General features: G+C 41.8%; 1 protein-coding gene and 1 long non-coding RNA gene across 2 annotated transcripts; one reads left to right on the forward strand and one right to left on the reverse strand.

The window, feature by feature from the left end:
• Nucleotides 1-3,035: 3,035 nt before the first annotated feature.
• WNT7B (Wnt family member 7B) lies at nt 3,036-91,590 on the reverse strand. The gene is made up of 4 exons (XM_090147421.1): nt 91,479-91,590; nt 43,655-43,881; nt 15,074-15,345; nt 3,036-3,713 (listed from the first exon to the last, which is right to left on the reverse strand). Exons 2-4 carry the CDS (start codon nt 43,749-43,751, stop codon nt 3,234-3,236), a joined length of 849 nt encoding a protein of 282 aa, XP_090003547.1. The 5' UTR covers nt 43,752-43,881; nt 91,479-91,590; the 3' UTR covers nt 3,036-3,233.
• LOC149919715 (uncharacterized) lies at nt 82,829-83,858 on the forward strand. Its single transcript, XR_016463684.1, has 3 exons — nt 82,829-83,001; nt 83,084-83,226; nt 83,413-83,858. It is a non-coding gene; the product is annotated as an uncharacterized LOC149919715 (long non-coding RNA).
• Nucleotides 91,591-144,179: the final 52,589 nt, after the last annotated feature.

The raw sequence follows: 144,179 nt of genomic DNA on the forward strand, positions 1-144,179 counted from the left end.
CCTCCCTGTTCACTAATCTGTAATGTGAGATTCATGGAAGATAAGTGTTTTGGAATCTGAAGCCCCACTGCTACCAATGAACATTTCTCTCCATTTCATTTGAGACTGTGGAAGTCTCTGGTAGCACCAAGGCTGGTGGTAGTTCCCAATCCACTGTACCATGGGTGTAAGTAGATGGCTCTGAACTTAGATGTTGAACACAGGAGCATCCACTGTTCTTTCTCACAAACACAAAACCTGTTTAGAATTTTGAATCTGGATGCCATTTCTCATCAGGGAAGCCTTTGCCTAAGGCATTTCTGCCTTTTCTTTTTTCCTAAGTAAATAATGAACAAAAAGAAAGAGGTCTTGAAGGGGAAAAAAATTAAGTTTTAATGGAAACACATTTCATCTTTTTTTTTTCTGCTTGCCATAAAACGTTGACATAGTAAACAAATTGATCTTTGTTCTTATACTCTTTAATAACATACAGTATTCTGAGTTTTCTCATGGCTAATGTATGGTTAAACCATACTATGTTGCTGGTCACATTCAAACCTCAATTATCACAATTCTTTGACATCAAACTACATTTTTCAAAAGAAAAGTTGTGTGTAACCTACTTCTGTTCATAAACACATTCGTAAAAACTTGTCTTTTTTTTTCTTTTTTTCTTATTCAGTACAGTAGTGGTAATGGTGTTTTCTGATCAAAACTGCTTTTTCTTCAGACATAGTTCAAAATCCATGCACTTCTGTGGTCAGCCTCTGCTTTGTGCCATACAGCAATACCTTTCCGAATGCTGCACCCCTACATGAGCAAAGCTTTTATAGATGCTCTGAAACATGATATTGTTACAGATAATCCAATTGTAGGATTGTTACAATGGTGAATAGCTGACATAGCTATTTGAAATAGGGGTGTTTAAAAAAAAAAGATAGCATCACTTTGGTCCACTTTTCAGAGTGGCTGATGTTATAATATATAACCTTTTTTTTCTTAATGCAGTGTAGTTCACAATAATTTAAAATACTCTATAGACATTTAAACGATATACAATAATATAACTTAATTGGATTCTTCAACTGTACTTAACAAATACTATTCTAATATATTTACAGTATCTAGTATCATAAGACTGTGCATTACTGTGCTTGGGAGCTTTATTTGCTTCCTGTCAAGAATGTAGTGAAAGTACAGTATTTCGCTATCATTCAACAACAATACCCATGAATCGAAGAAACTTTAAATTATATGGAGTGACCCTAACATTTGGGGAGGGGCCCAGCTTCCTTTCGTGGAGTTGCACTCATTTATGCCAAGGCTGAATTTGAACCTGTGGTTGTTATTTAGAAATCAACAGCAATAACAAAAAAAGCATGAGTGCTTAGAGTTTGGGTTGCCCCATGGGTAACAGACTCATCAAAGGAGTCTGATTTTCAGAGGGTGTCTCTGTCAGAAAGGCAGGTCTTCATGAGCAGCCAAACTAAGGTCCCCATGTGGTTGGTTTCTTTTGATAGCACAAGCCCATAAATTTGGAAGGAGCAGATCATCCACATACTCAGCATGGGAGCTAGCAGTGCAGCAGCTCCGCCAGCCCCTTGTCCCAAGAGCACAATGTGAGGTGACGTGTGCTCCTGCACTGGGGGGGAGTCCCCATGGCTGTGCAGCCCCTCATGATAAGTAAAAGGATGAAAGAAAAGCTAGAAATTTAGATATGCAGATGTTAGTACATTTTAAATCCAATTTTTCTGAAAATCAGGTAGGAAGCCCTGCTGCAAGCATCTGATTATATAATTAAATGGGCTGTATTGTAATGGATGTGTCTGTGTTAGAATCACTGGGTTTTGCAGTAGTAAAACATCAGAGGATTTTTTTTTTTTTTAAATCTCTCAGAGGAAAAAGAAGTGCGAATTAAAATTGAACAATGTTGTAAAAAGTCCTCTACTTTCTTAATATTCATACATTTATACCAGGGGTATGTCATTGCCAACCTTAGAATAATGATGACATGAACTAACCCACGTTTTAGCTTTCTTATGCTCACAAAGCCATCACAGTTCACAGGCTGCAGCAACACAGTGTTCAGCTATCATATATTTATTAACTTCTCAGCTGATTCTGAGCTGATAATTTTGTAAAAACTATTGCCGATCTTATGTTTTAACCATTAAAGGCAAAGTGTAATTCTTGGAAGATCCTGCCAGTGCATTTGACTGCAAAGCAAAACCTTTAATGTTTGTTGAAGCATTTGTATCCCACAACTACATACAGGGAGCTGGGGGTAGGTGCTCCATGCCTGAAGCCTGAATCTAAAAGAGTCACTCGTAGTCAGGAGGCAAACGAGAAAGTCTTCATCAAGCATTTGTAACCACAGCCTCACGTGATCTTTTGCTCAGTTCTGGTCATTGCCTAAGGCCTACAGAATTTGAACTCTCTACTAGTGGAGTGACAACAGTTCAGTAGCATTGAAGAACTTAGGGAGAACCAAATACAAAAATCATAAAGTCAGAGTTCCAATAAGTTTACATTTAGTACAGAATTAAGACATAACTACCCGTTAGTGCTTAGAATTTTTTGATGCTATTAAAAACATAAATAATTATTTTTAATGTTCATTCAAAGAGTTCCAGTGTCACTGGCAGCTGATGTAATTTTGTTAACTTTATTTTTTCAAGCTGATAGTGGAGTATTTCTGCCACAGGTTTTATCTCCCCACCAGTTGCGGTTTTCTCTCTACCTGCTTTCTTATAAATTTAGGGTTTTGCAGCAAGACTGCTTTGTTCTAGTCAGTGAAGATTCTGTTTCTTAACAAAAAAGAAGTCTTTATTTGCACAGGGCTTGGTGTTTCTGTCGTAAAATCTGAGGAAGCGTCTTTTTAAATTTCATGGGAGCTGCAATGCCATCAGCTTCTCTGATAGGTATAACGCTTACTTGGAGAACTCTACAACACCCAGATTGTAGCTTAAAAAAAAAAAAAAGAGAGAGAGAGAGAGAAAAAAAAAAAAGTTTCATGTACTTGTCAATATCACCTTAGTCCCGTTGTCCTGTTTTCCAAAGCAGTCACAACAGTCAGCCAGCCAAAATGCACCATCTGTAGAGGTGTGTAAGTGGTGGGGAGGGATTGGTTTACGTATTGGTTTATTTTTTTTTCCCGAAGAAGATTAGATGTGCAAAATGATGCTGTTGTCGTTTGTTGTCCTCCACTGTCTTCACTGGTGGCAATTTGCTCTGTTCATTTGTGCACGGCGCCATTATTTGCAGGTGAACACCTCTGTCCGCTCGCTACAAGTGTTGCACTTCACAAAGCAGCACCAGTGGAATTTGCAGTTGCACTGCCACACCTTGGTGTACTGGTGCGTGTTGTAACCTCTTCCGCAGCACATCATGTCACACCCATCCGCATTGGGAGAGGTGCGGTTACAGAGCCGTCCCTGGGTGCCAACGCTTCCTGTGGAAGCATCTTCCTCACAGTAGTTTGGTGACTTTTCGATGTACACTAAATCTGTTTCCATTGGTTTCTGGTAACTCTTGATCTGCTTGATCTTCAGGAAAGTTGGCTGTCTTAGTCTACTGGCTCGTACCACCTCCACTTGCACTGCAGCATTGTATTTCTCTTTCAAAATATATCCGATCTCTCTGAATTTAGGAAGGGTGGTCCAGCAGGTCTTGGTTGTACAGGAACCTGAAACTCCGTGACACTTGCACTCCAGTTTCATCCTCTCTTCAAGCACCTACATGCGCAGATATTGAATATTGTTACCGTGGGAACATTACATTGCAAGCTCACCTAAGGCTTAATCTGTTCAGTTCATGTTAAAGGTCATTAAGGTGAGCAGAAATTTTCAATGCATATTTATGAATCCCCTTGCCTTGCAGCAGAATGCTTATAGCACATTTTATTTTACATGCCACTTTATCAGATATAGTTTTTTGTCATTTTATTACAGAATACTTCTGTTCTGTTTCCAAATATTGGAAATTATTTACTTAAATTTCAGAAAATGTTTTCAGAGACAAAGTAAGATTCCAGAGACTTAAGAAATTTTTTCAAATCATCTTCATTTTGGAAGCAGAAGAAAAATGTTTTTTTTAAAGTGGTGTAAGATTCTGAATATTTAACCATATTTATGGCTTTAATTAATGTTCAAACAATATTTAAAATTTTTGAACAGTTTTAATATTTGCAGAACAATATATACTATGTGGGTGAATAGGCATTCACGTTCACTGCATAATTAAAAATTTTGCCTACACCAGCAATGGCAATAGCAGCATACATATTAACTACTCAACCTGCAGAATGTACTATCAGCTTTAAAAGCAGCTCTTCTTGCAGTACCCATCCCCATTTCACAGAATCACAGAATCACCAAGGTTGGAAAAGACCTTTAAGATCATCCAGTCCAACCATCCGCCTATCACCAATATCACTAAACCATGTCCCTCAACACAAAATCCAAACGTTCCTTGAACACCTCCAGGGTCGGTGACTCTACCACCTCCCTGGGCAGCTCATTATTTCACAAAAATGTTCATCCATAAGAATATTTTTTGCCCCAGGGCAATGGTTGTGCAACGTTAGAGGAAATAACATCCAACGTAGGGCCTCGCTGAGCCATGAGCCAAAGAGAAGAAGGAGCACTTATTATTGCTATTGCTGTGTAATGCCTAAAAATTCCTCCTTTTCATTATGGATGTGCTTTCTGGGCTTAGTGAAGGTGTTGCCACCAGCCCCTGGAGGAGGCTGACCCAGCATCAGGTGTGCTCTAGAAGATATACAAATGCTCTCCCGCCTCTTGTGTGCCTGGAGGAGAGACAGGCCTCAGGAAAGCACCTCTCTGTTTTCCTGCCCTTAAATGACCACGACTGCACTCGCAGCCACCATTAGCTTATGAAAATCAAGGCCTAAAAAGAAAGCAAACTGATCTTTCCCCTTTGCACTGGGATCCTAACTAAGAAATATGAGCTATCGATCTTGTCTTGAAGCATTACTGATGCTACAGACCATCTCCTATAGTGGTTTCATTATAGATCCCAGAACATGACTGAAATGGGCAAAGGATAAAAGGGCCGAAATCTGAGTACAATGGCATAATGAAGTAGAAGGGAAGTAAAAAATGCTTACTGCTTAAGAAACTGGCCTTAAAATAAAAGCTGAGCAGATCTGGTTATCCCTGCAAATAGAGGACACTCTCCTGAGTTGTTTGAGCTTCAGTTAAATTGTATGTTTTGTATTTTTCCCAAATTTCTGAGGTTTCAATATTAAAGAGAATATTTAGTTTTAATTCTGCCTTGCCAACATACAGTAGCAAGAACAAGATAGCTGAGCATCCTAGTCAAAAATACCTTAGACTTTCTGGAAACAATGGCTTTCCTAGGCTGAAGTCCAGTCAGTTCTTCAGTGCTCAGAGGCAAAAATCTTACTTCCAACAAGGATTACTGGCTTAGGAAAAAACATCCTACAGCTGCAATGCTCTACAAGGAACTGCTTTCTATGGACATAAGTTGCTCTCTGCTGACCTGTATCACCTTCCTGTCTTCCCAGACAGAAAGATTGCCACCTTCTGCCATGGTATCAGCAAATAGAAGGGTGTCTTATCAAATAGTCCAGAGTCCATCAGGACTCCTCTGACTCTACTTTGTGCATGTGTAGGAGGATGTGATGGTTTGAGGTCTTCCCCCACTGCAGAGAAGATTACAGTCCCACTCCACAAATCTGATATTTGGATGCTGATTATGTTTCTATGTACTTTTTTGTATTATTATTATTGCTTATGTGTTTCATTGATAGTGCTGAAATACATTATTTTAAACCAGCCTGATTCTATAACTCTCTCTTCCAACTACTGCGAACATTACAAAACATTACAAAAATTTGTAACAGAGGGTGGACAGAAGCAACTTTCTTTACGCCATCACCATAGAGCACTACAGGTTGTAAAAACTTCCAAGAAAGCAGCAGAAATGGGTCAGATCCACCACACTTGATTTGTGTTCCTCTTCTCCCTAAGTAACAGTTCTTGGTGAGGTGCAACCTTGTGTTTTTGTATGCATTTTATCAGGCTTTGCATGTGTGTTTGTGACATCCAGTTTTCAGTTTGAAAAGCAAAACAAGTAACTTGCCCAGAAGGCAGAAGGAGGCAAAGCTTGTGAGGCTCCTGATTCCATGGGCTTGGCACTCCAGAAAATGCTTTGAAGAGCCTTGGCCTCTCAGAAAGTGTCACTGTTTCTTAAAAGCAAAGATTACCCATTCATGTGTCCTAGGTGCTATCTATGTATATACATATTTATACATATGTGCATGTCTATTTACTGTGTGTACCTTTGTGTATTTTGTTGAGACACTGCCTTTATATGCAACGCTGCCCAACACACTCTGTAGCACAATCTGCAGTTAACTTCATCCCAACTTTTGATTTTTTCTTTTTTGTCTTTCTGGAGGTCCAGTTCCATGAGTCATTTTGTTGTACAGAAATCAGATTCTACTGTAGTATTTTTTCAAATATTCCTGATTTTTATGATTGTGAAAGAACCAGAAAATGCAAGCCATGCAAGCTCAAAAAAACCCAGAGGATTCAAAATGTATTAATTTGTGATCCTGAAGCCAATGTTTCAGGTTTCTTTTTATTTTTTGGAGGACTTTTCTCATGAATGTGGAATGCTTGGGGTTACAACACTGAGTGCAGGCCCAATCATCAGGTAGTTAAATTCCTGAATGCTATAATTTGTGTGCCCACAGTCAGCTGTGGGTATAAAATTGTGCCCAAAAACTTGGAGGTCAGGGAATGTATGGCTCAAACTTAGCAGATTGGAAGTAAGACTTTTTTTTCTTTTTCCACACAGATGCTGCTGAGAGTTCCTCTTTGCTAGCAAGCCAGCACACTTGGGCTTTTCTTGAGGTGTGGCCATAAGGCCCCATGGGATACTATAAGGAAATCCTTGAGAAGGCTGTGCTGCTTCTACTTTGCACCTTGCCTTTCAGACAGAAAGCTGCACCTTTGTTGCTGGGATCTCAACAGCTTCTCACTCTCAAGGTGCGTTGGACCTGACAAAGGTGTTACCATTTTGTCCTCACAATGCTGTGATAGAAGAGTGGCCAGTGTTTTCTTCCTGTATGTCCCTCCAACCTAGTTTTTCTCAGCAGAATTCCCATCAGAGTTCTGACCCTGAGCCCTGAAGGTACTTATTTACTCAGATCTGATACATGATGCCAAGGTAGGTGCTTGATTAAAGATTGAAAATCATTAGCTCGTATGACCCACTCATTCAGCAGTTTCATTTGTCATATGTCACTGCCTCATATCTAATCTCAAATAGTTTACAGCAAGATCTACTTCCCAAAGCAAATTCCCATCGTTGGACCGTGCTGCCTCAGTCTAATAGTAGGAACATTCTTTATGTCCATTTTCCACATGCAGGCCCACTCCCACCCCAGTAGGATCTTGCCAAGTAAAATTTTCTAACTGCTGCTACTTTGCTAAATGAATTGTGAAATATAATGTTAAAACTTTCTTATTCCACAAATTTTTATATCTATATAAATCATACATTGAAAGTGCAATTTGAGGGTTTTCCACTGCCAGTTAAGTAGAAAAACCTAGCAAAGACTGAAATAAAACAAAATGATACGCATGGAAAGAAACTCGTTTTTTCAAGTTCCATATCTAGACCCAACTGCATAACATCAGATACAGTTTCTGTACATATTAAAAATCCTATCTGGATAAAATATGTAAAAACAATAGTAACATTTTGTGTGTGTTTGTTTTGGCTTGCCTTTTCTGGTTTGTGTTTTTCTTAGTGGAAATGCACATTTTTGGACCAGATGTTGAATGTAACAAAATCCATATTACTTTTTGACTGCATTATCAAAAAGAAATAGAAGACTAAGAGTTTTCCCCATCAAATATGCAAGTAATCAACTTTTGCTTTGGGTAATATCAGTGCCCAAAGAGATAGATTTTGGTCATAAGATGTCACTATCTCTTTGCATACTCAAGCAGCTGCAGCCACAAGAACTTACGGCTTGCCAGTGACGAGTGGGCATCAGCAAACTTTAGCCTTAGTGCAGCCCGGGGTCCAGTACTGCTGGCAAAATACTGATCTCATGGACCCATCTGGGAAACAAATCTGGGTTTGGGGTTGGTCTGTATGTGTTTTTTATTCATTTGTTCTCTGTTGGTTATTTTTGTTAGCTTTTTTTTTTTTTTTTTCCTTTTCTAATTTGGAAACTAAGCATCCTAATATTAGTAATGCTAGATGTAATGTCATTAGATGTAATGCTACTTCTCTAATACAAATGTTCTGAAAATATTCTTCTTTAATAGCAGTTGAGTGAGCCTAAAATTGAGCAGCTTATGTCATATTTCATCAGGATGTATCCAGCTCTAGTGAAGAGGGGGCATGGTGAAACCAGCAAGAGTGGAGTTAGCAAGAGGGCTAATGGCACTTCAGCTGCATATTTTAATTTATGTTCCTATGTAAGACTGCTCAAGGTGATGAACTGACTTATCATGTTTACTCTCTCTTTTTGCATCCCTATTCTTATTGTTTAGTTTGACGGGAGCAAGGAGCTTTGCAGTGGATCAGTACCCAGCCACAACACAAAACAGCTTTTCTCTGGCACTGGCCAGAAGTTATCAGGACTGGGGACCCTCTGACTTTCTGAGAGGCATGAATTGACCTCCTGCCTTTCATCAGCCTCCGTAGGTAAGGCATTCAATCCCATCATATTCCCACTGAATACATTGCAAAATGAAAAAGGCTGTTGCTTTCCTTACACAAGTTCTCTCCCTGGCCAGCAGGAATATAAACCTGGAATTTTGAGAACTGTTGGCCATCAGATGAAAGCTCCTAATACTATGATGGACCATAGAAACTTGCCCATCTGGACCTCTTCCTTACCTTCTAGAAGAGGAGAGAATAGCTAAGTTTGAGCAGAAAACTGCTGCAATTGATTGGATTGTTTGAAATGTATTTTCAAAGGGCAATGTTGAAAAAAGCAGAAATCTCAAGAAGCACCCCTTAAATCATCCTCAAACCAAGTATGATTGCATTATTTCACTATCTTTTTCTGTGGAAATTTCTATAAAGATTACAAGGAAATTTTTAATCATCATCTTCAAGAGAGTAAAATACTTCACTGCTGGTTTTGATGTGTCAGGCAAAGAGATGTCAGGTTTGGAGGGTGTGCAGTAATGTTTTACTATATGTGCATCTTGTATACATTGCGTGGTATGCACGGGCATGCCCATTTTTAGAATAAAACTATTTAACAACTTCTAAAATATTTGGCTATTTCCCTCCTCTAATTTTAAAGCAATACGTTCAAAATGTAGGATAGTACCAGATGTAGCTTCTGGCAGTCGACATGAAGGGTGTGTTTCTGGAAGAAAAAAATAGGCTAGTAAATCCAGCCCAACTGGAAGCAGGAGAACTATCCTCATGAGATTTTGAGCCAAAGCTTGCATACTCAGGACATATGGATAAGCATTCGTTATCCATCTAACCCACCCAAGCTGTAACACCAAACTTTTTGAAGTTGGATTTATATCTGTCTGCAAATCAATTTAAGTGGGAAAATGGAAAGTATGCCATCGAGCACAACTATCTAAAGCTTTTCTTTTGTGAATATTCTCACAGTGGAAGTGCAATGAAATAATGTTTCTCTTTTAGAGAAAAAAAGTTTCAGTAAATAATGGGCTTGGGGCTGTAAAATCTGGAAAATCACATTCTGAAATCACTGAAATCACTTAGGAAATAAAGTCATATTTTTAAGAATAATTTAGGCTCATAGGAGAAGAAAAATTGTTGGTTTTTGCTTTTGAAAGTGGGATTCAGTCTCCACTGCAAATTTATAACATGTATTTCATCCACAATTTGGGGATTGTTTCTAATACTCATGTCCTGCTAGGTGACTGTGAGGGCAGTTTTGCAATGTGTTAAGGCACACTAAGCACCTCACAGAAGCTAACTTATTAATTTAAATATTACAGGTGGAGTGAACTGAGCTAACACTTTCTTAACGTATTTTACGAGCAAACGGTGCATATAAATTTATATATAGGTGTATACAATTATGTGCACACGCACAGGCTGTAGGTATCTATACGTGTGCATGTGTATTATATTTAATGGTGAGCAACAAATCACTTCATTAGCTGTTCCACTGCCAAAGCTTATCAGCAGAAAACTCTTCCCAAGAGTTGTCCCAAGTAATTGAATAATCTCTTGTAAAGAGAGTCTGATCTTGTTTTTATTTTTGTCTCCACTCGTACAGCTTCGAGTGTAAAATAAGATGTTGTCATCTTCCAGGAATCCCAGAAAAACAACATCCATTGAAAAATCCCAGAAAAATCCATCGACATTACAAAGGAATAAATATTGGGATGGTACCAAGCTAAGTTTCTAGCATTCGGTGTTATGGGTGTGTCTCTGGAAGATAAGGAAATAGGCCAGGGTTTTTTTTCCACATAGCCACAGTCATTATGTATTGTAAAAGCCTAACCAATTGATGAACTGTTAGAAATATTTCTTGTCTTCTTTTTGGTAAAAGCTGTGATCTGCTATCAATTTGTCAGCTTTTAGCTTCCCCTCCCCCTTAAAAACAAACAAAAAAACATTTTTATAATTGATATTCCTCATGAGTGCCAGTCATTGTTTTGAAGCTTTCAACAAAAAGACTAACAGCATGTGTTCCCAGATTTTGCTCTCTCTATGTTCATTTGTCCCAGAATAAGATACTTTTTCTAAAAATACATGGTAGAAGGCTGTCTCATAAAGCAGCATCAGAGCTTACTTGGTTTTGTTGCTATTTAATTTTTCATTACTCTATCAAAGTTTTGCCCACAAATCTCTCTTTAATAGTTCAGATTTACAACAAACCATTCTTTCTCCTTTTTGCAGTAATGTTTGCATTTGGCATATGCTAGTCTTCCTTTGGAGGGTTGTTTTCATTTAACACACTTGTACTTTCCATTCTGAATCACAGCAGTCATTTAAAACACGATGGTGAAGTTAGATGCTTTGTTCTTTTACGCTGCATGCCACTATTTTGCCACAAAGCATAAATCTTCCATTGGTAGCATCTCATGTCACCAGGAATCACTAAGCTTTTATTTCTTCCAAATGGAACCAATGATAAGTTTATGGCTTTGTCACTGGTGCTTTTCATTACATATGAAACTTCACAGGCTTGACATTATCTGAAACAATTCTTAGAAATGCAGTGCAGAGAAATTAAGGGATGCCATTTTTTGAGCAAATTAGGGGATCCATTCTTTCCAGTCACCTGAAATTCTCTGAAAAATCTAAATGTCTGCCTGTTCAAACCAGTATATTTTTGGTGTTGTGCTGAGCATCTCAGTCCTAGAATCATATTAAAGACCCCCCAGAACTATTTTCCCCTCATTTGCTTGTAGCGTTTGTGTAGTTATTTATGCAGTATGCTGTTTTTCCTTGAAGAGAAATTCCTCAGTACTCTATTTTTAATAGCAAAATGCCAACAGGCTAGCTGTTGAGAACATCCTTTGAGAGAGCACAACATTATCTACACCGCTAGAGCTACAAATGCCTCTGGCCCCTAGGCATGTTCAGCAGCTCTGCAACATGCACTGGGAGAGACTAGAAAGGGGCAAAGGTCCACCCATGAACAATTCCACATAGAAACATAATGGAGCATCCAAATAATTGTTCCAGTGGTAAACCTGTTGACCAATCTCCTGCATGATGATTCTAGAAGTGATTTTCTAGGCATCTAGTAGAGGTCTAATGGGGTGATCAAGGCCCTCTCATGCTTTCAGAGCAAGATGGGAGTAACTGTACGTGGGGCTGAGATTTCTTTGCATTCTTTGTTCCTGATATTTCTTTATTAGGAAATTTGGGGATTAAAAAAAAAAAAGACTAAAATGAAGAGAGTAGATTTATTGCCTAAATATTGTCGGTCTTACACAGTTCAAAAGAACGGTTCAGTATGAACTGTGTAAGAACTGTGAGCCTTAGCATTACAGATGGAAACGTTTTTTAAAATAGCAAAAGTCCGATGAAATACAAAACCTTAGCAAATGGATTAATGCTCATATAATCAAGTTGTTGGATTTTTTTTCCTTATACCAGTTTTGATAAGATTGCACTAACTAAGAAACACTTAAATGGCTAATGGAATGATTGTGGGGGGCTACAAAAGCATACATTTCCTCTACAGTCTTGACACTCCCATCCTACAGTTGAAAAGATTATTTGAAAATGGCTGAAGGAAAAAAGAAGTAAAAAAATCTGAGTTTACTGTCATTTCCTTTTGAACTTTTATTCATATTCAGTACAAGGGAAAAGTATCCTTACTTCAGTCCTCTCATAATCAGAAGTTTGACTCCAAACTGTTTTCAAATTTTAAGACAAGATGCAGAAGCATACTGACACAGCAAGCAGAGAGGTACAAGTTTTCCTAGTTTTGTTGGGAGAATTTGGAAGGGGAAAGGAGGAGGAAGATGGAAATCCAGAGTTGTGCTTTAGTGAATGTCCAACCCTTAATGCAATATTTCTGACTTAAGGTTGAATAAGGACCAAATCAAGCATGTCAGAACGACATCCACATGTAAGCAGAAGTTCTGGTTTGAGATTTTTTTCCAGTTCACAATCAGATCCAAGTTTACCCAGGATCGCCAGAACTGCCAAATGTCAAGTCAACAGAGAACAAATTCAGAATTTGTCTGGATTCTCAGAAGGAAGTTCTGATTTTTAGCTGAAATTGCACAGATCTCTATGACCATTTTCTTAAAGGCCTTGCTCAGAAAATGAAATATATCCTTGTTACCAGAGTTCTGTTCTAACCATAAATTTCAGTCAGTCCTCAAATTCAGACTGTCTAATCTATAGAAATAGAAAATGATTAGAGATAAAACCAAAATCATAAGTATTATATTCTGTAAAATTTACATGTTCATGTCATGTGAGTATATGCCATAACACCAACATTACTTCTAAACATGGACCCCAAACCATCTTTCGTATGAGCACATTCCTCAGGATTTGGTGGATTGGAATTAAAAACAAAAACAAAAAGGTGCATCAAATCCCTTCAGTCATCTTTAGCTTTTCAAAATAAAATAATGCATTAATGAATACAATAACAATGTATGGCCACAAATAATGATTGAAAAATACCTCTAACAACAGAGTGAGTAAACTGTAAAACACTGTTTACAAAGTATATTTGGGGGAAAAAAAAAATATATTGTCTGGATTTGCAAATCTTTTTTTTCCTATCTCAAAAACATGAAGTGAGTGCTATCATTTGGTTTTACAAGAATATTTACAGAAAATGAAGTCTTAGGAGAGTTAAAATAAATGCATTTGCAAGCATGCTGCTGCCAGAAATATTTGTAAAAGCACACATATCTTTGGTTTGCTTATGTCCCCTGCTTATGAAATTCTGATGAACAGTAAAAATGTAATTTGCTTAATAAGAATCAGCATTGTGGTCTAGTGGTTACTGGACTGTATATAGAAGTGGGGGACCTGGGACCAGTGCCTAGCTCAGATGTTGAGCTGCCTTCTGTCCCTGGGCAAGCAGCATTGCTGTTCTCCATCTATGCATCCACTGTTGCTCTTTTGTCCCCTTTTCACATATAGGCTGTAACGTGTTCAAAACAGGACATGAATTGGCATTTCTCTGGGAGTGGAACCGAATCTACACAGTGGGTTGGCAATTTAAGCAGGGTTCATAATGTATACAACAGTGACAAATACTCCATTGCAAGTTTAACATCTTGGCTTTTATCTTTTTTGGCATTCAAATGCAATGTGTGACACCAAGGTGAAACACTTAGGCTAAGAGAAATGCTCAAGCCTGGAACCGGTGCTTCATGCCACAGTACAGCAGTATGAGGTGCTCTTACGCCTCTTGACAGGGCAAGTTTTGGAGAAAATATTGTGCTACTCCTAAGGATGCTTTCAGAACCAGCTATCTCCTTCACAACTGGAGCCGTCAGTATCAAACATCAATTGACTATGAATCCTATCTCTATACTTTCAATTATGCCACATGACTGGTTTCTTTCATCGCTAGGAATGTATGCAACAATTTCATCTCAGTAACTGTCTACCTATCACCTTCTGTTTCCGTGCACAGCTGGCTGCCATCCCCTAGAAGTTGTCTTGCAAGGAGCAAGAGTTAGGAAACATTTTCCAAAATACATGCAGCAAGGTAACTGTGCTGCTCATGGCATCACTGATTCAGCCACCTTTGCTACTACCTGGTGTAGAATAAAAGCTCACATTGTTCTGGAGAAGAAAATCTCTGTATAATTTTGGGGGCAAAATGGGGAGAAGCAGTATATTGGTTTCACCTACAGCACAACATATGCACACTGGAGGACAGAAACAGCATTTTTTTTACATGGATGAAAACACTTTGAAAGGTGTAGTTAAATCTCCCCTGAGGTCAGTGTGTATAATATAAAGATACATTTTATTTTTTACAGGGAAAGCTTTTGGTGTTTTGAGGATTTCCATTCAATGGACATGAATCAACTCCATGATGTTTATTTTTTTTCAATTGCAAGCAACTCAATCATGCTTGTAGACATGAAGCTGTTTCTTCTTCCAAAATCATGCTTGTTCAGCCGTCTGTAGCCTGCCAGTGAGGAACAGACAATTGTACATTTGCTACAAAACATGTATTTCATTAGAGCTGTGGTCAAAGAAGTGTTTTGTTTTTGGATGGAATAAATAGCTGCAAGTGCTGTGGGAGTTCAGCAATGCAGAAACTCAGTCCTGTCTCATCATCTCTTGCTAGACTTTTGCAAAGGAGATGAAAAGCAAAGACGGAACTTTAGCCCAAACAGCTCCAGCAATGTTTTCTCTTATTGAGAGGACTGGAAAGATGGCTTGGGAAGCTGAAATATTGAGAGGAGGAGCTATGTAATAGTTTGGCCAGCTCTGAATAAAAAGAAACAGCAACAAACCCTAAGCATTAAGCACCATCAGGTAATGTGGGGCAAGTGTGAGGGAATGAGTCCTGAGACCAAGTCAGCCTCCCCCCTTCCTCCAGCACACACACTTCCCCATCCATCCCTCCTGCTTTCTCGAATACCTTTCTTCCAGCCTCATTGTTGTGCAAGTTCATCAGCCTTCGTGCATTCTTTTTGATTTCTCGGGCATCAACAAACCTCCGGGAGAACTCAATGCCGTATCTGATATCCGCAGAGCAGCCTCCCCACTTCCAGCCCTCCTCCTGGTTGTAGTAGCCCTGTTTCTCTCGGTCACAGCCACAATTGCTGAGGTTGCCCTGGCTGCAGGCGGCCGTGACAGCGTGTGCAACCCCGGCAGCAGTAATGGCATAGGTGAAGGCAGCTTCCCTGCTTCCTGTGGAGAGAAGCCAAAAGCTGATGGTTTGCAGAAAGGCACCACTTACTAAAGAAAGTATGCACATTATGTACAGCAATGGTGTCAGGTAAGAATGTGAGGTGGACATTACCAGCATATGCATCTCATTGTAGCAGAATTACGTATGTATTTTAAATGCTTGTCTCAGGTAGGTCTCATTGCCAGCTACATGACAGTCCCATCTGACCCCCTGCACCATAGGGGAATTTTGCAATGAATCTGTTTGGTGACGAGGTGAGGCAACACAGTTTGTTTTCACGCAGTTTCATCAGGTTTGCAAACTGAACTGCATGTATTTCAGACAAATAATAGGTGAGTTGCAGTGCTCACAGAAAAACAGTTCTAATGGTTGGTAATGCCTGAAAAAAAGTGTACAGACAGCTTAAGAAATACCAGATCTTTCTGGGTGTGTGAGATGGTTAGGATATAAGTGAGGAAGGTTTTTAATGCATATTTATAAACTCTCCAGTAATGTCTATTACTGATGCTGATGGTGAAATATGGCAAGAGTTGCTTACAGGGTGAAGAGCTCCGTGGATTTTGTTTCCTTTCAAGGTAAAGTAAAGATGACCTCTTTCCTTTACTGACTTCTCTTGCATATGAGAAGTCTTGCATTGTGACTCTGGGCAGCCTGGTCTGGTAGTTGGTGACCCTGCCCACAGCAGGGGGGTTGAAATTAGATGACCTTTGAGGTCCTTTTCAACCCAGGCCATTCTATGATTTTATGATTCTGTGACTTTTACTGTGAGTTTTTCCAATCCCACCCTGACTCAGAACTCTGCTTTACCTTTGTGAGTGATCATATGGGGTAGTGGAAGTATCAGAGCAGCAATCTTTTCTCTCTGGAACAAATGAGTTGCTGCCATGGAGGCAACAGCTTTGTTTTTATGTTCTTTTTTTTTTTTTTTTTTAAATACCGTCAATTATTTCCAAGATTCCTCATTCCCTGCTCCATTTTATAGCTTTAATATTGAGAATATTAAAAATGAATATGATGAGGGGCAAATAAATGTCATTTCTTGACTAAACACCAGTTGGGTGAGTTGCCTTTGGGATGCATATGAACAAGGAGACACAGAGCCAGAGCAATCTAAAGTGATGCAACAGCCCTTTCCTGCTCTCACACAAGCCCACACTCAATCACTGACTTTATGTAGGGCTGGATCATGGCTCAGTGTGTTTTGCCGTTCTTATTTATAACATTTCTCTTCAAATTCCCCTCTCTGTGCTATCATCATTTTCCTCTGTGTTTATCTGGTGATAAACAGACAATCTTGTAATACCATTGCCAAAAGAATAACTGTAAAGAATTTGCAGAAAGTTGCTGAAAACTTCTAATGACCACACACAGAGCTTTAACATGGTTAAAGGATTGGGGAGAAAAAAAAAAAAAAAAAGGAATAAATTTTCAAGAGGATTAAAAAAACAACCTTAGAAACTATTTTTACTTTTTTGTTTTGGGATTCACATATATCATATGTGTTCGGGAATTATCTGTGCACAACACTGTGGGGGGGGGGGGGTTTGTTTGCTTTTGTTTTTTTGTTTTTTTTTTTAATGTTTATGTGTCCTTTTTTTCAGATAGCTTCCTGAAAATTTACACTGTTTTAGGATACAAGAGAGATCCTACATGAAGCAATTGTAAATTGGATATTGGCACCATTAACTTGTTTCTCCAAAGCAATAAAAAAGAAACTCAAGGTAAGAGAAAAACAAAAGGGTCTTGTGTTCTTCAGGTACCAGGAAGGTTAACCTGAGCTGTACAGTATATGAGTGCATCACCCAACAGAAGGCCCGACTCTGCTCTCAGACACACAAGTGTTTTGTTGGGGTGTTGTTCTATGTGTGTAGTCTGGTTCAGTGGTTCCCAAACCATGGTCTGCAGAACACTGGTGGTCCAGGAGGCCACGGTAAAGGGTTTGCAGTTAATCCACAGAGCCATATTAAACACTGTTTTTAATAGTGTTTTCAATTAAAAGTTTGATGATAACGATGCCTGGTGGTCCACAAGAAATTCTGAGGGTTGATAGCAATCCAAAAAAGTTTAGGAACCTCTGTTCTAGTTCCTAGTTTGTTCTCTAAAAGCTCGTATCAGTATTCACTCGTCTCTCACTCATCAGCTGAAGTCAAACCTGGGACACATATTTTAAAGTGCATCCTGTTGACTTGCAGGGTTTCTTTCTTTATTATCTCCTTTAAATATATAGATTCTTAATTTAGATTTTTTATTGTTAAATTGAAAGTTTGGAAATATGAGAAATAACAGGAATGACATTTATAGATAGGTTTTCTTTTCTCTTCAGGATGAAAGTTGGATCTCAAAGTCATGAAAATTTTTGAGTTCAGACACCTCTGAAACACATGTAGGAAAGCTTGTAAACAAGCAGAAACATATTCCTGTCAGGGAACACCAGAGTGATGAGCTGCTTGTAAGCTGATTTACCAGGAGATTAGCTAGAAAGAGTTTTCTGATGTTTTATTTTTAAATTCAATGCATTCCACATGTAACCACAGTAGAAGATGCTATTTTGTAAAGGCGCTGTGTCTGTGACCTGGTTCATGAGTTTTCACACAGCACTTCTTGTAATCAGTTTTGTAAAACTAAGGAATATTCTGCTTTTATCTTCCTTTCTTCCCCCCTGTTTTGTTATACCCCTATTACACTCAGGGACAGAGAAAAATATATTTCTTTCACCCACTTGAGAGCTACAGCAGTAATGGAATTATCTCAAATCAGGGGGTAAAAATGAATGAAAACCATATTGACTCTCTGAAGAGTGTATTCTTTGGTTTCAATGCAGCTCTAAAATAAGAAGGGCTCAGAAATAAGAGGTAGCTTGAAAATCAGGCTCCTTTTGCAAGTCAAGGTGCCCTGCCAAGAATTAATACTTTGTGCTCTGTCGTTTTTTAACTAAAAAAGGTTCCAAAGCTTCCCTTGAACTTCAGGATAAGCATTACCTCAGCAGCTCTTTAAAGCCCTAAGATCACGACTGTCAGAAAATGCCAGTGGAGGAGAGAGGGGAATTGCTGTCTGCTGTACACAAAGCTTTCCATTAGCATGTCATCATTTGAAGTCAGTTTTAAGCAAGTCCTTTCTAGGCAGCTAAAACAATTTAAGTAATGACTGCTGTGTTATTTTAATGGAGGAGGATAATTTCACTTTATGAAATTCTCTGACATTTCAAAAATATTCTGATTCAATAATAAAGCAATTAATAATTTCCAAAAATTCTTATGAAAAGGTGAAATGAACAGCAGAAGATCTGGGGTTTTAATCAGTTTTGAAGCTAGATTTTTGGTTTTTTTTTCTGAAAAACATTCTGATCACCTTGTTATTTGGCAACATACACAGAATCACAGAATTACCAGGGTTGGAAAGGACCTCAAGGATCATGAATCTCCAACCCCCCTGCCACATGCAGGGCCACCAACCTCCCCATTTAATACCAGACCAGGCTGCCCAGGGCCCCAGCCAATCTGGCCTTGAACACCTCCAGGGATGGGGCATCCACAACCTCTCTGGGCAGCCTGTTCCAGCACGTCACCAGACTCTCTGTAAAGAATTTCCCCCTGACATCCAACCTAAATCTCCCCTCCCTTAACTTAAACACATTTCCCCTTGTCCTGCAACATACGTCCTTACTAACTGTGTTGCAGAAGAAAACTTACTTGTTTAACTTTTCAATGTTTTCTTTTACATAGATGAGAATAATTCTGTTAAGATCTTATATTAGTATAAAAAACACTGTGTTGTTTTTTATTGTGACCCTTGGATTCCTACATTTCCCTATTAGAAATGTCTGCTTTGTTGTCAAGATAATTCTGATTTAATTCCTAAAACGTAGGAGAATAAACAGAAACCTAGTAATTCCTGTAGAAGATAGCCAATCAGTACTGACTGAAATGATGACTATTATCTTTGGTAATGGTGCTGAAAGACACTTCTTGCAATCTGCTCTGTCATGAAAGAAGTCTTGTCTGTGATCTGTTGATTTAAGCATTCTTACTGTGGGTTGTAATTAAAAAGTGTTCTATTACCCATTAATGTAGACAGTTTCTGCTCAGACAGTCAGATATTGGATCGTTGCTTCCTACAATGAGCAATTTCTGGCAGATAGGATGAGAGGAGCCTATTTATCCATTGTTGGAGTTCTGGAGCAGCCTATACTTTAGTCCTAATTTAGATGTCATCTCTGACTAACTTTTAGGCTGCAAACTGAGCGCTACACTTCGTATGGTCTGATGTGGAAATTACTACAAGTTCTATAATTGCTGTAGTTTACTCTGTTCTAATGTGCGTGTATTCAGCATGTAACCACAACCAGCTGAGAATCTTGTATGCTAAATTTTGACCATTTGACTGTATTTGAATGTACAGCATTACAGATTTAACCGTTTCATAGTTATTATCAAGGCATTTATTTCTCAGAGTAACTAGTTGAGACTATTACTATTCCTCACATCATTCAGAAATGTCTTCTCTCAGCAGCTAGATGAATAAAAGTGCTAATAAATGTCAGCTAGTAGAACTCAAATTTAAATCAAAAGATTAGACTATGGAATATAAACTGTTTATACATTGATTTCCTAAATCTTCTATTAACAATGATAGAAAAAAATTACACAATGTTATTAAAAAAACCAAGTTCCTAATATGTTTATGCAACCTCTAAACACCAGAGGATCTTGGATTAAATGGCAACCATGTAATGAATATTAATGGTAAGAAGAAATGAACCATGGCAGGTTAGACTTTTTGCCAAATCAGTTATTTTTGACAAGTCTTATTCTGCGAGTGAAAGCTGAGGACACATTCAGTCACTTTTTTTTTTTTTTTTAAGACAATAGATACTTCTGGTTGAGTAAATTAAAACTCGGACCAGAGCCCTCACCAAGTAGGGCTGGATGAAGACATTTGTAGATGAGCTTAGTTCCTTCATAATTTTGGTTTTTCTTACTCAACACGTACTTTAGCAATTCTCAAAAAAAAAACAGTTCAGGCTCTTTTCTTTGGGTTTGACATGCAGTTATGCAGTAGTACAAGGTCAGCGGGAGTTTTCTTGCTGTCTGAAGCAGATCCTTTCTCTATTTGCATTTTCAATTAAGTAATTTGGGACTTCAAGGTCCCAATCTAAAAGCAAGGATTTATATGATTTCTTTAAGCTTCTAATTTAGTATACCCAGTGCCGTATGTAAGAAGTAGGAAATACTGAAATCAGGCTGTGCAAGTAGAAGAAATGCAATTAAAAAGTAGGGCTTGCGGGAGCCTCAGGGGAATCCCTAGTACATCCCTCAACTCTCTTGTAGGCTAATAATTCAGGTGCCCTTCACAACTGCTTTCTATTTACCCTTCATTGTGGAGATTTGACAATCTATTCCAGAGCTTTGAGACCCACATTTTTACACATTGCTAAACATTTTACTAATATCAATCTGAAACTGTATTTCTGAGTACAAACCATTTCTTACTGTACAGATGAAAAAAAACCTGATTGTTTTCTTCTTATAACAGCATTTAAGCATTTAAAGACTTCCACACCCTTTCTAGACTTGTTCCATTAGTCCCTGAAGAACAGTTTCAAGAGAGGTAATCACTTCTGCAGCTCTCTATGGACTCTCCCAGCCAGCTGATGCCTTGTGCTACCATGTTAGAGACAGGACAGGGTGCCCAGCCCAGGCCTTGCCCACTTAGGGTTGGAGCAGGAGTAGCATCTTACATGCTGCCTCCCAGTTTACTTGTGTTTTCACAGTAGCAGGACATTTTTGACTTGAAGTCTTCTTTATTGCAGATGCTATCACAGCAGATATTTCTTGGATTTGTGCGGCTGTTTATTCCCACGTACAAATCTTTGCCTTTCTGCTTTGCCTCCTCTATATCTTTTGTTTTGTTTTCTTCTTTTTCAGATATTTTTAAAAATCATTTTCCATTTTGACTCAAAAATTAAAATATTCCTCCAATATCCTTGCAATCAGGATTTAATTTGTAAGTCCAATGAGCACAGCTTATTCCCTTTGTATTGCCAAGAGTAAAATCAACTGTTGCCAGAACCAGCATAAATCACAAAGGAAACTCAAAAAGTACACCCAAGTAGCCTCCAAGTAAATTTCCAGATAACATGTACCTGTTCAGTCAGTTTCCTTAATTTTCTTATGAGAATATAATATAAAGCATTGTCAAAATCCTCATTTAAGACCTAGATATATGGTGTATACTGGCTCCTCTCAGCCTCTGAGGCCCTAGATGGCAAAAGAAGGATATTAGATTGGTTTAACGTGATCCGTTTTTGACAGATCCTTGTAGACTGTTATTCATCTCCTTGTTTTCAATTATAAGCTTACAAATGAGTTTTTGTTCCCATATCTTTTTCATTCACTCAAGTCAAGCTGATTGGTCCTGTGATTCCTTTTTTTCGTCTTTTAGACAAAGATGACATATTTGCCTTTTCAACTTTTCTTAATGAGAATTCTCAGCAAATTTTCAGCTCAAATGGCTGCCTGGACTAATGGTTCTACAATGGACATATATTCTGAGATGAGGAACAGCTAACAAGAATGCACTCAACCTGGGTAGATAATTCCTTCTATCTAGTGCTAATCTTAAATTCTTCTGTAGATTACAATAGTTCTATAACCTTCTGCTCAACACTGACATTCTTAGAAAAGGTTGATGCAAGACCTTCCTGGCCTTCTTGACATTATCCTTGATGGACCATCTTTTTCTTCATCTTCCGCTCAATGACAAAATACTGACTGAATGGTGGTTCTGTAGTCTGTTGTAAAAAAAAAATAACAGTCATCCGTGATCATGAGGATTATCTTACATTGTCTGCACTGAGAAGTGCTCCTGAATTAGGAACCTGATGCAGACTGAATAACTGCTGGTCTGGCAGGTCTTTCTGATCTAATCTGATGAAGTTCTTTGAAAGTCATATTAGTTAATGATTTGTTTCCTATATTTGTTCCCCGTTTCCTACCTAACACTTTTATTTTCTATTACAATCTAATTAAAATTGTATTATTTAGTATTGTTTCATCCAGGTAGGTCTGTTTAACTTGACCAGAAGCAGAGCAATTGCAGATAATTTCAGTACCTTCTTTATAGACTGCTCATGATGTCTATTTCAGATTATACTTGAGTGGAACAGAAGACAAATGGTGCAAATTTTGAAGCAGAGGAGGTGCAATGCTATGGCATAATGTTCTGTTTACAGATTCTCCTGTTATTCAGCATTTTAAACTCTAGGTTCCTACTAAGTCGTTATGGTGCTGCCATAATTTTGGTCATTTGTTTACAATCACACTGTCAACTGGATTGTTTTCTATTGTTCATGGGAGTTTGTCAAATTTTCTTTCTTACATGAGCCAGATTTATTTCACACTTGCCTTTTTGCAGCTCACTGCTGTCACTATATAGTTTTGGAAGAATGTTGAAAGAAGTTATTTGCTATGCCTCTGCTTTTCAGATTTTTTTCAAACATTTTCCACTCTCATGGCTGTTTTCTAAAGGCTCAGTGGTACTTCCCACAGTGGATTCTTTAATGAGGTTTCCAACAATTTATCGGATTTTTTTTTCCCTTAATTTGCCCCCTAATCATATTCAGTTAGCTCCTGAAAACCGTAAACAATAGTCAGCATTTCTGATCTAACGTGAGCGTAGTTCTGTTGTGTATTTGACCATCTTTTGCAGTATGCTCCTTGGAATTTTCTGGGGCAGCACCTGAGAATTCAGTAAGCTTTGTGTTGATGCCGTTTGAAAGTGCCCAGAGAAAAAGGAAATTCTAGGCTCTCCCCTGTTTGTTTGTTGAAGCAAACATTTCTTAGAAACTCAGCTCTAACAAACAATTTTTATCTCATTCTTAAAGAAAATAGGAACATCAGGTTTTGATCCAAAAGTACCACTACTTGTTCTCATCAAGGTTTTATCAAAACATGGTACTAAACACTCATTTGAAAGAATGCACAAGAGCATAGCTTGAGAAATACACAGTGCATGAACCATGAGGGGGTAGCTTCCAGATACACTGTACCATTGAGAAAAGCTGTGCAGTTTCACAGCCGACTGTGTTTTCACAATGCTACTGCTAATACAGTCAAAGTACTATGTGGGATGCAATAGCTGGAGCAAAGGGATCATCTCCTGCTTGTGTTCTGTTCTGGAACTACTGAAGTTTCATTGTGGAACTTAATGATTCCCTGCTGAATGTTTGGTGTTTTTACTTTTCAGTGATGACTAGCGGTTTGATATATCCTAGTATGTGAACGCTCAGCTGGAGGCAGCTTGTAGTACACTGGTTTATTTAAAGTTCTTTGCACTCATTGTCAGAAAGCATGGAATCCTGAAAGCATGGGAGAGAAACTAGGTCTGAAAGTATGCTAATATCCTCAAATGAGATGGGGCCACACACACCCAGATGCTTTTATAATAATTGAATTGTGTTGGTCTGTTCATGATAAGGTTCTTATGCATACAATTTACCTACGTACTATCCCTTTTTTGAAAGATATTTCACAGGGAGAAATAAAAACACCACTTAAGAAAGAGGAAAGGAAGGCTATAACTTTTTTTTAGGGCATACATTTTTTTTAGTTTTGCTCTTGAGAATGCACTACAGTATCACCTGATATAGGTGAGATCTGTGTGGTGCTCATGAAGGAAAACGTTGAGTACTAGAATTTTAAGAAATAGAAAATGTTTTTGCTCCTATAATCATCATAAATAATAAATAAATAACAGAGGAAAAAGAAGAGAAAAAAAAAAAAACCCTCCACTATGAACCAGTCAGGCAAATGGAAGACAGTCCAAAATCACAGATTTTCACATGTGAATTTTATGGATTCAAGCCTTTAGAAATGAAGCTGTTCAGAAGGGAAGTCCTCCTTGGCTGTCTAGACTAAGTGATACTCGGCTACAATTTGTGTTAGACACAAATCTTTTTATGCAAGAGGTAGTCTCTTAAAAAGTGTGCCTTTCCACTATATAGACCTCTTTTACAGGGGAACAAGGAGATTAAGGCATTTTTTCACACGGCAGAAGGACTTGCAAGAGAATAAGCTGTCCTCTGGCTGGGTTTTCTTTGTACTGAGGCTATGAAAGAAGTCAGCAGTAGACTTCTCATCTAACATCTGAAACATAAGTCAGACTTTGAATGCAGAGGTGTTCCCTGGGAATGGGATTTCTCTGCAGAGCCATGAGGGGATTTGGACACAGCAACACTTGGCATCACCGTGCCTACCTGCAATGCAGAAGCACTTACAACATGTTTCTAACATCCTATATTCATGCTGCCTCGCACACCATACTTGCAGAGAGCTAGATACATAGCCTTTCCTTAATTTTCACTTGACAAAACAACTAATTTCAGTGTCTTGCCAGAGTTTTTGCTGAACTATATTTGCTTCTGTTTCAGAGAGATGCTAAATGTTTTCATGTCTCTGCTTGGTGTTAATGACATTTCTTGACTACCACTACGATACCTGCAATTTTAAGCACAATCTCAATCACTGGCCACTTATATGTGTCAGCATAAACAGCTGTGTTTTTGTAGAGATGAGATCCCAGCGTTTTCAGTATACAAAGTTAATTACATCTATAGCGCAAGAGCTAGATTTTTAGAGCTAAATCTGAAACAGAAAGTTGACTTTAAAGCCTATCTTTTAAATGCTCTGACACCTATTACTTTCCACATGGTCAGGATGGAAATCAAGCATTATCAAGTATTGAAAGAGTTAGGTATGAAAAAACAAGACTTCTAGAAGTAATCAAGCTAGATGGGGAAGCCCCAAAACTGTGAGTAAAATATTCATAGAAAGGGACAAAGTCTGAACTTATCCTATCAGAGAGGTAAACCACATTTCCCTGTACTGTGAGCCTTTCAAACTATGCTGGCAGCAGACATCTAGCTGTAATTGCTGAAGGCATCTGGTGGTTTAAGTAAAGGGAGTCCCACTCTTAAAATCAGACTATTATCCTGTTCTATATTCTGACTGAGGAAAGAAAGTTTTCATTACATTAAAAAACTAGAAGATGACCTTATTTATCCAGCTAATAAGGATGAAAGTATTCTACTGAACAAAATATAACTTCTTCTAGTATGTTTTTCTAGTTTTTCAGATTATATCAAGCACAAAATTAGAATGATCCTATGTGAAATAAGGTACTAATTCTATGTACTTATGACATTTGTAAAGTAAGGTTTATGAAGTGTCTCTTATTAAACTGAATAATATACGCAAGACATCTACTTGATCTAGCCAGAATACAAATAAGTATTCATATAAAACATTACTCTTATTTCCATTGTGAATCTATAGAAATATTATAAAGGGGCAATATCTTCTAGATATTCTTCATAGAATATCAAGAACTTCATAGGCAATGACCATTCCTATTCTTGGCAAAAAAGAAAAAAAAAATAAAAGGGAGAAGAAGAAGGAAAGAAGAAGAAAGAAAAGGAGAAGGAGAAGGAGAAGCAGAAGGAGAAGGAGGAGGAAGAGGAAGAGGAAGAGGAAGAGGAAGAGGAAGAGGAAGAGGAAGAGGAAAAGGAAGAGGAAAAGGAAGAGGAAAAGGAAGAGGAAAAGGAAGAGGAAGAGGAAAAGGAAGAGGAAGAGGAAGAGGAAGAGGAAGAGGAAAAGAGTGTACAAAAGAATGAGCTAAAATGTTGCTTTTTTTTTTTGCTTTTTTTTTTTCTTTTTTCTATAAAAGTCCACGCAGGAACATAACAGAGAGGCTCTTGTGTTTGCTGGGCAGTGCTGTCAATTTTCTGGAGGGTAATTCTGCATGTTATTCCTTAAGATTGTTCTGCAAATCATATGTTTTTACTGGTCTGGTTTTTGATGTCTTACAGGACACCCTAGAGGACCGACTATGACATGCTATGTCAGATTTCACAAGCATATCTCTAGTGTGAGCTCTATTGCTGGTTACTCACCACTCCTCCCTTAGTTGAGCAGGCTTTAGTGGTTTTTTCCAGGGCAAAACAAGGTTTGGCATGGGAGATATAGTGTCTCTTTGTGACTGTTCAGGATGACACCACTGCCCTGGTATCATCTATGGTAGAAGAAGAAGCAGGCCTCACTGGCTTTACCTTACAGTCCAGCTCAAGCCAGCCCTTCCTTTGTGGCAGCAGAAGAGAAACTGGATTTGTAGATTAGTATGAGTCTGCCTTTTGCTCTTCTAATTCTGCTGTAAACACCACATCTTCCAGGTATAGGGGAAATAGCTGGGCAGCAACCCCAGAAATCACTGCTGCTCCCTGCCAGAGCACAGATTTTGTGGAAAGCAAGTAAGAAAGTTCTGGTGAATGGGGCTGAATTCAAAGTTGCATTCAAATTTTCTTAAAGGTCTTCTAAACACTCTTACACTGCCTGTGAGGCTGCGTTCAAGTTTGGCTTGCCTGATAATCTTTCTGAGAGGAAAAAGAGATTCAACTGATGATGTCTACCCTTCTTGGTGTTTACAGGGTGTTTGCCTGGTACTCGTTTGTACCCTCAGTGAACAAGATGCAGCACAAATCACACATATGAAAGAGATTTAAAAGAATAAAGAGCTCAGAGGGTTTTGGATTAAACACACAGAGTTCAGATACTTGTCCAAACCTCTCTGGTTTGCAAAATAAGCCTGGAAGCATTGCAGAGCAAAGACTTTTTTTTCAGCTCTGGAGCTGCTGGTCCTGACAGTGGGTCAGCAAGTGACAAGATTCATAAAAACAATGAGTGATTACACTGATCTTCTTAGGCCTTGTGAAAGATACTGAATTGCTGTTTAATCTAAACCTGTCAGGCTACTAGTCAGGCTATCTTATCTATTGATCAGTGATTGATATTTATTATTTGTGTTGTGCTAAGATCAGAAAGCTAAGCCTGTGTTTTGCCAAGTACTGTGCGAGTTCACCCTAAGATGCTAGTTCAGACCTGCAAGAGTTTGCACAGAGGGTTTGACAAATGCATGGATGGAAGCCCTGTGAGTTAACTGCCCCTTCAGCTGAAAAATCAAAACTCTATGAGAATAAAGAGATCAAAATTCTTGCCCACAAGGAGTTTCTATTGTTTTTAGGCTCAATACCCTAGAACTAAAGGATGAGCTCTGTTACATAGAGATCCGAAGCAAAATCTGTAGGTTCTTGAGGTGCTCCAGCTTCAGAGCAGGATCTGGGCTTTGCGATCAGGAAAGAAGACACAACACTCTTCCAGAAGAATGAATACAAGGGTATTCAAATAGATTGATATGAAGATAGTCTTCCAGGCGTGCTTACATTAAAACATAAAAATAAAAAAAATCTTCAGAAAAACACTAACAAGTGTCTCTACTGCAAATTTACCATTACAAGATTTGGGTCTCATTAAATAATCTTCACAGTCCCATGCTTTGAAGAATCTTGTTTGCAGATCTGAACTTTGAAACTGACCCCTATCTCTGTGATGGGCCAAACCAAAAGCCAGATCTGAACACCACTGAACTCTGGGAAAGTTCAAATCTATCTTTTGTGGTTCAGGTTGAGCTCTAATTAAAATAGACCAGTTTGAAAGGCAAATGTCTGAAAACCAAACCAAAACAAATGTTTCACGTGAAAAATCTTGGATTAGGCTACATTGTACCAAGTCATATTTTTGCCTATCACATAATATAATGTTTCTTTTTTCTATATAAGACATTCAGAGCAGACATTTGGAATTTAACTTTTGAGCAGTAATCATGGAAATACTGTGTGAAAACCCTCCAGAAGTCTTAGACTGCTGCCTTTCAAGCTTTCCGTGGCCATCTTCAGTTGCACTGTAGCTTGGAATTCTTTAGAAATCAGTGTCTTGCATTCTCTGAATGAAGCTTATGCCTCATTGTGTCAGTAGTATGTGGAATATTGTGGTAATCCCTGAAAGAAAACAATAAAGCAGTCCTGCAGAAACTTTGGTTGTGTAAGAGGACAGGGAAATCCTAGCTAACACTCCAGCTGAGAGCTTCTGTTTATACTGTAGTGTCTGTAAAAAAAGAAACGTGGTTGATCAGTGGACAAGGGAAAAGCAAACAAAAGAAAGGAACTTACTTTCAGCATTGCTGAACTACTGAAATAAAAAAAAAAAAGGGGAGAAAACAAGAAGGAAAAGTAAGGAAAGGGGGTAAAATGTGTTCAAGCCACATTGCTAGTGTCAGGATGTCACTGTGCACCAGTAACTAGAAAAAGAGAGTCTTGGGCATACATACAGTGAGCATATAGTAAGTAACAATCAGTTACTGGTCCAGTGGGATTAATTTCCTCTCTGTATAATGTTTCATGTAAGTACTAAGCAATATTTTCTCTTTGGAAAATTGGATTTCAGACTTTTTGTAGACATCTACCTAAAGCTTCCATTCTTCCTTCTTGTTCCAATTAAGAAATCATGGCAGGCCTACTGCGATTCTTCAGTGAGGACTCTGTTTCAGACCTGGACTCGCTTTCTATAAAAATGAATCCCTTCATCGACGTATCTGTCCTTTGCTTCCTGTTTGGATAAGAAGATGTGAAGAGCAATTGTTTCTGGTTGAAGATCCCAGGATACTTCAGAAATGTTTATGTCCCAGTGAGGTTAGTCCACATTAATTAAGCTCTTCAGTTCCGCACTGAAATTAGTCATCTGTAGTCTCTAGACAGCGAGGTATGAAGTGACTCGCCCAAGGTCACAAGAAAAGTATATGGCACAACTGGAAGGATCATCCAAATCCATTATCTCCTGGTCCTTGCTTTAACCATAAAATGATAGTTCTCACATTGCACTAGGAGCCACAGGGTATGTGAAAAATGATAGAAGAAGAATTTGATTGAGATTCTTTGGATGAAGTCTTTCTCTCAGTTCGGGCAAAGAGAATGAAAAAAGATTTTATCATTTCAGAATGAGTACTTCTCTGATTAAAGAGTATTTAAATGTTTTCATTCTTCGCTCAGAGGGGATTTTCTATTCAGACATTTCTGTTCTGGTCAAATTGTAATCAAAAGAACAACCATTCCAATTAATCGTTTTCTAGGAATATATTAAATTATAATTATGGAATCCTTTAAAGCATAATAAAACAAGACTGGTACTACTTTCTTTCAGGTTAATTTTGTAATATTCATGGAAGAGGATTGCCAGTAACCTCCAAACTTCAAAATTTTCATTAATGCAAGAAGAAAAGTAGGATGGGAAAAGAAATCTACTCATGTCCTACACATGATAGTGTACTGATGTGATTCAGCCCGTGACTCTATCTGTTGCCAATGCTTTTAGCAAGCTGTGACCCTCTGAACTACAGGCTTTCCTCCCTGGGAGGATGAGAATGGGAAATAGTCTTCCCATTCCCACCTTAGAAGTTGGTCTCAGTGATTCTTATGAGTCCCTTCCAACTCAGTATATTCTATGATTCTATGATTTAGAGCAAATCATGAATCACATGTTCTTGTGATGTTCTGAAAAATATGGGAGAAAACACATGCTTATCAATTTCTGCTAATTTTTGAGTATGGAATACCACAAATGCTTCACAATGAGAAGTAGCCAAAGAATAAAAATGCAACACAGTTTAGGAAAGTTCACTACTTTTGCTATTCAGCTAATAAATATTCCGTGTGTTTTCACATGGGATTTTGGCATTGGCAGTTTTCCAAAATACTGACTTCTGCATCAAGACCATCCTTCAGAAATGTCCTGACTTCAACGTTCTACCAGCTACTTACCATTAATAATCAGAACTAGTCACACTTAACAAAATAGAAGTGCACAGATGGTTTGTGCTGATCATTTCTGATTTTGGAGTCTGCTCATTGCTGTTTACCATTACCATTTTTTCCTGCTTCCCCCTCATCCCTTTTCCTTTTCTTCACCCTTCATGCACCTTCACAGATCTGCTACATTTTTTCCCACTTCCTCATGCCCCTAGTGAAGCAGTTGAAAGGCTCCCACTGCAGAGATTGAAAACATACCCCATATTAAATGTGACAGAAGGTCCATGTTTCAAACACGTTCAGTTCATATCACAACTGAGAATAAACAGCAGGGGAAGAAACTTGATGGGTTGCTGGAGGCTACCCTTTCTTGTGGAACATGTCTCTGTCACTTGCTAAATAGGTGCACCATCTGGTGGTAATTTTGGACTCACACTTGTTCTTAAATTTCCAAATAGCAGTGGTGGAGTATAAGCCTGTGGTTATAGCATTTTTCTGCCAGTATCTGCCTGAAAGCCATCCACTTAGACAAATTCTGCAGGTACTAATGGTAAATGAGTACTGATAATAACCAGGAGTTTAAATGAGAGTCATGTTTCCATGTCTGTTATATCAGGCAAGCAGGTATGGCTTCATTGAGGACCACATGCTCCCTGAGAAATGTACATGGAGAGAAGGCAAAATTACACAGACAGACCAAAATTAGACATAAAGAGGCTTGATACCTAATTAGGGAGTCTAAACTCCCAAGACACTCAACTGGGACATCCTCACAGTCGTGCAGTCAAATTGAGATCCAAATCACCCTCTGGAAGTGCTTCTCTCTCATCTTTGCCCATACAAGGAATACACGCTGACTAGGTTCTCATCTTAGACATCTCATCCAAGTGCCTGAGCTATGAGGTGTAAGCCTGGGCCAAAAGAAAAAAGTGAGGAAGGAACTCCCCATTTTTCTGCCTCTGTTGTCTGAAGCCTGAAAGTTCAGCAACAGAGACAGATGCCAACGCTACCTCTTGTGTCATTCCCCTCAGAAACTACAAAGCTGCTTCAACCCCGTCAATGGAGACCTTTTTTGAACAGAATGGATGGATCACAAAATCAGATAGTCACAGGGATTAGAAAGGACCTCAGGAGATCATCTAGTCCAACCACTCTGCTAAAGCAGGTTCCCTGCAATAGGTTACACAAGAAGGAGTCCAGGAGGGTTTTGAATATCTCCAGAGAAGGAGAATCTACAACCTCTCTGGGCAGCCTCAAAGTCATCCTCAAAGTAAAGAAGATATTCCTCGTGTTCAGATGTAACTTCCTTATTCCAGTTTGTGCCTATTGTTCTGGGCACCACTGAAAAGATCCTGGCCCCATCCACTTGACTCCCACCCCTTAGATATTTCTAAGTGTTAATAAGGTCTCCTTTTGGTCTTCTCTTTTCCAGACTGAACCCCCGGTCCTTTAGCCTTTCCTCATAAGGGAAATGCTCCAGGCCCCTGATCATCTCGGTGGCCCTCTGCTGGATTCTCTCTGGAAGATCCTTGTCTTTCTTGACTGGACAGCCCCAAACTGGACACAATGCCCACGATGAAGAGAGAAAGCAAGTTTCCATGTTTTCATGAAGAAATGAGCAAACTGGTAAAAATAAATAATGATCCTGAATAGAGCTTTCTAGCAATTTGTCAACAGCAATTGCCTTTAACTGTTGTCATCAAAGTCATCCCATGTCTGTTGAGCTTACATCGGAAGATACGAGCCAGCACGTTAGTTTTCTTTCTGGGGTGAGAGTGGCCTCCTTATAAACTCCTCATCCATTCAAGCTTCCTTTTTTTTACACCAATGCTGATTAATTCCTAGGAATCATCTTTCTTTACCAGCCCCAGAAATCTGAGGCTGAATCTCTGTAGTAGAGAGACTGACAGACTACAGTTGTGATTGTAAGTCTTCACCTAGAATTACTTAAATCCTAAGAACAAACTGAATTAAAACTGAAAAAGTGTGACACTTTTTGCTAACTGAAAGACCCATCCTCAGCTTGATCCTACATGCTGGCTTTCAGTATGATTTCCATACTTTGCACAGAACTTAGGCATGCATTTAAAGTGAAGCACTTTCAAACCCCGTTATACTCAAATAGGACTTAAAACACTGAGTTTAAAGTTAAGCACATGTTGAACAAGTAGACAATGACACGAGTTCTTGGCTAACTTGAAGACTAAGAGAACAGCTACTTTAGTACTGTTCTGCTGGATTCTGTTTTTTCAAGTCTCCCAATAATAATACATAAAACTGTCCTCATGTATGTTTGCTGGCTTGTTTGCTTGCTTTCATCTTAATCTCATATCATTAACAATAATATTCTGTTTCACAATTACTGACATACAATACGTTAGTAAGAAATAAACTAGTCACGGGTAATTTAATCCAGTGCTAAAGAATCATGCATGATACTCAGGAAGGAAATTTTCACAATAAGAAAATAAGATATTGTCAGTCATAATATTTTTGAATATGCCAGTCACTTTATTAGACAAAGAAATTGTTCATGACTGGAGGCGGGACAGTAAACTGCATGGAATGGCGATCTGAGCATGAATGCTGAAAATGAGATCAACAAACGTTGTGTTTTTTGTAATTTTTGTACATGCCTCTCTGTTTGTTCCAAGATTTTCAATTTAGAAACAGATGGTTTACCAGACAGAACGCATCCCAAGCAAAGGGGCAGGAAAGGGATAGATGCTGCTACATGCAACTCTGAGATCTAATGTTACGTTTAATCTGTCCTGCTTGATGTAGAGGCGGAGCTGGATGCACCAAACCTATCATATGTAATTTTAGGGAGGAGATTTTGACAACATAGTTACCTACCCTAGGGAATCTTCAAAGTCATTAGAAGCCCAAGTTATCACAGCATCAGATACTGACAGGCTTGGTCACTATTCTTCTGTGCTGACATTTTACATGAAAGATTTTCTTACCGTGTGGTAAGAAAGTGGCAAGATTTGGCAGCACATGCTAGTTTGTAAAGTTGTTCTGTACCTAAATATGCACAGTTGATTTCTCTTTATCGAATTAGGTTTTAGTAAAGTCCCTGATATAAAACTCAGCTCCAATTTGAACTTCTGCTTGTATTTAAAAGGCAGGAGTCTTTTGAGTGAATGTAAAATCCTGGCTCTTGTGAAAGCAGAAGCAAAAATGCTACTGACCAGAATTTGCTCTCCATGATATTGGGCTAGGCCCAGCAGCAGACACGGGGTAATTTTAAATGTTATTGGCCTTCCTGTTTAAGGTGAGCATTACACTGAAAGGCACTGATCAGTAGGACTGGAAGACTAGAAGTTTCTTATTCAGTCAGCATGCTATATATCATTTGTAGACAGTAAAATTTATTACAAAGCAATATGAAAAAAATGACAGTAAAGGAATATGGATGTTTCAAGCAAGGCACTTGGAAGTAAGGAAATGCCACTCTTAATGCTGTTCAAATTTATCCCTGTCGTGTCCAAATTACGGTACAGCTTATAATTAAATAACAGCCTAGAATTTCCTTACTATCTTTTCCATGGAACCTCTGACTCACTCATCCCAAGGCAGACCAGTAACATGGAAAATTTTATCCTGAGTAGCTGAAAGCAAAGTTAAAAGCAACTGGAAATGAGGATTTTGTTCAGGCCAATGCTGAGCACAACATGGTCAGAGTTATAGGTTGTTATACACTCTATTCATAAAGCCACACTACATATAACATCAGGTTTTGCCTCTGCAGATAGTCAGATTTACTACAACAATCACAAAATGCCAAAAACCCTGACTAGCCATCCATCTCAAAAATAAATGTTGTTTTCCACACTGGCATTTAAAAGAAGTTATTCTATTCAATTTTTTTAAATCTATTTGATTTTGGACCACTGAAACAAAGTATGAAATTGTTTCCCCATATCAACCTGTTGTTTTTTGAGAACACAATGGCCCTTTTGTAACCCGAGGTCTAAGGTCACAGGAAAGCAGTGTGTTGTTCTATGCAGTGTCTTTAACCAAGCTGCATGGTGTCTCATAGAGCCATGTAACTTAGGATGCATATGGTACTAGACAAGAACAAAGCACATGAGATGCAGAGATTTGGGTTTCCACATTTGCAGGTCCCTGCATCAGTTTACATCAAAGGACATTCATCCTTAACTAATTTAAAAGGCAATAGACTAATAGACCAAAATGAAGTTGGTCAGAGTCAGGTATATCAGCATATTTTAGTTCAAAGCTCTCTATAGAACAACATCTGTTCCAAGAAAAACTTCGTTTTTATAGGTAAAATGCAATAAAACAAAAGTTTAAGGAGTTAGCACTCCCCTCAGGATGGAAATTCCAGATCTCGCTCAGGTCAGCATCTACCATTTTTCATCCAGCTGCAAGCCATGTAAAAGTTCACGAAATAAATGTATTAATATATTAGTGCTGTGTCTGCCTCTTAAAGCAAGTGTTCTTTCAGAGACAGAAATATTTGAATGACAATGATAACTTTTTAATCTGCTACTCTTCAACTGGACAGTTGTACCTTACAAAAAGGCATGGAAGTAGAGAATATAAGTCAAAATTTTTTACTATCAACACATAATTTACAAATGTTACTATCCATTCACATTTATCTTTTCAGCTGTGATTTAATAAGAAAAATATTAAGTCTTTCTGAATCATTGTGATGCTCTGGCGTATAAAGAAATATTTAAAGCTCAGAGAAATTACCACCCGCTAATTTTTTAATAGATTCACTAAGATGGGAATCCTCCATCTCTTAAAATGGGATGTTTCTTTAACACAGTACTTCCTTATAAGAGAAATGACTTTTTGTTTTTTCTAAAAGCCTCCAGACAGAAACCTACTGAAATTAAGAAAAATCTGAACCTACTACTCTCAAGAGAGCTTGTCTCCTCAGCTAGAATATTATCAATTCTTAGCACAGTAGTTGTTTCATAACTTTCTTACTAAACCTTCCCAGAATCAGCAGCTGCCAGCTGGAAGGTTTATTTTCTTATTCTGGTTTGGGTTACTGTATTGCTTTTCTGCTTGTGATAGTAAAAATCTTATCCACCCTTCTAGAGTCAGAAAATATGAACTGTCTGAATCTACTCTTTAATTTTTTTCAATGATGATAATGCAAACTGAAATAGTCTTCTCACTTTACCTTGCAGCAACTAGGTTTTCATGGCTTTTTTCTACTTTGTAGTTTACCTTCAAATGGAATTGTCCTTTAAAAACCGTCCTAAGGCTGCCTATAAGGGAACTAATGTAAGCATGAGGATCTTTAGGTGAAATAGCCTGATTTTGTGCCAGCATGGCCTTTCTGTCTTTGTAAGGAAACTTGTGGGATAGTCAGTAACAAAACTGAAATCCTTCTGTGATAATATATATATAATAAGTTCATACAAATACATTGAATACTCTTAAGGCTATTAAGGTTGTTTTTCCTTCCAGCAACATATCAGTTGTGAAAAGAAATGCATTGTTTATTTGAACCATTTAACAGAAGGCTTTGCAATGAGTGTCTGCACTCTGATAAATCTTTCCAGCAAAATGAGCATACTGAGGAGGTCCTCAGACTTTGTATTTTATTCCCTTTACCAGATGTTTCTCTCTGCCTGACTGACTTACCCAACTGGTATGAGTGGTGACTTGCTAAGTATGTCTTTTTATATATTTTTTTTAATTCAGTCTAATAATGAGAAATCTCTCTCTTCACATTACTGAGGATTATACATCTTGTAATATGCCACCGTGCTTCTATTAAAAACTATCCTTGCATAAGCCACAGCTCATTAAATTTGCCATAGTATTTATAGCATGTACTCGTTTAACTAAATCACAGTAGCAAATGCAAAGCCTCCACATGACATCTGTCAAATGGACATTGGCAGTCACTCCAAGGTACTCGTGCGGGCAATAAGGATCCAATGTGTTTTGGTCTTATGCAGTTTATGTAAGATGCACATAGTGTTGGCTGATCGAATACATCATGTGTACCTTTTTGTTGACATCCCAGATAGCCTCTGCACTATACATTGGAAGACAGTGCCATCTTGCAAGAAGCCACCTCTCACATTGGCTTTCATCAAATCCTTGCATCAAGGCAGGCTTCCAGTTCAAATTACCAACAAGTTTCTTTCTGATCACTTGTCTGAATGCTAAAAGGACTTTGTTTATAGGAATCATCCTATATGACAACAACAAAATAAACCAAATTTTTTGCATTTTAGATCCACAGACTACCGTGCAACTGTGGTTGACAGTAACTGATAAACCTAGACCAATCATAGCACCTACTGCTACAACAAAGATAATTACTGCCTTTCCGCTGGTGAAGTGTGCACTCTTCTCTGTATCACATTTAAAATAATCTAATTCCAGCTCATTTTCCCCCTCCAAATTGCTTCCAGCTGCACGATTCCTTTCTTTCCCCCATATTGTTTTTATTGGATATAACGCAAGTCAGTAAAGATAGATTTTCCCATAATAAATACACAGATGTTAGAATAATAAACATACAGTAATACAGTCAACCTGATGTCTGAATATTACTGAGCATTAGCTAGCAACGTGTATCGATTAAAAATTGGAAAATGAAGATGAAAAGTAACTGAGAAAAAATGGTGGGAGGAAGGAAAGGATAATAGAGAGATAGAGATACTTACTTAAAGCAAACTATCCAGATTCATTTATGGTTCCCTTTACTGATTTGCTGATAGCATTAAAACATGTGTATGGTTGTAAAGCATTCCTAAGAATGCTGCCTGTCCTCATGTACTGGAAGTTTTCTGCTCATACTGCAAGCAAAGTTTTGCAAGTTGGCCAACTCATACTAGACACTACTGTACCAGATTAATGTATCAGCCTGGGGGTAAATTTCCATTTTTGGAGAATAATAAGCCTTTCTACTCCTCCCATTTTACTAGGAAGTTTTATGAACATTTGGCACTTCAGTTAAACCACCATTGTAGCCCAGAATAAAAATGACTGAATTCATATGCGAATCCAAATTAAATAAAGTCTATATATGGCCTGAACCAAGAATAATTTACTGATATTAAAATGCCAATAATTTCTTCATTATGCCATCACTTACATATCTTACATGTTCAATTGCCATTTTCTTTTAGGTCTGGAGCTGAAATATAGGGATTCAGTATGGATTTATTACCAGTTCTTATTCTTATACTGAAGAATATCTTTTTTTTTAATGAGTATCTTCCTTTCAGGAGGTGTTCCTTTCTCTTTCTTCATCTTCTCTTTGAAATGATGCTTTCTTCCTAGCATTTAACACTTGCATGTGTATGCTTGTGAATGAGTGGATGCTTGTGTACAATATTGACAACTGATTTTATTTTCTGTCATTATTTCTCAAAAAAACTTGTAAGGTACTCTTCACCTGTGAGATAATAAAATCCATGCACATATTTTAGCAGTCTTTAAAAAGGTCATTTTCTCTTCCATCCTGCCCACTTTATGCCTAGAGTGTGTAGCAGAACTTAAGCAAGCACATGGTGAATGGAAGTCTCTGAAAATGTGTTCTTCTCTTAAATGTCTCACAGAAAGCAGCTTAATCTCACTTTAGAAGCATCCTTTCCATATATCAGTAGGTCCAAAAAAAGATCAGATATTTAAATAAGTAAATGTGTTGATTCTTCTCTATGGGATGTGCAGTTCAATCATGAAGTCTGCTCTGAAAGTAATGCCTGCTATTTTATTATGTTGGCCCACAATATCAGAGGCAGATGGTGGTAAGATTGCAGTAGAGGCTGAGCCTTCCCACCAACATTCCATTACGTGTTGTTGCCATGTGACAGATGGCAGCAGAGGGGCAGTCTGACAGAATGGTGTCTGACATGGAAGCACATATGAAGCAAAGGTGTGTCATTGAATTCCTCCATGCAGAAAAAAAATGGCACCCACTGACATTCATCAATGCTTGCTGAATGTTTATGGAAACCAAACAGTGGATATGTGCACAGTGAGATGGGGAGTAGTGCGTTTCAGCAGTGATAGCAAAGTGAAAGACAATCCATGTTGTGGAAGGCTGTGCACAGCTGTCAGACTGTGAAATGAAGAGCTCTTGTTCATCACTGGTGAAGATGCACAGCTAATGGTGATGAGTGTTTTGGAAAACAGTGTTTTGTAGCTGGGGATATGCTCTATCAAATGATGCTATTGTGCTCTTTGTATCTGTTGTTGTTTCCACTGAAATAAATAGAAGAGAGACTTTCAGAAATACTAATGTACTAATTTTTTCTTTATATCATATCTCTACAGTTATCTCTGAGACACTCTGCAGTGTGTGAGACAGACAGATGAATAATACTACATTGTGATTCTTTTCCATGTCCTAAGTCTGTCAGAGGAGGCGTCTATAAATTACTTTTGGTATCTTGACAGCTACACGCACTTGTAATTTCTGTGCCTCATTTTTGTCCTGGATTAAACACTGATAACAACAGTTTTTTAATAAGCACTTCAGTTTGGAAAAGTCTAGTGGAAATGATCAATACACAAATAATTAGCTGGAACAATACCATTTCAAAGGAAAGCAAGTTTCACTTCTCATATTCTCATCCACTACTTCAGAGACTGTACTGCCTATTTATTTCCTTGGAGTTATTTGCTTCCAACTCTTATTAATAAAAACTCTTATTAAAATTAAAAATCTTATTAATAATCTAACTTTTAGAGATACCTATATGATCGATAGCTTCAGACATCATTTAGGGCAATTAAGATAACTTCACGGTCTTAGGACCAGAGACTAAATGCTTCCAAACCAGGTTCCTTATCTTCAACAAGTTAGAACAATTATCTTTCAGTAATAATTATCAAATTTATATTACTAATTTATACATTGTTAACCAATTAGTTTGTGAATCTATTTGTGAAAGAGAGAATCTCAAGGCTTATAACAAAAAGAATGAATGGAGTGTGCAAAAGATGAGTTAATGTGAGGAGCAGGCATGAAAGCTAGGGTTGACTGCAGAAAGGTGACAGCTACAAGTATGTACAAGGACTTGATGAGTAAAACTGAATGTAGTAGTGACAATTTTCTTTGGGAGTAGCATGCCTGGAAAAGTTCCCAGTTTTAAATAAACAAACAAGAAGACAACAAAAAAATCTATACACATTTATTCATTTATTAACCTCATGCCACATCTTTTGTTCACGCTACTGATTTGGATACCCCTGTTACTTTTTATATCTGCCTACTGTAAACCTTCCATATAAATACAAATGCCCCCTGCATAACTCAGTTGCTACAGATGTTATTCTGTCCTCTGAACAAAATATTTACATTGTTTCTAACATATACACCCATGTATTACAGAGGTCATGGGCATCCAACCTTTTTGGGTTGCCTGGCAGCACTGAGCAAAGAGGAGTTGTAATGAGCTACATATATGTAGGTCACTCTGAAAGTAATGCCTAATATTTATTTCCGTGGAAACTACAACACTTATAATGAGTACAATAACACTATTTAATAGAGCACGTTCTCAGCTACAAAATACTATTTTTCATCATAGTCTCCACCATTACTTATATTTTTTCACTAGCAATGAACAAGAGTCTGCATGTCGCACTCCTCAAAATCTGCACAAGCAGAATTGGCCCACTGTTACCACCACCACTGCTGAAATGCACCCCCTGTCACCTCACTCTGCTCACATCCACTGTTCAATCTCCATAAACATTCAGCAAGCATCAATGAATGTCAACGGGTGCCATTTTTTCTTCATGGAGGAATTCAGTGACGCACCTTTGCTTCACATGTGCCTCCATGTCAGACACCATTCTGTCAGACTGCCCCTCTGCTGCCATCTGTCACATGGCAACAACATGTAATGGGATATTGGTGGGAAGGTTCAGCCTCCACTGCCATCCCACCACCATCTGCCTCTGATATTGTGGGTCAACATATTCGGAACAGCTCTCATAAACTTATATAATATAAAATAAGTGTATATATAAGTGCATATAAGTAACAAAACTTATTTTAATCTTTAATAATTTTAATAAAACATCAGAAAGGAGAGAAACAAAAACAAAACTAGTGGGATATTTGGCCTTGTTTTTGTGAAACCAATGCATCAGTCTGTTTCAATGGAAGTACCTGCAATTCTTAGCGAGTTCTCAAAGTGTTCGTCAGGGATTTTTGATAAAATTTCTTCCTGTCTTTCACCCTTGAAAACAGTTGTTCACAAATGTACATACTGCCAAAAAGAGGCTTATAGAAGTCTGGTCAGGAGACATGATCAATTTTTTCTTCTTATCTGATTGCAACTATATACATTCCATTTGAAAATCTGCTGGTTATTTATTTATTTATTTATGTCAACTGAAAATAGAATTGCTAATATACCAAAAAATTGATGATTTTTTTCAGCAACCTTGAAACTGTTTCTCAAATTCCTTTATTTAAACAGAAAGCAAGGCTATGTATTTTTTGCTCTTCACAGGACTGTGTTTTATCCAGTGTATAAAAATGTATAGAATTATTTGCCATAACTTGAGTTATCGCTGCACTGCTCCCTCCCCATGCCCTAGTTTCAGCCCAGATAGTGCCAATCACACACTGATGTTCAGCTATTGCTGAGCAGTGGGTGTGTGCCCAGGGCTGAGCCAGGCTGTTAAAAAGCCATTCACCATGATAGCACAGGGCAGGGAATGGCCAAAGGATGATCTGGGCCAGGCTGCATGAGCAACCTGGGTTGCAGGCTAAAGATGCCTTAAAACAATTCAGATCCCCCTGTCATAGCTTACTTTCCCCCTCTTCCTATGACTTGAATAATTTGTCTTGATTTTTCTTGTCCTTAAGTGGTTCTGTGGTGGAGCTAGATGAGCTTTCCTGTGAGGTCAGGTGGATAATATGCCTATACTTTCTAGTCTTAATCCTCCCTTCAGTTCAGTTTGTCCAAGCCAGAGCCAAATATCTGGTTTAGTGTTTGTGTATGCGTCACATACAGATGTGTTTTATTACACGTACATATATTTATGCTTACAAGTCTTACGAACCTTTTCAGTATTTTTTTTAATTATTTTTCTTATTTTTCTTTTTACTCCTTGCTAGTGTAATAACACCACTTCCTAAATCCTGTCCTTTCCCTAGATAATGACCACATTGCTTCCGGATGCTAGTGCACTAATAAAACAAATAAAGACACGTGGGTTATGGGATTCTTTATGGACCTGTACGGAACTCATCTGGCTCAGGTGGCAGGGGTCATGTAAACCTTCTCCATCCGTTACAGTTTGTGTGGTTTCACACTCAACAAATGTCAAATCAGAACTCAGCAGCAACTGCCAAGTTTTGTCTGTGTTTGGGTTAAGCCATAAAAGAATCCACCAAATTCCACATCAGTCATTTCAGAGCTGCAAGAAACCACCCAAGTTCGGTGAATAGGTCAAGAATCTGGTGAACGTTTTGGTAAAATGACCTGAACAGGGCTCAAGAAAACCATGTTTTTTCAAACTTTGTGTAGTTGAACATCCTGATAGCTAGTCCATCTTGATGCCAAACAGTTTCTATTTGCTATAGCTCTTATTTCAGAAAGAAAGCACAAGCACAATTTGTTGTCCACTTTAGATATTTTGCTGTGCTCACTTGCACAGTTTTTCTCAGTGGTGAAAATAATTAGTTATGAATACAAGGAGGGAGCCAATGAGATGTCATGAGATACTCAGTTTGAAGAGGAGAGCAGAAGTTGTGAAAACCTTTTTAATTGAAAATGTAACAATGACACAGACTCTGGTCAACACTCCAGTGTGTCCCTTTCCAAAAACATAAATGACCTTACAAACATTAAGAGCACTTCTCTTCCTACAGAATTTTGCAGATCAGGACAAGTGAATATAAAGAACAGTAGTATGCATGGCATCTATATACATAATTTTGGACATCAACTTCTGACAAATAAATATAAGACCAACTAAGGAAGACCAGACCTATGTTTCTGATAATCAGTACAAGTGAGTAGATGCTGTTCTGATATATTTAAAATTGAAGGCAAATGTCAAATATGAAGTTGTTTCTTGTACACTGAACCTTAAGGATGTTTAATGTCTTCCACTTATAGTCTATTAAGAAAATAAAGTTAATTAAGGCGTATTTTCCATATGGAATTAGAAATCTTTTAGGACAAATCTGAGAAGAGTCACTGAAAAGCAAATTTCTCACCAAACTGAACTAAGTGCTTCTATGAAGTTCAAAAAATTTAGACTTCTCTTTTGTCATTAATTTGGCTTACTGTTTTCATGGTTTTTCATCATTAATTTTAGCTCTCTTCCACACTGTGATTTAGTGCAGAGTAAAGATCATTGAATGTGATGAATTCTCTGCTGATGTAAGTCAGTTTCCATTATGTCAGTGTATTTATTTAATTTCAAATCTGTATAACCTTGCCACCATGGCCTTCAAAGCCCATACCTCAGTCAGTTCCCCATACTTGAATTCTATCTGAAAAAAAAAATATTCAGTTTTATCATTGACTTAAGTCTATCTCAGCTTTTGGCATTCATTTCATAGGCATGCTAAGGAAAAAAAAAATAGAGCCGTGATCAATGCTAACAACCAAAGGACCATGTGAGTTCTTTCCTCCTTGCACAGATGGGATGAAATGTTATGCCATTTTTTCATGCATCTAATCACGTTCATGTTACAGATTCACCTGAAGTATTGAATTTAAGAAAAAAGTGTCACCCAGAGAAGAATGTGGCACAACCATAATGTGATACAGTCCCAAAAGGAAGCTGGAAGCTTTCACTCTGAGCACCCTCATGAGAGCCACACACTGGAAAACATTATCCCAACACTTAGCCCCATCAGCATGGTAAAAGGGCAGCCTTTGGGGGAAGGAGGTAAGGACAGGAAGAGGGTTAATATAATGAGCTGGATGATGAGGAAAACAATGATCTCAGTGGTGGGAAAAAAATATATGCATATTCCTCCCTATGAAATAATATCAGACATAGGGTAAATGGAAAGAGATCATTTAGCTTCTGCCAGATAGTGGTTTGTCAGGCCAAGATCCTATATTATTTTCTTTGAATAGGTTTCCTGCCTCAAATCATTTGCAGTATTTTCTTTAAAATACGATAGCAACTCTAAAATGGGTATGTATCATTGCTTTACGTTGGAAGGCCTGTGTCATATGAGCTACACTTCCATGAGTTAACTGGGACTTTCCTTCTATTTAATCTGTGAGGAGGTGTTAAATGCAGCTCATTTTAGTTCCCTTTTGATTGGCTATGCACTGCAGTTATCATGGCAACCTCTAACAGGACAAAAATAGGAAATAATTTTTTCACAGGGTGTGATGACTGTGTCCTTGGATGTCTGAGCAGGGGTCTGGGTCATTGCTGGGTATGAAGTTGCACAGATGTGAATGACTTCATCTAGAGTCGATTAGAGATTTTTTTTGCCTTTTGCAAATTACTGTTCAATCAGTGAAAAAATACAGACAACTGTTGTTCTGGGACCTTCACTGCTGAACTCCAGCAGGCAAATACAAGAGGGGGATAAGCTTTTGCAGGACCACAGTGAGAAAGATAAAAGAATGCCCCAATACACCACTTTAGCACTGTATTAGAGACTCCCTTACCTACTCGAAGCTCTTGTCCAAAAACTGTTTTCTCTCCCAGCGCAGAGCAGTTCCACCTCCCATACCGAAACTGGTACTGGCACTCATTGATTCCCATTTGTGCCCCTTCTCCGATCACAATGATGGCATCAGGGCGGCTCTGGCAGATTGCTCGCTGCCGAGGGGCCAAGCCTGGGATTTTGTTGCAGATGATATTAGCTCCTAAAGCCACCACAGATGACAAAGCTCTGAAGAAAAGCAGAAAGACACATTAGAATCAGATAGAGGCCATTAGTTGCTTTTGCTGAATGCTGCAATGTGGCAGGCAAGGCGCTAAGTAAATGAGGAAAGGTTGGAGGTTGGGTTCCTATAATTATACAGACTTATCCCAACCTCTCTGGTCTGGCACATGGGTTTGGAAATATTGCAGTAATTCCTAATCTGATTTGTGCCAGAAGCACCACACAAGTGGAATTTTGGCACTTTTCATTTCAGTCCTGTGCAGTGCCACCAGCTGCTGCTAAGTGGAAACTAAGTCATACTGAAAAGCAGAAAATAGTACTAATTGATTGTCTTTGAAGCTCATGTCTGCTTTGAATGGCCTACACAGATTCAGGCTCTGCACTTTAATTGCTACAGCCAGTTCAAGCATTCCTCATGTGAAACTATTGAACACAATTAAAAGGATGAATTGACACAGCCAGCCCTCCTGCTCACTACTACATTCAAGTTCCTGATTGATCAATGAAAGTTCACTAGCATAACTGAACTTTTAGACCTGGCAAATATCATGGAGCACATACGAGTGATCCTTAGTATGTACCATCCAGACCAGAAACATTTGCAGTTCCCATTCTTCAAGTATATTTTCAGAATTTGTTATAAAGCGTGCATATAACTTGCACCTACCATATGTTTTCACTTTAGTACATTTATTTTTCATTTTTCAGCCTATTTTTCAGCATCTTTCCAGGTTTATTTCTCAACATCTTCACAGGCTGCATTTTAAGCAGTAATATTTTGAAAAAATGAGACAACATGAGTACATATTCAGGGATGCCTCAGGACACATCTATCCTGAGTACTACCTATGCTCAAGTGGCACTGGACAAGCCAGCAGAATAGTTCTGTTAGCAAAACAGTCCTTTTTCCACACATTGTACTGGACCACATGACAGCTACACAGCCTAGAAAGCTTCAATTCATTTTCAGAAAATGTTGTTCAACATCAATGTCAATGAAGCACTTTTGAAAATGCCTTCTAAATAATGCACACACCACAAAAAGGGAAGACCTTGAGGCATCCCGCCCCAAAAATGATGCCTGTGGGCATTGTTTCTGATCTCCATCCTTATCAGTTATACAAACCTCACAGAGCCTAAAACAGGCTCTGCTGCACAAACCAACTGGCTGTCCTGCATCACAGAGAGCACTCTGCTTCTTGATAACTTCAGAGAAGTAGCTCAACAAACTCCTCTCTTTAGGTTGTCCCAGCCTAGAACTGGACCATACAGATAGTTTCATTTTCCCATCCTGTTACTAATAGGATACAGAGTAATTTCCCCATTCCTTTCCTCTCCATCTTGAACAATCACTTATGCCTCTGTTCTCAGTGTTAAAAAATTTCCCACTGGATATGCTCTTTTTGGAAAATGCTGACTAAACAAAAGTGAAGCATTTTGTAGGAATTTATACACTTCATCTCAAAGGTAACCAAAAAATTACATAAATGTTGCATTTAAACAAAATCAGAGTGTTTCATTTTGCTATTTCAATAAACTACAGTAAAGCCAGAACAAAAAGGATGGAGAACTCTTCTCTAGTCAAAATGAAATACCAATTTTACTGTGGGATGGAAATTCTATGATGATTCATTCTGCTTTTAATAGGTATTGGTGCATCTCTTCTGAAGTTAAAAATCTCTAAGAAACTTGCCAGTTGTATATTTTTATTTATGGCTTGGGACTTTATAGATATGGAGACAAGGTATTGCTAACATAGAGCACGCATGCCATGTGGTACTATCTATTAAAAAAAAATAAGAACAAAATGTAGTTGCAGATCTGACAACTCAAAGTGTCTGGGACATGAACACTCAGACCTGTAGCTTTTGTTCATGGTTCTTTGAGTACTGAGCAACAAAGCATCAGCTGGAGTCAGGATTCATGCAGATATAGAGTTGAGATTTTATTTCTCACCCACCTCTACTGACCAACTGAATAAAATAAAATGATGATGCCTTTAAATCAAGACAATCCAAAAGAAATAAAAATGAACAAAAAATATTATGAACTTCATGTAGTAACATTTTCTGACCTCTCCAATGCCACTTTAGATAGTGATATAAGGAGATACTGAAAACCACAAGGGAAAGTATCATTCTGATCACTTATCATAGAATCATAGAATCACCAAGGTTGGAAAAGACCACCAAGGTCTTCTAGTCCAACCATCCACCTAACATCAACATTTCCCCATTAAATCATATCCTTTAGTACAACATCTAAACATTTCTTGAACACCTCCAGGGATGGAAACTCCTCCACATCTCTGGGCAGCCCATTCCAGCACATACCACTCTAATTTTTCCTAATGTCCAATTTGAATCTCCTCTGGTGCAACCTGAGGCCACCCTGTAATCCTATCACTCCTTATGAGGGAGAAGAGGCTAATTCCCACCTTGTCACTACCTCCCTTCAGGAAGTTGTAGAGAGCAATAACGTCTCTCCTGAGACTCCTCCAATAAACAATCCCAGTTCCTTCAGCCACTCCTCATAAGACCCATGCTCCAGACATCTCACCAGCTTTGCTGTCCTTCTCTGGACATACACCAGAGTTTTGATGTCCTTCTTGTAGAGAGAGCCCAAAACTGAACACAATACACAGGATGCAGCCACAAAAAGGAATGATTTATTTCACTACCTGCACTGCAAATTCATCCCTGGGCTATGATATCAAGCTGTGTTTTTGAAAAGTGCTGAGCTCCCAAAGCTTCCACCAACAGTTATCTCAAGTTGAGCAGCAATAATTTATTACTTCAAAACAAAAGAAAGCAAAAAAGATCTATCTATCTACCTCATGTATAATTTAGACTTTATTTTCTTTCCCCATTGACCCCACTGCTGTCTCATAATTAGGTTTATTCTTTAGTGTATTCTTTGGTCTCTCAATGGTTTTGTAGCAGGCTTTGATCAAAGTGGGACACCTTATTCATCCATAAAATAATCATGATCATATCTGCCACAGAAGGTATTGTGGGGATATCAATAATTACTGCGTGCTTGTAGAAAGCTTTAAGACAATCCTGATTAAAGGGATCAAGCTGCAATTATTGGGGAGCAGAGAGTGGTTGGGGGGAAGGGTAAAAAGGCTCTCATTTTTTATTACTTCCAGGGACTTCCCTCTTTTGGGCCTGAACTTGCCAGCACATTCCCTCAAACTTCTTTAGCCTAGTTTTAAATTGCTACTATAATTTCAGTGCCAAAAGAAATGCTGAATCATGAATCTGAGGTTTTGGAAAACTTTATTTTTATTAAAGAAATGCACCCAGCAGCATTTCAAGCTTCCTCTTTGCTATTTCTTGTGGCATCCCTCAGTCTGTGCATCTGTCACACATTTGGGAGAATTGTGCCATGCTCTTGCCTCTTGGCAGGTTGAAGACTGCATTTGTTTTGCTCGATGGAGAATGTTTTGCTTTATAACTGTCAAAAGACAGATCCAAACACCACATTTTCCCATCTAATATTTCTCTGTAGTGCAAACTCCCTTGATTCTTATCACAAGAAAATCCTGAATGCAGGGTTTTGTGAAGATTTCTGGTGCAACTGTAACCATACCACACTGAGGTAGCCCATGCATGCTTTAGAGTTTGCTGTTGCAGCATACACATAGGTTATACAATTGAACAGTGCTAGCAGAATAATCACATCAGAATTGCACGTCTGAGCAGTTACTGGTAGCAGCTGGCATATGAAGAGCCTTCACTGTTCTTCATCATTAGTCATCAATGCAAGGGAAACATCAGCACAGAAATAGAGGTATAAACAGAGTCGCATCCAAATTAAACATCCCTGTTCTTAATCTGGGCTTGGACAGGACATTGCAGTTCAAAGCTAGCAACAAACTAAACCTGAGGAGCGGGGTCTTAGAAAGCTTGCTTTTTGCATGACAGTCTTGAAATAACAGATTTGTCATCATAGAATCATAGAATCATGGAATGGCCTGCCTTGGAGGGGACATCAAGGATCGTCAAGCTCAAACCCCCCTGCCACAGGGCAGGGCCACCAAATTCTTGGAAATAAGTCCACAGCAGCTCTTGTAATCTGGATATAAGCAAAAATTTATGACAGTGGGAGGAAAATTTCAATGTTCTTGCTGAAGTAATGCTTCTTAAATTGTACAAAGACGGATGACAATGAATATTGCTCCTCAAAATCTGTTCCTTGTTATGATTGTGTTTTCTCTCAGGGACCTACACAACTACAGCCTTCCTTTTCACAACATTAGAAGGGAAAAAAAAATCAGAACCATAACAATTACTATGGTAGGAGGGAGAGCGAGGTGGTTGTCCCCCTCTACTTGGCTCTTGTGAGTACTGCGTCCAGGCCTGGGGACCCCAGTACAGGAAGGACGTGGAGCTCTTGGAGCAGGACCACAGGAGGGCCAGTAAGATGATGAGAGGGCTGGGGCACCTCTCCTATGAGGAAAGGTTGAGGGAACTGGGCTTGTTTAGCTTGGAGAAGAGAACGCTCTGGGGAGACTCACTGTGGCCTTCCAATATTTAAAGGGAGCGTATAAACGGGAGGGGGAATGGCTGTTTACGAGAGTGGTTAGTGATAGGACAAGAGAGAATGGTTTTAAACTGTGACAGGGGATGTTTAGGTTGGATATTAGGAGGAAGTTTTTCACTCAGAGGGTGGTGACACACTGGAACAGGTTGCCCAAGGAGGCTGTGGATGCCCCATCCCTGGAGGCATTCAAGGCCAGGCTGGATGTGGCTCTGTGCAGCCTGGTCTGCTGGTTGGTGACCCTGCACATAGCAGGGGGGGTTGAAACTACATGATCACCGTGATCCTTCTCAACCCAGGCCATTCTATGATTCTATGATATGATTCTATTACACATTGCAAGTAATTCCTTAAAGATCTTTGAAAATACTTCAGAAATTCAGCATTAAGGCCTAAAATCACATGAGTAATAAAAACATATAAGTTAATATAACCTTTCTTGTCAGAATAGAAATGTACTTCTCATTTATATTTCTTCTTCAGGTTCTATTTTACATTTAGAAATGCAGGCATTTATTTAACTTCAGCATATTTGTCATGTCATTAATTTAAAATATTACTGTATTTTTGCAACTTCAGACAAAAGTCCTGTATAGAAAGGTCGTCACCTGACCAATATTTTATAGACAGGCTTATAATCTTTGCACAAGTGGAAAATATATAAATATGAAATAAGTACTGATAATGTGCAATTTTACATCTATACGAGGAAAATTCTAATTTTTACTGGTGTTAGAAGAATTTTATGATGTTTTACAAAGGGATGAAGAAGAGCTAGCTGCTTATAGCTAACTAATCAGACTAATCACCAAGGTCCAGTACACGCAAAAACGTGCACCAAGATTTCTACAAAGAGCTTAGAATTTAGTTCCAACAAATAGATAATAAAAGGCAACATAGGAAAGAAATATTAAACTACCAACATGTTTTATATAGACAAAACACTTAACCAAGTTGATTTTAATTTTTGAATTAAAAAAAAAAAACAAAACAAAACAAAAAAACAACAACAACACAAACTACACTAAAATTTTTCTTTCTTAATCCTTGCTTCCTGTACAAATTACACCTTACTTCAGGCCCTGGCTGACTTCAAGAGCCATACCTTCCCCTCTGATATTCCTACTTGCTCGTATTCCTGGCCACACAGTGGAGCAGTGTACACTTCCCCACAAGCCCCATGATAGCCCTGCTACATGTTTAGGACTACCCTGATGTCAGCCCTGGCCACGCTACCTGATATTCATCTTAGCTTGCAGGCATGCAGGAGCTCTTTTTCAGTGAGGAATGCAAGGATTTATCCACACAAATCCCATTAACACGAGAGGAGCTGCATGGCTTAGACCTAGGTGCACTGTACTGAAAACTTACCCCACCAAGCCTGATAACAAGTTCTATAATGGGATCTTTGTTAGAGGAGGAACCACTGGCATATTTTGCGGCGACACTGTGACATATCTGAAACAGTACACCACTACTGAATGGTTTACTTAATTAAGAATTCCTAAGTAAATATTTTGAGCATGCATAAGTTGTAAGAATTGGCAGAAGCGTTCCAGGCTCTGAATTCCATCTGCATATGTTTATGCTTTCAATTTTGTTTTCCACAGCAGGCCTTAGGAAATCATTATTCAGTGCCTTGTTATTGAAATGGAAATCAAACAGGCCTACTTGATACTGTCTCATGGTGCACCCGTTCCCATTGGAGCTCCAAGCCTTTGGACATATGGGATGCTTACAGCAATGAGATCATTCAAATTAAATGAAAAGTGGCGATTTCTCTGAGGTGGTCACCCAAAAAATAGACTTCCAGATCACTTAATGTGGTTGCTGACATGCTCCAGAATGAAAGTGGTAGGATAGGCAAGCCTGAGGAACAGCTAGCACAAAGGCAGGATGCACCTCAGGATGAACACTTGCTTTAGTGAGCAATGGGAACAAGGATCCACATTATATCCTCTTACATAACAGCAAGATAACTGAAGCTCAAACTAAAGGCTCAGGATCTACTTCTCATCTAAATAGTAGTACACCAGGATGGGAGGGCTGGGAGTGGCTAGAGACATCATCAGATTTTGGTTAATTATTTCTGGTCAAGCCAGAGCACGAAAAAGCACGAGCATCTATGACTGACAAGTGTATCAAGAGTGTTATCTCCTGATAATTATATCTGTGATGACATCCTGATTTGATAGTTTATTTGGCATGTGAATTGTTCACTGTAATAATCTTTTGCTCAGCAGTCAGTGAGGCAACTCTTGATATACAATAGGATATCTTAAAGATCTGTTACACTTCTAGTTTGCTTGCATTCTATTTCTTTAAGACCATTATTTCCATTATATATGAGGCCAACATTTTCAGAGTGCATTAGCCACAAATTTCATTTTCAAGAGCAAGCAGGCCTTATATATAAGTGCAAATATCTTCTCCAAAAGAACTTAAAATTCTTAAAAATAAAAAGTTATGAGTTTATTTCCCATTTTTTTCAGTTATGTTTAAAACAGAGCAACATGAATATTTGATCCAAAGCAGGGCTTTCTGATAGGAAGTCCTGGTGATCTCTAGGATGTGGTACTCTTCAGTTGCCATGTACTAATCTAGGAGCCATTCCTCCCCATGGATCTCTGTGAGAGAATGTTTACACCAAGAGAAATCACCGAGCAGATAAATCACACTGACAAGCAGGACATCTGCACACTCTTACAGTATTTGCATGGTGAATTACTACATAACAGACGTTCTTTTTTTGTTCTACATTTTCTTTATTGTATGGGCGTATCATTAGATGGAGGAAAACATTCACATCTTGCATGTATAAAAATCAATATTAAAATAGAATGTGAAAGTATCTGAAGTACAGGAAACATTGATTCCAAAGCAATTTGGGTTTGGAAAAGTACTTGATTTGCTAAGCCAGAGTAAGCTGATAGGCCTGAGCAAGATGCAGGAAGGCAGCAGCACTCCTGACACATGTGGATCCATTCGAGAGATATGGGATATCCCTACTTTGGTCTTCCCAGTGGTGAAGGTGGTGACGCATGTGGTGTAACTGAACTTATCTGAGTAAGTTTAATGAAAAAATGGTGTCGAAGTAAAGTGATTTGACTTCTTTTGAAAATCCAGGACCTTGTCAGATGTAAAAATAACACTGAAACACTTCAGGTTTCATCTTTTGGCTGTAGTAAAGCACGCATTTAACAGGTCCTACTCTTTCATTATCAGCATCCACACACATGTCATGCCCAGCAAAGTACCAAGCAACTTCTCCCATCAATAACAAAAATGTCCATTCCTGAATGCCAGGCTGCCTGCTGAGCGTTTGCTGTTGGTACGGATGTCAAGTGCTATTATTTGCCTTCCACCCCATTTCTGTTTTCCTTTAGAACTAGAAAGAATCGTGCTGATATCTAACAAAGTTACAGAGTTGTTTGCTGAATAGTGATTCACCACAGAGGAAAAAAATTACCTTGCAGCATAACTGTGGTGGGATATTGCAGTTCCACTGTGGGGGAATACAACTTTGAAATACCAAAACGGCTGGAAGAGATAAGCCACACATTTCATGTGTCTACAGAAAAATGATTCAGTGTAACAGAGAAATAACAAATGCACATTTCAAGATGTAAAATTCCATGCTTTTGTTGTATTCTTTGTATAGCAAATAAGAACAAATAAATTGTCTACATCACGTGACATATGCAGAGATATGGACATTTGCCAAACTTTGTCAACTCCAAGCCTAAATTAAGTCCAACTGAGTGCATATTTTGGCTTTGTCCAAAGTTCAGCAGTCTCTTCTTTCCTATGTAACAGTTATAAGGGGGAGAGAAAGATGAAGTTATTCAGGCAAAGTCCAAGACTTGGAAAGACCGTACCCTACTTAATATGTGAGATCTGATGGATGTATGTCAGACATGGTGTGGCTCTGAAGCCCTTGTAGAATATTTCCAGTGTACATATATTCCACCTGGCTAGTTCACCCTAAATTGGCAGAACTATATATGTGGTTTTAAATATCAAAGATGGAGCATTGGTGGAATCTTTTTCAAATTGGGTTTTGTTATATTTTCCATTTAAAATTTAAGGATATGATATATCTTATCTTTTTTTTTTTTTTTTTTTTTTTGTCTTCATATGCACAGGGCTTCCATGGACATGACAGACAAATTGAAAGAGGAAAGCATATAATAGTGGATCTACAGGAAATGAAGATATCTGCTTCCCAGAAGGATATAATCTGGTTTTACTTCTGACAGTGCAAGTGGGAATTCATTTCTGCTAGCCAAGATCTGAGCAGTCAAGAATAAATTCTGAAGATTTACTAATGAGTAATTCCATCAGAAAATTAAGTCTTCTATGTTAATTTTAAGACAGCGTATAGATGAAAGCATGCATGGGGCTTTAAACTCCAACCAAAAAGCCATGATAAGTAGACACAGAGGTCTTTTCAAGTGAGCAAAGTGAAGAAGTCATATTGACCCCAAGCACAATGTGTAATTTGGACTAAGTGACCACTGGAGGTTGCTATTTCTGCACTGACAAATCAAGCAGTCTGTTTGGTCTTGAATTAGCAGCAGAAGAGAAAAATATTACATTCACTTTATCAATGAGATTACATGTGGTACATGAACACACCAAATAATTTAAGTCATTATTCATCTGTTCTTTTCCTTTCCTCAGCACCATTTTCGTGGTGGCGCCTTTTTGCTAGTGGAATATCAAATTAAGTGACATCTGCAGACAAAATTAAATCCAAAACCTCAAATACTTGGCGCTGTTTGGTTCACCTGTTGGCATGTTTCTATGGCTGCACTGGGTGCATTGCTCACAACAGTGGCAGCTTCTGCTGCCTTTATGTCGCTTAAGAGAACTACTACTTAAAGCAAAGTCTACTAATACAGAGGTGAAGAGCATGGGGTCTTTTTTCAGTGTTTCTGTTAGATCAATAAATCTTCGAGATGACAGCATGGTCAGGAAAAAGCAGCCTCTTCTCCATAGGCGTGCAGGATATAGGAAGCAGGTGAGAGGACTGGGCCCTTTGACATGAGCCCAAATGTACCAGGAAGATCACTGGCCCCTTGACACATTCCCAGTCTGGTTTGCAAAGCTTTCATCCCTAGACTTTTTCTTCATCACTGGTCCATTTTCACCTCTTCCCTCAAATTACACTAGTTGGTGTACACTCACTTATAATAAACACACTTGTGTAGTTTCCAGGATGTAGAAAAAGGTGGGAAAGAAGTATGACATCCCAGAAACAGGAATCATCTTCTCACCAAGTCTGGTGTGAAGGCAGATATGGTCATCAGTTCATCCCCAGCACTCCACTTTTGGAATCAAGATATTTTGTTGCCTTCTGGCATTTTTCTATTGGTTTAGAGACCCCCATGCACATTCTGGTTGGTACTGTCACGGTGCTACCGGCAATCAAAATACCACGTCATGTTACTCAGTGACAGGTTGGCACAACCTGAAAAGAGAGCCCACAAAATATTACATAGGCACAAACTAATGGAAGCAGCAGAGTGGCATCTGTTGATGAAATCTGTTATAGGGATGCAGGATTACACAGTTAACCCTCCTCTCAGACCAGGCTACGTCTGCACCATCACCAGGCACACGCAGACATATTCAGCAAGCATTAGATGACCCAACAAAAGTTGCAACATAACCGCAATGCTGCAGAGATAGGCATGAGCTGATTGCCCAGGTGCTTGTCCTTCTCCCTGAACAGGTTTGGCAACCAACATGTTTTGCTGTAGCCATACAGGTGGCTTTAAATCACCTTGCTAGGATGCCTGCAATATAAGCACACTCTTGAGACAGAGGTGTTATGGAAGTATCTTTCAGACTGCATGACTCAGACAGGATCTTGAAGAGCTTTGACTTAAAGAAGGAGGATCTGTTAGGAACAGTCTATTAAATACACTTTTCAATATTTGTCACCCTTCATGCTTTCCTTGTCATTTCATCGCATAATTGGAAATTTGCTATTAAACTGCAAGTCAGGTGAAGTAAATACATCAGTACATGTCTATGAATAAACACTTGAGTGAACACCAAATTTTCCAAAATGAATCTAAGCAGCAGCAGCTTTGTATTAAGAAAAGCAGGGTGCAGAAACACCGTGTTAGGTAGGTTTTTAATAAATATTTGTCTTTAAAAAGAGAGAGAGAAGGATTACAACATGTTTTCAAGCAAATATCAAACAGAATTACTCCTGTAAAAAAAAATTAATAGCCCATTAGTACATTAATCCTGTCTACTTGTCAGCCTTTATTTCCCAGTGACAGTTATTTGCAGCCTTCTTCACCATTACAATTGTAAGCAAAGGCATTTTTATGAAGCAGGTCTGCATTCTCTGCATTTCGTGCCCTCTGATGATGATGGAAAGAGAAATTCTGATCCATCAGATAGATAACTTATGCTTCACGTCCTGGCATGAAGTGGTGAGGGAGTTTGTGGACTTGAGTTTGCTAATACCTAATACCTAATACCTAATCTCTAATGTTAGAGAAGTAAGCAGGGCTGAGGTGCTAGCAAACTGTGAGGCTCATGAGACTATCAGATCTACTCCCAGAAGTTGTCCATCACTATGAAATGGCCACAAAGTGAGAAAATGATGGTAAAAAGCTGGGGCAATCCCCTCAGAAACTGTAGAATATGGAGAATATGCTCAAAATGTTATTGTATTCAGCATGTGGGCTGTGACCAGAAATGCTGTGCTTTAAAATCTGAACTGTCAAGTCTGGTACAAAGCAATACAACACCCATCAGGCTGCCCGAGGGTTGCCAAGGTTCCTTTCAGCTGCTTTCATCAAAACTTTCCTTTAAACTGATGTAGGAGCTATGGGAAACCACACAGTACCTTTTCTAGTTCCCCAAGTTGTTGCACTTTTTACAGGTGTTCAATAGGATTAGCAAAACCTTTTTCCAGGAGGAATTTCTGATTTTTATAGGCAGCTGTAAAAATTGAGAATCAGTGTTATTATCCTATAGGCCCATGATCAGTGTGTCCCTGGGGACCAAGCTCTTACAAATCATGATAAGCTGTTAAAAGTAGATGAAATACTTCTATGATCTTCTCTCAAAAGGTCATGCATATGCCAGCACTCACAGCTGAATGTTTGTTGCTGCATGTTCTGACTCTGGTTCAGCATCTTCATGCCTTAAACTGAAGATGATTTTTGAATCTGCCTCTTTCTACTATATTTTGCATGCTTTTTTCCTCCAGCTCTCTTCTAAATCTAATGATTTGAAACAGTTCTTTTACAACCATGAATTACTGAATTAACCTATTTAAGCAGATAAATGAAAATAAAATTGTTTGGGATTCACAGCTGAGCCAGAAGAGGCTGTACTACAAGAGCTACACAAAAATACAGCAATCTGCAGGACATTTGGGCAGGCAGCTTAGCATATGCAGTCAGTAAGTCAGCACCCAGGGCAGGGTGTGCAATGCCAAAAACTCCCAGCGAGGTCCCAGCATGATGTAAGAGCTATCTCTGCATTGCACCCTGGTCTTCAACTTCAGACAGCTTTGCACTTCTGGAAAAGCCTTCCCTGCTAAAAAATATTTACTCTGTTTTTTTTTCCCCAGTGTTGTCATTCTTTTGCCACTGTTGTTTTTAACTTCTTTTTTTTTTTACACTTTTTACCCTGAATTGTAATAGAAATTGATGGAAAAATCTAACTTTTCTGTCTATATTACATTTAACCATTCTAGAGCAGAAAAGTTTCAACATCATACAATATATTAAACTCTGTGAAATTATTACATTTTCCTCAAGTTGCACAAGTAAAATATCATTAAGACCCATGGATTTAACCATTACACAAAGGGGAAGGTTAGTTAAAAAGGTTTATGATTATAGACAAGGAAAGTCAGGTTTATGATTATAGACAAGGAAAGTCATGGGCATGCTCTAAGATGTAAAATCTGCAACCTGCACGCACAGTTTCTCTCAGTGGGCATTTGGATTACGTGACATGCCTTTGCCTGAGGCATTAAGCCAATTCTTGCCAAAGAAGCATGTACTTGTCTTTGAATGTATCAGAAGAACCCATGCACCAAAAGATCTCTAAGTACGTATGCCAGAACGCTCCACTGGACTGAGGTGCTTTTGCACAGCAGCATGCAAAGCTGCCCACTGTACATCGAAAGGTTCCTGTGATGTTTCAAGACCACAGATGCTGGAGATCGAGTGATTTGCATACCCCAAAGAGAGTTTTGTATGAAAGCCATGTAGTAATTACTTCTATCTGAATGGTGATGGGACTGCACAGTACTATGAACAGATACAAGTAAACAGGAGAGAAACTGACTTTAAGGAAACAGCAGTCCATCTACCTTCCCTGAAACAAGGTCTTTTACACTCCTGATTTGCATAGTTCTTTTTTTTTTTTTTTTTTTTCCTTTCCTTTCTTTTTTTTTTTTTTTTTTTTTTTTTTTCTGGTAAGAAAGGGCATGCTTTGGAGAAAAAAGAAAAAATGTCTTTCAATTTCAGGTTGAAAGGTAGTCTCTGTTTTTAGGCCAGCCTGTCTGCTCTAGGGGCCCTACCAGTTAAAAGTCCAAATAATTAGATGCTTCTGAATTTGCTATAATTTATGGAATTTTATATTATATGGGATAAAACTGTCTATCCAATACCACATTAAGTATACAGCTCTAGATTTAAACTGGTGTTTACACTTTTTAATTCATCTTCTGGGCATTTCATTCCTAGTAAATTTCAAACTGCCTGATTTTATTGAATTACTGTTACGTTATTCCATCAAAGTGAATCCTTAAACACCAGTTCATCTGGCTCACTAACAAAAGAATTGTACCATATGCTCAACATTTCCAAGATTAGCCTCTTGGATCCAGGATGAAAATTTACTCTCATGGCAAAACAAGCCATGTTGCACATCAGCGAAATACAGAATTACATGGAAGATGATTGCCAAAATTTTGAGAGCTGGGTTTTGGTTTCTTTGGATTTTTAATTCCTAGAATGGCTCAGGTTTTTTTTGTCCAAATTGTTCACCCAGGTCTAATGACCATTGAACAGTCTAGCAGGCACTACATATAAGATCGGATTAGGAGGTCATGGGTTCAGTCCGTAAGTAGGACCACTCACCCCTGTCACAAATCTACTCAGTTGACAGACAATTCTTTCTGATGAGTTGGCCACCCATTTGGAGGGTCAACAGAAATCTCACTTATTTTGAAAATTTGACCATGAGACACGAACTGCCCTTCTGTGTAGGGAAGCCCACCTCACAGACACCCAGAAAAAAATTTGTTCTTGCTATTCAAAAGCCTCCCAAGGCTTTTTCTGGGGGTGGTTAGTGTTTTCCAGGTTCCTTGCTTTTGTTCTGGCCTTTGGTATGTTCTAAAAAATACAGAACGTTGTATTAATTTTCATTTTAAAAGAAAAACTAGTTGCAGTGTGTGAATGTCACTCATGTTTGTTCAGCAAGTAACTTTAACAAACAAGAGAGAAGGTTGTGAATGCTTTCACAAAAAAGGTATTATAAAATAATACCTTAACGCCATGTCTTAAAGCATACTTCAGACCTCCCTTGCTTGTTATGCTTCAAAACTTCCTGTCAACCAAGAAGAAAAAAGAAAAATTCACAGCATTCTTTCTGCCTTACATAACCACAAAAGTAAGAAAATCATCCCCTTTTTTTTGTTTTGTTTTGTTTTGATGTTTTGTTTAGTGTTGGGAAAACTATAGCTTCATGAAGGATCTGATAACAAACCCGTATGGTGAATTATCTGATAACACAATCCAAACATCACAAACCAACTCCCAAAAGCTAACAAAAATCAACGTCTTTGTTGTAGAGCAAAACAATGCAATCTCATGCAAACCCAAATTCCGGTTTCTCTGGAGATACCAAATGTCTCATTCACAGTGGAAATAGATGGTGATAGATGATGACGCATGTACTACATTTTGATGTTTCCTCCCGGAGATGAAACAGAGGGCTTGATCTCTTGTGGTGTTAAAAATTCTCTGGTGTTTTTTGGAATCAGAACAACTGACGAAAAATCACATAATTATATTTGTCTGCATAAAATTCCTGCAAGTATTAGCTACATATTGCAAACTTTTTCTACCAGAACGGCTTTTCAGTTTTTGGTTTACACAAGAACCAACGTAGTTTTTCATTTCAGCAAAATTCAATGCAAGAAACTTGCTGAGAACTTGAGTAAATGAGATACAGCTTACTGCTAAATGGATATTTTCTACTTAAGAATTGAATAATTCTGCTTAGGATTTTAGACATCATTTGTTATTTAACACCAGGCCAGGCCTGTGAATGCGGCATTGAGCACGTGTCAAAGGCCTGCAGCTGTTCTGGGACTCTTTCAAGATGGGCAGAAATGTATGTTCATGACTTCCTTATATACAACAAATACACTGTGTAGATAGATAGAGAAAAGGTGTATTTTGCGTATTTCTTCAGATGGCCTCTAACTGGAGAAGTGAAGTGTTGTCAGGATGGATTTTGTGCCTCTCACCACAGGCAACAAAACAGCTAGGTTACAGTATGGCCATACTTGTGAAATAGGCTTATTGCTTTTGCATGTAAATTGAGTGCTTTGAGGATCTCAGAGCTTTCTATAAATGGGAATGAATAAATCCACACTGCACGGAAGCAGATTATAACTCTTCTTGTAATGCTAATAGAAAAAAAGAATATTTGATTCACAGTGCTGGAGAATTCAAGAGGGAAGATTGATGTTATAAATCTTTTTACACCATAGAACTTTTCTGTATCATTAATACCACAATTATTCCTCTAGTCAATTTGGATATTCAGTACAAAACCACGTTTGTCCTACTTCAGTGAAATACATAAGTACTGACAGTGGTAAAGGGAATTCTGCCCTATGTTAGACAGTATATCCACCCTCTACAGTATTACTGCGTAAAACTAATGCAGAGAAAAGTTCACCAAGAATGGGAAGTATTTCCCACGACACAGAAAAACCAGTCATTCTTAAGCCAAAAGAGGAATAAGATGGTCTGTGATGTGAGAACTTTCAATAGTTTCACAGAAGGGAAGGGACCTCAAGGATCATGAATCTCCAACCCCCCTGCCACATGCAGGGCCACCAACCTCCCCATTTAATGATAGACCAGGCTGCCCAGGGCCCCAGCCAATCTGGCCTTGAACACTTCCAGGGATGGGGCATCCACAACCTCTCTGGTCAGCCTGTTCCAGCACCTCACCACTCTCTCTGTAAAGAATTTCCCCCTAACATCCAACCTAAATCTTCCCTCCCCTAACTTAAAACCATTTCCCCTTGTTCTGCAGTTATCTACCCCTTCAAAGAGTTGACTCCCCTCCTGAAGGGCTGCAATGAGGTCACCCTGGAGCCTTCTCTTCTGCAGGCTGAACAAGCCCAGCTCCCTCAGCCTGTCCTCATAGGGGAGGTGCTCCAGTCCCCTGATCATCTTTGTGGCCCTCCTCTGGACCCTCTCCAACAGCTCCCTGTCTTTCTTGTACTGGGGGCTCCAGACCTGGACGCAGTACTCCAGATGGGGCCTCACAAGAGCAGAGTAGAGGGGGACAATCACCTCCCTGTCCCTGCTGGCCAGCCCTCTTCTGAGGGAGTCCAGGATACCATTTGCCTTCTGAGCTGCAAGGGCACACTGCTGGCTCATGTTAAGTTTTTCATCTACCAAGACCCCCAGGTCCTTCTCCACAGGGCTGCTCTCAAGGACCGCTCCTTCCAGTCTGTAGGGATGCCTGGGATTCCTCCGGCCCAAGTGCAAAACTCTGCACTTTGCTGTGTCGAACCTCATCAGGTTCACCCAGGCCCAGCATTCTAGCCTGTCTAGGTCCGTCTGAATGGCATCCCGTCCTTCAACCGTGTCAACCACACCACTCAGCTTGGTGTCTTCAGCAAACTTGCTGAGGGTGCACTCAATTCCGTCATTGATGTCATTGATAAAGATGTTAAAGAGCACCGGTCCCAAGACAGACCTCTGGGGGATGCTGCTCGTTACCAGCCTCCACCTGGACATAGAGCCATTAATCACCACCCTCTATCTGCAGTCTTTCAACCAATTCCTTATCCATCGAGTGGTCCACCTATCAAATCCACATTCTTCCAATTTGGAGATAAGGATGTGTTGGGAGACCATGCCAAAGGCCTTGCTCAAAGACCTTTGATCTTTAGATATTAAGATATTGCAGGCCACTATGGTTACTTTTACTGACTGAAGCCAACAGCAAGCCCTGACTGAAATGCAGGTATCATCCAGGATTGAGATACAAAAGACCAGAGAAGAAAGGAAGTCTTGGGGGAATGAGCTTTCCTAGACCAAATCCACTAACCTATAAGTTGTCACCTATGTGCATAAAGCAGTCACAGCTATAACAGCAGCATGGGGAGATCTACCCAAGAGACTGAGCACTGTAATGACAGCAGAAGGGGCCACAGTCTGGCCTGAAGAAGCTGTATGTGGTGGGCCTGCTCATCTGCTAGTGGACCCAAGCTAAACAGGGCCTGCTTATAGCAACAGCTGGAATACAGGAACACAGCAAAAGGACGTGCATTAAAGCAGAGATTATTGAGTGAGTTGACCTTATGTGACTCAGCATGACAAATAGGAGACTGCAAAGAAAAACAGAACTCTACAAATTAAAATTTAAAAAAATTAGTGATAATTCAATAATGGATGTTCACCTGATGTCTTTTTTCCAGTTATAGAGGAGATTCTCCTCCAGCTCTTCCAAGATATAGTTTGCATAATTCCTTTTTTTTTCTTTTTTTTAATGAATAAGAACGAAAGGAAAAACATATGTATTTGGCACTTTTCTTTTGGTAAGTTTCTCAAAACTGCAAAACTCCTTCCTTTACTTCATTCCCTTCAGTGCCTCAGAAGAATTTCTTCAAGTGAAAGACAGTTCACATCCTATAATCATTCAGTTCTTGAAGGAACAGTCAACTAGGCAATGGTAAATAATGACAGCTGGAGTATCCTAGACGGCTGGAAATAATTCCAAAGCTGGTCAAACTCATATCATTCAAAACTTCTTGTTTTATAGTGATCTGAATAAACTGTATGAAAACAAGTAACTATATTATATTTGCCACTAGCAACTTGTCTTCCTGGCCACAGCTCCTTTGCAATATTTTTATATCTTCATAGTTTAAAACTCTGCACCAAATACAAGAGCTGCTCTGAAAGTAATGCCTACTATTTTACTATGTTGGACTACAACATCAGATGTGGGTGTTGGATGTATGGCAGCAGATATGAAGCCTTCCACCAATATTCTGTTGCATTTTGTTTCCATGCAGTGTACATCAGCAGAGGGGCAGACTGACAAAGTGGCGTCTGAGATGGAAGTGCATATGAAGCAAAGGTGTTTCACCTTTTTCAGAGAATTCCTCTATGTAGAAATATTGGCAACCCCGATATTCATTGATGTTTGCTGGATGATTGTGGAAATCAAGCAGTAGAGTGAGCACAGTAAGGTGGTGAGTGGTGCATTTCAGCAGTGGCAAAAGAGACGTGGAAGAAAAGCCACATTCTGGATGGCCATTCACAGCAATCACATCACAAAATGAAAAGCATCTCATCAGCTCATCCACATGAATTGGTGGATTACAACTAGGGAAATGTGTTTGAATATTGGCTTCAGTGCATTAAAAATGATGCTGACAACACTGAAATATCACACAGTTTGTGCAAGGTGCATCCTACAAACACTCGCTGAAACAGAAAGAGCACCATATGTAAATTTGTCAGGACCTATTGAACTAATATGAGGCTCAGTGTGACAGTTTGATGGATCATACCATTACTAGTGACAAGATGTGGTGGCACCACTAAGAGTCAAACAGCCATCCATGGAGTGGCAAAATGTGAATTCTGATCAAAGAGTTCAAGAGGCAGCCCTGTCCTCAGCAGATAAAGAGATGTGCACTGTCTCTAGGGATAGGAAAAAGGTGATCTTTATGGATTTGCTGGAATCCAGACAAACCATCTACCTTGACTGCCACACCGTGATGCTGACTAAGCTGAAGGCTCAAATTCACAGAGTCAGGACAAAGAAGAAGACAGTTTTACTCTTTCAACACTGTAATGCCAGGCCCCATAACAGTTTGAAGACCTCAGAGTGCATTGCCAGTCCCATCAATTCATCACATAGTCTGGATTTGGCACTTTCTGACTTTCATCTTTTCAGGATGATGAAATTTGGAATGCATGGACATATTCCTAGCAACAACACCATCATAGCAGCTGTGAAACACTGGATCACTTCCATTGGTGCAGATTTTTATGAGCATGGCATGCAGACTCTTGTTGAAAAATAGTGCTTTGTAGCTGAGACTTTGCTCTACCAAACAGTCTTATTGTGCTCTTTGTTTTGTTGTAGTTTTCATGGAAATGAATAGGACGCATAACTTTTGAAACAACCTACGTATTAGAGATGCCACTACTATCTGCACTCCACTTAATTCTGTGAACTCACACAGAATTAACCTAGTATTTTCAAACTGTAGTTACCACAAGTTAGAGGAGATAGATTTAAATATTCCATACTCAGAAGCTCAGTAAATTTTTGTGTAGCTTTGATTTCTCTTCTATCTACAGACTACTTTCCAGTGTCTGAGATCTTTGGAGTTGGTTGTTAATTATTGACTTGCAAAGTTACAGTTGTCCTGGCCTGTGTTAAGTTATAAGTAAAGTTATGTAAAATCAGCCAAACTGCAACATGACACTAGTAGAGATTACTTAAAAAAAAAAAAAAAAAAAAAAAAAGTAGGCCCCTCTGAAGATCTTGCAGTTCCTGTAGCCAGAAACCTAAGTTGCAGCTTCTGTACAGCAGTTTTTTTAAGGACTTCAGTGTTTCTGCAGCAAGTCTTCACTTACCCTTGCTACAATTATTTTCCATGAATAATTTTTTCAGAATCAGTATGGGCTGTTGGGAGGATCCAACATATTTTGAGACTTCTTCTAAGAACAGTGAGACACTCTACAAGCAGACTATTGTCTTTGAAGCTCTCCTATGTGAGAAAAGAAAGAAAAGTCTAGGGTGTTAAAAATTCTTAGCATCAGATGAGAAATAGTACTATTAGAAATGTGAATACTCAGACACGGAAAGATGCAAAACAATTTTCTGATCTTGAGTGTGACAGTTAATCTCTTACTTCATAAAGATTTTAATGAATCTTAATGGAAAAGCTTTTTGCTGTCACTGAAGAATATCTCACACATCTCCCTACCACCTTAATGGAGTGAAATTTTTCTCTTTGCCAAGTTCACTCTTATTTGTTTTCTCAGTTTTTTTTAGAATTACAGAATAACCCTCTGTTTTCTTGGAGTATAAGAGTTACAGTAAAATGTGAAAGAAAGAATCAAAACCCCACACAAGACACTGTAGAAAATCTTTAGTTAAAGTTCCTACAGAGAACATGCCCAAAAATAAGCAGCTGCTAGACACTTCATTAAATTTAGAATTTGAATATGTTTAGAATTTGAAATGGAAATCTAGGAGATTCTCCTCTGGAGTCATAGACTCATAAAGTACCTGATAATCAGTTCTACCATGAAATTCACATGAAAAATGGATAGATAATAGCAGGAGACCTTAAAACGAGCTATCTCGGGTAGCAACCTGATATCTAGATATAAACAGAGCAGCCTGAGTTCTGAGCTGAGTTGGAGGAGGTAAGCATCAGATAGGTGCAGTATATTGAGAGCTTGGACTTGTTCTCCTTGCTGACCTGCTGACTTTGAAAGTCCATAGATGAGAGGTGGAGAATAACTTCTTCAGTGGCTGGAACATTGGATCAAAAGAGCAATCTTCTACTCTTGTCTCTGACTCGTGTATCTTTGGATAGGCCGCTTCATTGCCTTGTGCTTCATTCATGCTTCATCACCTTCATTATACCTTCCTAGATGTTGTGTGAGCCAGGGCAGTAACTTGCCCATTCTTGTAATCTTTGTCACAGTAAGGACTCAGTACTACGTATTCTTTGGCTAAAAAAATAATTAGAAGACACATAACGACTGACTCCCACATACTTACTACCAGTAACAAGCTAGCAGCAAAGAAGAGAGACATTAAAAAATAGAGTACCATCATGTTTACTGCTTTTCTCTGGTCTTCCAACTATCCTTTTCTCTCTTTAATTATCCTGATATTTTTTTGCTGTTGTTGCTGTTATTCATTTGTTCAGGACAAAGATGGGATCGTTTTGTTTTCCTGGTTGCCCAGAAGTTTTTTTCCGAGATAAGTTGATGTTATTACCAACGTAGTTCCAAAACAAGCCATCCACTTCACTTTTTTCAGTGATATGTCAGTGCCAGCTACAGAAAAGGTATACGAATATACCTTCATATAGAAACAGCAAATCTCAAATGTCTCCTTCAGGTGCTCAGCAAACCCATCTTAAGGACCATATTTAAGTTCAACTATGTTAAACAGACTAACATTAACATTAAAATAACTATTATCCCGTGTATTGATTATGTCCTGCTGAAGTCGAGGAATCATAGAATCATAGAATCACCGAGGTTGGAAAAGACCTTGGAAAAGATCACCAAGGTCTTCTAGTCCAGCCATCCACCCAACACCAATATTTCCCCACTAAATCATACCCTTTGGTATAATATCTAAACATTTCTTGAACACCTCCAGGGATGGAAACTCCTCCACATCCCTGGGAAGACCATTCCAGCACCTGACCGCTCTTTTGGATAAATTTTTCCTAACTTCCAACTTAAATCTCCCCTGGTGCAACTTGAGGCCATTTCCTCTTGTCCTACCACTGCTTATGAGGGAGAAGAGGCAAACATCCATCTCACTGCAACATCCTTTCAGGGAGCTGGAGAGAGCAATAAGGTCACAGCTTGAGCCTCTTCTTCTCCAATAAACAATCCCAATTCCTTCAGCCACTCCTCATAAGACTTGTGCTCCAGACCCCTCACCAGCTCTGCTGTCCTTCTCTGGCCATACTCCAGAGTTCTGATGTCTTTCTTGTAGTGAGAGGCCCAAAACTGAACACAGAACTCAAGACATGGCCTCACCAGGGCTGAGTACAGAGGGATAACTTCCTTGCTCCTGCTGGCTACACTATTTCTGATATAAGCCAGGATGTCATTGGCATTCTTGCCCACCTGGGCAAGCTGCTCACTCATGTTCAGGTGAGCATCAGCCAACACCCACAGCTCTGTTTCTTCCACACAGTCCTCCAGCCATTGTGCCCCAAGCCTGTAGTGTGGCCTGGAGTTGTTGTGGGCAGAGTGCAGAACCAGCAAGCGCTCTCACTGAACTTCATCCATTTGGCCTCAGCCCAGCTGTCCAGCCTGTCCAGATCACTTTGTAGGGCCTTTCTACCCTCAGACAGATCAACACTTCCTGCTAACTTGGTGTCATCTGCAGACTTAGTGAGGGTGCACTCAATCCCCTTGTCCAGACCATCAATAAGGATATTAAACAGGGCAGGCCCTGGTACCAACACCTGGGGAACACCACTCATGACCAGTTGCCAGTGCATTTTAACTCCATTCAACACCACTCTCTGGGCCCAGCTATCCAGCCTATTCTTTACTCAGCAAAGATTGTATCTGCCCAAGTCACAGGCTGCCAGTTTCCCCTGGAGAATACTGCAAGAGACAGTGTCAAAGGCTCTGCTGAAGTCTAGGTGGACTACGTCAACAGGCCTTCCCTCATCGACCAGGCAGGTCACTCGATCATAGAAAGAAATCAGCTTGGTCAGGTAGGACCTGCCTTTCATGAACCCATGCTGGCTGGACCTGATCCCCCGACTGTCCTGCATATTCCATATGATCTCCCTCAAGATGATCTGCTCCATAACCTTTCCTGGCACCAAGGTCATGCTGAAGCACCTGTAGTTCTCTGGATCCTCCTTACAACCCTTCTTGTAGATGAAAGTCACACTGGCAAGCCTCCAATCCTCTGGGACTTCTCCAGTTGACCAGGAACACTGATAGATGGTGGAAAGTGGCTTGGCTGCACTCTCTGGTGGATCTCATCTGGCCCCATGGTCTTGTGACAGCTCAGGAGGAGTAGTAGGTCTCTAACTGTTTCCACCTGAGTCATTGGGTATTTATTCTGTTTCCCATCCCAGGCTTCCAGGTAAGGGGGTAGAGAAACCCGAGGATAATTGGTCTGATTTTTAAAGACAGATGTAAAGAAGGCATTGAGAACCTGAGCCTTTTTCTTATCTTCACTGGTCAGATTCCCTGCCACATATAGGAAAGGATGGAGACTCAGTAAAAGAGGACATAGTGGCTAAATTATGTGCCAAAATCTTATCACAGATGCAATCCAAGGATAACTAGAGCAGAAGTTTTGTGGTTTGTTAATGTTGACTCTGTTGACTCCCCACTTAGCAACCTTTAAAAAGGTCATGCACTACTAACTTGAGAAACATAAGACTAAAGCACATGTCAGAAAGGATCCAGGCTTTATATGAATATAGACAAATGGTTCATTCCTCTCCCTGGCGATCTGCTCATGTGACACTTGTGATAATGTTTACTGTTCCAAACACTTGAAAGATTCTGTTTTTGCCTTATTATTGATTCAGACTAAAACATTTGCCACAGAATAGCAAATGACAGTCAAAGAGAAAACTGAAACATCTGCTGTATGGGATTAAACTCTCCTCTGGACTTAAGCAAAGCCTTTGGCATGGTCCCCCACCACATCCTTATCTCCAGATTGGAAGAATGTGGATTTGATAGGTGGACCACTCGATGGATAAGGAATTGGTTGAAAGACTGCAGATAGAGGGTGGTGATTAATGGCTCTATGTCCAGGTGGAGGCCGGTAAAGAGCAGCATCCCCCAGAGGTCTGTCTTGGGACCAGTGCTCTTTATCATCTTTATCAATGACATCAATGACGGAATTGAGTGCACCCTCAGCAAGTTTGCTGAAGACACCAAGGAAGGAAGGGATGCCATTCAGAGGGACCTCGACAGGCTAGAAAGGTGGGCCCAAGTGAACCTGATGAGGTTCGACACAGCAAAGTGCAGAGTTTTGCACTTGGGCCAGAGGAATCCCAGGCATCCCTACAGACTGGAAGGAGTGGTCCTTGAGAGCAGCCCTGTGGAGAAGGACCTGGGGTCTTGATAGATGAAAAACTTAACATGAGCCAGCAGTGTGCCCTTGCAGCTCAGAAGGCAAATGGTATCCTGGGCTCCATCAGAAGAGGGGTGGCCAGTAGGGACAGGGAGGTGATTGTCCCCCTCTACTCTGCTCTTGTGAGGCCCCATCTGGAGTACTGCGTCCAGGTCTGGAGTCCCCAGTACAAGAAAGACAGGGAGCTGTTGGAGAGGGTCCAGAGGAGGGCCACAAAGATGATCAGGGGACTGGAGCACCTCCCCTATGAGGACAGGCTGAGGGAGCTGGGCTTGTTCAGCCTGCAGAAAAGAAGGCTGCGGGGTGACCTCATTGCAGCCTTTCAATACCTAAAGGGAGCCTACAAACAGGAGGGGAGTCAACTCTTTGAAGGGGTTGATAACTGCAGGATAAGGGGAAATGGTTTTAAGTTAGGGGAGGGGAGATTTATGTTGGATGTCAGGGGGAAGTTCTTTACAGAGAGTGGTGAGGTGCTGGAACAGGCTGCCCAGAGAGGTTGTGGATGCCCCGTCCCTGGAGGTGTTCAAGGCCAGATTGGATGGGGCCCTGGGCAGCCTGGTCTAGTATTAAATAGGGAGGTTGGTGGCCCTGTGTGTGGCAGGGGGCTTGGAGATTCATGATCCTTGATGTCCCTTCCAACCCTGGCCATTCTGTGATTCTGTGTGATTCTATGATGCTGATAGTAGCATTCTAAGACATAGTTGCCTTCTCTTTCTTTACAAGCCATTCTCACTGCTTTCCTCTGGGTAGCTGGATGGTGGGATAGTTAAATTAACCCATGGCTTCCCATTGCTGAGATTCTTCCTGGCTGCCACATCTCTTTGGATTTTGAAAGGCCATAAGAGTACTGCAGTGCTTGCTCTGCAAATTAAGCCACAACCCTCAGGCATCATCTGCTGCAGCCATCACTCTTCTGCTCAGAGATATTCCATGATACCCTTCTGCAACCATTATTGTTCTTTCTCCCTGACATAATGCAGCAAAGATGTTTTGCTAGTAACGCTCTCACAAGATTTTCCTTCAAAAGAAATGAAGCAAAAACGGAAATTGCCTGGGTTTGTATTTTTTCTAAATAGTAGTTAACTCCACCTTTACTACAGACACCTGCACATGCCTATACATATGCACATGCACACCCAGCCATGCACTTTGCTTTCCTTTTTAAACAAAGACCTGGGCTTGGCTTACACTTTCTCAGTAATATAATCAGCTGCAGAAATTACATTGCATTATAATGTCTCTATCTAGAAATATTCCCTGTCTTACTTGCTAAAATCAAAGAGTTATGAAGGATTGAATCAAGCGCTTATAGGTACAGTTCAGCCTTCAGCAAACTGCAGCATGAAATCATCACTTAGTGGTTTTCCATCAGCTGTGTGACAAAGTTGTAATTAGCCTTGTGAATGCTGCTGTTTCTTATGCAAGACACAAAGTAGTCCTTTTTTGCCCTGCAAAGGCATCCAGATATATCTCTTCATTTACTGAGTTGTTGATACAAAGGAGCCCAGTGTAGTAGGCCATGTCTGTGCATCTCTTCATTGTGAGAAAAGCTAGCAGGATTAACCTTCCTAAATGAAAGGGGTGCAATAAGCCAAATACCAAAGTCATTAGAGTAATACGAGGGATGAATTTGGGAAATGTCTCTAAAACTCCAAACTGTTAAATGCTAGAATTTAATTGGATTCAAATAACTTGTTAATGTAAAAATGAGTGACCCAACATACTGTCATGGAGGAAACCTCAGAAAATCAAGTGTGAAAAGTTATGTTGCTTTAAAATGGAGGGAAAAAGGAAAAGGAAAAAGGAAAAAGGAAAAGGAAAAAGGAGAAGAAAAAGAAAAAGGAGAAGAAAAAGAAAAAGGAGAAGAAAAAGAAAAAGAAAAAGAAAAAGAAAAAGAAAAAGAAAAAGAAAAAGAAAAAGAAAAAGAAAAAGAAAAAGAAAAAGAAAAAGAAAAAGAAAAAGAAAAAGAAAAAGAAAAAGAAAAAGAAAAAGAAAAGGAAAAGGAAAAAGGAAAAGAAAAAGAAAAAGAAAAAGAAAAAGAAAAAGAAAAAGAAAAAGAAAAAGAAAAAGAAAAAGAAAAAGAAAAAGAAAAAGAAAAAGAAAAAGAAAAAGAAAAAGAAAAAGAAAAGGAAAAGGAAAAAGAAAAAGAAAAAAAGGAAAAGGAAAAGGAAAAGGAAAAGGAAAAGGAAAAGGAAAAGGAAAAGGAAAAGGAAAAGGAAAAGGAAAAGGAAAAGGAAAAGGAAAAGGAAAACTACATCCAACTTTCATGTCCTGGATCATTCCATCAGTCCTTCCATATTAACCTAACATATTAACATAACCTTCCATATTAACATAACACAAAGAGAGCAGTTCTAAACTAAGTTTCAAGTCAAGAGTTGAAATGTTGTAAGTGCCAGAATGAGGACTGCCCATAAAAATTTAATTCAGCAGTTTTCTATGTTTATGGCAAGATGAAGTTTTATTCCTCAGAACCCTCTTTTCCACTTAGTGCTCAAAATGGATGCACTCTCTTGATAAGTAATTGCTCTTTTTTGCATTCTTCCTGCTCACTGTGCACATCCCTGGATTTATTTCTGCTTCAAATTCTATTTTATAGATAATTCTGAGTTTCACATTGGCTTTTGGATAATGCTTATCAATATGAAGTAAGAGAAAATCACAGAAAAATCTTTTATGGTATTTATCCCCTTGGGGTGAGGACATACGATTCTTCCCACCTTAGAGTTTTAGGAAGATGCAACTATGAAGTATTTGCTGACCTAAGCAGTTCAGTTGGACAAGGCTTGTGACATTAATCTTCAGAGTTATTTTGAAATACTAAATCCTCCAACTTCTGCTGCTCTGCAGCTCTTCTGCAGCTGCGACTGTTCACCACTTCAGCCAGTCATATACTGGGAGTTCCAATCATGTAACCAAATATGGGGAACACCTACTACTAAAAAAAGTTAACAAACTTTTTAACACAAACCTTTAAAAGCCAAATTTGGACACAAATCTTATGCCAATTGCTAATTCCTCTTCAGAAGCTCTACAGAGATTATGAGAGAAACAGTCATGAAGGTCAGGACAGCATCCTTTTCTGCAGCCTGTTCCTAAGATTCTTCTGAACTGTCTCATCATTACTGACACAGTCGTAGAACAGGAGAAGTTTCAATACCAAACTAAATACATAACAATCACTTGTATAATTTCTCCAAAAAAAATCTCCTCTACACTGGCTTGTACGAATAGTATTAATCTATAACAGCTGTGGCCCAGATTCTTACCTTTCTATCCATTCTGAATAGTGCTCAATTTAACCTGTGGATGGAGCTACCAGAGAAGGTTTGGAGTTCAGTGCTGTCAATTATATATTCCGGATGGGTATTAGGAAAAAAGTCTTCTCAAAAGGAGTAGTAAGGCATTAGAACTGGGGAGGTAGTAGTGTCACTGTCCTTGGAGGTGTTCAAGAAAAGGGCAGATGTGGCACGGACTGACATGGTATTGTGGGCATGTTGGTGATGGGTTGATGATTGGACTAGATCATCTTAGTGCCCTTTTCCAACCTTAATGACTTTATGATTCTATGATATTTGAAACTCTCTGGATTCTGACCTTCTGAAAGTAAAAAAAATATATCATTTCTGTATATTGGCAACACCCAAAGCTTCATTCTATGTAAACTGTACTATTAAGCATAGCACTGTTTCCTTATCTTCAACGATGCATTTCTATTTTTTCTTCCACAAAGTCTGTTTTGCTACTAAAATCAAAAAGCTGAGAAGTAAGTTTGCTATAATATTTTTAATTTGCTTCACCCCCCAGTGCATTTTCTGAAGAAATAAATGAATCCTTGGCAGGCTATTTCATCTCAAAGGACAGGCCCTTGCTGGAGAAACTGTTGTGGAGTAAAAGTAGCAAATGGTGATCTCCATGTTGGCAGAGCTCCCCAAAAGCAACCTTCAAAGTTAAAAATAAGCCTTGCTTTCATTGCCATCTTAAAACCAAGGCAAGCAAGCAATATAATACTAAAATGAAGTAGTAGTTAAAAAAATATCCCGTAATGCTTTATGCGCAAAACTTACAGAGCTACAGAAAGAAAAGCCACTAGAATAAGAAGGATTTTTCTTGTATTGTTCATGCATTCTAGCACCCTTTTAATAAGAGATTACCAGGAAAAACAACGCAGCATCTTTCTGGAAAAGCTAATCATCTGATCTCGTTGTCCATGCCACATAATTGCCGCTAATTCATGTTCCATTATGTCATACTCCACAATGCCCTTTCGCTTGTGCTCACAGTCCTGTTATCTCTTTTTCCTCCACTCACGTCTTCCTCTCTGGTCCTCCTCGCCACAGGAAAAGGTTTTCATTTACTGTTCTCTGAGAGCTTGCGGCTGCTATAACCGCTTTGGTATTTATGATAAGTATTAGTATCTATATGATTCTATTGACTCATGCAACAGTCCTCTGCTCTTCTATGGTATTTGCCTTCCACCCACACTCTCTACCTTCCCAGATTTGAGCTGGCATTTCTTTCTCTCTCTCTGTCCCTCCCTGTGACTCATTCTGCCTGCTTGGAAGCGCCAAGCACACTTCAGCAGCTCTAGGGACAGTGTTACCTCCCCTTACTCTGTAGCTGAACTCCTTACCCGAATTAGAAGCAGGTTTGCACTGCTTCCTCCTCAGATGTACTTTGACCCTGGCACTGATAACTTATAGGAAAGGCCGAGGAATTGCCTTACTTCAGTAGCAGCACTGGGGTTGTACAATGGATCCTCACCATCCCATCTTCATAAAGATGCTGCTGTGTGACAGTGCTGTCACTCAGTCCAACAGCATAGAGAAGGCTGCTGTGCTGCAGTAGCAGGGCTACTTTAATTTACGCGGGACTTACTCAGATTCTGTTCATCAAATTGGAAATCCATGCAGCACAATGACTGCCAGGACTGCATTTTCCCTACACTAACTGGGATTCATGATGTATCATGGGCACAGAGCTTTATCATCCTATTTGCTACCTTCTCACTCTCTTGCCTCTCAGCATTCTCACCCAAAGTTGATATATTTAAACAGGAATTCAACAACAATATTGGGTAGCGTTTTTCATTAGGCTCCATTTTTTATGCCAGTGTTGCCAAAGGTGCTGATGTTAGGCAACCAGGCCCCCAAGGTTCTCTCTGCCACCAAGGAAAGAGCTAGTCACTTCCCAGGATGAGTCACAGGAGGTGGATTAAACAACCCCACGGACCTGTCTGTTTCTCTTTCAATCTTATGTGGCATGCAAGGAGGCCAGAATCCCAACCTGACTCTCTCAGTTGCCTAAATCTGGTTGCATGAATTCACTTCTACATGTTGCTGCAGATAAACATTGAAATGGATTGCAACATGCAGCAGCTTTGATAGTTCTTTTTGTTCATCTTTGTTTACTTCTTATCGTGGAGCAATTGTAGTTTCTGTATATTGAATTTTTCAAATAAAAAGTCCTATGCACAAATATGTATTCCAGTTCACTTCAGAAACAACTCTGGATATTAACATCCAGGCCAATTTTCTGCCACTCCACATCAAGTCATCCTTGAGGAGCCACTTTGGTATCCCTCAACTTTATCATAAGCTACCAAACACGAGCAGAAGCTGTGGTATCTGCCATCCTTATGGGTCACATGCTAATGCCTTGTGTGTGTTATTAGGTTATTTGCCACTCCTCACCTTCATCTGAAGCATATTGAAATCAGTAGGGGTCTCTTCACTCAATTAATGGGACAGGGAAACCATTTCCCCTACCAAGAAGAGTGTTTAGAATGTTCATCAGTACATGACAGACAGGTGAATTCAAACCTTTCATGAGGGAGGGGTCTGAACCAATGCTGAAAGGAGGTGTCAGTTCTCCAATGATCAGGGACCAGTTAGGTCTGCTGTTAGAGTTCCCAGCATCGTACTTTGTAATGCTGCTGGTGGTGCTCTAATCTTCATTTGTTCGGCTGGGGATGACTTGTCATAACACATGAGTGGTTTAACAAGTGAAGATAAGAGCCTTTTCTAACACTAAGCTTTTCTGTATCTGCCTCATACAGCATTCTGCATTTGAATAACAGGGCTGTTGAGTAATCTTAGACTTGCACTACCATTTATGGCTTAGCTTTTGACTTTTATGCAATTAGCAGAAGTGGTAGTAGTATTTACTGGCTTTCAAAGACTATTCCTTCTTTCTCCCTCCTGCTGCAACCTCCACACCCTCTCCTCCAATCCGCTCTGCCTCAAACTGGGAGGTAACTGGAGTAATTTGACTCACCCCATTAAAGCAAATGATTGTAGCAAACAAACATGGACCAAGCCAAAGGCTGCTGAATTCCTCAGGAGGCTGAGGACTCCAGAAAAATAACTCTCCTCCATGCAGTAGAGGTCCAACAATATGCATATGGGAAACAGTATAAATTCTCATTATTATCTTAGTATTCCCATCCTACACGTTGTCCCCTCCCCTCTTTCCCCACTACACTGGCAGCTGGGGTGCGGCTCTGCAATAAGAGGCACTGGGAAGGCAAGAAGTGCTACATGGACAAGGCACGCACCTCCAACTGGCTATGGCACACACTTGTGAGTCATGCAGTATTCTCTAGGCTTTCAGTAAAGGTGACTGCCTTCACCAAGCTCATAATAGTGCTGGGAAACAGATCATTGAAAGGACATCCCTCTATCACCCAGGTTTTCCAAGGAACTGAAAGCCAGATTTCTAGCACAGGAGCAGTGTGATTTTCTCAAGAGCTTGTATCTTCCTTGGGCATCTGAGTGATGTTACATACTCAGCTTGTTATTTATGTAGATTTGTCCCAAACAGCTTTGATGTCTGCAGGCAAATTTCCCAAAGAGTTCTGACTTCATGCCTTAAATTCAGCTCTAAAAGTGACCCAGGCTGTCCAAGCAAAGGGCTGAGAGCAAAGGGGCAAGCCAACCATCCCTGATCAGAAAAAAATGTGGCAGCAAACAGACTGGTGAGGCAACCACCTGCCCCAGGGAGCGAGGCACACACATCACTGTGGCTGAAATCACAGCCTTCCTGTGTTAGTCCCACGGAGCACACCAGGCTGGGCTTTAGAGTGTGTGGAAAGTTTTAAGCATGCATATGTTCCCACTGAGTTCAAACCAGAGCCAATGGGATACTCCCAGGCTTAAGTTCTTTGACAAAAATCGGCCACAAAATGTCAGCCTCCTACTGAACTGAACGAGGTGGGAACTCGATACGGCAGATTGCTTTGTTCAGCACATACACTGATATCGCACACATTGTGGTGGTATCAGCTGGTGAGATGCAGAAATGCCTCATACATAGCTTATGCTGCACCTCTCCTGCTCCCAGCCCATTAACCCAGGCATGCTGGTGCCACTTTTGGAGCTCCAAACCCAAGCAACACTTACTAACCCACCAGCACATAGATTAGCATATTTCCACATGATATGTTATGTCCCCCAGCAGAAGTGCAGCAGTCAGTCTTGGCTTCATTTGCAATATCCTACATGCTATTAGCACAGACAGCGTTTTATCCTGCTAGCAAAAAACTACCAAAGATAACAAAATGTCCCATCCAGCATTGCGTGTCTGGGCCCCAAGTGAGACGAAACTGAAATTCACTTTCCAGGTTGACACCGATTGCCACGTCATTAGGGCCGTGCCAGCTGCAGGGATTTTTCACAATAAGGCAATTTCACAATTGGACACCATGCCACTCCACAGTGCCCATGCTGCTACAAGCAAGTCACCAAATTCTTCACGTTAAAAATAGCTGGCTTAAAAGGGAGACGGGCATAACAAGTAAAAAAAAAATGGTATACCTCCCTTACGTGTTTCTAGGATAACTTTTTACCCTTCAGGGCATCCCACAGGAGCAGAGAACCTGGCTGTGCTCCCACCTCAGCCTCCAGGAGCATGTGCTTTTGCTCAAGTGCGGGACTCCAGGGAAGCCATCCCTGAAATACGTGATGACAGTAAGGCTTTGTTGGCACAGGCTTACACACGCCCAGCAACATTTTGCACACATACTGGCAGGCTCTCACATGGAGAGTAATTGGGGCCAACTGTGTTAACATGTCCTTGTTCATTACAGGGAAACTGGAGCGCTATACTGATCCCAAATATATTCTCAACTAATTCATCTTGCTACAAATCTGCTTTCACTGAAATATGGTTAAAATGACAATCGGTGTGCTTAACCACTTCACTCCTAACCGTTTAACCAGAAGCTTTTAGGCCATGTACTGTTGCATTGCTTTTGGATGAAGCAGCAACTGGAGGTTCCTTAGAGCTGCTTTGATCATGGGACTGGGAGCTGGAATTCAGGTTCTCCACCTCTGCAACAACAGCCCTGCTCCACTCCCTACTGGAATATATCCCAAAGGCTCCAGCCCCAAAATTATTTCCTATGGAAGTTTCTTAAGTTGCAGAAGCTCCAGCTCCCAGGTCCATCTGTCCAAATCTCTCCTTCTCTGGCAATCAATGTTGCATAAGGAAATTCTGGAGAAACACATACCAGCTATTTTATGCCAAAATATGTAAATGCACAAACTAAATCTCTTAGCAGCATGAGAGGCCATGTCCAACCAGGTTCTTTACAGTACATGTCAGTAATCCTGTGAGATGTTCTGCTGCTACAGGTAAAGGCCAGATAAGCACAGCTCTGATTTCTTTTCTCTCTCATAAAATTTATACCTGTTTCTAAACTCAGCTCTGGTGAGGTCAGAGATTTTGATGAAGAACTGTCTTTCACTGAGTCCTTGGGACTAGCCCAGCTCCACGGGTGGTGCGATACAAAGGGAGAACAGGATAAAAGTACTGATGAAGATAACAGGAGGATCATGAAGGAAAAGGTATAGGTGTTAATGTAACATCATTCTGAAAGTAGTTCTCCCCCTGTGCTCTGCAGGATGGTTAATAGCAAAGCCCAGTATTTTTCTCACTGGCCCTATCTGCCAGCACATTGCCAGAGAATTTTTGAAAATTCCCTGCTCCTCAGTAGTTAAATTTTGTCCTTTGCAATTTTCAGATTTCTGACAGAACTGCTGGTGACAGTTGTAATAATATTCTGTAAAATGTTGTGGTAGTGATTCTTTGAATGCCTTTGTGGTTTGCAGTCCAGAGTTATAATAACCTATGTTTGCCCAGATATGTGTTCTCAGCTTGGAAGCTCTGGAGCCAGCACTTACTTCTCTGCCCGGGTGACTGCACGTGTGTGCAAGCATGTGCTGCTGAGCCTGTGAGCAAGCCTCTCTCCAGGTATTTTCAGTGTGCTTCCCACTTTCCCATGCAGCATCTCCCAGCTTTCACATCTTGAGGAAAGTAGATGACCTTAGGCTAGTTGTGTGTAATGGAGGAGAATCCACCTAGAGAGACCGATGGTGACTTCTGAGCCTTATTTCAGTGTCCTGTGTTTCTCCACCAGTTATCTTAATCATTTTGTTAGAGGAAAAAATAATGGACAGAATGGAAGAGAGGAAGAAAAAGAATAATACAGCTCTGGGATTGTATAACTGGGGACAAGATTCAAATCAGCTGCACTGATTTTAGCCTGATAAGATAGTTTACTTCAGATGACAGCCTTGCTCTATTTATCTCCAGGAGTTTAATTTCACTTCCTCACAAGGATGAGATACAATAGCCAGGTTGCATTAACGTTGTCCTGGTGTTAGGTCTACTTATATATATGACTTTAGTGAAAACTGCTGACTGAAATCTTAGGAATGAGCTTGTGTGACTTAAATTGAAATAATGTGTGTATGAGACATTGAATGATTTCAATTCAAACTGGAAAATGAACTCGCAAGGGTAAAAAAGAAGATTAGAAAATCATTCAAAGTCTTAATAGGCATTCTTATGTGACTTTCTATATTCCTTATATGTATACACACACACACACACACACACACATATATATATGTGTGTGTGTGTTCATGAACAAAAAAACGGAAAAGAAGAAAGAGATGTGAAATATGGGTGGACCTGGATTCAGTTTTATTAAAAAATAAAAGTTAAAAATGAAGATATACCCCTAAATACTTGAAAAATTAATAAGCTACATCCCAATAGTGCATGGATATTACAAAAGCCAAGATTCTCTACTCCGTGTTAAGCAATAGCTCCTATATATATTTAAAAAACAGGATCCTCATCTGCTGAAAAATTGAAGGGAGTTCTTGAGATAGGAAGAAAAGAGCTGAATTTTGTTTGAGAAGAAAATCCTTCATGGTTTGGCTGCACACAAACAATGTTATACCCTCTGAAAGCCTGGCTTTTGAAATGAACTCACGCTCTAGAGGAAGGAAAAGCTTTCCATGGAGCTTCCCTGCACAGTGGCCATCCCCCTTTGCCTCCAGCACACTGGTATTACACAGCATTTGCTGTAATGGAAAAATTGTGATATTATGCTATTAATACAGATATTATACACTCCGGTGTGGAATCCACAGGCCAGACAGGGCATTTTCTCCCTAGTACCTTGGTATTCACCAATGAAACCCTTTAATCTGTGTGCATGTTAATCATTATTATTAGAGTATCACTAAATTTCTAAACCTGAAAGTGCACCCTCACAAAGCTTTAGGTTTAGTGGATGATAGCAAATTGGAATGCTAAATAGTGAAATTGTCCTTGGGAGTTTACATTCAAGAGCCTTGTCAGAGACCCCAAAATCTGCAAAGCTAAGCACAATTTATGTGGAGCAGCCATGCAGAAAATCTTCTTCCAAAGCCAAATTCTCTTATTGATGTAAACTCCGCTTTGTCTCTTACCTCTTTTACATGCCTTCCCCTGCATCTCTGCCCCTGCCCCCTCCTCAAAAGGGAGATCATCCTTCGCTCACTGGAATTAGCAGCAGCATGTCCTGCCTTGTCCTTTGTTGTCTCTTCCTGACTAGTGATAGTCAGTCCTCCACATGAGACAAATCAGCTTCAGTGGCACAGTACAAAGTCTCTTGCCTGAGACTGGCTTCCTGAGCTGCTTTGCTCATGCTTTCTGATCGTGTCTCCTATGTCTGTGCTTGCCTGCTGGTTCCAGGTTATGCTCCTCTCCTGACTACAGTCCTCATTTTGAGTTGCAAAAACATGCTTCCAGGTGATTAATTTTCTGATCAACTGGTGGGGCTTTGATCAACAAGAAAGGCTAAATGATGATTCTGCAAAACACTGGGCCTCCAAAGAACTGCTTTCCTCTGGAAACCATCCTAAACCCCATTTCATTCTCCAGCATCATCTCTTCTGTTTTTCATGCTTCCTCTACCTCTGTTTTTCTTCCGTCCTGCTGCTGAACTCCTTCCCCTTTTCTCTTCCTGGTTTGCTTGCTCTCCTTCCTGTTGGATTTTCCAGCTCCTACATCCCAAAGCACCTGGAACAGACACTTTGTCCTTGCACACAGCCATTGGGCTAAAAAGAAAAGTCTGATCCATGCACACCAAGCTGAAATTTCTCTGGCTTGCTGTGTTTTGGGCTCACTTTTGGAGTTTGTTATTATATATATATATATAAAATCTGAGAGCAATCATTTAACTTTGGAAACTTTGCTTTAGGAAAGTGTTGAAAATCCCTTTGTGTTCAGAGAACATATGAGGGTGAATGTATGAATGTATAGGCCTTGTGTATGTCCAGTGTTTTCTAGGTTTAGTCTGTGGTCTGCTTGAATATAGGCATGTAACTACAAGTTCTCTTAAGTTCTGTATGCTTATATTTCTCCATATGTTTTCTTGAACTTAAGCCTCAGCTGCTATTGGAGGGAAGCTTCTGTTCTGGAAATGGAAACTCAACATAAAATGGCTCCAAATAAGCAGAGAAACTTATAAAAATAAGGCTTTGTATTGATACTTTTTTTTAAAAAAACAATTAAAGAATTATGAATTTTATACATATTTATATCTCTGTAGATATTCTATCAAACATAATCTTATCCCTACTTCTTCCAATCTCCTTCTATTTCTCTTAATAGAAACAATTTTTCACAATGAAAGGATATATGAAATAACACATTTTTGTTTATTATTTTAAATTAATATAAGTAAATTCAAAATAATATACTTCACAGTCTGATAACAATAAAACACTATGAAATGTCTTCTGATATGATGTTTCTGACATTTTTCTTGTATGATAGAAAGTAGATAATACCATAGTCTCTGAATTAACACAGTATTATCCTTTTTTTTCACTCCTGTCTGTTGCATCCATTGCTGCAATGGATTCATCTGGATTTTTCTATCTTAATGATCACTCTTAACTATCTTATCTTAACTATCACTTTTTTGATATCACAGCTTGCTTTGCTTCCAAGTGTAATGGAAAAGAAGGTGAATGACTCAGTGTTCTGAGAAACTAATGTAAGAAATTAATGTCTTCTATATACTAGCATAAATGTAATTTTCCCCTAGGAAAAGAAGTCAACTCTTAGGATCTAATTCAGCTCCAGGTAGAGCTGGTAAGAACATTGAACAGCTTGATATTAGCCAAGAAAAGCCATAGTGACATTCCTTCAGTGTGCTGGCAACGTGCAACCCACCCAAGTGTTCTCTGGGAGGGAGTCTCTTCAGGGCACACTGTTATAGGAGCCAATCTTATTCACTGCCAACTACAGCTGGCTCTGGCTCCGCTTTCAGGTAGGCTAAAGAGAAGAACTGGTGATGGTTTAAGAGCTGCAGTGAGATCAAGAAAGCTTCCTTTCAGTTCTCTGTCCTGCTGGACCGTGTGGTTAAAGCCAAATGATTTGTTTCCCGCATCCTACAGCTCAATATCTGGGAAAGAAGGCATTTCCCAATAACCTGGCATGCTAAGGGGCATACACACAAGTCTGTGGTACATTTAGAGACTGTGGCAAAAGGGACCACTGACAATATAATTAGCTGCTGGAAGAGCTACCAGCAAAGCTCGCTGATTCAATTTCTCTGCTATATATATTTAGGTATATGAGGAAGAAAAACAGAAATCAAGAAAGCAGTGTGATCTTCTATCTAATGGTAGTTTTCCTGCTGAGGGATGATGTAATAAGACTGAAGATGTAAGATCAGTTTTGAGTCCAAATACAATGCCAGCTGAGGGGCCAGGGTGTGTATTAACCCTCTGAGAGATCATTTTGTATCACCACGTGGATCTGCCACCTGCCATCTTCCAGCACCTCTCCCGGTGCCTGAATCCTCTACAACACAGTAATGAAAATTAAGCACCTAAAAGGGTGAAATGCACACTGAAAACAATAGATCAGTGGAAAATTTAGGTTAATAAATAGTGTTTTTCCTACTTTACAGAAATTATTCTGGGAAACTGTACGGCTCGGGGAATGGGTATTGGGATAGGGAGCCTTTCATCACTGATCCAAACATGACCCAAGTCAGTAGTGATCAAAAAATGGTTACCATTTGGCAGATGCTTTGTGGCCTAGAGTATTTGAAATGAGTTGATGGTCTTAATCCAGTTCCCAGTGGACAACTATCCACATCACAGAAACCACCGCCACAATTGGCACCCTTATTGGCAGCCTTAGCAGGTTGGCCAAGGATTAAATAAGTACAGAGAGCGAGCCACCCGCTGATGCCTAGCTAGAGGTTGCCCCTCTAGGTCATGGATGAGACATAGAGATGGGGTGGAGTGGGGAAGCACACACACCCTCTGTTTGTGCTGTGCTGGTTTGCGGGAAGGAGAAGAACTCATTTTCCAGAGCAGTGATTCAGGCACCCCACATAAACACTATATTCTTGTGCATGAGTTTGAATATGAATGGAATAGAGAGTTCGAAACAGAAAGACTTACAGGATCAATTCTAAAAAATAAAAATAAAAATAAAAAAATTTTAAAAAGGGGGTTGACTGATTTCCAGGGAATTTATCAGATTCAGTGTAAATATACTGGTGCTGCACTTAAGAAAGTGTGTACAAGTAACCTGTGGAAGCAGCTTCAGTTTGGAAACATTCCTTTTGCTGTGCTATGTTGTCAGTCATCGCTTTAATTATCTCACAAGATGTCTTAGAAAGAACACAGTCCATGCCAGCTACTGTCAGCAAGCTAATGCTGATTTCCAATTAGGTATACAATGACAACTATCATGTAAGCAAAGATCTAATAGGCCTCAAAAAAACATATTGGGCAAGATGAAGAAAAGCAAACAGGTCTTTTGTTAGCATTGAAAGCGCTTTCCTTTTCCAGAGAGGTAAAATATGCCAAGCCCCCTGATTTACCTTTACCCAACCAAGGAAACCTTCCTTAGTGAGCTGATGGGTTTTGCCAAGTCTTTCCAATAAACAGCAAAATGCCATGAGGTAAGGCCAGCAGCAATTCAGAAAAAGGTTGGATAGAGACAAAATTTCAGTTTACACATGCAAGTCAGCACCTTGCCTGGCTGAACGCAGGGCAAAGATCACAAACATTGCCCAGCTCTGAGGACTTCTCCCTCCCTGCAGCCAAGGTGAGCACAGCCAGACTAGGAGCCGTAGTTCATGGCAAGCAATGACTGCTCTGCCCAGACAAAGACACGGGGAGTAAATGCTGTGAGCTGGAGGCCCCCTTTCTTATTCACCTCAGTGGCAGCCTGAAAGCCTCATCATCCACCAGACATTGTCGCACCCTGGGCGATTTAATGCCTAGCCTTCATACTTGCCTGCAGCAAGGCTGAAATGCCAGCCAGCCTGCAAAAGCAAAGCATTTGCTATCTACAAGAAGGAGCTGTCGTTTGATCTTTGCAATTTGGTCATTCCTCATCTATTTCAGGCTTTACAGTCCTCTCTGTAAGATGAAAATTCCATAAGGGAAACATGGCTAACTGTGAAAGGCTCCTTGTCTGTGATACACCTTGTGCCTGCTCCTGGGGAGTTATTTCCATTTGTTTCCATTTGTACTTGGAATGGGAAGGCCCAGGCTTAGGAACAAGCACAGAACCTAGCAGTGAGAAGGAGCTCTCCCTACCAGCAGCAGGGATCCCACTCAGCACAGCACCCTGCCTGACCCCAGGTGTCCACACGCTTCTGCCACGCCAGCACCTGCCAGGTGTGAAGAGCACCCTTGTAGAAGTACTTGACCTAAACTGTGCAAATTTCCTAATTGCAGTAAGACAACACTTGAGGGTGTGGTTAGCACAGAAATTACACTCAGGGACAGACTGGGAGTGCCTGACTGCATCTCCTTCCTGTCTTGCCCTGAGGGCATGAGTATCTCAGCTGGTGCCACCTGCCAAGGCCTGATGAGGGGCTGGGCTGGGAGAGAAGCACAGCATATAAGGGCTGGCACACCAGTGCATTCCTTAAAATCCTGTATTAGCACTGAGGTGATGCCCTTGCTCTGCTCAGAAGCACAGTTACATCTGAGTTTACAACTCGAAGCATCCTGCTGGGAGTTTTCAAAATGTTCTGCCCTTTTCTCCCAGAAGAGGACAAAGCCAAAGCAAGACACAGGCTTTATAGCTTCCAAAGAGCTCTGGCCATGAAAACAGCACAGAGACTTCAAGGTATGTCCAGGTGAGGTCACGGTGTGCATGTTGCCACCGCGTGCAAGTCCTTATCACCCTTCATGTTCTCTCTCATCCCCAGCTCAAGGTGTAAACCCCATCCTCCACAATGAGTAGATGGGTGTCAGCAGGAGAAGTCAGAGCAGACCCTGGCCATGCCAGGCCTGCCAAGCTCCTCAGGAGCAAGGGAGATACAAAACAAAAGACAAAGCCCTGAGCCCAGAGGTAAGTTACTCTCGGTCAAAAGGATCTGTCTGGGGAACAAACATGTGAAGATTAGACTAAGCCAGAGCTTAGTGACCTTAAGGTCATAGTGCAAGAACTTCCTTGTTAATATATCTCTTAATATATCTCTTACAACATAACTGATGTGACATTAACAACAATAACCCGACCCCGTTTTACCCTCAGGAGCACCCACTCTTGGCACAGCTCCCCATGGACAGAAGGGAAAGGAATAAAAACCTCCAGGAAGCCTATACAGGATGTGCCAGTCTCCTTGCTTTGGGCAGTGCTCACAATGCTGGGATGGGAGGTGCCAAAAGAAAGGCAACCCAACACTGTAAAACTAGGTGATGTACCCCTTAAGGTCGTGGGACTGGAGGAAAAGGAATATACTATGAATCAGATGAAGCCATCTGATAGCATCAAAATCCACTGTGTCTAAGCTACCCTGTGTGAGCTAGCTGTAGCCTATAACAGTAGGAATGGATTTAAGCCCTGCTTTCTGCTCCTAGCTCCCTGTAGTGTCTTCCACCCAGAAAAACCCTCCCCAATTTAAGGCTCAGCACAACAGATCTGATTCAGAAATGTTCCCCTTCCTCTTCATTCCTCTTCAATTTCTCTCCCTGAGTCACTGGACTACAATACAACTTTAATGTGGAAAGTTTTGTGGGTACGTTTTGTTTTCTTTTAAGTTCAGAAAAGAAAAGGTACAACCAGAGGGAGAAAAAAAAAAAAACGAAAGCATCTCATGGTTGAGAGGACTCTTTTAACCTCAAAGTCACATGGCTTGCTGGCCAACAGCCAGGGGAGTCATGAGAGATGCTGCCATCCCTCCATGCTCCTTAACCGTGTCCTGCCTGCCACCAGCCAGTGCCCCACAGCCTGGTATCGCAAACTAAAAATGTGTCACCTTTAGGGAGGCTCTCCTCAGCCGGAGATGCCCTTGGACTGTTGCAGATGTCTCCCCATTGTGCTGGGGTTGCTTGGGTGCATGCTGGTCCCACAGAACTCAGTGCACTGCCTGGCAGACACTGCTTCCCACCCCAGAACAAGTGAAATAATCTCTGCCCCGCTCACCTGAGTGCTAGGAGGCCTAATTTGCTTACAGTCCTTGCATGAAACCAACTATTACTAAATAGCAGTCACATTTTATAGACATGTCTTACTTCAGAACGATTAGGAGGGTGGATATGATATCCAGGCCCAGAACTGCAGTGCTTAAACAATTTAGTGTCCTTCAAGTTGTTTTCCATGCCCTACACGGAGACATTTCTATCCTAATGGCTTATGCTTCTTTCCAGGTGCCTTGTACATAATGAGCAGAAGCTTTTGAAATGCTTCTCCCTCAAAAAAAATAAATAAGGTTTTGTTTTTGTGTCAGCTTTTACTAGTGCCAGATACAATAATTTTTTCAACTGTCCTCAGAACTGATTTCTAGCTCTGTCTGACACAGAGGAATAGCTTCTTAATTTACCTTTTGCTGCATATTCCTGGAAAATATGGCCACGCTCCCTTCAAATTGTGTAATGAGGCAGCTTGTGCTGAGCTGCAGGATGGATGCTGGGAGAAGCAGCCCTGGGCTTGCTTCAGACATAGTTCTCCATCAGCTGCAGGAGAGCTGCTCCTGCTCACAAGATGGGTAACAGCCCCAGGAAGAGAAATCCTAGACCTTCAGAGCTGAAAAGATGAGACTTACACTGGTGGTCAGACAGAAGGAAACCCTTCTGGAGGCCTTTGTTGGGATTCCGGGTGTGCTCTGGTGGGAGTAAATCATCAGCATTACCTTTACGACTTGTACCAAAGCCACAAACCTGCCAGTAAAGTCCCCAGGCTTCAAGCAGTTTTCAGAAAAGGTGCCATTGGTGAGCAACAGGGTGGCCCTACCTCAGATAAGCAATGTGGGATGCAATGGAGTGACCAGTGGGCTTGGTGCCACTTCGCAGGGGAAAGATCTCCTGCCACATGTTAAGTGCCTGAGGCTACATTTTGCCCTCGGTTGCACACTTGCTATACCACTGGATGTCCCTTTTCCTAATTACTTAGGAGCTCAGGGTGAAACTTGACCTTGTACACAGAGCTGGAACAAAGACCGTGTCACCATGATGCCTAAGTGGGATTTTTGCAGAAGCATGGATTTTATTCTTTGTGGGTTTCTGCCACAAGGGAAATCTGATCCACAGGCATAGGCTGAAAAGAAAATAGATGTACAGCACTGTAGCTGTGAAGTGGGTACAAACTGTATCCACTGCTATAACTATTTCCAGAGAAAGATACAATAGCTCTCTAACTTGGCCAGTCTTCAGATTTTCTAAAGAAGGTATGATCGGCTATAAAATATTTAACAGGAGATAATTATCTTGCAGTCAAAACCCAGTGGAATCAATATTTTAATGGTGAGAGAAACAGCTTTGTTCATAGCTGTCTTAACTTCACAGAAACTGTCTCCACTGAACAAGGCAGCACTGAAACTGCAAAACCGCACTGAACAGCAAACTTGCAGCTAATTGCACTATCAAGAAAATGGTATTAAAGAGGAGAGACAGGACCGAACAGAAATATGGAAGAATTCAATTCAGTTCTTTGTACAAAGGTTTGTCCTAACGTTGCTCAAGCTGTAACAGAAGAGAGAAGTCACAGAAGCACACTGCATATGGAAGAGAAAATCACTGAGAACGTTCTCTACTTCTCTATATCTAGGATTTCTTCGCATTTGCACCACCTGAAGTACTTGAAATGCTCCTTAGTCGTGTATTTTAGCAAGAACAAATATAGCTGTCTTGAAGTACCACCAAGTCCTATGCACCCTTTCACAAAGGAGGGAAAACGTATCCTTCTACCTTCAGGGCGGAGCTGAAGGGAAAGTAAAAGAGGTGGGGAAGGAGCCAATAGCCCCTAAAGGATTAGAGGCTGTTCTCCAGCAGCCTGCCTCTGTGGCTCTGCTTCCAGAGCATGCCTGAGCCCCTGGTCTGTCTTAGCTTCACCTTGCATCTGTCAGTGTCAAGTTTGCTCACTGTTTTCACAGGTGCACAGAAAAATCCCAAAAGTCATGGATATTTTGTTCTCGTGCATGGACATTTCAGTCACAGTTCTCATGATCAGAGGCTGGGTCTCAAGCAGTGCTTACATGTAGAGTGTGAATGTCATACTATGGGAGTTATGGGCCTGACTTGGTGTGGGCTGGAGCAATGCTATTCAGGAGGGCACTGAAGGATCAAAGAGGAAAGAATTAAAAAAAAAAATAATGAGAAGAGTCAATCAGACAGACAGAGCTGGAGTTACAAAAGACAGTGTCAGGTAGCTGGCAGGTGTTTTACCAGCATGAGTGAAAAACTGCTGAAAGTCCACTGTGGGCAAAATGACCTGCTGAGGTTCTAGGCTGAAGAAATCAGGCTTGCAACATTAACCAGTTCCGCAATGCCTGGTGTCAGCACGTCTGCAAAGCACCTTTGATCTAGAACTGGTACCCAGTTTCTGCTGCTTGTGGTGACCTGGGAGGGCTATGGCATTAAGTTGTGGTGTCTTGGGGAATCTCACCAGCAGGATTTCAGGCTGAATTTTGCAGCTGCATGCTCTGAGAAAACACTTGGCACCATCATACCTTTATCATACCACATTATGAGGTATACATGGTGTATTTTTTCCATTGCATAAATGTGTTTGTCAGTCTAACTATATAATTGCAGCTTTCTTTGTCTGGCTCTCTAACACCTCCTTTGAAAGATTGTCTTCTGAGGGATTAACCTTGTTCCCTGCTTAATGTGCTAGCCTATCTGCTTTTAATCTGACCTGCTCATCTGAATATTTAATGATGCTTTGTACCCACCTGTAATATTACGTTAGTAACGCAACAGATGGAGTAATTCCAGGCTGTCATCCTACACATTCTAGATGCTGCCACATTCTCTTGTAATTACTTGTCATGACTTCTTAAAATTTAAGATGTGCTTGAAAAGGAATCCCCAGAACCCTCTTGCCTCAAAGTAATGAGAACAGGGAGTACATCCAAACACACCTGAATTCAGGGATATCCAGAACAGGTGTGTTTGCCTTGAAGCAGGCAGGGAGGAGGGAGGCTTCCCACACACTTATCAGACCTCTTGGTTTTAGACAGGGAATTTTCATTTGGGCATTTTGGAGAAATGGTAAACTATCTTCTAGAACTACTATGAAGTCATATCACTGTCACTCTTCTGGTTTTATGTGGCAGCTTCATTAGAAGCAGCCTACATCAAGCAGATAAACATGCTCACAACGATTATGGCAGCCCAGTACACAAAACTGCTTTATTTTTCTTGTTTCTATTAAGCAAAAGAAAAGATTCTTTAGGAGATCCCAAAAACAGTTAACATGCTTTCAGGGTTCACCTGTTCTGAATCTAAGCCAACACATCTGCTGGGAGGCAGTACAGTTGAAGTTTCATTCTAAATCCTCTTCTAAATAAGTATTATTACAGTTCTATATAAAAAGAAATTTTAAAAAGTGGGGGAGGGGGTGGGAAGCTCTTCTTGCACTCTGGATGCTGCACAAGTAGAGACTGAGAGCAAACTTGCCCTAAAGCATGCACGGCCCCAGCAACAAGATGAACACGGTGGAAGAGCAGGGAAATGATGGATTTACACCGCAACCCAGAGATTGAGTCATAGACAATCCTGTTCTGACAACAGTAGGTTTTAACTCAAAGGCCAGCACAGCTCTGGTCTAACCGAGATGGGAGGAGGGGGCCAGACGGTGACTCCAGCTGTGACAGTTAATGTGAGATCATCAGCCACACTGAGGAGCAGAGCAGAGATGTTGTGCCACCATCCTCTTGATCCTAGGAGTCGAGAGAAACTCACTCTTCTCTGTGCAGCTCCCTCCTACACTGCCCACATTCAGAGACAAGCTTCAGGGACCATCTAACGAGTCCTAATCTTTAGGAATTAGACCTGAGTCCTTTCCTGTAGGCATATGAAGAACTTCTTCTAACCCTCTTCCCAAAAACAGGGAGAAGTTGTGAAGGAATTATAGGAATTATAGAATTATAAGGAAATGGCAGCACCAGCAGATAAGATCCAAAACATGCAGTCTTTTTTCTCCTTTGTTTTGTAACCTGCCTGTAATATCTACTGGCTAACATACATTATTTGCTATATTATGGTCTTAGAATACTTAGCTGCTCTGAAGACTACTATGCACACACACTCTTACATTATATTCCCAATCACTTTTTAGCAAATAACAGAATTAACTCTGTTTACGCATCAGCAGATAATCCCTGAAATAAGCTTCTTAAGAGCCAACTCTCGTGCTGCTACTGAAGGCACCCAACCCTAAAGATGAGCAGTGAAAGCAGAACAAATGGAAAGCCAGAACAGCGCTGTCTTCTTCAGATGAAGCAGCTCAATACGTATCTGTGTACAGACACACACACATTCAGACATGCACTACGAGAAGCAGTGCCAAACACTATTATATATGATGTATATAATCCTGTTTTTTACATATTTATACTAATTACCTGGATATTATTAAATGGCAGCTGTATACTTTAAATATGTAATTGGATTACCAAAATATACGTCCAGAGCATTAATGTGCATCAATCACTCGACTGCCGCCTGTTCTATCCAAAGTCCCTTTGCTTTTTTGAGAAGTCAGACACTGATAGCTGCTGGTTGTACCAACGTTCTCAGTGGCCGAGCACACAGAAGATGATCTCTGTACCTCAGATCGTGCTTAAAGCACAGGAATCGATTTTAGAAAGGGCCCTTTTATATGTTCTTTAAACTAATTCTGGGTGTAGTCTGCAGTAAATTCGCTTTCTTCCCGGCTATTGTGCCCAACCGCGGGTGCCTTTTTCACTCTGCACATCTCACAGCCTCCGTCGCCTGGGACGGACTCTACTCGCAGCCCTTCGGCAGGGCAGGCGGGTCGAGCCGGGCCGGGCCGTCATCCGGGAGGGACCGGCAGTTCGGAAGGAGGATGCAAGACCGGCAGCTCGGAGGACGAGCGCGGCCAAGAGAAGATAGAGACCTTGGGCAAATGACCTGACGGTCCACAGGGGCTTATAGGCTAATGGCTTGGGAAGCATCCTCCCCTGCAGAGAGGAGAAGCAAACAGATAATGCTCGAACGGGCTCCACTATGCTTTAATCTTCTAAAGCTACCATTAGTAAGCCAGAGAAGTCTATTTACCCACAAGACAAACACCACAAGTCCGCTAGGCTTCTCTCCATTGAGCACCGAAATAACTCCTCGTTCTTTAACCCCCGAGCACCGCGAAGTGCCCGCCTCGCTCCGGGGCCGCTCCGGGTCCGTGGGGCCGGGGGCTGCCGGCAGCGTCCCACGGGTGATGATGGATGGACCGGGAGACGTGCGCCGGTGCCGAGCTGCTCTTTGTCGCCTTTCACCTCCTGATCCCTTTCCCTTCTGCTCTGCTGGGCTGCAATAGCTCCGCGGCCTCGGCCTCGGTGACCGGGGGCGGGCAAGGGGAACCTTTATGTCCCTTCGCCGAGTTCTCATGGGCGCGGGGCAGCGCTCAGCAGATCCCTGAGCAGCTAGCTCTAAATAAAGCAGCCATCGCTTCCCTTGTATTTCCCCTCAGCAGTCGCCTTAGTATTATTATTATACTTCTATAGCTTTTGCTTTCGGACCTTATAATTATGTCACACAGCAAGGGAAACCGCCAGCATCCCGGCATCTGGCGTGTGGTTTAAAACTTTTGTTTCAAGATCCGAACTATTTATAGACGGAAAACTTTGTAGGATAGTAATTTCCTACGGTTTTGAGAAAAAAAGAAAAAAGAAAGAAAGAAAGAAAGAAAAAAAAAAAGGCTACGTTTGTATTAGAAGGGTATATTTATTTATTTATTACGGCTTTTTCCTCCCGCTTGAAAAAGCAGAGAGTGGTGCCGTCTCTTTACAGGCTGTCCGGTCGCCTGCCGGGCTGTGGAGGGCAGCGGGCAGTTCGGGCTGATAACAGCATCCTACCGGATCGACCCGAACGCGGCTCCATAAATCAAATGCTCTTAAAAATCGGTAGTGATGGCATTTGCATTTCATTACGAGTTACAACCATAGGAATACGCGTTTTGTTTCTTTTTATGCGTGTGTTTATTGCTGCTTTTTGTGCATAGTGCTGGGTCGTACTTTTCCCTAGCTCACTATATATATATATATATATATATACACATACACAATATATATATATAGACAGAAGGACTCTCACACACGTGCTTGTGTGTGTATGTGTGTGTGTTGCCTGCATGTATACAAAAACAATCGGTCGGATGGGTGGATGTGTGGGTGCATAGGTAGGTAGGCAGGTAGACAGATAGGTAGGTAGATAGACAGACAGAAATCCACATGCACCTCAGAGCTCAAATTATGCACCCACCGTGAACTGAAAGGTCTTTGTTCGGCGCTGGGGTAGGAGCGAGCAGAAACCCTCCCGGCCCCGCAGCGCAGTTGGACGTGGGGCCGAGTGGCGCTGGGGCAGGAACCCCCAGTGCGGGACAGAGTCCTTCGGGCACAGCCTGCTCTCTGCCCGCTGCGCTCGGAGACACCTGGGTCGATCCCCAGTTCCCTCCCGGAGGACACCCGGCCCCCGGGGAGGCACTCACGGGAGGGAGCGGGCTCAGACTGTCAGCTAGCTCCAGCGGCCGGGGCCACCGCCGGCCCCAGCGCCTTCCTTTCCCCGCCGCTGCTTCAAAGCGTGCTCACGCCTTGACTGGAGCACGGGAGCGCTTGACAGCTCCCCGGCCGCCCTTCCGAGCCTTGGCTTGCGGCCCCGGCCTCTCGGCTCGGCTCGGGGACAGCGTACCGCAGCCCCATGCCCCCCTCAGCCGGCGCCCGGCCCCAGCCCCGCGGCAGCCTCTCTCCGCAGCCCGCACCGAGCAGCCAGATAGCTTCTCATTCACCGCACCGTTCGATACAGATATAGATATTAAAAAAAAAAGAGCCCGAAACTCCTTGCAGTCCCACCCACCGACTCTGATTTCCCCCACCCCTACCTCCACCCCCTTCCTCACAAGGAAAACGTCCTGGAGCCGGCTCTAACTGCGGGACTGCAGATCCCTCCCGAGCGAAAAGCACCCGGCCGGTAGCGAGCGCCTCCGCCTCCGCGCCGCCCGCCCGCGGCCGCAGCTCTCCCGGGCTGCGCGTCCCGGCGCGGCGCCGCGCTTCCCCCGCCGGGAGGAGGAGCCGGGGCCGGAGCCCCCGAGGGAGCCGCGGCCGCCCAGCTCCCCGCCGACCCCCGGGCAGCCCCGGGAGTTACCTGGCGGGTCCCCTTCCCCTGGCACGGTCCGACCGGCACTGCCACCACCGCCATCGCCATCGCCATCACCATCCTCACCACCACGCGCCTCGCGGAGCTGGCGTGTCCCGGCTCCCTCCGTGTGCGCGTCGCCCCTAGGTAGCTGGCGGGGCCATTTCAAATAGAATTTGCAACCAAAAAAAAAAAAAAAAAAAATCTGGATCACTTACAGGTAACTCCCACTGGTAAGGATGAGGAAAATCTGAGGGTAATACACTGAGAGTAACACACTGCGAGATGAAAAAAGGATCATGGCTGAGTCCCGTTTACACTCGTGGAGTTCGCTTCCTTGGTTATTCCTTTCTGGCCCCCCCCGGTCGTAACTCCCCACCCTTTTTGGTGTCAGCTGTGCCTTGAATCTGAGTTGGAATCCAGTCCCTTGGGCTTGGGGGGGCTTTGTTTGTTTGTTTGTTTGTTAGTTTGTATTGGTGGGGCTGGTATTCCCCTGGCGCTAATGCTGCTCCCGGGGCAGAGTATGTGCTGCTGCTGCTGTTCTCGCTGCTGCTGCTGCCTCTGGGCTCCTGCCTGTCATGTCTCAGTGGTTGGAAGTTGTTACAGTGGGTTCTCGTGTTGGAATGAGGATGGTTTAAGGGATTTGGATGGCAGAAAGTGCCTCTCTCTCTCTCTCTCTCCCTCTTTCTGCAACTCTCCTGAGACTCGGGGCTGCCATTGGGCAGTCAGTCGCTGCAATCCGCCTACTTTTTTTTCTCTCCCTCTCTCTCTCTCTTTTTTTTTTTTTTTTTTAAAGGAGAGGATGACAATGGCGAGACACCGCTCCAGCCCCGGCTGCAACTCACCCTCACTGCCCGGCCCAACCCGCTCCTTGCACCCCACTCCCAGCGCAGCACTCCCCGGGGACACCCCGCGGGAGGAGCGGGCTGCACGCTCCGCGCCTCTCCTGCTGAGAGACGACCGGGACAGTCGGCAGCTCCCGGTGAACGGCTCAATCGCGGACGGTGAATGGCTCTATGTTTTCCCCCGAAGAGCTCCCGCAGGCTCTTGGTTCTCGTTGCCCCCCGTCTTGAAAATTAGGTTTCAGGGGGCTCTGTCCGAAAGAAAAAAAAAAAAAAAAAAAAAAAAAAAAAGACGTGCAAGTTGCGGCAGCCTGGCTAAGTGAGTGAGTGAGTGAGTGAGTGAGGAGTAAAGGCAGTTCGAAGCTTCCTAACGGGGCTGGATTCCGCGGGTAGAAGGGAAGGAAAGCATTCGGAGAGAGCTCCGGAGGTAATCCGCCGTTTCTGCTCTCCCCTGCCTCCTTCCCAGCCGGGCGCTCCCCGCAGGTCCGTGCCGCTATCGGGCAGAGGCCGCCCCTCGCCGCTCCGAGCCCGCGGAGCAGAGCTTGCTCGCTCCTCCTCCGTGCCTCGACGGCCCCTTCTCTCTTCGGGTGAGCGACTGCAGTCCTGGGAGCTGACGGAAGGACGTGTTCAAGGATGCCGAGGTTTAAAAACGAAGCCCGAAAGAGGAAAGTGCACCGTTCAGCTGAAATCCAGTCGAACTGAACGTGCAGCGGGCTCCGACAGACCCTCGCTCTGCGGGGATTGAGGAGCTCGTCTCGGGATAATTGCCTGATGCCTGAGGCAGCTCTCTTGGCCGAGAGCTCTTCCCAGCACCCCGGGGGGATCTCCCCGAGTCAACCGGTCCCTGCACACGGCTGCTGCAGGCTCTGCGGGACAACGAAATATTCCTTCGGATGGAACCGCAGCTGCAGAACTGGTGTAAAAACGTCGTCTTTCGCCGAACACCCGATAAGGATCTCCTCGGGGTTCTGTTTCATTTAAGCGCTTTCATCTGTAAGCGCAGTGCGTGCGTGTGCTGGAGCCGTGAGTGTCATTGTAGGAAACGCTGCTGTTGATTAATAACGGAGGGAAGTTGAAGCCTTCCAGCAATCACTTACACCCTAGAACCGTCTCCTTTATTTATAATTCCTAAAGAAAAAAAAAAAAACCCTAAATCGACGTGTTTTTACCTCTTTAAGTGCGTATGTATGCATATATCCGTAAACCTCGAGAGCCACAGGGCTGTGCGTCCCCTCTGCTCCCCGTCCCCTCTCAGCCACATGAAGCGGCTGCGGCAGCCTTGCAGAGCGCCAGCTGGATGGAGAACGGGGGGTGAGGTTTGATGGCTTATTTCGAGCACTTGTTCGGCATCGGATATATTTTACATGGGCATCTGCTTTGAAACACGTGCCTAGGGAAAAAGAAAAAATAGAATAGAATTGAAATCTAAAATCGAAAATTAGCTGCTGGCGTTGGAGCACCGGGGGGTGAGGATGCGGGCTCTGATCCAACCCAGTCCAAACGACGGTGCTTTGCCTTTCCCCACTGTTTCGGGGCGAAGAGGGATTTTTCCACAGCCGAATCGTGGAGTCGGAGGAATCTCGTATGGCATCAACCAAATCGAGCCGTTCCCTTTCGGGAAAATATTTTTTCCTCGAAAAATGAGAGCAGTCATTACGTCGGAAATTTAATAGTAATGATGCTGATGATAATGATAACGTGTTAGGTTCTGTACAGATTCTTTCTATATGTGTGTCAGCTCGGGACAGAGAAGTACACTTGTTCTGTCAGATTCTTGGTGTGACACTGGAGGAGCCAATATTGTCGGTAACACCTCACATGGGTGCTGCCACTTCTTCTTCCTCGAACACGTGTATTGCGGACAGAATAAGGGCAGTACGGAACTGGAACGGTTGCCTACTCCCTGCGACAGACGGCAGATGAGGCAGACCGGGCATGAAATAAGCATTTCCCTTTCCGTTCATCTCTTTCCAATTGCGGGCTCTCTCTGACCCCGAAAAGCGCCGTGTCCGGCAGAAGAGCACGTCGGCAGCTCGGGACACACGTCCAGCCTGCACCGCGCTGCCCTCATTCCTGCTGGCAGCCGCCACTCCCTGCACCCCGCACCGCCGCGAGCCCTGCGCAAGGGAGAAATGGGCAAAACTCAGCAGCGTGCAATTAGCGGGGTCGGGTTGGAGGGGGCGGGAGGTGCTGGGACCGCCTCCCCCACCCCGAGGGGACTCGAGAAGATGGGTATTTCGTTGAGGCCGGGCGAGCGGGCAGGAGAGATAAAGGGGAAAAGGGCAGATTTGCCCCCAGAGTCCAGCAATATCTACGGATCCGTCCATCCGAAGGTCCCATCGCTCACCCTCAGAGCATCCGCTGCCATTTGCATCTGTGGCACAGCTGTGATTTGTGGCTTCCGATACATCTATTAATTAAACTGGAGCTGATCGCCCTGCGATCTTCGCAGGAGAAATTCCCGTTCCAAATCCAGCTATTAGCCAAAGTCAACGTGTGAGCGCTGCAGCCCGCTCCGTGCTCCCTGCCTGCCCCCAGAAACGTGGAAGGCAGGAACACCACCTCGCACCTCATCCTCTTCGGCAAAATGCAAAATGGAAATGGGAATAACGACAATTCCACGTGAGGAAGGGAGGAAGGAATGAAGGAGGACCCCCTGAGCGGATCTCACTCTCTCCTCCCACTTGGAAACAGCGACTTCCCTGTGCTGCACTCCCTTGGTCCCCTGCCATGGCACCACCAACCTGCTGCTCCGCTGCTGCACACACAGACAGTGGTGCGTTACATTGCTCTCCTCCCCTGGACGCGTGGTTGCCCCTGTCCAGCCAGGAAGCGGAGTTCTTAGCACGTTTTATTAAGACAGGAACACGTGCTCCGTAGCAAATGAAATGACTGCGTAACTCCTTGCTATCTCCATCTTCACTGCGCAAACTAGACCGAATGCACTGGAAGACAAATTACGTTTTATCTCAAGTAACTCCCCTTTCCTATGCACACAGATCACCAGAAAAGGTATCATTACTCTAAGAAGATACGGTTTCAACAAAGTGATAGCTCCAGTGGCTGATGAAAGAGGAAATAATTGCATCCTACATGCCCAGCCTGGTTCTAGCCCTGGATCTCAGAGAGAATTTCTCTCCTATTGTTCAGAGAAAGTGAAGTATCCTCATTGCCTTCCAGACACGGTGATGGATCTGATGGGATTCCTGTAAGGGCTTTCACTGTTCCTGCCGTCCATTCAGTTTTGCTTCAAGGCTCAGTTCAACAACATTCTTGTGATTTTTTTGCTCCGAACCCCCTTCTAAAACAGCCACGCTCATTTTCTCAAGCAAATCTGCGTTCCGCCCTGTAAAATGTGCCCAATTTTCTTTTCCCTTTAAAAATAAAACAGCAGCGAAAGCGAACACTGATACCATTACCCCTTACTGTGCAAACCATTTTCTTTAAGCTCCTCTGTCCCCCGATGACTTGGGGGGGAATGTGCCTCACGAAGCCCTCCGGCTACTGGAATTGATGAGGTGCCCTGATCGTCGTGGTGCTTAATTTACGGGTACGCAGTCCCACCAACCCGCTTCTCGCCCCAGTCCACGTCATTGTGGAGGACGATAGGGACGATCGCTCATTGCTAGGATGTCAACGGGAAATATTTGGCCCGCGCCCAAATAGCAACCTGTCTCTAGCAAGCTGATTTGGGGCGCAGGGGCAGGGCAGTCGGTCCTAGAGGCTCAGCCGCGGGGCGGGCTGAGAGCCCTGCCCAAATGACGAAACGTACAGCTGGATAGACGGACGAGCGAAGCAGTCCGGCTGGTGCTTGCCGAGCAACCTGCTGGGGATCCTCCGGCAAAAGAAGGGCAAAAGCCGGGCTGGGAAGGGAGCTCCGGCTGGAACAACGCTTCCCTTCTCGTCCCTAGAAGCCCCGTTTAACACCCCTGTATCGTGTGACCTTAGCCCCCGACCGCTCCGTTCTCCCTCCTGCAGTCCCCCCCGGCAGCCTCCTGCTCCCCGAGCCGCTGCCAGCAAGGCCGGGCTCCGCCGCGCTCTGTGCTGGGAGCCCCACGCCTGTCCCCGTGCCGAGTCGGGGTGCCGCGGGGATGGGCCTCGCCGCTCAGAACTGCCCTTTCGCACCTCTTCTTCCCTGTGTTGGTTTCAAAGCGGGAAACAAGCGTTTTCGGATTGCAACTCACCTTATGCATTCTTGATCATTAAAAAAAAAAAAAAAAATCCCGCAGCTATGCAAAGACAGGATCTTTAAAGGGTTTGTAGCTCGACAGGTAAGGACTCGGCTGGGGCTCAGGAATGTGGAAATTCAACTCAAGTCAGCCTACTGCGACGAGCAATATTAATAAGGGCATACAGGTAAGGGGGAGAGGCAGAGGGAGAAACTTGGCAACTGCAATAACAGCGCGATCTCGCTCTTTGCTGCGATCAAATAACGAGGAGCCCGGGCTGCCCGCAGCCCTCCCGGCGCGCCCGGCCCTCAGCCCGCCCGGCCCGAAGCTTATCGCGGGGGCAGCCGGGCCGCTTGTCAAACTCATTTCAACACGTCCGCCTGATGGATAGAAAAGCAAATTGTGTCTAGGCCTGCATAAAGCAAATCCCTGAGCGCAGGTTCAGAGCAGGGATTCCCCCTTCTCCCGCCCCTTTCTCCTTTTTAATACTTAAGCTCTGCTCCATTGTCTCATCAGCAGCGGCTGAGTTAACTCCGTCAGGCTTTTTTTTTTTTTTTTCTTTCTTTCCCCTGTCTGAGAGTACTGTACGCCAGAGATAATATTTAAGGTCGCTTAAGCAGCACAAAATCAGAGGGCTCCGTGCGGGCAACGCCGCCGCAGTGCCCGTCTCCGGGAGCGGAGCGCGACGCGGAGCGGCCCCAGACTGCGCTGGGGCTGCGCCCGGGGAAAGGGGCGGAGGGAAACCGTCGCTTTCCTGCCTTTTTCGTTTGCTTCGTCTTCTTTTTCCGTCGCAACGCTCTGTTCGCAATAACGTGACCCAAAAGACAAGGTTTGTCGTGCGCGAGGACTTACCCTAATTTGACATAGATGACTCCAAAGCATAAAAACACGTAGAAAATCCACTTCCGAAAGTTTCTGTGCATGATCTAGAGAATGGACTGAGCCATAAAAATTGCACAAAAAGTCGAATTGATCGTGTCGGTTAAATCCCAGTCAAGAGCGTTTCGGAAGCTGCCCGGGAGCAAAGCCGGCCGAACTGCACAAAATCAGCGGCGTGCAGACGGGCAGCTCTTTCCAGAGCCATGGTGACAGAACCTGACTCGGTACTAAACCTACAGAGGGAGTGAAAATAGAAAGAGCTGCTCAAAACGGTAAAACAAAAAACCCGAGGCAGACGGTCGGAGGGAGAAAACGAGCAAGCCCTGATCTTGATCAACTGCCTCATAGAGCCCCGAAGTTCAATGTGTTTTTACTTGTTCTGACTTCCCCAGGTAACACTACGTATCTTGCAATCTATGGCTCCAGGTAGGAGGATCTCTCTCTCTCTCTCTCCCTCTCTCTCTCCTGCTCTTCCCCCCACCCCGTATGTGTCAGAATCTAATACATGTCTTATCTGTCTGTGCGGGTGTGTGCGCGAACTGTGAGTTTGTGTTTCGGAAGGCACGTCCTGCAGCCGCACTGTTTGGGGAAACGCACAAATATCTCCACAAAGGGAAAGAAAGGGACTCGTCGTCTCAATCTGCAGCGCTTTTTCATTTGCTCTAGTATGGTAACGCGGCTAGATTTGTAACGCACGGGCTTCCCACAAGGGATGGTTAAAATGTTTCCTTTTTAATCAGAAAGAGGCAGGGATTAGCCAGGGTTGCTCACAGCTCCGTATCCTAAATGCTGTGTGTGTGTGCCCGGGCTCTTCGGCCATCTGACCTTGCTGTGCACTCACAAATGCCTATCACTAAACTCGATTTCATTTTCCACAGTAAGAAAACATTCTTCTTCCTTTTAAAACCAGATCTCCTTGGCTTTTAGCAAGAGTTTGGGATACTCAGTTTGCTGATCCTAGGGAAAATAACCAGGGAGAAAAAAAAGATCTTTGTGCTCAGGCACAGTCAAGCAAAACTCCTGTCTTTTTTTCTTTTCTTTTTCTCTTCCTTTCTTTCTCCGTGTTTCTCTCTCTCTTTCTGTCTGATCCCAGAGCTGTTCGGTTTACTCCTGCATTCTGTGGAACCATCTATTCTAGTCTGCTACACAACGTGCTCCTGTCTGGGTTGCATACCCGCATGCATACACACGCTGAAAGAGCACTCAGATACACGTCTGTGGGCTGTGGTAAATTCTGTAGAAGTGGACAAACCCGTGCGCCTGTGCCCACTTACACAGCAAACACGGATAGCTCTGGGCATCTCTGCCCGAGAAATTGCTAAACACACACCAGTGAAAGCTGAAAGGAAAGCGAGCAGTGACAAGCAAGTAAAATAGCTTGAACACAGAACTTCATCGTAAAGTATCTGTCCTGATGGTGAAAACAAAGGATTGTTTAAAGCCCGGCCGAGCTGCCGTGGTGGCAGTGATGCGGTGTGAAATTGCGGGTCATTCGCAGACGGCTCCCCGGCCAGGGCCGCCCGCAGCTCCCAAACGACATCTGCTCAGGGTAGGGCTCGACCCCCCGGCTGCTGTCAGGGAAAGGGCAGCACACGAGAGAGCAGCGGCCCTGACTGGGGCGGCTCACGGTGGGCCCCGGTGAGCCGGGCAGAGAGATCGGCTCCCACTGCATCCCCGTGCTGATCGCTTTAGCTCTGCCTTTCTCCTGCATTCCTCAAGGTTTATTCTCTAATAATCAAGCTCTTCCAGACCTCTCCTGCTACGTTTTTCCTAAAAATTAACTGAGGATAATTTCGCTTTCAAAAAGGCTGCTTTCCTCCCCTCTCTTTCTCTTTAAACGTCCATCCCCCAAGACTAAATATTACTTTTTAATGTAAGGCGAGGCCGCGTTTTCCTTCGCAAAACCATTCATATCTCCGGCCTCCGGAGCTCCCGCCCGAACTTTTCCACCAGCACCCGGCATCTGAGCAGCGCCCCTCACCGAACACCTTTATCTCCGGGAAGGCGACGCTCCGAGAGCCCCGCCGGGAAGAGAGAGGCCGGGCCCTCCGCGGATCGGGGCCGCGTCCCGCGGGGTCACACCGCCACCCAGGGGCGGCAGCCGGCGCTGCCGCTGGGGCCGGGTTGTGCCGTGCCCCGGGGTTCGGGGCGGCTCTAGGCGGCTGCTGGGGCTGCGAAGGATTGGAGGTGCTTTGGGAGAAGCCGCAGCCTCAGGCCCGCTGTTTAAAAGCCGGGTTTTGCACCGGAGCTGCCGCCCTTCTTTCTGCGGCCCCCCAGCAGCGCGCAAGCCGGGAACTGGGACGGGAAAGCAGCGGCCGGGGTTCCTCCTGCTCTCTGCTCCCATTTGTGTATTGGAATTAGACAGGCGCGGCGCCAGGGTCAGGAAGAATGAGGGGTTCTGCAGCAGGGCGGTTGACTCTTGCCTTTCTGAAGACTGCTTATACATTTCCTCCTGGTTGAGGAGGGTGGTGTTGTTTGTTCAGTTGTTTGTTGCACAAAATCTGTGGAAGGAGCACTGGGAGTCACACGACCTCCATCTGGTTGATGAATCTGTGCTTATAATCAGGCTAGCGTGTTCCACTTGCTGCTTAGAATCAGTGAATCTTTCCCACCGTGAGAAGTTTCAACAGAAGTAACTAAGGTAAATTCTATCTAGACTAGCTTGGAGAGAGTGCCAGTTTCAGCAAAAAGTTGATATATTTATGTACCTTACTCCACTGTTATCTTCAGCTAATTCTTTTGAAGATGCTGGGCTGAGGATAAATAATAGATTGTCTTTCCTTCAAACAACAGTTTAGCTATTTCTAAAAGCTTAGGCTAAAGATAAGAAAATTTTCATGGAGCTTAATCATTCTGTGATTCAAAGAAAACCTTTTGGAGTATTGAAGTAGGTAATTCTTGCAATACTATTCAGAAATTTACATCGTTACTTTATAAAAAGTACGCAAAACTTGTTGAACTACTTAAAACAGATACCACCTTAATAATTATAAGTATTTCCTGAAAGTAAAGTGATATTCATATATACAGAAACATTGATAGCTGTGGATTGAAACCATTTGCTGAATGCACTTCTAGTGCATAATCCTTTATTATTCATCCCACATAACTGGTGCAGCAGGTTACTTCTATGCAGACAACTCAAAATTCAGTAATTCATTCTTCTGCCTGCTTACACTGTGCTGGTAACATAGAATCATAGAATCATAGAAGGACCTGGGTTGAAAAGGACCACAATGATCACCTAGTTTCAGCCCCCCTGCTATTTGCAGGGTCACCAGCCACCAGACCAGGCTGCCCAGAGCCACATCCAGCCTGGCCTTGAATGCCTCCAGGGATGGGGCATCCACAACCTCCTTGGGCAACCTGTGCCAGTGTTCATCACCCTCTGAGTGAAAAACTTCCTCCTAATATCTAACCTAAACCTCCCCTGTCTCAGTTTAAAACCATTCCACGTTGTCCTATCACCATCCACTCTCATAAACAGCCATTCCTCCATCCTTTCTATATGGAACATGGAACATTCATTCCTATAAAGCTGCAGAAGGTAAGGTCACTTGCATCACACTGCTGCCTGGCTGCCAAACCTCCCCACAGCCTTTTTGCAAAATGGCTGCTGTGGTAAAACGTTAAACAAACAAACAAACAAACAAATAAATAAATGCCAATTAATGGAAACAAGAGCAGTGTGGAAGGGGAAAGGAATTTTTAACCATCACAGATCACATCATCTTCCCCAGAGCCCATTTCCAAGCATAGTGCTCAAAATCAGAATAAATCCTGTGAAATTTCTGGAGAACGCATGCAGCAGAGATAATTCCTCAGAGCCTCAAGCCAGGCTCGCTTGCTCACCTTTCTCTTTACCGTTCAGGTCAATAACAGCTCGGTAGCAAGCATGTGGGTCTCGAAGCAACTACGAAGAAAATCCCCCTGAGCTTACTGCAGGCAGCCACTGGCTGGCGCTATTGTTCCATGCAGCTGGAGGCCCGAGGGCCCGCCTAGAGCTACCAGCATAAACACGTGAAAGTGTTCCTCGGGAAAATACACAGACTATGTGGCTGAAACAGAGGAAAAGAACTAGAAAGAAAAATGAAAACAAGAAGCATATGAGGAGGGAGGTATCATATACCTGACCAGGATCTTACACCATACAACTGACAAGTTCTTAGTAAGTATATATTTTAACTGTACGCCTCTACTAGCAGTCCTTAATATTTAACATGTATACTACCAAGCCTTTGGACATTAAGTCTTTTTCTAAATGATTCTCATTCACCTGACTGCTTCCCATGTGTAAGATGGCCACCCTTCCTGAGAGACGACTGAAAGCACCACCTGCTTCTAGAGCTCTGTTTAAGAGCCAGGATGCCTCTGAGTGAGCTTCTGATGCAAAGCCTGTGTGCATTCACCTGGTCTTTGGGCTTCAGTTCAGCAGAAGGGCATGATTCTCATCTGACAAAGGCAGGAAAATTACACTGTATTTATTCTCTTTAGGGCATGCATCAGCCACAGTGTGCAGCGCAACACCCGTTAAAGGCAACAGAAAGTTTGCACCAAGGTCAAGGTTTGAGTCTGGTTTTACACAGTAACTATACTTTCTATCACTATTCTCAGTTGTTCTCTCACTTGGTATTACACTAAATGTCATTTATTCGTACCCATGTTTGCCACGTGCTTTCACTCTTCCTTCCCCATTTTCCATCCCCTATTTTTCTCCCAGTTTTTCTTTCCTCTGTTTTACATTTTCATGCCTGGAACACAAGTCTGCCTCTCAGAGTGTCTGTCTCCCTGTAATTCCTAAGCCTGACAACATTTCATCAGTTTAGCAGACACCAAATTAGATTAATAAGCAACAAAGATGTTTGGATGTTTCACATGTTGCACATTTTTAGGTTAACACTAGTTTTAATTTTTTTACTTTTTTCATCAAAGCTGAGAGGAATTGTGCAACCCACAGAAACATGATTGGATGCATTATGTATCTGAGGTACCTGCAAAAAAATGAGATGAACAGACTTTCTCAACAACCCTTTCCTTACTAAATGGATATTTACTGGCTTGGTTTCACTGGACTTAACATAATTCTAGATCCTTTCTCCTGTTCTTCATGAACTTGCTTTTTATCTGTATTGATTATGCTAGTCTAAAATATTGTTTGCAGAAGATTCAGCAGTTAAAATGCAACATAAGACAGCTATATAACATGATTACCAAAAAAAAAAAAAAAAGTTATAAAACTATTATCTGAAGAAACTAGCATGTTCTGAAGGAAATAATACAAAAGCATAGGCAGTTCATATCACATCATGTTGAGGAAAAAAATTGCAAGGCTGCAGGCGAGAACACAAAGGAAAGGAGTGGATAGAGGCAAGTCTGTGCTCGAAGCTGCAAATGAAAACCCCATGTGCCTGCTCCACCCCCTTCCAGGTGCCTCTCTACAGTGGTACGAGGCTATGAATGTGGAAGGCCCTTCTGTGGGTGATAATAGCCCATAGAGTTTAGACAAACTAACAAAACCAAACCAAGAAAAGCCTTCCCTCAACATCAAGACAACATCATTGAAGAAGAAGAGATGCATATTAGTTGTAAGTGATTCCTCCCTACAGGGAACTGAGTGTCCAATATGCTGAGGAGACCCTCTTCTTGGAGAAGTCTTCCTGGGGCTCGGATGAGGGATGTAACCAGGAAATTACCTAGCTTGATACGGCCATCAGGCCACAACCCCTTATTGCTTTTTCATACAGGGAGAGATGAAGCAGCTACATGTGGGTCAAGGGCTACCAAAAGGGATTTGAGGGCCTTGGGACAATGGCTGAAGGAATTGAATGTACAGATCAACAGATCATCTTTTCTTCTCTACCTCCTGCATTGGGTAAGGACACAGAAACAAATCAAAGAAGCTTATTTTCTGGCTTCATGGTTGGTGCCACTGCCAAAACTTTGTGTTTTTTGACAACCAAATTACCTATATGGCATTGAGTTTGTAGGCACCAGGTGGGTTTCACCCTTCTCAAAGGTGGGAGAAGAGTCCTAGCAGAGCTCATTGGGAGGGATTTAAACTATGTCTGAAAGGGGATGAGGGGGATAGTGAGCCTTCCCATGATAAGGGGTGGGATGGCATAGCTAGATTAGAGGGACAGGGTGCTAGCAGGGGCCTTGAAGGACTCACTGCTTTGAGAGTGCTGGCAACAGTGCAGCGGATATGAAATCCTATGATGATGAGGCAGAGGCTGCTGGGGTAATAGGAGAAGGTAATGGGGAAAATCAACGGGAATTAAGGATTTATCCTTTAAGGAGGTGACAAGACCAGCTGCCCAGATGAAGTGCCTTCACGCTAATGCACGCAGCTTGGGAAACAAACAGGAGGAGCTAGAAGCTACTGTGCTACTAGAAAACCATGATATAGTTGTCACTGAAACTTAGTGAGATGATTCCCGTGATTGGAGTGTGGCTATTGATATTTACAAGCTGCTCAGAAGGGACAGGTGTGGAAGGAAGGGAGGGGGTATTGCTACCTACATCAGGAAAGGAGTAGAATGTGAAGAGCTGTCCCTAAAGAACAGTCATGAGCAAGTAGAAAGCCTATGAGTGACAGACTCAGGCAGCAAAGGGAGCCTTGTGATCGGTGTCTACTACAGGTCACCTGCTCAAGGGGAGCCTGCCATTGAGGCCTTCTACCTCCAGCTATGGGAGCTGTTGCAGGCACTTGTCCTACTGGGGGACTTCAACCGCCCAGACATCTGCTGGAAAAGTAGCACGGCAAGCTGTAGACAATCCAGGGGGTTCCTGGAATGCATTGAGGACAGCTTCCCGAGTCAAGTGATAGAAGGCCACACCATGGGACATGCAATACCGGATTTGTTGCTCACCAATGTAAATGAAGTGATTAGTGACATCAGGATTGGGGGCTGCCTGGGCTGCAGTGAACATGCTATGGTTGAGTTCATGCTCTGGAGGAATATGAGACAGGCAAAGAGTAAAATTGGGATGCTAAATTGTAGGAAAGCTAACTTTCAGCTCTTCAGGTATTTAATCAACAGAATACCCTGGAAAAATGTCCTCATAGGTAAAGAGGACAGAGCAGAGCAGAGCTGGCAAATCTTTAAGGAATCTTTCCTTGACATGCAAGAGCTCTCCATCCCCACTTCTAGCAAGCCAAGAAAGCAAGGCAAGAGAATAGCATGGCTGAACCGGGGCCTGATAGTCAAACTGAAAAGCAAGAAGAGAATGTGCAAGCAGTGGAAATGGGGACAGGTACCATGCGAAGAGTATAAGGAAGCTGCTAGGCTGTGTAAGGATGGGGTCAGGAAAGCCAAGGCCCAGCTTGAATTGAACTTGGAAAGGAATGCCAAGAAGAGTAAGAAATGCTTCTACAGATACCTCAACCAGGAAAGGAAAGTCTAGGAGAGCATATCCCCTCTACTGAATGACACAGGCAAGCTGGAAACAACAGACAAGGAGAAGGCTGAAGTACTAAACAGTCTTCCCTGATAACTGCTCATCACACAGCCCTCAAATATTTGGTTTGGTAGGAGAGGATTGGAGAAGCAATGCCCCTCCCACTGTGAGTGAAGATCAGGTTTGTGAACACTGAGGAACCTGAACAAGTCTATGAGTCCTGATGAGACGTATTCCAGAGTCCTGAGGAAATTAGCTGATGTAGTTGCCAAGGCACACTCAGTGATATTTGAAAAGTGGCAATCAGGTGAAGTCCCTGTAGACTGGAAAAAAGGCAACATCACACCCATTTTTAAGAAGGGTAAAAAGGATGACTCTGGGAACAACTGACCTGTCTGTCTCACCTCTGTGCTGGGAAAGATCATGGAACAGGGCCTCCTGGAAGCTATGTTAAGACGCATGGAAGACAGGGAGGTGATATGGGAGAACCAGCATGGCTTCACCAAGAGCAAATCCTGTTTGGCCAACCCAGTGGCCTTATATGATGATGTTACTGCATCAGTGGACGAGGGAAGGGCTGCTGATGTCTGAAGGCTTTACTGAAGTCATTTATTTTGACTTCAGTAAAGCCTTTCACACAGTACCCCACAACATCCTTCTCTCCAAATTGGAATGATGTGGATTTGATGGGTGAACTGTTCAATGGATGAAGAACTGGGTGTAGGATTGAGTCCAGAGAATGGTGGTCAATTGCTCAATGTCTCTATGGAGATCAGTGATGAGTGGTGTCCCCTAGGGGTCAGTACTGGAGCTGATACTCTTTAATATCTTAATCAGTGACATTGACAGTGGGGTCGAGTGCATCCTCAGCAAGTTTGCTGATGACACTGAGCTGTAGGGTACAGTCAACACACCAGAGGGACAGGATGCCATCCAGCAGAACCTAGACAGGCTCAAGCAATGGGCTCAGGTGAATCTCTTAAGGTTCAACAAATCCAAATGCAAGATCTTGCACCTGGGTTGAAGCAACCCCCACTACCAATACAAGCTGAGGGATTAAAGGATTGAGCACAGACCTGCCAAAAAAGACCTGGAGGTAGTGGTGGATGAGAAGACGGACATGAGCCAGCAATGTGCCCTTGCAGACCAGAAAGCCAACTGTATTCTGGGCTGCATCAAAAGAAGTGTGGCTAGCTGACTGAGGGAGGTGATCCTGCCTCTGTGCAGGTGAGGCCTCCCCTGGAGTACTGTGTCCAGACTTGGAGTCCTGAGTACAGGAGAGAGAGATACCTGTTGGAGTGTGTCCAGAGGAGGGCCACAAAAATGATCCAAGGGATGAAACACCTCTCCAATGAGGACAGGCTGAGAGAGCTGGGGCTCTTCAGTCTGGAGAAGAGAAGGCTCTCAGGTGGCCTGATAGCGCCTTTCAGTATCTAAAGGGGATCAACAGGAGAGAAGGGGACAGACTTTAGCAGAGTCTGTGGTGACAGAACAAGAGGAAATGTCTTCTAGCTTAAAGAGGACAGATTTAGGTTGAATGTAAGAAAAATGTCTTTTACAGTGATGGTGGTGAGGCACTGGAAAAGGTTGCCCAGAGATATGGCTGATGCCCCATTCCTGGACACTTTCAAGGCAAGGCTGCTTGAGGCCCTGGGCAACCTAATCTGGCTGTTCATGTCCCAGTTCACTGCAGGGGAGTTGGACTAGATGATCTTTAAATGTCCCTTCCAACTCTAAGGATTCTCTGATTCTATGCTGTATGCACATATTATATGTTAAACAGTCCTTTTACTCTTTGCAGCAGTATAAAGGCTAGACTGATGAATGAACATTGTCTCCTAGGCAGTGTAATTTGAGAAGGATGTAGATTAACTGGAGGTAGCCTAGAGGTGACCTATGAAGAAAAGTTGAATCAGCTGTGTTTGTTGATTTTATAGAAATATGGACTGAACAGGGAGAGGATAATGGTCTTCAAATGTGCAGGACATTGTGAAGGTAGTAAGTTAGTGCAAGGTAGTAAGCTGTACACAGACACAAGGGGAAAATAGATATGAGCAGTATTTAAATTCAAGTAGTCTAAGAACTAGGATAAAATCTTGAGATTTAAGATCAGGTTAAGTAAATAACTACATGAAATTGTTTAGTAATACACAATTCTTCTTCAGGTTACAAGTATCAAGGTCACCTTCAGCCACAATGCTACACCTAATAAAAGGAATCTTTCTACATATATTATTAGGTCAGCAATTCAGAAACTTAGGGTTTGAAACTTCAGGTTTTGAAACTCTGTAGGCAACTTTCACTCCCCGTTTCATTTAATGTAAAGAGCAAGAGAACCTCATTAAACCAAAGTCTGCTATTTGCTTAAAGCAGCCCCACTAAGACAATTCAATTGAATGCAGGGCAATTTGAGTTCAGCAAGATATATTGTGGAATCAAAATGAAATAAATTAATAAATATGGCTTAGAAAATATTGTTGCATCACAGGAACAAACTCTGAAAACTCACGAAGTCAAACCTGTGCTTTTGCACAGATGTTGCAGTGACACAGGTTACCAGGTCACCAGGCAGGGCAAGCATTCCTAGGAAGGGTTGTGCCAAATTGTGAGATGATAATGTAGAGGATGGCATGTCTTTACCAATGCAAACAGGTGCTTGCCTTCTTGCAGAAGTATGAGAGAAAAATTTTTACCTTTAATATACTGAGTAAGAAAATCTATCAGGCCCTATTATATTCTTTCTGCCACTTCAGCTGTAACCTCATTCAACATTACCTTCATCCCTACTATGTGCAGCTGTGCTGCACGTCTAGATTAGCAGATCTTTTTGATCTCTTCTTCATGCAACTCTCTGCAGAGGTACTTTTCAGTGTAAGAAGCCGAGGCGTCTGAGTGAGATTCATAAGAAGTGTATAGTAGGAACACTCATTAAAAAAGAAGTGGGACTCATTAAAAAAGAAGTAAGAGAAATAAAGAGGGGGAAAATAAAGAAATAGCGATAGATAAAATGGTATAAGTCACTGTAAGGTGCTCTCCTCCAGCTGAGTTAGACTTCAGTGCTTGTAGCTCTAAGATATTCTGAGGTTTCCGCCTCTACTTCCTCTTCTGTATCCATGCATACCCTTCCTCTGCTGCTAGACTGTAGAAAAGAACTCACTCCTAATTCAAGCAATGTGAAGATTATTCACTTCTCTGTATCTTGACTACAAAATAAACATTTGCCTCTTTTTTTTTTCATTATCAATATGTTGCTGGTACTAAAGCTTAATCGTGAATTCTCTTTAGCAATTCATCACATTGCTTTCAAAGATATTACTCATGATCTCTACACAAACTGTTCATTTCACTATTTGCAAATAAGCTTATAAAAAACTTACATTTTTTTGTCCCTAATTTCTAGACTACATTTCTCAGAAATCTCAAGTCTAAATTCAAAGATCACATTCTTAGCTGGAGTATACAGCTGTAGCTATCTGCTGCTGTCTCACATTAGGAAAATGTCTTGAAAGAAGAACAATGAACAGACATACAATGGTGACTTCACCCAGCCTCTTGTATCAGGAAAATATTCAACAGATTTCAAAAACCCGCAGGAAACTGTAATAGTACCTGCATGTTTGGGCCATAGCTTGTATTTTGAAACTGAACTCTTAATTATTCTTTTTTTTTTCTCCCAGAGTGATTCATTAAAGGATTGATAGCCATCTCTGAATAAAAATGTAAGTCTTTATCAACTGTGTCCATACTGAAATTAATTTGCTTTACTATATACTGCTTACAGTCTTAGTGTGAATCTGCATGAACATGTACCCTCCTGTTAGGAATAGAGGAATCATCTCTCAATGTTGTGTATACTATTTATAAAAATTGCTTTGATTACAAACACTTTCACACACTTGACAATATAACTTTTCAGGATTTCAAAAGTTAATTACGTACCTTCCAAAACTGGATATTTTAAAATAACAGATGAGATGAAAACGTCTGGATTTTTTTCATACATGTGAGTTGCCAAGAGAAAACTATACATGTGATTTTTGTCTTCCAGGAACTGTCCTTAAAAAAAAAAATAAATCTAAAATTGCAACTTAAAAATATTGGGTTTTTGTTGTTGTTGTTTGTTTGTTTGTTTGTTTGTTTTAAATAAATCTAATAATGGGAGGAGTAGAGGTGAATCTAGGCAATAGTTTTGAAAGTACAGCATTGATAGAACTGATGCTGCCAAGCTAAACATCAATTTGTCTAGCTTCCTGTCTGGTTCACCCAGATCATTACAAGGAATCATGTACTGCTTTTACCTAGGAGGCATTTCACTTAAGGGACACTGCTGAGATACACATACATTCACATGCCTACTTCTTAAGAGATCAGTCTACTTCTAGTATATTAAAACTAAAAAAAAATCTGCCCCATTGAACAGGTTTTCAGATGAAGATGCCATCTAGTGAGTATATTATACAGCTATACAGCTGTGTCCAACAGTTTCCTACACTCACCTCTGTGCCTGCTTTCTAAAACTCTTGACCTTTTTACACTTATATTTTCATCTTTGCGTCTGCAGAAGGTTTTGACAAACCTAGATATGCTGTCACAGTGTAGTTCTATACTGAACTAAACTGGAAATATTAGCTTAGCTGTAAAGAAATGGCCAGAGTTTGGAAACAAGCTAGAAAGATTTGCCAGTTTTCAACAATTCATCAAGTGATAAATAATATTGTTGGTGTCATGTCTCTCCCCTGCGCACTCCAGTCACTGGATTATAATGATCACTTATCTACAAATCTTTCCTACATTTTATTTCTATTACAATAAACATCCTTTCATCAGGATTATCAGCAAAAGCTGCAAGATATTTTATCTGGCTGCTATTCAACTGCTTGTGGGGGTGCTCATATGCACCCTGTGGTATTTTCTGCAGTTATAAGCAATTTATGAGATCTGCAGAAGTACAGAATTCTACAGTCTTCAGACTTAACTCTTTACTTGAATCCAGTGTCTGACAATCTCAGTACAAGATGTCCGTATAAACCAGGCTCTACATCCTAAGTGGTGTTGATTTCTATTCTGCACACAGCCCTAACACACCTTTATGCGTTATTTAAAATAAATACGTAAATAAAGTTATACAGACTTACTGGGAAAGTAACTCATCCGCTATGCCTTCCTGGAGTTACACTTGGCATAAATTCATGGTGTGGCCACCATTACCCCTGTCTCTCCTCCTCAAAAAGCAGGTACCCTGAAAGCTGCAGAATGTGACATTTCCTAGGGAAGTGCGTAGATCAAAATCTGTAAGGCAGTGAGTAAGCAAGTCCCTGGGGAAACGTTTATGTATTGTGCAGGTTTGCCCGTAGAAGGTGTTCCATGAGACCATCCAGTGTAGGAAAACTTGTAAAGCACTGAGCAGAAATCAGTTATTCAGTACAGACAGCTGCATGAATCTGCCCTAGTACAAAAACACCAGATCCCTGTGGCTTCTAGAAATATTGCATCTTTCTGCTTTTCCAACCCAGTGCCTCTATCTGTGTGCCTGTGCCTCCAGAACAGTGAACAACTGTGGAATCTTTGGAGAAACTATAAACTTATTCTGTAGGATGGACAGGTTTCACATCATGGTATAAATGAAATTATTTCACCCCTCTCTGATTGCAACATTTTTGCAGTAATTCTTTCTATACATTCCTACAAGGGCTAGCAAGTTGGTGACTAGTGCTGTCACCACTTTGCATTTTGTCTGCATTGTCTTTAAATGCACAGGAGGGTTAATCTCAGTAAATTACCCTCTCTAAAGCGATATAAAGCTTTATTCACAACATCACAACATGTCAGAGCTAATAAGGTGTTTTGCCTTTTTCACTTTAATTGCTATCATAAGCATTTTTTGTACTACAGCTGATTGTTATGTTATTGTCTGCTGACTCCCCTTGAGCCACAAACTGAGAATGTATTTGTTGTTTTTTCCAAGCATAGTCTCTTGGCTAAATCTTTCCTTATCAGATTTTTTTCACTGCCATTTTTCTTCTTTTATGAAGTCATAACTTGGTTTTTAAAGGTCATGCCCCATCTACAATGACTCTCACAATCAATAGGATATAAGAAACAGCGATGGGAATGGGGGAATCCTGTTTTGTCTGGCAGCTGTAGATATCCACTTAATTTGTGCAATTTTTAAAAAATGATGTGCTATTTTCCATTCTTCTATAGTGGTATGGGTACTTTTCTTCTGTAAGCCAAATCTATTTGCCCGATGTTCCTTAGATTTATATTTTGTCATCTCCTGCAGAGATTGCACTATTAATAAGCCTTACATTTTGGTGTCATCATGCACAGCAATTTGTTTTCTATTCATAGGACACATTTTGGAAGAATTTGGTATAAGATAATACGTATTCAAAGGGTGGCTATTTTAACTACTTACACACTGATAAAAAAGACTGTTGGAAAATATAAGGTAGTTTTCAAAGAAATGGGAAAAGAACTCTGACATAAGAGAAAAACCTTGTGAAAAAAGAGAGTGAGGAAACAATGAAAAGAGATATGTTTGCTGTGAATAGGAGTGAAGGAAAGAAAAATTCTGGAACCAAATGAAAGAGGAGCACTCTGGTAAAAATGAGCCATTAAAAGATATATGAAATAAGGCATTTCCTTGGTATTTCTAAGAATCTGTTTGTAACTCAACAACTAAAAAGAAAGTGGTGTTCAAGAATCCTACAGCAAATGTAGGTCCAATGGATTCTCTTTTTAGTAATAATTTTCCATGGTTATATCTCCCTTTCTGAAATTAGAATCAACAGAGCTCCAGTGTGATTTTTTGGATGTTTTCCCTTGTAAACGATGACAGATCAACTCAGTTCCTGTTATTTTAACTGTATAACACCATCTGTCAAGGAATTCTGCTGATAATGTTGTGAAATAATACAGCTACAGAAATCAAACAGCAGGCAAACGAGCACCTTCTAGCTTTTAATTCTTTCATACAAGTTACTTCAGGTAATTTTTGTTCATGTCTATTCTGAATTTGAAATGCTTAGTGGTAGTCTTTGCAAAGTCACTGGCCCACTGAATGACTTTTTGTGAGTCATTTCCATCACTGTACCTCCTTCTTCAGCTAGGAGATGGGAAATACATCTAGTTCCTTCTCTGCTTGATTTGCTATCTGTTCATAATCAGAGCTATGAAAAATTGTGGTGATATTATTAGCAATGAAAAACCTAAAAGGAACCCCACAGATTGAGCTGACACAATGTGGGAATACAAGAAAAACTGTTCAGAGCAGAAGCTGTGGAGCAAGATAAACAGCATGAGAACCAAGGACACCTCTAGAAGAAGAAAGAACGTCTCATGGCTCTGATTGGATAAGTGCCTGTGTGAATGGTTGGAGAGTGTTTTGTAGAATGCTCTGTTGACATGTAAAGGTGGATGGGAAAGCTAGAAAAAGAAAACTTGTGAAGGTATATAAGTGATGTGAGAACTTGTAATAACCGATTTGGATCGTTCACATCTGAGTTCGTGCATCAGATGCTGGAACACGAAAGAAAAGAACATGAAAGAAGCAGTAACAAAGCCAAAAGACGGGATGCCATTCAGAGGGACCTCGAGAGGCTAGAAAGGTGGGCCCGGGTGAACCTGATGAGGTTCAACACGGCAAAGTGCAGAGTTTTGCACTTGGGCCGGAGGAATCCCAGGCATCCCTACAGACTGGAAGGAGCGGTTCTTGAGAGCAGCCCTGCAGAGAAGGACCTGGGGTCTTGATAGATGAAAAACTTAACATGAGCCAGCAGTGTGCCCTTGTGGCTCGGAAGACAAATGGGATCCTGGGCTCCATCAAAAGAGGGCTGGCCAGCAGGGACAGAGAGGTGATTGTTCCTCTCTACTCTGCTCTTGTGAGGCCCCATCTGGAATACTGCGTCCAGGTCTGGAGCCCCCAGTACAAGAAAGACAGGGAGCTGTTGGAGAGGGTCCAGAGGAGGGCCACAAAGATGATCAGGGGACTGGAGCACCTCCCCTATGAGGACAGGCTGAGGGAGCTGGGCTTGTTCAGCCTGGAGAAAAGAAGGCTGCAAGGTGACCTCATTGCAACATTTCAGTACCTAAAGGGAGCTTACAAACAGGAGGGGAATCAACTCTTTGAAAGGGTGAGTGACAGCAGGAAAAGGGGAAATGGTTTTAAGCTGAGGGAAGGGAGATTTAGGTTGGACGTCAGGGGGAAATTCTTTACGGAGAGAGTGGTGAGGTACTGGAACAGGCTGCCCAGAGAGGTTGTGGATGCCCCGTCCCTGGAGGTGTTCAAGGCCAGATTGGATGGGGCCCTGGGCAGTCTGGTCTAGCATTAGGTGGAATGGTTGGTGGCCCTGCATGTGGCAGCGGGGTTGGAGATTCATGATCCTTGAGGTCCCTTCCAACCCTGGCAATTCTGTGATTCTGTGATTCTGTGACATATATATGCCATCTTCTTTGGATGTTTGCATCGGTACTGTTAAATAGGAAATACCAAAACTCTGAGATAGACATTTGTCTTTATGGCTTGCAAAGAGAAGCAGGCATGCTTTGATGTAATTACTGGCCAGATTTACTAATGCTTTCCTAGATAGACAGAAGGGTATCGGTCTGACAATTTGTAATGAAGGAGTTTAATCTACAGATGAAGTCATCCACGGACACTAGTGACCACATCAGTTGTTGCTCTTTATAGAGAATACTGCTGTTAGTATTCCTACACACTGATCTATCCTTACCTGTTTGATTACCAATGTGGGTGAAAAGGGGAAAAATTATTGTTTCTTCCTTGAGACAGATACGAGTCTTATCCTGTTGAAGACACTGTGTGTATTCTATAAGATATACTGATATTTCTTGAATCACTGCTGGCTTGTTCAGGGCATTCTGTGAAAGTGCAAGGCCTCAGCTTTTAGTCACTATTCCTATTCCCCTTGTAAACACTACATATTAAAATAATGATTTATCTTTCTTTCCAAAAAGCACCACATTTTCCTAAGGCACTATCTTATTACTTCTAAGTATCAAATAGCCAATATGAGAAAAATTCCTTTTGCAGTTACTAGGAGAAAATGGAAGAGTAGAGTCAGTCAGAACCAGTTCAACCTGATTAAATTCAATAGTGATAAGCTGCTCCAAAAGTCTGCTATTTAACATGTTGTCCCACAACATCAACAGCAGATGTTGGTGTTTTGGCAGTAGATGTTGAACCTTCTCACCAATATTCCACAATTTTTTTTTAAGCCATGCATCAGATGGCAGCAGAGGGGTAGTCTGATAAAACAGAATCTGACATGGAAGAGTAAACGAAGGAAGCGTGCTATTGAATTCCTTCATTTTGAAAAATGGCACCCACTGACCTTTGTTGACACTTTGAAGAACATTTATGGAGACAAAACAGTAGACATCAGCACAGTGAGTTGGTGGGTGGTGCATTTCAGTAGTGGTGACAGCAGCACTGGTTCATCTTCACTGGTGCAGACTTTTATGAGTGCAGCATGTAGGCTCCTTAATTACTGGTGAAAATGAACAACTAATGGTGATGACTATGTTGAAAAATAACATTTTGTAGCTGATAATTTGCTCTAAAAAATACTGTTATTGTGTTCTTTGTATCTGTTTTAATTTCCATAGAAATAAATAGGAGACATTACTTTCAGAGCAACCTAAACCCCTGTATAGTAAATAAGCTTATTTGGTCCTAAAGATACACAGAGAATCTGAATTCCTCATTTTACCCAACTCCAAATCATTGCTTTAACAGTAAAGCATTACTCAGAAGTAAGAGTATAAACATGGATACACAGTATCAAAACCTACATTGTTTTACTTCCCATTATGGTTTTTTGTTTGTTTGTTTGTTTTTAATTTAGGCATGATTCACTGAATAACAACACATCCACACAATTCTCATGACATAAGACAAATCTCCAGCCATGTAAACCAGCTATGTAAAACCTCAAGCACCCATTTAAAGGAACTCACTTGTATTTCTTTTGATAAATCTACAAGTTTCCATTTCTTTTCCTCCAATTGTTATTGTTTTACCACTCTTATGTTCTGCATCTGGGTTTACAAGTTGCTACTGACCACACAAACCAAATTTAATATCTTTTATTTGGATTCCTACCAAACCACAAGAGGACATATCCTATTATATTTTTTGCTATTTTTTTTCCTGTCTCTCCTTTTCTTTCATGTAATTTTGAATCTTTTGAGAACAAGCCCAAATATCTCTGTATCTCTTAAAATTGCGGTGCTCCACTAATATAACTAAAACCCAGATTTTCCCCTTAGAAATCGAAATTCTGTTTATTCTGTTGATACCAATATTACTTCATTTCTATAGACTTCCTCATTCTCTCACTATTGCTTTATGTTACAGCAGAAAATTATTCTAATTCAATCATTTTTCAACCAATCTAATACAGCCCCAAAGTGGATTAGCCAGCAGGCACTGGTAAACTGCACATCCATCAGTAGACGGTTACAAAAATAACCAGCTAATTAAATCCAGAGAAAGATCCAGAAAGGGAAGGGAAAGAACAATGCGTTTGTCTCCTGCTTCCCCACTTTTTGCTGTTCACTCCATATGATTGAAGCCCCCTTCCTTAGCCTTTCTTCTTCCAGCCATCCAAAACTGGAAGTGGCTTCCATCCCTGCATTTGGAGAAACAGTGCTTTGCAACATAAAGGAGAAGAGGAAATGTCTGATCCTCCCCCTCCCTTTTCTCCCAAAGTAGAAAGTTTCTTCTGAATTCACACCAATATTTCAGTATCTCCACTGGAAACTTGCACAGTGATGGCAGCGTTGATGCAACTACAGCACAGCATGCAACCCAAGGTTTGTAAGTCCAGAGCATGGACATGCTGTAAACTATCCTACACTCTTCCCAAAGCAGGACAGTGTTACAGCAAAGTAAAAATAATTCAGTGCTACAGCACTGTTCTTCAGCGCTACTGCAAAGTAAAATTAATGTCTAAGTGCTAGGTGCTGATGTTTTTTCTTTCTGTGATGAATATTTTTTGTTTTCACAAAATAAGGTGTAGAATGATATATTTTTTTCTCAGCTTAATTTCTCTTTCTCTAGATCTTTGCTATCTCAAGTATATGTCACAAGAAGATGCAAACATACAGGTTCTCTAGCTGTGATTCCTTTTCATCTTGTTCTTTTTCTAAGCAGTTTTCTCAGACTTGAGAAGTTACCTTCAGAACAAAGAAGGAACTTGGACTTGGATGTTCTGATCATAATAGGATGTCTTCCTTCACACAGGAGGATAAATACTACCCTAACACTAAAACTAATCATTTCTATTCCTTGAAAAGGCCCCTCATAATTATTTATTGTATGTTCTATGTAATTTAGCTGTATTGTTAATTGTATTATGTTCATTTAACTCCACAACTGGTTATAAAACGTGTAGACTTTTTCCCTGTTGTATTTGTATACTCCATGATGTCTTTTCCTTCTAACAGTCAGAACGCACACACTGTGTGTGCTGTTAAATGACCAGCCCCATCAGTCAGTAAAGAAAACAGCAAAATCAAAATGGGAGATTCATTTCTCTTTTTGGATATCTGTCAGCATTAGTTGGTGTGGTGAAGGAGGTTTGGGTTTGTTTTTTTTTTTCAGGTTGTTCAGGAGTATTTTTCTTCACTAAGGAGCAGCTGTTGTGAGGAAGAAGTTAGAGGATTATGTTAGTGCTGTAGGGGCGTGAGATGTAGTACATTTTTGTTAATGTGAAGTAAAAAAAGCTTTTCAAGGCTGTGGGCCACTCCCTGTTGCCTGGAGGGTGCCTGTAGCAATTGGAGTGGAGCTGGAGTTCAGCACGAGGAAGAAAATGGAGGATGCCCTTATCCTCCAGAGGTCCCAGCCTGCCTGTCTAGCTCTCATCTTAATGTTTTAAAATAATCCTCTGGTATTTAAAACATTAATTTTCTTCTTCTTGGACCGTGAAAAAGTAACGTTACTCCTTATTATTCTTTTGACAAAGGCATACAATTCCTTTTCTCCTGCTACAAGAAAGCTTTTCCTTTCTTTTTTTTTTTTTTTTTCTTTTGAGCATGTTTTTATTTATTTAACTTATTGAAAGGGACCACGATTAAACCGCATTCCAAATGTGTCAGGTCGGACATTTTCATTCCGGGACGTGCCTTACAGCCAGAAACTCCCGCGATTGGCAGCGCGCGAGAAGGCGAGGCAGCCCCCGCAGCGGGCCGTAATGCCCACCAGGTGGCGCTGCAAGGCAGGGGAGGGCTGCGCTCTCCTTCGCTCTCATTTCGGGAGCTGAAGCTCAGCTCTGCGTTGCAATGCGTTCGTCTGAGCATCGGAAGGTCGCTTGGTAGAGAGATACAGTCCCGATGAAATAAGTCATACTAATCACACTGCGACACTTCTTTAACTTGAGACTGCGCTAGTAAAACTGTCAGCTTTAAGGAAAGGACTGCTAATTAACGTATGGAAGTATGATTACAGCTACAAAATACGTTTGAGACAGGAATGGACCTTTCTGGAGCTACTATTCCGTGGTACCTCTGACAGCATCATTTATTGAACTACACAGTGCAGCATTTACGTACCTTAGCTGCAGCTTCATGCTAAGGTCTCCCACCCCAGGACTGCAGACTCTGACTCCTACACTGCACTTCTTACCACCATTTCAGTGTCAGTGCCAGTGAGGTGAGTGGCAGTTCAGTGAAGTGCCATGGTGCTGCTGTGTGATAAGCGCAGCATCTCTCAGAGAAGGCACAGTTTTAAAACTGAGGTCAGCCCAATTCTACCAGAGCGAAGGATCTTCCTCCTAACTCCTGCTCCGAGCCAAAGCTGCCTATCACAGACTTTGGACTCCAGCCCCTTCATGGCATGCATGTGGCACAGCTGTACCACTGCCCGGGAACAGGAGCCTGGCAGCTCTCACCTCTCTGTGATAGTGTCCTGCTGGCTGAGCCCTGCCGTGCTGCAACGAGTCGGGTCCTCTTGTGCAAGGCACACACTCATCCATACACATTGTTACCTTTATGAAAATCCAAAATATTAATAGGGAAGTGATTGTCCTGCTCTACACTGCATTGATGCAGCTTCACTTGGAGTAGTGTATGCAGTTTGGGGCACCACAGTACAAAAAGGACATAAAACTATTAGAGGGCACTCAAAGGAGGACTACAAAGAGGGCAAGGTGTCTGAAGAGGAGCTGAGGTCCCTTGGAGTGTTGGGCCCAGAGCAGAGGAGCTGAGGGGAGGCCTGATGGCAGCTGCAGCTCCTCACAGGGAGCGGAGGGGCAGCGCTGAGCTCTGCTCTGTGTGACAGCGACAGGGCCCGAGGGAACGGCTGGAGCTGTGTCAGGGGAGGGCAGCTGGGGGTGAGGGACAGGTCTGCACCACAGGGTGCTCAGGCTGTGGAACAGGCTGCCCAGGGCAGTGAGCGTGGCCCCAAGCTGCAGGAGTTCAAGAAGCATCTCGATAAAACTCACAGACATAGGGTTTGGATTTTGGGTGGTCCTGTGTGGAGCCAGGAGTTGAAATCTGTGATGCTTGTGGTCCCTTCCAACTCAGGACATTCCATGGTTCTATGATACTAATATACCCTTATAACAGAGCTTTGGTGCTTGAATATGAACAGTGAAGGGAACAGCGTACACAGTATCAAATAATCCTTGCTTTTTATGAGTAAACTTGGAATCACACCTTGATTACCTGCATAATTAAGTATCACAAGTATTTGCATGCCTGAATAATTAAAGAGTTAGGGCCTCCAAGCGAGTGCAGCCTGTGTTTTTGTACTTGGAAAGCTTCAGCAGCAATCACAGTAGCTCACAGTACATAAATAATTCAGATGGAGCTTTCTCTCTCTCTTTTTTTCCTTACAGAAATTCTCTTAGTGCTTCCTAATTAAATGAAAATGTTTTATAAGTCATCATTCCATGACATCAACAGAATATTTTAAGCTATGAACGAGACAAGCTGAATTTACGTGTTCAGTGCCTGCAGTCTGATATTCAGAGCCATTTAATGCAACTGAACCAGTGCAAGCATGTGATTCAACGGGCACACGCTTCAGCAAAGAATGAGACGCTCTATGCCAGCCGTGCTCGTCTTTCCACCCGACATGCTCAGCATCGTGGCGCTTGGACCTCAAACACTCGAGCTGTGAATAAAGAAGGGCAACGCCCGACCTGTTTGCACCTTGACACAAATTACACAAACAGCAGGTGGGGGGAGGGAGAATGCACGTTGGCGGATGCCGACTGCGCTCGGAACGATTCTCTTTTCCCGCAGAGAGGGGCGGGAAACGCTTTTATTTTCCACTTCCAGTTGCGGAAGGGCGGCAGGGGGCGCGCGGGGCCGCAGTCAGTCCCCGCGCGGGAAGCTTCTGGAAGGCGTTGAGCACAATGCCCGCCCCCGGCGGCGCTGCCCTCCGCAGGGCCGGCCGGACCTCCTTCCCTCGCGGCCGGCTCCGCCGCGGCGCGCTCGGCCCGCTCTCGGCCCCAACCCTCGCCCCGCCCCCACGCAGCTGCAGGGCGCTTCGGTCCGGCCCCGTTGGCAGCCTACCCAAGCCCTCCCGTTGTCCTCCATTTTCTCCCTCCGCCCTTCGCTTCCCCGCGTTTCCTCCGCCCGTCCGCCGCCCCCTGCCCCTCCCGCTCTGTGCGTGCCGGCGGCGCCGCGCGAGGCGGCAGATGGCTGCCGGCCCGTTCCTCGCTCCCGCTCGTTCCGCGCGCACAAGCTGACGGGACGCGGCCAGGTCCGCCTCGGCGCCGGTGGCCGGCGAAGGCGGCGTGTGCGGGCTGCCACGGCCCGCGGGTGGGGCGGGAACGGCCGGCCTCCGCCGCCATGTCAGCGCTCGGCGCGCCGCTCACAGCCCACCTGCTGCAGCGGCAGGCAGTGACGGGTCAGGCGGCCCGAGGCAGCAGCGGGCAGCGCCAGCAGCCCGGCCCGGCCTCCAGCTGGCTCCTTCCAGAGCCCCGAGTGATGCCGCCGTGCTGCGTGATGTCAGCCTGCCCTCCGCTTTCGTTTGTTCGTTTAACCCCACTGGGGCCTGCGCGCTAACAGCTTAAAAACGGCGAGGGAAGCTTCCCGCTTCTTGCTTGGAGTGTCTCTGCCTGTTTTCTCCCTTTTCGTTTGGGACTTCGTGAGTTCTAAGAAATTAGCAAAATGTAAAAGAAAACAGGAGGCTGCTGTCTGTGCAATAGAACGCATCACGTTCAGGAGCACGTACACAAATAAAAGCGTGTTTTAAAGGCTAGGTAGCTGAAAATACGCTGTTTCAAACCACACGTGTTGCTCCCACATCACAGTTCTTACTGAGCTGTATGGTAGAGGAGACGTGTTTGGATCTCCTGAGTGGGAAGGGCAGCGCTGAGACTAAAACCTTCCCCCCCCCCCCCTCCCGGATGATACGATGTGTTTCAATCCTTGCAGCCCGCATCAGTCTGTCGTGTGTGGAGGTGGTGGCTGAGGAATTTACCATGAGCAAACCGCCCGGAGGCACAATGGTACGGTCACACTGTATCACTGCGGTTGATAGCGCTGCTCGGATTCACCTATCGCTCGTTGCTGAGCACCGTATGAACCAGGCATAACGACAACGCCTGGATAGAAGATCCGCTTCTCTTACTGACTTTGCGTTACTTCGGGTCTTATCTGTCCCGGATCCATTTAAAGATTTCTATAAAATAAACATCGGCCTCAGAATTATCTCAGTCTTCGGCTCTCGTCGCCCGGGCGGCTCTTCCCAGGGACTGCTGTGCAGATGCCCCGGCCGCGGTGCTCGGGGCTCACAGCAATGCCGCATCTGCACCGCTCGCGGGGAACGAGCGGGTGCGCTCAGCGCGCTGCAAAGCGCAACCACCGGCGTGCCAACAGCGCCTACCATCGCCTTGCGTTTCTGACAGCGTAACTTTGCTCTCGTGCTTTAACTTTCACGCACCGCACTTCCAGGGCTCACATCTGTTTATGTCATCTCTGGAGCGTGGGGCAGGGAGCTGAGAAAAGCAGCGAAGTCGGAGAGAGCTTCTCGCTGGTTTATGCAGGTCTTTAAGGTTAGGCTGCTAAGCCCCTGGTTAGGCCCCTGCTGGAAGGTTGCCTGCCTGCCCTCCCGCCGGGCCGCGTCCTGCACCGCACGAGCAGTGAGGGAGCGCTGTGCGGGAGCGGGGCTGGGCAGCCAGCGTAGCGCTGCTCTGTGTTGGTTGCCTCTGCTCCAAAGCCCTCTCGCTCTCCTTGTAACAGTGCATGTTACACCCTCGGTAAATAGAGGGTGACTGGAAATCGCAATGGAGTTTCAAATAAATAATAATTTTCACGGCGCGCTGGTGATTAAATATCACGGGTCATTAACGCCGTTAATGGGTCGTTAATAAAACAATCTGCAGCATGAGAGAAAGCGGAATATTTCGGGGCGTTAATTCCCTCGGAGCCTCTTTCCCCTCCCCGACTCCCTAGATAAGCGGACCCACCGTTCCGCTGCCCCCGGCGGTACCCGAGCTCCACGCGGGCGCGCAGCCCCGGAGGTTGGCGGAGAGGTCGGGAAGGTGCAGCTCTTCTCCCTGCGGCTGAGGCACCGCTCCGCTCTGTGCAATTAAGGCTGAGAGGAAAGAGGGAAAGGAAAGCGGTTCTTTGTGGAAGAACCCGGCAGTCGCTCCCCCAGGGCTGCGTCCTGTTTCCGTATAAGCTTGCACGAGTTTGGTCGCTTTACGCCCTCGTCATCTTGTGCAATATTTTTTCTTCTGGATGGTAATAAGCACGGACACAAAGCGAGGAATGAAAGAATAATCCTAATTATGTGTGTGTGTGTGTATATATATAATACACGTATATAGAAAGTACTTATAAGCAAAAATACCAAATTCTTCTTTCGTGAAATCTCTGTTGTGAAAAGAGTTCATTCAAAATCAATTACTTCTGTTTAAAGAAAATGAATGACTACCGCAGTCCTGTCACCTGCGGTGCTTCCTTCTCCAACTCTTGAGGTCATACTTTGAGCATTGCGCACACCGCAATCGCGTGCCGTTTTTTATCAACTCCGCTGACGACCGATACTTCGTTCTCCTGAACTACACAAATCGCAACGGATCGGGATCGTTACGGACGCATCGTGCTGCGTTTCGCAGCGTGGGGAGATCGGTTCCCCCTCCTTCCCCGTCCCACCCCCCCATTTGGAGTTCGGCTGCCAATCCTCTGGCACCGACGGGCTTCCCTGAGAGGCAGCGACACTTTCAGAGCTGGCTCTGTTACTTCCCAGGCATTTTTAGATGAACTCCGATGTGGTCTCGTAATTAGTTCTGTATTTATATGTTTATGATTTCCAACCGCTCGCTGAAAAGCAGCCCGTGATAACCGCACGTTTCCAATCCATAACTTTGATTCGCTTCCCGGCGGGAGCTGTCGTCTGTATTCCTTTTCCCCCATTTTTCTGCCGCTTCCCACTACGCTTCTTTCCCCCAAGAAAGGACACTCAGCGAAGCGGGGACGCTGCTTTCGAACACGCTAACGCGAAGTGCCAGCGCATTTGCTGATGATTTCCAGTTCTTAATCTACTGCCCGAATAACATCCCACGTTGTCTCCAGGACAAGCGTTTGCTCTTCAGTCTCTCTCTGTGTCCTATTAATAAGACAAGCCCGCCTGCATACGACCCTTCCTACATGTACCCAGCGACAGTGTGCTTTGGCTGGCTGAAGAGTGGGTACTTTTATTTTATTTTATTTTACTTTATTTTATTTTACTTTATTTTACTTTACTTATTTTACTTTATTTTATTTCATTATGCAACCGATCCCCTTCCTCCGATTCTCTTTCTCCAGGCAGCCCGCTGGGTACCCCGGCGTGGCAGAGCAGTGTCTCTGTGCAGCGGGCCAGGTACGTGGCTCCGCCCGCGGGGTGACAGCAGCACTGTGCTGGTTCGTATGAGAGAAATCGTGTCCGTATTTGTGGTATTCTGTTTTTCTTTCCCTGGGTAATGTGCCGCTGGAAGAAGTCTCAGCGTTTCAATCAGTGCGCAAAAGCAGAGTGGACGTCGAGGACTTGCCTCTCATTCTCCAAAGTTTCTCAAGTAATCCGAAGAGAGATGAAAGCTCCTATTTAAAAATAACGCACTCGCTCACACACACACACACACACACTCTTTCTTTCTTTCTTTCTTTCCTTCTTTCCTTCTTTCCTTCTTTCCTTCTTTCTTTCTTTCTTTCTTTCTTTCTTTCTTTCTTTCTTTCTTTCTTTCTTTCTTTCTTTCTTCCTTTCTTCCTTTCTTCCTTTCTTCCTTTCTTCCTTTCTTCCTTTCTTCCTTTCTTCCTTTCTTTCTTCCTTTCCCTTCCTTCCTTTCCCTTCCTTCCTTCCTTCCTTCCTTCCTTCCTTCCTTCCTTCCTTCCTTCCTTCCTTCCTTCCTTCCTTCCTTCCTTCCTTCCTTCCTTCCTTCCTTCCTTCCTTCCTTCCTTCCTTCCTTCCTTCCTTCCTCTCTCTCTTTCTCTCTCTTTCTCTCTTTCTCTCTTTCTCTCTCTCTCTTTAAGTCAACTTTATCTTTAGGTGAGAGACCAACCCGCTGCCCTCTGTCTCCGCGGGAGATGCCGGGCGGGACGCGTGCGGGCAGGGCGACCTGAAGCCCCACGGGCAGCAAACGCAGCGAGCCGGGGCCGCCACCGCCCGACACTTCTGCCTGCTGCACGACCGGCCGCTTTTGGAGGTGCTGGGAAGGGGCGAGAGACGGCTGAGAGAAAGGAGCTGCGGAGCTACCTCGATGCACTCCGCTCTACTGACATCATTGCTTTTTATTTTTCCTTTTCCTTCCCCGCCTCCCCCAGCACCCCCCCACCCCCCTTTTCTCTATTCTTCTTTCTTTTTCTTCTTCTTCTTCTTACCGTTATTAATATTAGTAATAATGAACGTAATGCATTTCCCGAGCTGGTACCTAAAATGATAACCCTGCAGTTTGCTCTCCTGTTTTGGTCCGTTCGTAGGTAGGCGTTTGTGCGTGTGCTGCTTCCTAATCTCAGCTACAATTACTTGCTTTTATGTGCTCCGGCTTACACAGCAAATGTGCGAAATCGGCACCCTTGGCTTGATGGCACAGGGTTCTCTTCTCTCTACTGGCGGCTAAAATAAGGGTCTCTCCTACAGCTCTCCTACAGATTCTTCAATGGCAACGTACTGCTGCGTGAAACCAAGGCTGCCTTTTTGTGGATCGTCCCATTTAGTATTGGAGTCATGTGGGAAGAAGGGGTTTCTGCCCGGCGCCCGTTCAGGTTCTCCCTCCGTGGGAAACTGCAGAGAGGAGGAACAGCTCTCGGCTCTGAAGGAGCCTCTAAGCTCGGCATTTAACGCCCGCTTTTCCAGGCTCCTTTCTTCACGTCACGCCTCAACGTGAGGCTCAGCACCGAAAAGGAAAATAAATTAAAAACATAAAAAATCAAAATAAAATAATGAGAATGAAAAAAGCCCCCGCAGCACCCCCAGAACGAGATGCCTCTGGGCGGGGCTCCTCCGTCCGGGTGCGGAGCGAGGTCGGCCCCGTCCCGCTGGCACGTTTTAGGGTCGTTTTAATCCGTCTGAACTTCGAAACAAAGCTGCTTCCCAGAGGAAATTTCCACTGCTGCTGCTCTCCTGCACCAGAGGGCGCCGGGCTGCTTCCCAGGCCGCTGGCGAAGGCTGCCTTGCGAGGGCTGCGGCTGCGAGTTAACTCTTTCAGCTCTTCTGTTCTGTCTGGGGGGGGTTTCCTTCTCTTCTCTTCTCTTCTCTTCTCTTCTCTTCTCTTCTCTTCTCTTCTCTTCTCTTCTCTTCTCTTCTCTTCTCTTCTCTTCTCTTCTCTTCTCTTCTCTTCTCTTCTCTTCTCTTCTCTTCTCTTCTCTTCTCTTCTCTTCTCTTCTCTTCTCTTCTCTTCTCTTCTCTTCTCTCCTCTCCTCTCCTCTCCTCTCCTCTCCTCTCCTCTCCTCTCCTCTCCTCTCCTCTCCTCTCCTCTCCTCTCCTCTCCTCTCCTCTCCTCTCCTCTCCTCTCCTCTCCTCTCCTCTCCTCTCCTCTCCTCTCCTCTCCTCTCCTCTCCTCTCCTCTCCTCTCCTCTCCTCTCCTCTCCTCTCCTCTCCTCTCCTCTCCTCTCCTCTCCTCTCCTCTCCTCTCCTCTCCTCTCCTCTCCTCTCCTCTCCTCTCCTCTCCTCTCCTCTCCTCTCCTCTCCTCTCCTCTCCTCTCCTCTCCTCTCCTCCCCTCTCCTCCCCTCCCCTCTCCTCCCCTCCCCTCCCCTCCCCTCCCCTCCCCTCCCCTCCCCTCCCCTCCCCTCCCCTCCCCTCCCCTCCCCTCCCCTCCCCTCCCCTCCCCTCCCCTCCCCTCCCCTCCCCTCCCCTCCCCTCCCCTCCCCTCCCCTCCCCTCCCCTCCCCTCCCCTCCCCTCCCCTCCCCTCCCCTCCCCTCCCCTCCCCTCCCCTCCCCTCCCCTCCCCTCCCCTCCCCTCCCCTCCCCTCCCCTCCCCTCCCCTCCCCTCCCCTCCCCTCCCCTCCCCTTCCTTCTCTTTTCCTCTCTTTTCCTCTCTTTTCCTCTCTTTTTTTTTTTTTTTTCCCTATTGCATGGTCTCACAGTGCTGCAAGGGCTTCACCCACCCTCAACACTCCCCATCATTCTCAGGAGATTTACAGCTCTTCTCTGTCTCAGCTAACTTGGTTCTAATTAAGTCACTGGATCACGTTTGCGTGACATTACTGTGTTTTCCCTCATAATTGTCTGGGGTAAAAGTTTGTCTGGCTGCACTGAAGCTTAAAGGGTCATTTAGGGCTCTTCAAACAGAGCAGCAATGAAGCACACACCAAAGGAGTAAACATTCATAAAGATTTCACTCCAACATCTGTATTATTTAGGTTTGTGCCCAAGGGGTGCAAAGCCAGGCCCTCTGTATTGATGCTGCATGCTCCCAGTCATTTTTACACTGAGGCACAAGGAAATTCAAAGTTCTATGTCTCAATTACCAGCTCTCATTGCTGTTGTTGGGTCCTTGTCAGCCTTATCATAGAGCACGTGCACGTTGGTGACGCTGCGCTGTGCCTTGTGCCTGCTCCTGAACAGCTGTGAGGCTGAAGGCCTCGAACAGTAGGGTTTGGATGGTAGGATGAGAGCAACTTTGGCCCAGATTACACATCCTTCAGGGTCATGGAAGACTTTAAAAGGGGGTTAGAAATACTAAGCTATGGTAAAAGCATTCCTTCTGTTTATCTGCATATGTAAATCTTGTTGCTCACCCATGGACATACAGTTTTTATTGCAATTTAAGTTGATTATTCACTGAAAAAAAAATCAGGGAGGCAATCTAGAAAGTTTTTTTTTAAGTGTAATTTGTTTTATGCATATGTCTAGGGTGTGTATTTATATATAAATACTGGACAGAAATGATAACAAAGAGCAGGTGGGCAAATCCTTATCATTATCATATTTATTTATTTGAGAAATCCATTTCCAAACATCATAATCCAGATTCAGATGAGCAGTTGACTGGCAAAATATTCACTGCTTGAAATACATGGGAAGCAATTTAAATGGTTATCCTGTAACCCTTCCACATTCTCTCTGAAGTATGCTCATGTAATTACCACAATGCAGGCATTTCAGAAAGTACTCCCCACTTACACACTGAGGAGAAAAGAACACACAGGCCTGAATGTCCATATCAGGTGGCCTGTGTATATGATATATGCTAGCATGTTAAAAAACACTCTGATGACTTCTTTTTTTTTAAGTATAACCTTTAGAAAACCTGTGCCTTTATTTCATTTGTGACCATATATATATTTGCTCCATTTAGCAGTAATGATCTAGATCAAGAAACCATCTAGGCACCATACATATGCACCATAGATAGCTTCCAACTAAGCTTGTAATTCTAAATAACTTGTCTTAAAAACAGGAAGAGAAATAAAGAGTTATCATCACCATCAACTAAAAAAAAATCACCAACTTCCCAGCTCACTGACTTCATTCGAAGCTTAGTTTTCCTTTAGTTTTCTTCAAACTATACAACTAAGTGAGAAATGCCATTACATTTGTCCCCATATTTTTCTTCATTTTGGTTTCTAAATGTGCCAACATAAATGGCAAAAAAGCAGCAGTTTGAGATAAATGCCTGCATCCAGATATATCAAGGAGATGCAGTTAGAAAGACAGACAGCTGAGCAATCTATTGGACTGATAGCTGTTCACTTTGAGAACTGGTGTCCTGATTTAGTTGGTATGTTAGGAGAATGTCAGCCAAACTTATGGGAAAATATACCATTAAAATGCAGTAGAGGACACTACAGAGAAAATTCTGCTACTACATTAATACTTAAGGAATGGCAGCAGAATGAATATGTAAGATGGAAGAAAGGCAAATATATTTGGACATGACATTTCCGTATCAATTCACATATCAAGGCTCAATAGAAATGTAAAATGCATGATAGAAACTTTATTAAAAAAAAAAAAAACAAAAAACAGTAGAAAATAAAAGCTAATAAAAAAGACTGGAGTTAGGTGGGAAAAAAGTTGAAGAGAAATGATGTTTCTCCTTATATTATTTACATTTTTGAAGAAAAAAAATATTTTAGAAATTACTGGTCATATTTCACAGTTTATCTCATTTAATTTGGCATCTATCAATCAAAAATACTATTAAGTCATACTTATGACTTTTTAGTTCATGTTGAGTTTAATCTTCAAAGTTAGTGCAGGGTGTAAGGTGAGAATTTTTGTCTCAGAGCAAGACAGCAATATGTTGGATATTGTAGGAAAGGCTTCTAAAAGATAATTGAAGCTTTCCAATATGAAGGTAGAAGTACACGGTGTTTTACTGTGCCCAATATTGCATAGAAATCTGATATTTGCATCCCATTTACTGTTATCTGGAGAGAGGTCTCAACTGACATTGTTTTCTGGACATGACAATGACTTATGTTTGATAAATAAATAGGTAAATTTTGGGGGGGTGGGAGGGGAGGGCTGTCTCTTAGAGTAAAATAGGAAAAAATATCATATTAAAATGCATCTTTGTTCTGATGCTGTTCCCATTGAAGCTGACGGTAAAAAATCTCTTTGACTTTCATGGGAACAGGGCTGGACCATTTTAAGTGCTATGTTGTAATATAAATCTTTTAGGTCTTAAATATTTCCATACACTGGAGCAAAGAACTCTTAAATGTCATCAGAAAGACTGCTTCTTGTTAGGCTGTTACAATGTGCCATTTCTGTTCAAATAGCATTTACTAATATGAGAGACAAATACATTTACACAATTTGGAAGTTTGACACTACATTTGGTTGTTCACAGCTTTAATACATTACAGTATTTATGAAAATATTTTTAACTCCTCAGTTGCATACAAAAAAGCACAGATGTTTTCCAGCAGCATTTCCTCATCAAGGCTTTTAGCTTAGCCTTGCTGGAGTATAGCGCAGAAATTGATTACAGTTAAGCTCAATCCAAAATGTTCCCTGGGTACTATGGTTCTATATGAAAGGCAGAGCTAGGAGGAAGGAAATGGCATCTCCTCTGCAAAGGCTTCCACCTGCAGGACCTCAGGCAACTGAAACTCCTCATCTTTGGATCTTCTTCTCTCATTGACCATAACTTTGAAGAGGTTTCTGTAAAAGGACAGCGGAAAAAAAGATCCAAAAATATGGTCCTCTGGGAACGACAGAGAGGTTTTCTTCTGGTACACTTAGGATTGCTGGGCTCAAAGAGAAAATACTCTGCTCCAGAGCAGCTGTGATGACCTATCTTCTCATCTAGTGAAGGGGCGAAGGAAACACAACTTCCATGAAAAAGTTGCCATTACTTTTTCTCTGTAGTTAGCTTGGCTTGGTAAACATAACTGGATAGTAGTCATTTAAGTCTTATTAGCGATTCATTAATGGGTGAGTTTATCCTAAGTGATGAGAGAATCTCTTTTGTCTGTGTTAGTGCCTGTCTGTCTGTCTGTTCTGTGCGTCTAACGGCGGTTTCGTGTCAGACACTTAATTGTAAGCTCTTCATGAGAAGAACTGTTGGTGTATTTACAACATCTTGTGCAATGGCCAACAATTGCAAATACTGTACAAATATTGATGATAAGCTGCCTCCACATGACGAAAGACAGGCCAATCTTTCTAACAAACATTTTCAAGTTGATGGTCATTACAAAGAAAAAAACAACACAAATGAAACAAAAACAGAAGAAACACATTAAAACAAAAACCCCAAAAACAAGGAAGAAGAGTGAGAGGTGTCAGCAACTCAGTTGTGGTGAGAAGGGAGACTTCTGTTGTCTCTGCACTTTTGTCATCCCAGGAAATCTCTGCTGATCCCTGTGACAAATGTATGTCCTAAAGATGTCTGAAGGGGTACTACAGAGGAAGTCAAAGGCAATGATTTCAAGCTAGAAGACCATATGAAGGAATGATATCTTTTTGTGAGTATGTTCAAACTGTGGCTTTTTCAGAGAAAAAAACCGCTCTACTAACAAAGTCTTGATAAAAGCAGAGGTAATAAAAAATACTGACAATGGTACAAGCTTTTCTTTGTGCTTTGGCCCAGATCTTGATGACTGCCTCTACCAGCTATCCCTTCGACCCATGGTGGTACCACATAGAGGATCTTTTCATTTGTCATGAGTGAGAAGTCATCCCAACTACTAAAGGACAGCTATCAACAAATGCTCAAAACCCTGTCAATCAATAGCAGCTTACTTCCTCCAGTAAGAGGAATGAAAATGGTGTCTAACTGCTTCCAGAATGTCTTTACTGATAACTACCTATAATCACAGGAAGCAGTTCAGTCTCTCTTTGGGAGAGGACTGCACATAAATATTTACAGCAAGTAAACTGCAGCCAGTTGTGCTATCCATGTCTTGAACTGCTGCTGATTCAGACTTGCATGAAGATATAAAGTTCTTTACAGAGAGAGTGGTGAGGTGCTGGAACAGGCTGCCCAGAGAGGTTGTAGATGCCCCGTCCCTGGAGGTGTTCAAGGCCAGATTGGCTGGGGCCCTGGGCAGCCTGGTCTAGTATTAAATGGGGAGGTTGGTGGCCCTGCATGTAGCAGGAAGGTTGGAGATTCATGATCTTTGAGGTCCCTTCCAACCTGGGCCATTCTGGGATTCTGTGATAAAACCAAACTTCACCTCAAAACATTTGGGAAACCCAGGGATGGGCATGGTGACTTGGTGACATGGTCAAAATTACCTATCAAAACCAATGCCCTGATTGCGTGATTGCACATAAAACCATACAAATGTCCTCATCTTTACCAGCAAGATCTGTGGATGTATTCTAACAGCTTTAGGAAAAAAATACTGTATTTGTAGTTCAAATTAATGCAACATAGTCTATTTTAACTCTAAATTTTTCCTTGGAAGAAAAAAGTTTTCCTCTGAGGATATTAGGTTGGGTGGAAAGGAAGTGAGTATAGAAACCTCGGATAGGTAATGCAAAGCTGGGCCTGCACTCATGCACTGGCATTAGAAGAGTCTTAACAACTGTTTCATCCTTGCATCTGTTTTGTACCTTATCCAGCTACATTCGTATCTGCCACTGGAACCCTGAAGCACCACTATGAAATACAAGTGCAATAGAAAACACAGTACAAACAGCTATATTTATTCACCTAACATGCATCTGAAACTAAAGCTGCCAAAGTATTCCTATTTTCATTACTTCACCGTAGTATACTTTACTAATTTACCTCAGCGTCTGCCTCATATTGCATTTTACTATTTGCTTACAGCAAGTTTCTTCTAGAGTGGATTTATGAGCACTAACACTGCTATTCAAAAATGCTCTTCTGTCTACATTCGTGATGCTTTCCAGTGCATTCCAGTGTAGTAAAAGGAAAAAATATGGTAAAATAGTCTCCGGTTTTGGTGAAAAATTGCTAACAATTGTAATGCTTAACCAGCAAGGCAATAAAAATTAAGTACCCTGTACATCAGTGATGCATATCCCACATTAAGCCTACATTTCCTAGCTGAAACATTTATCCAATGGGTCTTTATTGTATAGCATTCATAAAATACTGTGCTTAACAACATTGTTTCCTTGGGTCTTTTGGAACGCAAGGAGAGGACTGAAACTATGAGAGAAGCAACCTTTTGGGCATGACCAAAAGGTTGTCTTTCATCAGTGGGAAAGCTTGGGGAAAGTGTTTTAAATGACTCATATTTTTCTATGCCTGGATTTTTATTTTTTTTTTAATTACTTATCTGATCAAACCATAGCATCAGTATTTTTTGTATTACTTGTATTACTGAAGAAGTACTATTTTCAGTATTTACAAGCTATCTGGGTATAATAGTGACTACTTATTCAATCAATATCAATTTTAAAATCTCTTTTAATCTCTTGAACAAGTATGTTTACAAGAAAAGTTTCAGTTTCTTTGGAATTGTGGAATGATTTAGGTTGTAAGGAATGCTTGGAAGTGACCTGCTCCAACCTCCTGCTCAGAGTAGAACTAACCTTTTGAGCTGGGCTTTTTTCTTGGTTGTTGGTTTTGTTGTTGTTGTTTTAAATTTCAGTGGTGTTATTTTATGGCAATAGATCTTGCTCAAGAGATTGTTAAAAAAATAATATCCACTTTCTAGATTTCTCTTTTTTTATCTTCTCTGCTATGAATCTACTCTGTAGTTACTGCTGGAATCAGCAATCTCTGTTATTCGTTCAGCAATTACAATTAAGAATTTATTCAGCTCCTCTTTCTTGCATTGAAAATGGAAAGTGATGAAGATCTAGGGTAAAGTAGCAGCTGTAAATATACAGATAGGCAAAATGGCAAGATTTGGTTTGATACATTTGAAACCATGCTTTGTGAAAGAGACCTTTAAACTTCAGAAGGAGATCGCTGTGGATTTGATCGTGTTTAGAAGCCATTTAAAGTAGCTATGACAACTTAGTGTTTCAAGGTCAAGATTTTGTGCACATACCAAATCTCTGACACTATCCAAGATCCTTATCCAATGTGAAGAGGAAACAGTAAAATTAGAATTGCCTAAAACAACCTCAAGAGAATATTGCTGATTCTTGGGAACGGTTTTTCTTTACATCAGCTTTTTCTTAAAAGGCCTAAAATTAGAAAGTTGTAAAAGAAAAGAAAACAGTGAAATGTATAAGACATTCACTAACACTGGAAAAGCCATTTCTTAGCAAGACTCCTTCTTTGTTGCTTGCTGTGATTTTCTTTAACCTTTTATCATTTAAATGGACTTGGCTGTTTTGGAAGCCTCTAAAATATACTAATCAAATCTTCCTGTTTTTATATTTTAGACGGGAATGTTATCTTATCTAGTTTTCAGATCTCTCCCTAATCGGGATCATCTGGGATTAATTCTCAACACAGTCAGGAAAGGAGTGCTTGGAGAAACTGGATGCAGCAGAGGTGGTTGGCCAGGGTCTGACCAATTGTTGTATACCTGATCTGGACAGTTCAGCTGCTGACTGCAATTTTTGGATAATATACTGAAATGAAACTCTCCAGATGATAAAAATATGCTTTTGTATGTGCTGAGTAAGTTACCTACAGCATACGTCGTGTGTGCTTTGTGGAAAACGATAGGCTCTGTGTGTAATAATTCTCTTAGTTATTTATCGTTAGTATTGTTTTTGTTTCCTTGTCACACGTATAACTTTTGCAATGACATCTTTGCATCCTGGCTGTGCTTGTTCACTTCATGTTTCTATGAATGTAGCAGAATTTTGCAGGACATAATTTTGTATGGAAACATGGAAAATGAAGTACTGACTAAAAAAAGGTATATAGATGATATTTTTGTTTCATCAGCCATCTCAAGTTTTTAAATACTGTTTTAGGTAGATCCAAACCTAAACATTTTAGTTATATGTACTGTCCTTTCTTCTGTAAAATGTTTCTGGTCACTTTTAATGAAAATGAAAAGAGAGAGAGATTTATCCAGATGAATCCAGCACCTCGGGTGCTGAGGGAGCTGGCGGGGGTCATTGCTGAGCCGCTCTCGGCCATCTATCAGCATTCCTGGCTAACTGGAGAGGTCCCAGAGGATTGGAGGCTTGCTGATGTGACTCCCATCTTCAAGAAGGGCCGTAAGGAGGATCCGGGGAACTACAGGCCTGTCAGCCTGACCTCGGTACCGAGGAAAGTTATGGAGCAAATCATCTTGGGTGAGATCGCACGGCATGTGCGTGGTGTCCAGGGGATCAGGCCCAGCCAGCGCGGGTTCATGAAAGGCAGGTCATGCTTGACCAACCTCATCTCCTTCTACAACTGGGTGACCAGACTGGTAGATGAGGGAAAGGCTGTTGATGTAGTCTACCTAGACTTCAGCAAAGCCTTTGACACGGTCTCTCACAGGCTTCTTCTGGGGAAACTGGCTGCCCGTGGCCTGGACAGGTACACACTCCTTTGGGTAAGAAACTGGCTGGAGGGCCATGCTCAACAGGTGGTGGTTAATAGAGTTAAGTCCAGCTGGCGACCTGTTTCAAGTGGTGTCCCCCAGGGGTCAGTATTGGGGCCTATCTTGTTTAATATCTTTATTGATGACCTAGATGAGGGGATTGAGTGTACCCTCAGTAAGTTTGCAGATGACACCAAGTTGGGAGGTGGTGTTGATCTGCCTGAGGGTAGGGAGGCCCTTCAGAGGGACTTAGATAAGCTGGATCGCTGGGCTGAAGTGAATGGAATGAGGTTCAACAAGGCCAAGTGCTGGGTCCTGCACTTTGGCCACAATAACCCCATGCAGCGCTATAGACTTGGGGATGAGTGGCTGGATGACTGTGAAGAGGAAAGGGACCTGGGGGTGTTGGCTGATGCTCGGCTGAACATGAGCCGACAGTGTGCCCAGGTGGTTCTACAATTCTATGATTCTATTCTATGAATGGGAGTAGATGGCAGTTTTCTTCCTTCCTGTTTTCCCCTGTTCTTCTAGTAGTAGTTCAGAGAGAAGCTACCAGATGAATTAAAGGACAAAATGGTCAAATCTCATCTTCAGTGATTTTGGAACAGAAAGTGCAAAAATAAACATCCCAGTGCAAAGGCAAAAGCCTGAACCTTTGTCCTGTGGGGTCATGTTCTTCTTTTATTGAACTAATAGAGCCAAAGGATTTCCTTCGCTGATAAAAATGTTCTGATTTGTTTGCCAGATTTTACATGAATTAAGGATTGCTTTGATTTATGAAAGCTGCATTTTCAGCAAATATGTTATTCTCCAGGAAAAATTCTCCATGATGATAATGGTTCTCTGCAAGTCAATACTAAGTTGGCAACCCTGATGTTTGGCAGCAGAATTTAACTTTACTTAACTCTTATCAAGTTATTATAAATGCCCCATGTTGCAAACTTTATGAAGATTTGGTTTTCAATTTATTTATTTTCTTTTAAGTTAGGAAATGCAAAAGATAGGCTTTTTGCAGGAATATGACTTTAACAATGTTCTATGTCATAATTCACCTGATGTCATAATTTTCCTGGTTTATAAAATGCAAAATGACCAGTGTTCATACTGCATTAGCACAATTTTTCTTTTTTATATGGCACATAGCCTAAGATGTCAGACTAGTCCTGGTTCATGGCATCTGTTGCATATGTTACAGAGTTTCTCTTGGTGAATATTGCTGTCTTTTAAAACCAAGTGAATCAGAAAAAGAGAAGGCTATAATACATTTAATAACAGTGTTAAGAGTGGAGGATACACTTGGTGACAGTGGTTCAAAACAGAAATAAGTAACATGGTATGAGAATGACACTTGTATTGGCATGACAAATTCATTACCTGCTTATCTATTCTTCTTTCCTTGTTGACAAGTCTTATATCTGACTCTTCTGTTTGTTATGATGGATACACTGTTTCAAAATAAAATACTGAATTAAGCCACGTACAAAGAAGAAAAAAATTCACTTTTAACAGGAGGTATGTGAAAATGCCCTTTCACATCACTTTGTTTCGCTACTCAAAGCAACATGGGATCTCCAGCCTATATTATATATCCTGGAAGCTTCATGCAAAAATGCTTTTTTTTCCTCCAATGTGAATGAGGTCCTATAGCAAAATGATACTACATCTCAACAAGTAAACATTTAATCTGGCACTAATGTTTAAGGTCTTGATTCATTTCTAAATGCATGTTAATCTTGTGTTACTTTCCCAGCCTTGTAATAGAAGTAATAGCAGGACATCTGCTAATTAGCTAAACCCCCATTATAAAAAGATTTGCAAGGCAGTGGTTCTGCACGTTCTGAAAACAATGGGTTTTTTAGTCTGCTGTTCAAATCTGAAGCTTATTCTACTCTAATGATGATCACAATCCTGCGTTTTTCCTATAGCAGCCATAATGAGAAGATGCTTCAAGGAAAACTAAAGGAATTTTGACATTTCTGTGATCCATCAGAGTCAGTGCTCTTTCCACCTCTCTTTGTTGGAGGAAATACATTAATTGTATTGTAGTTGGAATTGAAATGCAAGCAAGCTTGTTCATACATGGAGAGGTACCTACTTTTTAGATCAGTGTTGGAGACTTTCCTCATAGAGCCCACCTTAGAAAGTTTTGCTCATGTAAGTATGTTAGTCTAGATTGAAAAGAAAAAAACGTATTAAAATCACACCTGCCCTATGAAGTTCAGCCAGCAAGTTCCTGGTGTGGACACAGCTGTGCTGCCAGGAGAAAGCTGCTGCCAGATTAACCTGCTGTGTTCTTGGCCTGCTGTGATCGCAAAGGCACATCTCCCTCACTTGGCACCTAACAGTGCAGAGCTCTAGTGTGCTGGTGTAACTCACAGTGATGGCAACTGCTGACAAATCCTGTGTCTGAAGCTTACCTAGGCCAGTAGTGTAGATGTACCTTATGTGAGGACAGTGATGAAAAAAAAAAAGATGCTGAGAACAGAACACTGAGAAGGCACTAAAGGTTGCTGGCAAGGCTTGTAGTTTGGACTAGACAAGACCCTTTGAAAAGTTCCCACTCCATTGATCTTTTTTTTTTTTTAAATTACATTTCTTGTAAAATTCAACTCTAGGGTGATTACTACTTATAGTAGAAAGGTCTGCAGCCAGATCACAATGGGATGTAAATGGCCCTGGTGTTTCACAGATACTACAGTATTAATTCTCTCCGTCTGCTTCACAATCACAGTAAAAGTCTGTCCCAAAAATAATACAGCAGTATATCAGGTTCAAAGTATTTCTCCTGTCATCACATGCATCTGCCTTAGGTTATCAGAAAGCCAGAGGGTATTACACCAGCAAAGAAATATTTGAAGGTCAGCCCAGGATCAGCCTGGATGACAGGTGATGACTGCGTTTTTACTAAGCAATCTGTCTCTGGTACCTGATGATGTCAGAATGGTCGTGTTCCTGGGATCCAGCAGTTCCCAAACCCTTTGTTGTGTGCGGGCTTGTTTGGTTACTCTTTCTTCCTGACATGAACGTGAGAAGACTTGGACTGACTGCAGTACTGGCAGACAGTGAAATGTGGCTGTGATGCTCTTTGACCAAAATCAATTGGCCTCTGGACTTTGGCATGAAAAAGATATCATTGTCCAGTAAAACAGGAAAAGTGAGTGAGCAGAATGAAGAAGCCAAAGAGGGACTGATTATTCACTGTTGTTTTTCAGTACAAAAAGTAGATGACATCAAAAAGAGTTTAAAATACTCAATGAGAAGAAAACATACTTATTTCCTCAGTGAAGCTCTTCTGAAGCAAGCATCTCTGTACAGTTGCACTGATCTTAGACTCCTCTTTAGGCTTCTCACAGTAGCCATTTCTACTCTTTTTTCTCAAGTGAAAAACTAAATACCCTCTCTATTTGTCCCCAGAGGAGCCTGACAGAGAACTCCTGTGCAGACAAAAAGGTTAGGCTGCAGAGGGTATCAGAAAGGAGAAAAGCGGAAGAATGCTACCTGAAATTCAGCAAATTCTGGAGGAAGCAGAAGAGTGACTTCAGACGAGCATACAGCATTCACACACACTCAGTTTCCCTTATATTGGAAAGTGTTTGGGTCAAGAAACCCTGTAAATGTATGCATGTCTCCTATTCCACAAAGAATTCTCCCTTTTTTGTTCCCAGAGGATCAAGGAACTAGCTTGGAGTATGAGTTGGCCAGCTGAGGCTCCCCATCAGCTGTGTGATGATAGGAGTGACAGTCTCCTCTGATGATAAGAAGGGCAGCCATGTTGTCTGCTTGCTGAGAAAGTGAGTGAGAAGAATATGAGTTCACGCCATTGTTTTGGGTGGCCCAGTGTGGAAGCCTGAAGCTGGTGGCAGACCTTTCTCAGTAGCCTGCATTGCTGGGGCTGGTTGTGTCCTCTGGCCTGTCCTCAGGACGGTCTTGACCACAAGGCCCAGTGACAGCCTTCTCAGAACCTTTTTTCCTTTCCTCAGGGCCTTTCTTCCTTTAAGAGAAGCATGTATAGGCTGGGATTTTTGTAACATTTGTCCTTGAGATGAAGATCCTGAAGGTCCGTGTTCAGGGAGCTGAGTTAACAGGCCTGCACACAAGGGTCAGCCAGCATGGAACAGGGAGCATAGAAGGAAGAGGTCTCCTGTGTTGAACAACCCTCTCTGGTGATACACAAGTTCTTCTTTTGTTGCTCCTGCAAGGACCTGAAGTATTGAACAGTTGTTTCAGTTAGTTTAAAAGGATTTTTTTCGTTTGAATATTGGTATGAAGAATATTACTGCGCAGATTTTGTAATTGAGTTATTTAACTTCAATATGTTATAGTGTCATGTTTTGATATTGTTGAAATGAAATTATTAGTGAGTCAAATTTAGTGATTTTGACAATCTGTACTTTATGGAAATGTTTTGGTTTCCTATTCCAATCGAATATATTTATACTTACATCAAAGCATCCGAATTTCTAAATGAACTTCTAAATGAATTTCTAAATTTCTGAACAGAAATTCTATTTTTTGAAAAACTGGTTGCTTCATACTGATGTTAAAGTCACAAGACAGAGCAGTTAAAGACTGTTAAAGGTAGTTGTCTTACTGGGAGCAACCTGTTTGTTGGCTGGAGACTGACAGGTCAACAAACATGTCCTGAGTCAGAGTAGCTTTTGGGCAGAGCATGTGATAAGGTCTGATGCTTTCCCACCATGGAGGAAGTGATCTTACACCTGCCTTGAGGCAACAGTAAAGCTCCTAAAACCTCAGATGAGAAAGAATGAGCCACAAGAGTGCATGAAGCAGTTTTTTTCTTCTGATTAGAAAACCTTTGACCCCAAGTATTTTTAACTCACATATTTCAGAAAATGTCAGACAACTGATGAGCAATCTGTTGCTTAAGTGATGTATTTGTCTCATGCATGGTTTCACTTAGCAGCTACAACACGTACAGCAAAGAGTTGAACAAAAATGAACTGGAACTGTATGTAACATATTTTATTCAAAACAGATGTATTATTTGGTATACGTTTAACATTCTCCACATAATCCCAACTTGATCCTTAACCATCATGCATTAGAGTGTTGCTTTTAAAGAAGATGAAAATGGGCTGCTAAAATGCTGCCCATATAATCTGAATTATTTTCAGTCCTGTTGTTAAAGCTTAGAGATAAAATTCTCTTTTGAACTAAGGTTGAAGACATTCTGTTTGATATATTGATATAATTCCTGCAATATAAATACTCATAAATTAAGTTAGTGGTATGGTATGATTTCCTGTAATCTGTTTCCAGAATCAATATTTTATTGAATGAACTTCTTATTTTAACTTCTCACTTACTGACCCAGTGGCACAGCTGTAATGTGTGCTTGATCACTCACTCTGCTTTATTTTTTTTTAAATCAGACTTGACTCTGCAGTATAGTAGACAGGGCATGTTTTGGGAAGCATTGCACTTAGTATTGTGTGCAGAGGGATTGAAAATAGCACTATTATGCCCTAATGTTGAGACTCTCATCTAAACATCCTGTAGTTATTTAGAAAACAGATATATATGACATTTTAGGGGCAGGAAAACTGAAGCTGTGACTATTTCTTTCTTAAAGGATACTTAACTTTGTGCACTTAGCATTGCATTTACTTTTCTAGGTATGGATTTTATTTAAAATATTCTTTATATGTAGCAGTTAACATTTCATTCATTACTTAAGATTTAGTGCAAGATCCTTCTGATACTGTACAACCTCATGTACATTTGGAAGGTTATTCCGAGGAGATAAAATAATCTCACCTCTTGCACCTTACTAGGAACGTGCTAACAGTTAAAAGGCTAAAAGAAGCAATAGATGAGGATACTCAGCATTAGATTGGGTTGCCTGGAGTGGTCCAAATATCTGGTAGTTCAGCTTTCCACTCTGTTCTGCTCTCGTGACTGCATGAACAAACCAAACTTCAAGTAGCTTGATTGCCACATGCTGCTCTGGTTTTATCCCCTTTCATTTTTTATTACAGTAGCATAAATTATCTATTTTTAGTAGTGTTATCATTGGAATTAAACCTTTCACTTTATATTTTCCCCAGCAGGCAGTACTTGCTCTTCTGATGCAGAGGCAGTGACAAAGATATGTGGTAATTTGGAATTGTTTCTTTGATTGACTTTCAACAAAATGATGACTGCAAAGGATCAGATCTGTGCACTTTTCCCCAACATTGTGGTATCTGTATGTAATTATACAATTCCTGTATACCTCTCTCCACACGTCAGCTGTACCCTGTATTTCAAGGTTATAAAATGCAAAAATTCTTCTAGGCTTGGGGGACTGGTAGTCAGAGGAATTTCCATCTAGTCTTTAAAATCCAACAAGAGAAGATCAATTTTCTGGTTAAGAGTATAGAAAGACAGAAACAATGACTTGCATTAGGGGAACATTTTAGAGGACGTACATCTAAACAAATTTTAATTTAACAAAACACACACAAAAAAACCCAAACTCTACAATGAATACTTTGTAAACACATAGGACTAAAGCTTGTTTAATACATTTACAACACACCACGATAACTTCTTCAGCAACTTCAGCTTTGTAGTTGTGCATAACTCCTATGCTGTATCTATTTCAGGAACACAGAAATTGTTAGTAAAATGTGTTATAATCAGGCAACACTACGTCCAGGTACTGCATGCTTCCTGGAGCTCCAGGTTGCTACAGCAAAATCTGTACATCTTTAAGCTGCAGTGCCAATAATATTCTGACCTATCTTCAAAACATTCTTTGCTTCCTTTTTTCCTTTGTTCTTGTTTGCTCTGTATCTGTGCTTTACATGCTAGACCACATTTAAACACACAGTGATCCCACTCTGGGTTTTGGGCTGGAGAGGAGAAAACAAGGAAGTAGTAGATGAAAAAGAGCTTTTTCTGTGGTGGGCAGAAGAACTGTATTAATTGAAACCACATACATATTTTTAATCAGCTTTTAATGTTTTTCTAATATGGTAAAAGCTATTATTATAGATAAAGTTCAAGAAGGTAGAGGACATGAAAATATATTTTTAAAAAGAGAAAATTGGATTACTTCATAGTTAGTAATTCAGTACCTAGAATATAATTTTATAATTGATGTAGTCTGAATACTTCTACTTGCACATCTGAGCCTGCAGTTTTATATGTGGATGATTCCACCGTAAAACTCTGAGACATCACAGGACTAACAATTCATCTGTAGTCCTATAACTCAGGAATCTCTTACAGCCAGGAAGTACTAACTTTATGTTAGTATGACATGAGTCTGGCCTGTAGCCTCATTGTCCTCCACAGACTTGCCCAGTACTTTGCTCATGTTGACTTCAGACAACCCAACCTCCATGAAGGCTGGTGCCATTTTAAACTCCATTGGTATGTGACAATTTGCAAGGTCTGATGTTCCCAAGGGCTGTGTAATGCTCTAGCATCAAGGAAAGACACCTCCAGGTGATGGCACTCTGAGAAAAGGACAATGAAAGGCAAGTCCCAGAAAATGCACTGACACAACAAAAAAAGCACAGTAATCTGGAAGACAATGAATTGGGGCAGGTTGATATGAATCATCCCTGTATGCTTTTAGTAAATAGTTGGAAAGCTTTCCACAAGGAGTTTCTGTTCAGTTTTATCTTTCAGACATAGAACTTCTTAATTTTGTTCAACAAAGAGCTGCATTTACTGAACAGGCACACATTAGGGGCTTTCTAACACTGGCATAGGAAGTTATTTCTTTTGCAAAACATTCCAGTTTTGTTCTCACTTCAAACAGACTTAAGGGCATAGAACGTGATCCATTGCCTGCTGAAGTCACTGGTACCTGCTCATTGACTATTATGATCTTCAGAGCACATTTTTTATACTCCTTTTTTATTAATTGCCATTTGTACAACACTCAAAGAAGTTAAAGCAAACGGGATTTGGAAAGCCTACACGACAACGCATTACAACAGTTCAAGATAAAAGTGAAGGATTCTGAATACAAGAAAACCAACCCCTGACTTCCCAGCTATTTGAAGACTGAGGATGAAGAGTTTTCCATCTCTCCATTGCCCTGTATACAACCAACAGCTTACTGCCTGAACTCATGTTCTTGGTAGACCACCATTCATCTAGACTCAGTTTTACAGAAGAAAGAAACCAGATAATCAATGACATTCTCATCTGTTCATATTTAAACATTTATGGGATAGATGTTGACAGATGATCTCAACATCTAAGCTCCCTTTGTAGTTGATGGAAGGTTGAAGGCACTTCTATCTCATATTTTTCTATATGCCTTTGCAAATAATACAAAGTGTGTATATATGAAAAAAATTTAAAAGGTTATTTTAAATGACATCATAACAAAACTTAAGGAATATGAAGATATGCTCTTTCCTAGACTTGGTTGTTGTTGTTTTGTTGTTTTTTTGGGTTTTTTTGTTTTTTGTTTTTTTTTGCCTACACTTTGCCAATGCAATGTAAACTCTGTGTGCTTTGAACAGCCAGAAGTACATTTGTTGGAGTACTCCAGCAAAAATATGTACACTCAAGAAAAGTACCAGTAAAGTTTGGGACAGGTGGCATCTTCCCATGGGTATGTATGACTGATACTCTGTTTACAAGCATTCATTATATTAAGGGTGTGGAAACATCTACAGATACCTGACCTTAAGCTTTGTTTTGCCCAGATTCACAAGGTATTCTGCATCCTGGTCCTTGGCTTGTACATTACAAGACTGAAAATGATACAGTCATTACTGCAGAGTGATTGTTTTTTGTCCCATGTCCAGCTGATTAATTTTCCCTTTGTGCTTCACACTGGAGTCTACCTCTAAAGGAGTTTCAGAGCCCAGAGAGTGCTTGATTTTCTGAGAATAGATGCAATTTCTGCTTTCTTTGTACAAAATCATTTATCTAAGTATAAAAACAGCATGTTGTCCAGGCCTAAAAACTTCCACTGGCAAGGCCAACACCAAGAATTCTCATTCCTCATTCAACACATGTGATTTTGTTCATCATGACAGTTGCAAAAACAGCAGTTCTGGCACATCTGGAATCACAAGGAGACTGATTAAAAACCTGGAAGACAGATACTTCCTAGTCTGAGCTATGTCATGGAAGCAGGGACCATAATGCAAACCTGACTGATCTGTTGCAAAAAAAAAGGATGGAAAATGTCTTTGTAGTCAGTTGCTGTTTCCTAGTTGTTTGCAAACTGATGGAGCTCTACAGACTTGAAAGCTGGGCCCAGGTGAACATAATGAGGGTCAGCACAGCAAAGTGCAAGGTTTTGCACTTGGGCTGGAGGAATCCCAGGCATCCATACAGACTGGAAGGAGCGGTCCTTGAGAGCAGTCCTGCAGAGAAGGACCTGGGGGTCCTGATGGGTGAAAAACTTATCATGAGCCAGCAGTGTGTCCTTGCAGCTCAGAAAGGAAATGGTATCCTGGCTTCATCAGAAGAGGGGTGGCCAGCAGGGACAGGGAGGTGATTGTCCCCCTCTACTCTGCTCTTGTGAGGCCCCATCTGCAGTACTGCATCCAAGTGTGGAGCCCCCAGTACAAGAAAGACAGGGAGCTGTTGGAGAGGGTCCAGAGGAGGGCCACGAAGATGAGCAGGGGACTGGAGCACCTCCCCTACGGTGGCAGGCTGAGGGAGCTGGGCTTGTTCAGCCTGCAGAAAAGAAGGCTGCAGGATGGTCTAATTGCAGCCTTTCAGTACCTAAAGGGAGCCTACAAACAGGAGGGGAATCAACTCTTTGAAAGGGTTGATAACAGCAGGACAAGGGGAAATGGTTTAAGTTGAGGGAGGGAAGATATAGGTTGGACGTCAGGGGGTATTTCTTTACAGAGAGTGGTGAGGTGCTGGAACAGGCTGCCCAGAGAGGTTGTGGATGCCCCGTCCCTGGAGGTGTTCGAGACTAGATTGGATGGGGCCCTGGGCAGCCTGGTCTAGTATTAAATGGAGAGGTTGGTGGCCCTGCATGTAGCAGGTGTGCTGGAGATTCATGATCTTTGAGGTCCCTTCCAACCCAGGCCATTCTGTGATTCTGAGAGCTCTCTCATGTTTCATTAACATCATCAGTGAGTCATCTTTGTAAGCTGAAAAGGCAGGTGGATAGATTTGGAGGTGTAATTGAATACAAGCAGAAGTAATTGCCATATATTTAAGAGATCTGTGTTTTTATGATAACAGCCTAGCTCAGTTTCTAGGCTTAAGACATATCTGCTGGGGTGAAGTTCTGTGGCATTTTTTATTGTGATCCTGATTATTTTGGTAGGACAAGCCAGCAGGGAAATAGTGAGAAGCAAAGCAAGCAAGTACAACTTGCAGTCACATTTCTGAGGAGTGAGAGCAGATGCAGTACTTCTACAAAAACGGCTGGATTCTTCTAAAGCCCATGCTTGTCCTCTCTTAATCAAGGGTGACTTGAGAATCTCTGCACTCCACAATTTCACTGCACATCCCCTGGTGGAACACCAGATCATGATCGAAAGCTGGTAATTTTCTCCTTGTCCTTGTATCTCAATTGAAAAAAGACTTCACCAGGTTTGTCTAAATAGAAGTTTCATTGTTGTGAATAAAACTACTCATTCAATACAAAAGTGTAGGATTTCAGCAAAACAGCTATTTTGTCTACAGAAAACTGACAATGTATTCATTTAAGCCATATCCCACTATTGATGTTTTCATATTTGTGCTACATTTACGTAAAGATTACTGACAAAATATGTCTTTCCTCTTGTATGTTTTTGTGTTTCATGGTTCAGCGCATCTGTGGAACTATTTAGCTATCAACAATACTAATGCAATACAAAAAATCTGATCTCACCATCTTGGTTGTGGCACTTCAATTATTCCTAAGGGCAGTTTCAGCTGTAATCTGTCCTCTGCTGTCCTACCTCTTGTGAAAGAGCACTGGTCTGCTGGAGATACTTGGAATATCTGTGGAAGTTCTGGTGACCTGCAGGAATCAGTGACTAGGTAAACGTGAACACACCTAATAGATGGGCAACATTTATAAGCCATGTATTGAACTTGGAATTTTATACTAATGTGGTCTCTGAATCCCTCTTTCTAAAGCCTGCAAGACACTGTGTGGAGT

Source organism: Phasianus colchicus, chromosome 1 (genome assembly GCF_987193195.1).
Source record: "Phasianus colchicus chromosome 1, bPhaCol1.hap1.1, whole genome shotgun sequence".
Lineage (NCBI taxonomy): Eukaryota > Metazoa > Chordata > Aves > Galliformes > Phasianidae > Phasianus > Phasianus colchicus.

Bases quoted from the DNA above. Each gene is read 5' to 3' on its own strand.
- WNT7B (XM_090147421.1), bottom strand. From the start codon at position 43,751: ATGGGAATCAATGAGTGCCAGTACCAGTTTCGGTATGGGAGGTGGAAC. The intron at 15,346-43,654 runs GTAAGGGAGTCT...TTCTCTCCACAG, and splicing joins TGGACAAGAGCTTCGAGTAG to GAAGCAGGGAAGCTGCCTTC. The intron at 3,714-15,073 runs GTATTCGAGAAA...CTGCGCATGTAG, and splicing joins ACAATGAGGCTGGAAGAAAG to GTGCTTGAAGAGAGGATGAA.